This window comes from Tachyglossus aculeatus, assembly GCF_015852505.1.
Source record: "Tachyglossus aculeatus isolate mTacAcu1 chromosome 12 unlocalized genomic scaffold, mTacAcu1.pri SUPER_6_unloc_1, whole genome shotgun sequence".
NCBI lineage: Eukaryota > Metazoa > Chordata > Mammalia > Monotremata > Tachyglossidae > Tachyglossus > Tachyglossus aculeatus.
This window is the reverse complement of record NW_024044828.1, coordinates 13,030,846-13,175,024: the sequence shown is the minus strand read 5'-3', so window position 1 is coordinate 13,175,024 and position 144,179 is coordinate 13,030,846.

The window sequence follows — 144,179 nt, the reverse complement described above, 5'->3', positions numbered from 1 at the left end:
TTTGAGGAGGCCCGGGGTGACATGCCCAGAGCGTTTCTGTAGAAAGATAATCAGGCCAGCAGAGTGAAGTAATAATAATAATAACAATAATAATAATAATAATAATAATAATAATAATAGCATTTATTAAGTGCTTACTATGTCCCAAGCACTGTTCTAAGTGCTGGGGGGGATACAAGGTAATCAGGTTGTCCCACGTGGGGCTCACAGTCTTAATTCCCATTTTACAGATGAGGGAACTGAGGCACAGAGAAGTTAAGTGACTTGCCCAAAGTCACACAGCTGACAATCGGCGGAGTTGGGATTTGAACCCATGACCTCTGGCTCCAAAGCCCGGGCTCTTTCCACTGAGCCACGCCGCTTCTCTATATAGACTGAAGTGGGGAGAGACAGGAGGTTGGAAGATCGGAGGGGATGCTGATGCAGTAATCCAGTTGGGATAGGATGAGTGATTGTACTAACAAGGTAGTGGTTTGGATGGATCTTTGGCAGATGTTGGCGATGTTAAATGCTCTGGGGGTGGGTCTGGGGTGAGAGTCGAAGTGTTTAGGGGGTTCAGACCTAAGTGAATAGGAGACACAGAAAGGTTGACCTTGTGGTTGCCCTGACCCTATATCCATCCTGTTCCACCCTAAGGGCCAAAGGATATTTGGTGGAGGATATTAGGGATGGTGTGTCCCACTTTGCGACCACTCCCATGCAACTGCAGGGAACTTTGGCTTCAATGCCCTCTCTCAGAAAGCCCTTTCCTGGGCATACCCAGTTGGGTCTGGATGATTTAGGATGCCACCGCCATGACCCGATCGTTGTGTGCCTTGTAGAAGCAGCATGGAGTAGCAGATAGAGCACAGGACTGGGAGTCAGTAGGTCATGAGTTCTAATCCCGCCTCTGCCAGTTGTCTGCTATGTGACCTTGGGCAAGTCACTTCATTTCTCTGGGCCTCAGTCACTTCATCTGTAAAATGAGGATTGAGACTGTGAGTCCCACGGCTTAGTACAGTGCCTGGCACATATTGAGCACTTAACAAATAGCACAATTTTCGTTAAACGGAGGCTGTCACACAAGTGCCAGGAATGTGGGAAGATAAACTAAGCAGTGAAAATGCTCCATGCGGTTCTGACTGTGCTGTCCTGGGCAGAACAGGGAGCCTTCCAAAAATTCCACAAGGGAAACTACATTGTTGGCAGAAATGCCAAAGCCAGTGTGGCCGCCCCAGGAAATTTGGATGGCCAGCGCCAATTTGTTCGGAGAAGCAATAAGCAGCTGAACTTTCTCAAGGGTTTATCCAAACGGAACCTTTCTCAATCCACCAATCACTTGAGTGTGTATGATGTAATGCCATGTGTGCATAGGGTGAATTTCTTTGAGCACTGATTAATTTCCATGCTCTCTGGTCTTCAGTGCTGATTAGTTCTTTTCTTCTTCAGCTTGTTCACAGCAGAAGATGCTTTGACACAAGGAGAGGATGGAAAGATCCAGAATATGCCAGAATTGTGCAGCGTGAAGCATCGGAAAACTCTGTAGCTAACACGTGCTGAACGTACATATGTACCTATATATAGCCTCGTGGAAAAATATAATATAGTTCACTAGACAAGTTGGTTCATTTTCATTTAAGCCAGCATAGCCTTTTGATCTAAAGAATAAACAGTCTAACAATAGGAAAAAATGCAATCTGTCGAGACATATTTGAGTTATTTTGCAGTAATTGGCTTGGCAGCAGCTTCAGTCACAGATTTCTGTTTCACAGATTGTCCCCAAATGAATAAAAGGTTTGCTTTGAAATGTAATTAATATTGCGTTCAGCTGCAAGACATTCGCAGGTTGTCAAAGGAATTTGAAGGAGGTAAGCTATAAAAAGTAAAGAAAATAACAGCGAAACTGCAATCTGAATGGTGTCAAAAGGATGCTGGTTCAGTAACCCGGACTGATGCAAAGTTCCCTCTTGAAAGTGCATCTCACCATCAGATCAATTTCTCTCACAAGTTTTAACATGTGCCCCCCCCCCCCCCCCCGCAAAAAAGGCCTCTTTATTTGCTAATGATAAAAATAATTGTATCTGTTAAGGATTTGCTTTGTGCCAAGCACTGCACTAAGCCCTGAGGCAGATAGAAGATAAACAGGTCGGACATGGCCCCTATACTATAGGAGACTCATAGTCTCAAGAATTTATTCACATTTATGTATTTATTTCATTTACTTGCTCCTGGGTGTGGCCTAGTGACTAGAAGTCAGGAGACCTGGGTTCTAATCCTACCTCTGCCACTTGTGAACTGTGTGATCTTGGGCAATTCACTACTCTACTCTGTGCCTGAATTCCTCATCCGTAAAATGAGAATTCATTTCCTGCGTTCCTTACCTCTTGGACTGAGAAACCCACGCGGGACTTTGTGCTATCTGACTGCATTCCATCTACATCAGCACTGGGCACAGCGCTTGGTGATTAATCAGTCAGTGGTATTTATTTTTATGCAGTACACTGAACTAAATACACAGGAAGAGTATAGTATAACAGAGTTGGTAGACAAGTTCCCTGCCCACAAGGAACTTACAGTCTAGAGGGGCAGATTAGACGTAATAAGCATTTTATAAAAGCTATTGCTATGATTATGATTATTGTTGTTGAGAAGCAATTTGGCCTAGTAGAAAGAACATGGGTTGTAATCCTGCCTCTGCCACTTGTCTGTTGGGTGACCTTGGGTAAGTCACTTTATGTGGGCCCCAGTTACCTCATCTGTAAAATGGGGATTAAGTCTGCTTCCCCCCAGTTTAATAATAATGCTATTTGTTAAGCACTTCCTATGTGCCAGTCACTGTTCTAAGCACTAGGTTGGATACAAACAAATTGAGTTTGACTCTCCCATGTGGAGCTCAAAGTCTCAATCCCCATTTTACAGATGAGGTAACTGAGCCACAGAGAAATGATTTGTCCAAGTAGACGACTGGCAGTGGTTAGGATTAGAACCCGTGACCTCCTAACTCCCGGGCCCATGCTCTATCCACTACCCCATACTGATGTGGGACAGGGACTACATCCAACCTGATTACCTTCTATCTACCCTAGAATTTAGAAGAGCACTTGACACATCATCATCATCGTCATAATTATTATTATAATATCATTATGTGTATTATCACTATTTCATTGCTGAGGAAGGAGAAATGAACCCACAGAGCTAACCCTTTAGTAGACAGAGGACAGCATGAGAAAGTACAAGTCTGTAGACAACAGAGCGATATACTGAAAGAGGGGATTACCTCAGGGCCTGACCTCTTGGAAACCACGGGACAGAGAACCTGATCTCGTAGTACAGATTTCAGCCAGAAAACTCAGTATTACTCAACCCTCGCTCCTGACTGTACCTGGGCAAAACAGTTGTTATCTATAAACTTAGTTATGCTAGTGTACTGGGGAAGAAATAGGATTATAAACAAAAAAAAAAACCTCTTAAAGCAAATGGGAAAAGTTTATGGCATCCTCGTGTTTAACCAGTTAGTCTGCTCTCTGCGTCGCATCTAGCACCAGAAACACCTGAGCACTTAGAGGTAAATCCAGCTCAGGATTGTTGATTTTATAGTTGAATCCCAAATGTACTTGACATTTTTTTCTCCTTGCATTACAGCAAGAAAATGAGCGAAGATGTTTCTATTTATTAGTCGGCAAAGAGTTGATGGCGGTCGTTAATGTAAAATTAGGGAAATGTTGCAAATTGCCAGGACGAACATATGGTTTTGGAATAATGGAATTTGATGATTTCTTTCTGCCCGGCTGCTGAGGATGCAGCATCCCTGTCTCACTGTGTGCTTCATTTCTCTGGTTAGACAAGGGTGGGCTTTAAAAGTTCCTCAAGAGCTCAGGGTGCTCTAAGGCTGGTTGGCTGAATAATTTGTGACTCCGCACGTTGGAATTTTTCCGTTCAAATAATTGCACTGAAGCTAGGCCTGAATGTAATTTTTCACATTTATCCCCGTCAGACCGGGGAAAGCGAAACGTACTGATCATCACGATTACGCCCATTCCAACCGACTTCATCCCGTGATAAGGATTAGCGGGGACACCTGGTATTTAGGGAGTCTGATGAATGCGATGAAGCGGTTTTGGAAGGATGCTGAGAGAGGAGGAGAGAGGAGAGCTGTGGAATCGCGGCTTACCGTTTGAGCCTCAAACTGGCTGGAAGACCGGCTTTCGAACAAGCTGTTATTTCCCACACGGGAGTAGCATTGCTACAGTAAAATGCCAGATTTCATCCATCATAATGTCATGGCTCATATTAAAATGTCTTGAGGGACCTGAGGGAGGGATGGGCAAAAGACATCAAATCAATTTTCGGGCAATTGCTACGGTTTTCAGAACCTAAGCCCTATGTGATGGTGTTACGGATACACAAAGGGAGGTTATAAATAAGGTCCATATATCAAGGGAGGAAATAATTTAGGAAAAGACAGCTGATTTGACTTTTCTCTGAGACCAGAGCATCCCGGGAAGGGTTGGGAAGGTTACCCTCTTTAGGGCCCTGAAAGAGATGAGCACCAAATCAGCACTTCAGAGAAATTAGCTCATCACCAGAGTCTTGAAACTGACAGTTCGGAAGCGGTGTAGCTCTTGTTTATCGGGAAAGAAATGTTATAGGTTATTTTACCCGGGCGCAAATAAGCATTTAATTACCTGATTTCCAAGTCAAACATCATTATAGGCAAACTCCTGTAAGTCCAGAATTAACCTTTAGATGAAAGTGGACTTTTCAGAGAGGGCTTTTATGAGATTTCACGGATCCTGGAACAGGAAATTAGCACCATTTTAGAGGCCTGTAATGAAGACGGAAAGACTTTCAGAGTCTAAATCACTTAATGTTTATTGAGAGATTTATCACAAGTTTTATAAGACGTAAAATACTCCGGCTTGTGCTTAGTAATAGTGTCTGCTCTCAGAGTATTTTGCCTCTAAGAACTAACATGCCAATGAAGCCTACAGTTTTTTTTTTTTTAATCTTTATTATTATAGTTTGAAAAACCGGACTACTGAAGTGCAGAGACTGGTCCAAGAAAATCAGAGGAGTCGGCTGGGCCTGTAAAAAAGAAAAAAAATTAAGTATTTCTGATGTGCTTATATTATAAGCGCAAGGTTTTTCTCTCCAGGGATATATTCTAACACCTTCTTCTAATGTACGATTATAACCTCTTAACGTGAGAAGCTGCTTGGTTTTGCATGGCCGAGGGTCAGACAAAAATCCATTCCTGTTTGAGACCTTGGATAGGCCTCAGTCTCCCTTTTTGCCAAACGGAGCAAGCATCTGTCCCCTCCTTACTTCCCTGGCTTGCCGGTCAGACCATTTAGAAAGCTGTTCAAAATGGATGAGGGACAGGCTCGAATCAAACCAAATGCTTCTATTAGTCGGTGCAGATGCCTTTATTCATTAGGGCTGGAGGACAGAGATTAATTGGGCTGTGAGAAATAGGGCTTCCTCATCATTTCTCAACAAGCAGATTTTGGGGGGAGATTTCAGCTAGGTCATGAATTTCCCTGCACTGAAGGAAAAAGCTTGCTTTGGGGTGGCCAAACTGTGGCTCACAAGCTGCCTGTCAGAAGGGAGTCAGGAGGACTTGGGTTCTAATCCTGGTTCCACCACCTGTCAGCTGGGTGACTTTTGGCAAGTAACTTAACTTCTCTGTGCCTCAGCTACCTCATCTGTAAAATGGGGATTAAGACCGTGAGTCCCACATGGGACAACCTGATAATGTTGTATCTACCCCAATGCTTAGAGCAGTGCTTGGCATGTAGTAGGAGCTTAACAAATACCATCGTCATTATTATTATTATTAGGAGAGGTTTTTGACCTGCAGCTCCCAGTTAACTCCTCTCCCACATCTTCCCTCGGGCCTGAAATTCCCTCCCCCTTCATATCCACAGACTACCACTCTCTCCACCTTCAGAACCCCCCTAAAATCACATCTCCTCCAAGAGGACTTTCCTTCATTCAATCAACTGTATTTACTGAGCCCTTGTGGTGTGCAAAATACTGTACTGAGCACTTGGGAGAGTACAATATAACAATCAACGGGCACATTCCCTGCCCACAATAAGCTTGAGGTCTAGAGAACTGTAAATTCAAGTCTTGACTAACAAAGCCCTCATTTCCCTTACCCATCCTCCCCTCTGTGTCGACTATGCTTGTGGCTGTGTACCCTTTAAGCACTCCGATACTCAACCCAGGCTCACAGCACTTATGTTCATATCTTTATACGCTATTTCCCTTATTTGTAATTTATTTTAAAATCTGTCTTCCTGTGTAGACTGTAAGGTCCTCTTGGGCAGGGATCATATCTACCAACTCTCTTGTACTGGGCTCTCCCAAGTGCTGATTACAGTGCTCGGCACACAGTAAGTGCTCAATACATACTATTGATCGGTTGATGATGGTATCTATTAAGCACTTACTATTGTGCTCAGCACTGAGATAGATACAAGATAACCAGACTGGGGACAGTCCCTGTAATACATGGGATTCCCGGTATAGAAGGGAAGCAAAAGAAGTATTTTATCCCCATTTTACAAATGAGGAGATGGAGGCAAATAGAAGGTAAGTGAATTGCCCAAGGTCACACAGCAGGAGACCCATAGAGCCAGGACTAGAATCTGGGTCTCCTGATTCCCAAGCCCATGCTCTTTGTTTTTGATTAGTCGTTCTTCAGTTCATGAAGCGTGGCCATCCCTGGGTTATTAGACATTTCTGTTACTTCATATGTAGCCTAAACCAGGAAGGGTAAAACTGAGGGTTTTGAACAATGGGAATCTTCTGCTTTACAAAATGGAAGTCAGCTTTGGCTGGTGGCTGTTTTTATTGTAGTGCTGTTAGGCTGAATCATTCCCAATAGCATACTGACTTTACCATGTTTAATCTTGTCATTATTTTCATAGTTATGTACAATTTCTGATTTTCTCTTTCCACATTCATTGCAACAGATAATTGCAGTTAAGGAATATACATCTAGAGCTGGGTTTATGCCCTGTGCATTTTCTGAGTGTGTGCATACCTGTGCAGGGGCTCGCATCAAAGATAATATTTTCTCGCTTTCAGAAGTCCATGTTTGCCCTTAGTGAAGAAAGAGGGAGGGAAAGGAATTCTCTCCTAAAATATCTGGTACAGTGCCTCACTCTTGCTACCAGCCAGGAGGGGAGGGTAGCTCTCTTCTTTGCTAGGGGCTTGAGACTCAGCTACTAGGCTGATTTTGGGGGTTCTTTTTTATTTTTGGTATTTGTTAAGCACTTCCTATGTGCCAGAGGTTTATGAGGTTGGACTACGTCCTTGTCCCACATGAGGCTCACAGTCTCTATTCCCCATTTTACAGATGAGATAACTGAAGCACAGAGAAATTAAGTATCTTATCCAAGGCCACCCAGCAGATAAGTGGCAGAGCTGGGATTAGAACCCAGATCCTTCTGATTCCCAGGCCTGTGCTCTATCCTTCATTCCACTTGTCTGCTATGTGACCTTGGGCAAGTCACTTAACTGCTCTGGGCCTCTCACTTCCCTCATCTGTTAAAGGGGGATTAGGACCATGAGCCCCATGTGGGACGTAGACTATGTCCAATCTGATAATCTGATCTCTACCCCAGCACTCAGTACAGTGCCTGGCACATAGTAAGCACTTAATAAATACCTTTAAAAAATAATAATAACAATTGTGGTGTAATAATAATAATAATAATAATGGCATTTATTAAGTGCTTACTATGTGCAAACCACTGTTCTAAGCTCTGGGGAGGTTACAAGGTGATCAGGTTTTCCCACGGGGAGCTCACAATCTGAATCCCCATTTTACAGATGAGGGAACTGAGGCACAGAGAAGTTATGTGACTTGCCCAAAGTCACAAAGCTGACAATTGGCAGAGTCAGGATTCGAACCCGTGACCCCAACTCCAAAGCCCGTGCTCTTTCCACTGAGCCATGCTGGTATTTGTTAAGTGTTTGGTTAAATAGTGCTTGGCAGATAGTAAGCACTGAACAAATACCATCATCGTTATTATTCTAAATAATATAATTATAAATACTAATAACAACTGTGGTATTTGTTAAGGGTTTGGACAGCTACAAGATAATCAGGTCAGAGATAGTCCATGTCCCAAATGGGGCGCACAGTCTAAAGGGAGGAAGAACAGATGTTTCATCCCCATTTTAATAATAATAATTGCAGTATTTGCTAAATGCTTACTTTGTGCCAGCACTGTACTAAACACTGGGGAGGATATGAGAAATTCCCTGTCCCACGCTGGGCTCACAATCACAATCCCCATTTTACAAATAAGGTAACTGAGGCCCAGAGAAGTGAAGTGACTTGCCCCAGGTCACACAGCAGACATGTGGCAGAGTTGGAATTAGTACCCATGATCTACTGACTCCACTATGCCATAGATGAGGAGCCAAAGGCTACCTCAAGCAGCATCCCCGTAATGTGGCTAAGCCTAGCAGGAATGTGAAAAACAATTGATCAGCGCAAATGATGCCAATTTGTACTTCCCAAGCGCTTAGTACAGTGCTCTGCACATAGTAAGCGCTCAATAAATACGATTGATGATGATGATGAAATGACGAAGGGTCCAGAGATCAGGCAATCTGCTGCACAAAGCTATGGTCACTGGAGCCATAAATGGGTCCTGGAGGTCAAATCACATCTGCAGGCCCAGCAACAGATGATGCTCCCTATCACCGGGCCCCAGAGCGGAGCATGATGAGCAGGACCAGAGAGTGTGAGAGACACCGCTTTGTCCTTGCCCAGAGACCCTGTCTTCATCCAGAGCGAAGCATTCTCCCACTCCTCTCCCACTCCTCCTCCCCCCAAGATCCAGTTGGTTCCTTTCTGCTCCATACCTGAAATGCAGTAGCCCTTGTTTTGGCAGCAAACCTTCCTTGGCTTCTTCCACAGGAAGTCCTGAGGGATTTGGACCTCTTTCCCGAGTCCTGGATCTTGTAATGTGCTACAGACCCTGGCGGAAACAGAACTTTATGGGGCCCTGCTGGGAAGCATCTCAAAAAGCGACAGCAGTAGGTGTGAATGTGTTGAGGTCTCCCTGGGGACCGACCTGCAGTTTTTACCCTCCTGAGGTTTCGGCAGCCGAAAGCCCTCTCCGCTCCCTTCCAAACTTAACGAGGTCATTTCCTTGCATGCGGCTTGATCATTTCAGCAGTGCTTGGGCATGAACAGCACCTGCACCTCTCACTGTTCCGTGACAGCAATCAGCCCTTCTTCACGACGCTATTAAGCAGGCCTCTTTCTGGGTATCTTTGATTTCTCTATTTGCTGCTCTCTGCATGTTCTTTAGCTCCTCCATTTCTTTCCACCTAATTTTCCTTGTTTATTTATCCTTGAAAAGCTTGTTCGCTCATTCTGCCTGGGCCACCACTTACCTGTCAATTTTTTGAGGAGGTTTTATTTTCCTAGTTCCTCTGACATCTTATTATCATCATTATTAAGTATTTAGGACAACCAGAGTTTCTGCACTTGCACTGTGGCTTTTCCTTACAGTCCTGTGGTTTTGACATTGCCCAGGAGATCCATCACACCGATGGGAAACGCCACCCAAACCACCTCCAGAGGAGGCGAGGGTCTGGGATGATCTGGGATTGGCGCTCCGAGGACTGGTTTCCAGCATGGCTCAGTGGAAAGAGCCCAGGCATGGGAGTCAGAGGTTATGGGTTCTAATCCCGGCTCTGCCACGTGTCAGCTGTGTGACTTTGGGCAAGTCACTTAACTTCTCTGGGCCTCACTTACTTCATCTTTTAAATGGGGATTAATACTGTAGCCCCACGTGGGACAACCTGATCACCTTGTGTCCTCCCCAGCACTTAGAATAGTGCTTGGCACATAGTGAGTGCTTAACAAATACCATCATCATTATTATTATCAGTTGTGGCTAAACCGGTCAGTACACGCTGCTTTAATTCCCCAGCTGAACTCACACCTTTGAAATAATGGACATCCCTCATCCTCGTCGGGCATCCAGGGTGGTTCGATTTTGGTTGCACAGCATTCTAGTTCTCGAAGTATAAATATCCCAAGGTGTTGGGGGAGTTCAATACCCCTCCCAACCAATCCATATTGTTCATTGAGCACCTACTGTATGCAGAGCGCTGCATTAAGCACTTGGGTCAGTACAACCTGGATAGTTGAATACAGCTTCAGTGAATTCTAATCCTGGCTCTGCTTTGTGACCTCAGGAAAGTCATTTAACTTCTCTGGGCCTCAATTTTCTCATCTGAAGATAGGTATTAAATCCTGTTCCTTCCTACTTAAACTGTGAGCCCCATGTGGGACTTGGACTGTGTCCAACCTGATTGCCTTATATCTACCCCAATTCTTAGTACAACTCTTGGTACATTATAAGCATTTAATACATACCATAATAATAAATGTCATAATGATTACAACAGTGTCAGTAGACACAGTCCCTGCCCTCAAGGAGTTTACAGTCTAGTGGGGAGACAAACACTGAACTAATTCAGTGTCTAAGGGAAGGCATCCTGGAGGTGACATAATTTCAGAAGGGTTATAAAGATTGGAAGTTATGAAGGGGAAGGGAGTTTCAGGAAAGAAGAAGGTCATGAGCAAGGGGGAGGAGTAGGAGAGTAAGTTAGCTTGAGATGAACAGAGCATGTGTTGTGAAGAAATGGGAGAGGAGAGTGGGTAAATATGAGGAAAAGAGCTGATGGAATACCTTAAAGCCAACCAAAAGGAATTTCTGCTTGATACAGACAGGAATGAATAACTACTGAAGGTTTTTGAGGGGCAGGGAGCTGTGTTCAAAATGACTCCTCAAACTCTTGCTTCTGCTTTGCACTCAGAGGAGTGAGAAGGGTTTTCAAATGCCATTACTTTCAACAGAAATCATCGGGTCATCCTAATCTAGGAAGACTATGCATCTCTACCCATCTCCATAGAAACAATTCAGCATCCTACTCTTCTTTAGTTCAAAGAACCCAAATCAAAGGGGCTAGACCCTTTCTTGTTCTTTGGAACTTTAAGCAGAGTGGCAGGGTAGTGGAAGAAAAGAAGGCAGAGGGAGAAGGAGGAGGAGAAGGGATAGGGAGAAGAAAAAGACAAGACTTTCCCCCTGGGCAAGATTCCTTCTGGTCCAAAGAAGTCTGAATTCGTTGGCCTTCAGACCAAGATTCAGACCTGCCTTGGGACTTGGGTAGAGTCCTAGCTGGGGTTTAATAGAGTGAAAGAAATGTCTTTCAGACCCATGAAGTAGATTCCCTGACTTCAAGGTCATCATCCTGATGGTAATCAAGGTGGTGTTTTTCTTTTTTGGAACACCCTTTCACTGGGGTAATGAAAGGCTCAAGGTGACCTTGGTTTTCAAAGGAATTGAAAACAAGTTGAATTGCTCAATAGTATGTATATATTGCCTATTTTGTGAGCACTGCATTAAGCACTCGCAACAGTGCAAGAGAATTAAAATACATGACATCTGCCCTCAAGGGACTTACAGTCTTACAGGCAAGATAGGCACTGAAACAAACTATGGATGGAAGTAAGGAGAAAAGTGGGATAGGTATGTAAATTATTGCTTAAATTTAAACTTAATATGTAAAATTTGCCCAAAAGTGCCATGATAGGCAGTGAGTACTTTCGTGGCACCACTATGCTGAACAGGCTGTAGGGGAGAGTAGAAATTGATTGGACAAGGTCTTCTGGAGGAGAAGTGATTTCAGAAGGGCTTGAAAATGGGTAGATCTGTGTTCTGTTCAAATTGATGGGGGAGGGAGTATCACACAGGAGGGAAGGTATGAACAAGGGGTCAGTGGTGAGAGAGATGAGAATGAAGCAGTGGGTAAATTAGTTTAAAGGAAGAAAGAGGGGGATCTGAGGTGTTAATGAGAAGCAGCTTGGCTGAGTGGATAGAATCTGGGCCTGGAAGTCAGAAGGACCTGGGTTCTAATCGTGACTCTACCACTTGTCTGCTGTGTGACCTCGGGCAAGTCACTTCACTTCTCTGTGCCTCAGCTACCTCATCTATAAAATGAGGATGAAGACTATGAGCCCCATGTGGGGCAGAGAGTGTGCCCATCCCAATATGCTTGTATCCACCCCAGCGCTTAGAGCAGTGTCAGTGACAGTGCTTAACAAATACCACAATTATTATTAGAAGAGTAAAGGATTTGAAGGAGGGAGTGGATTGAGTGTTTGAAAACCAGTGAAGCTGAAAGGAATGGAGATCCATTTGAGGTTTTTGAGGAATAGGGGAATCTATGCAGCAAAACATTTTAGGAAAATGATCCGAACAGTAGAGTGAAATAGAAACTGGAGAAGGAGGAATCCAGAGGTAAGAAAATCAGGGAGAAGGCCGATGAAGCAGTGTCTGGACCAACCCGATGGCCCTTTAGATGGAGAGGAAGGGGTGGAACCCTGATATGTCATAGAGGAAAATCCAGCAGGATTTGGTGACAATATGAGAGCTGAAAGAAGTGGGAAAGTCAAGAATAATGGCATGGTTGTGGGCTTAGAGCCAGGTAGGATGGTGGTGTTGTCAACTATGATTGGAAAATTAGTTGGAGAGAAGATGAATAGTTCAGTTTTGGACTTGCTGAACTTCAAGTGATGACGGAACATCCAGGTAGAGATACCAAGGAGGCAAGAGGAGATGTGAGCGAAATACAAAAGAGGTTGGGGCTAGTGAAGATAATTTGGGGAACATTCACACTGAGTTATTAGTTGCCACCAATCAATCATTGGTATTTACTGAGTGATTACTGTGTTCGGAGTACTCTGTATTAAGCACTTGGGGGAGTACAATACAATAGAGTTGCTAGGCACAAGGCCTAGTGGGTTGGGCAGTCACTAAAATCAATTACAGATAGGAAAAGCAACAGAATATGAGTATTTAAGTGTTCCAGGGATAGGGCTTGGGTAAATTATCAGAGTTCTAGGGGATATGAATGCAAATGCATAGATGATGCAGAAGGGAGGGAGAATAGGTTGGGGGAGATGAGAAGTTAGTCAGGGAAGGCTTCCTGGAGGAGAGATGATTTTTAGTAAGGCTTTGAAGATGGGAAGAGTGGCAGCCTGTCAGATCTGAAGAGGGAAAGGAGTTCCAGGAAGGAGGTTGGGTGTGAACAAGGGGTTGACAGTGAGAAAACTGCAATCGAAGTACAGTAAATAGGTTGGTGTGAGAGGAGTGAAATGTGTGGTCTGGGAATAGTGCCCGGCACAAAGTAAGTGCTTAACAAGTACCATAATTATTATTAATAATTATTATTACTAGCAGGAGTTGAGCAAAGTTTTAGGTACGATGGAGAGAGCTGATTGAGTACTTTAAAGCTGAGGGTGAGGGGTTTCTGCTTGATGTATAGATGGATGGGAGGCCATTGGAGGTTTTGGAGGAGTGGGAGCCATGCACAGGGTGATTTTTCAGAAAAATAATTCAAGCAGTAGCATGAAACATGAACGGGAAGAGGGAAAGGCTGGAGGCAGGGAGGTCAGCAAGGAGGCTGATGCAGAAGTCAAGGTGGGGTAGGTTAAATGCTTAGATCATTGTAGTGGCAGTTGGGATGGAGAATAAGGGGTGGATTCTAGAGATGTCGTGGAGGTAGAACTGACAGGATTTGGTGAAAGAGAGAGATGATATACAGGTTGAAAGAGAGAGATGAGTGGAGGATAAAGCCAAGATTGTGGGCTTGTGAGACATGGAGGATGGCGATGTTAACAGCAATGGGAAAGTTGGGGAGAGGAGAGGGTTTTCTTGGGAAGATGGGAGTTGTTTTGGACGTGCTACATTTAAGATGTCGGTGGAGCAGACTATCTTCTCACTGTGAGCCCCAAGCGGGACAGGGACTATGTCCCACCTAATTAATTTGTACCTACCCCAGCGCTTAGAACAGTGTTTGACATATATTAAGCACTTAACAAATATCATAAAAAGGGGCGTGGGGGAGACATGGATGATTTCCATTGTTATATTGTACTCTCCCAAGCTCTTAGTGCAGTGCTCTGCACACAGTGAGCGCTCGATAAAAATGACTGGATGAATGAATTTCCATTAGGTTTTGTTCCTTACAAGTTTTTCTTCCATGGGTTTAAACTATCAAGGGGCACCAAGTAGTAATTTTTCTGATTGAAGTTGTGCCTTCGACCCATATGTCATTCCACGTCCGTGTTCCCAGTGGCCTTCCTGGGATTGGAATCAACCTTTCAGTAATCCTACATGATTTGTTTGTTTCTAAAGTAACTCAGACAAAGTCAAATAATAATGATGATTGTAGTATGTGTTCATTGCTTACCATGTGCCAACATTTGTACTAACCTCTGGGGGCTAGATTCAAGATAGGTCAGATGCAGTCCCTGTCCCACTGGGGATCGTAGTCTGAGTGGGAGGGAGACGGGGAACGCATCATCATTTTATAGAAGAAGATGCTGAGGTATGGAGAAGTTCAAGTAACTTGTCCTAAGAGGCAGGCAAGTGACATGGCCAGTGTTAGAATCCAGGTCCTCTGATTCCCAGACCAGAGCTCTTTCCATTAGGCAACACTGCTTTTCATCATTGTCATCCCAGGCACTTTCTAGAGCATGGTCAAGTGGATTGAATATGGGCCTGGGAATCAGAAGGACCTGAGTTCTACTCCTGGCTGTGTGACCTTGGGCAAGTAACTTAGCTTCTCTGTGTCTTAGTTACCTCATTTGCATAATAGGGATCAAGGTTGTGAGTCCTGTGTGGGACAGGGACTATATCCAACAGAATCACTGTGTCACTAGCTCAGTGCTTAGTACAATGCCTGGCACAGAGTAAGTGCCTAACAAATTCCACAGTTATTGTTATTATTGTCATCTCTGTGCCTCAGTGACCTCATCTGCAAAATGGGAATTAAGACTGTGAGGCCCATGTGGGACATGGACTGTGCCCAAGCTGATTACCTTGTATTTGGCTCAGTGCTTAGCACAGTGCCTGGAACAGAGTGAATGCTTACCAAAGACCATAAAAAAAAATTCAGGGGAAGGAAATTGGTCTGTAGAACACCCACCCCACAACACGCTTAGTGAATACAGCACGGACCTGGAAGCCAGAAGGTCACGGATTCTAATTCTGGCTCCACCACTTGTCTGCTGTGTGACTTCGGGCAAGTCACTTCACTTCTCTGTGCCTCAGTTACCTCATCTGAAAAATGGGGATTGAGACTGTGAGCCCCACATGGGACAGGGGACTGTGTGTGTTCAACCCGATTTACTTGTATCCTCCTCCACCCCAGTGCTTAGTACAATGCCTAGCTCAAAGTAAATGCCTAACAAATACCATAATAATCATTATTGTTATTAATAATACATAAACTTCCTGGCCTGACAAATTTGGTGCCTTTCTACCATGTGCCAGGCGGCCAGTATTTCCAGCATCCATCCAGCCTGACGCTTTGGGCTTTGGAACCAAGTGGAGTTTTAACCCCTGATTGCTAGTGCAATCGATAGAGCCTTTCCTTCACCATTTGGGGTGAGTTTCTAATGTAAGGACCAATCTTCCCCTGAGGGATGCTTACAATTGAACCATACTCCTGCATCATTTGACCCTCTTTTTGCCCAGTGCCACTGCCAAATGCCAAGCAGGTGAGTGAATCCTAGACATGTTGTCTGCCAGGAATTTGGTCCAAGACATTAGCTGTCATAGTTTACATTCACAACTTTCCAAGTACCATTTCATTTCAAGACCTAGAGTAATTTGGGGGGAAAAAAAAGCCTAAATTGATTTTTCCTCAGCCTTTAACTAAAAACCCATTTGTAAGAATAAAACTTTGCAGATTGGCCTTAATGTATTTTAAAATTATTTTAGGTTGATTGACAGTGGAACATTAAATGAGCTATTAACACTTGTAATGGCAGAACAAATCTTCTCTCCCCAGGGATTCCAATGGCTGTTGCTAGGAATCTATGGCAGATCATAGACTGAGTTAGAAGGATTCAACTAGCCTTCCTCTTTTTCCTTCAGCCTCTTCCAGAAAGGGACCCACCTGCCATCTATGTCCCTTCAAATTCTCCAGAGAAAAAAGCCTTCATTTTCCCACTCCCGATCTAACTCCTAAACCTCCCAATCCTTTTGGGTCATTCTTGGGGTCAGGGTGTTAACTCCAGGTATCCCTGAAGAAACCCACAACTTAATCCATTCTTGATTTATGTTGAGAGGAGGCTGGAAGAAGGAGAGGAAACCTTGGAGATCTCCAGACAGGGGCTGTTTCCAGCTCTCACCCCCTTCCAATCCTGAGCCATTCAGTGCTACTCTCAGCTGCAGCTCTTGCCACTCTCCTCCCCAGATGTGGTTTTGGAGCAATTCCTCACACTAACCAGCCTCTTTCCTCATCTGACAGTGTTCCCTTCCAATGGCTGGGAGCTAGCTGGTAGTACTTCCCATGAAAGTTCAGGATACCAGGCATTGTCAGTTTGCATGAGGGCAGATCTGACCCCAGGAGCTTGGGATCGGGGCAGCTGGAATCTCATGGCACCTTCTCTCAAGCCAGTGTGAACCTTAGGGACCATTTCCTGACAATGGGCAGGGTATCCATCCACATACTCTAGGAATGATCCATATAATTTCCATCCCAGGAAATTCCACCCTAGACACATTTCCATTCCTCATTCTTATCTAAGTCCTTCATTTTCAAGACCATCACTTAACAATCAGAGGTACTAGGGCATTTACTGGATTCCAGCCTCTTAGGGAAGCTATTGAAAGTGTATAGCACAGTGCACAGGCACAGAGTGAGTGCTCAAAAAGTACCATTAATTTCAACTCTTAGACAATTAATTAATCAATAGTAATAAAGGAGCTTCCAGTCTAGCAGAAGAAACAGTAAGTGCTTAACAAATGCCATCATTATTATAAAGAAGCTTTCTGCCCTCCCTGTTTTGGCAGTGAGACTGGCCTCGAGGACTCCTGAACCTCTTCATTTGCCCAGGGAACTTTAACACATTGAAAATTCAGTCTGAGGATATGCATTACAATAACGGACAAAGCCTATTGCTTTTCTTAAATTGCTCTGTAAAAATCTATTCTCACTTCAGCCATCATTGTTATACAAAGGGTCAGTGAATAATTGAGCAGTAGGGCTATAATATGGGACGGGGAGAGAGATCTATTTGCCAACTTCTGGGCATTACATAACCACTAAGCCTTCTTGAATGTTGCTATTTTTCTGGTGCTCATATAAGTGTTGTCTGAGTTCTCCCTAAGTACTTGATATTCAACCCACCCTTGGCCCCACAGCACTTATGCATGTATCTGTAATTTACTCAGTGAGTCTCCTGTATTTATTGAGCACTTACTGTGTGCAGAGCACTGTACTAAGTGCTTGAGGAGAGCATGGCATAGTGGCTAGAGCACGGTCCTGGAAGTCAGAAGTTCATGGGTTCTAATCCCAGCTCCACCACTTGTCTGTTGTATGACCTTGGGCAAGTCACTTAGCTTCTCTGGGCCTCAATTCCCTCATCTGTCAAATGGGGATGAAGACTGTGAGCCCTATGTGGGACAGGGACTGGGCCCAACCCGATTATCTTATATCTACCCCAGTGCTTAGAACATTGCCTAGCACATAGTAAGCGCTTAACAAATATACTAATTATTATTATTATTATCATTATTATTGAGAGAGTACAATATAGCAATAGACAGACACATTCCTTGCCCACAACATAATTGCAGTCTAGAGGGGGAGACAAACATTAACATAAATTATCTGTCTCCCCCTCTAGACTGTAAGATTTTTGCAGGAAAGGAACATGTCTCAAACTCGGATTATACTCCCCTAAACACTTAGTTCAGAGCACTATGCAGAGCAAACACTCAATAAATGCATCGATTGACTGACTCTCCATTCTGCAAGACTCAGCCCAGTCTCCACTTGAACTGTGCTCCCCAACAGAGATTGCCAGGGACAGATGTAAATGTGCAGCGTGGCTCAGTGGAAAGAGCACGGGCTTTGGAGTCAGAGGTCATGGGTTCAAATCCCACTCAGCCAATTGTCAGCTGTGTGACTTTGGACAAGTCACTTAAATTCTCTATGCCATAGTTACCTCATCTGTAAAATGGGGATTAAGACTGTGAGCCCCCTGTGGGACAACCTGATCACCTTGTAACCTCCCCAGTGCTTAGAACAGTGTTTTGCACATAGGATGAGCTTAATAAATGCCATTATCATCATCATCATTATTATTATTATTGTTATTACAATCAGTCCTAGGTCATGTACTGAATGATTGAGTTTGAGGGACCCGGGAGAAATGCTTCCTTATCATCATCATCATGATCAGTGGTAGTTGTTGAGCATTTTTACTGTGTGCAGAGCACTGTAGTAAGCACTTGGGAGAGTACAATACGACAGAGTTGGTAGATACGTTCCCTAACCACAACGTGCCTTTTAACTGGGAGAAACACATCAGACAGAAAATACGATGCACGAACGCCCAGAAGAAAGTCCAGTGTTCTGTCACTGTGCATCCAATAAATAAAATGCCACATTACAGACTCTATTTCATAGAAATCCTTACTGTCACTAGACAATGCGGTCCTGTCCAAACCCTGTTTGGTAATTCTCAGAGGTTCCTGTTTCTTGAAGTGTTTTTCTCTGATCGTGATTGAAACCAAGAGCAGCTCACCAACAGGGACCAGATCACTCTGTACTAATTCTCCCAGGGCAACATCTCATACGGTGGACCAGAAATGCTATACCACTCAATAGAGCCATCCCAGAAAACTATACACCAGTAGAGAAGCGGTGTGGCCTAGTGAAAAGAGCATGGGCCTTGGTGTCAGAGGACCTAGGTGATAAACCCGAATCTGCCACTTACCTGTTGTGGGAACTTGGGCAAATGGATCTTACAGACTGATAAAGAGGGATAAAGTACCTATTCTCCATGGGTTGTTTTGTGTCTACCCTTCCTTTAACATACTGCATGATTATTAGCATTATTATTGTCCTTGACCAGACACACCATTTTGGATGCACTGAAGAAGCAGCATGACCTAGTGGAAAAACCACAAGCCTGGGAGTCAAAGAACCTGGGTTCTAATCTGGGCTCTGCCACTTGTTGGCTGTGAGACTCTGAACAAGTCACTTCACTTCTCTGTGCCTCAGTTACCTCATCTGTAAAATGGGATTAAGATTGTGTGGGACAGGGACTGTGTCCAACCCGATATCTTGTAACCACCCCAGTGCTTAGTTCAATGCCAGGCACATAGTAAGCACTTAACAAATGCCATTAAAAAAAAACAAACTGTTGAGGCACTGACCATGTGTACAGATGTGAATCCACTAGAGAAATGTGTAATAAAATCCTCTACCTGGTCCCAAATGGTGGTGATGTTGACGTCTGGTGCCTGCTGACAGGAGGTACAGTTCTTTCATTCAGTCATATTTATTGAGTGCTTACTGTGTCCAGAGCATGGTACTAAGCGTTGCTCTACTGTTCCAGCTACTGAGAAGATATGTTTCCTGCTCTTGGGGCTTTGAGCTTAAACTACTGACCCATGCCGAGACAACCAGAGAGGGAGAGAGGAGGCTTCAATCACTAGTCTGGGGGGGTTGTTTTCCAGCAGCATCATGAGAGTGGTCCCACATCCTTCTCAAAGCACTATTTCCCTGCACTGAGCACAGTGCGAGGATCAGTCTCACGGTGAGATGGTTGTTTATGTTTGCCGAGTCGGTGGACAATAACCAGTCAGAATCCTCTGGAAAGGCAAACAATTTAGCAATTGCTTGATCCCTTTCATTGTTTCCCAAGCACAGGTTGCCAGAGGTCTGGAGGCCAGATTTTTCAAGTGACTTGTTTTTCTTGAAGCCTGTTACAGGGGGAAAATCGAACAGAAATATTTCTCGGCACATTTCCTGAAAGACTCAGAGCTCCCGGGTGGTGAGATGGCCTGAAAGGAAATCCTGCCACCATCACTGATGTTGAAAGGTGAGGAAGAAGTGGCTTTTCCCATGTAACCCCATGAATCAGTGCTCATCCCTTCCATGCTATTCAAGCCACACAGTACTGTCCATGTAGGACATAGATGGGTAAAGGAAAAATAATAATAATGATGGTATTTGTTAAGCGCTTACTATGTGCCCAGCCCTAAAGGAGTGACTTCTCTTGCCAGCCATGGAAGTAAATGCAGGATGTGTTGAATTTGTGGGAAAGACCCTTTAAGAGTTTCAATTCTGGAAGATCCTGAGGCCAAGCTCATTTTGGGCAGAGAATGTGCCTGCCAATTTTGTTATACTGTACTCTCCCAAGCGCTAAGTACAGTGCTCTGCACACAGGAAGTGCTCAATAAATTCAATTGATTCTCTAAACAAGCATGAAGGTGCCATTTTGTTTTAAGACTACAGGGAAATCCCAGCATAGAGCCCAGCCTGGTCTTCCTGTCCTCCATGGAGGTCTTAAGTTTAATAATAATTGTAATTGTGGTATTTGGTAAGCTTTAACTATGTGCCAAGCAGTGTTCAAAGCGCTGGAGTAGAGACAAGGTAATCAGGTTAGACACAGTCCATGTCCTATATGGGGCTCACAGTCTTAATCCCCATTTAATGGATGAGATAACCGAGGGACAGAGAAGTGAAGTAACTTGCCCAAGGTCACACAGCAGACACGTGGCCGAGCCTGATTCCCGGGACCACTTAATAAGGACATCTTTCATTCCCACGGACACTTCCTCAATGTAACAGAGTCAAAAAGGTGTAGGCCTTTTGAGCCCTGAGATGTATTTGTGTATCAGTCTGATGTTTCACCCACTTCTGTGCATTAGTGTTTGGTACTTTTCCTTCTTTCCCTCTAAGTAACAACTGAATGGGTGAAAACGTGGATAATAATAATAATAATGATGGCATTTGTTAAGTGTTTACTATGTGCAAAGCACTGTTCTAAGTGCTGGGCAAATACAAAGTGATCAGATTGTCCCACATTGGGGCTCACAGTCTTAATCCCCATTTTACAGATGAGGTAACTGAGGCTCAGAGAAGTTAAGTGACTTGTCAAAGTCACACAGCTGACAAGTGGCAGAGCCGGGATTAGAACCCATGACTTCTGACTCTTTTCACGGAGTCATGCTGCTTCTCATGGATGAAGCCAAAGCCAGTTTCCAAAACTGTAAGCCTGTTGTGGGCTGAGAATCTATCTACCAGCTCTGTTGTACTGCTGTAGTGTACTCTCCCAAGCACTTCGTACAGTGATCTGCACACAGTAAGTGCTCAGTAAATACAACTGATTAATTGATGAAGGGTGCTATAGCTCATGGGTGTGTTGCGCCAAGCTAAAAGCAGACTCACTTGTCTTGGAACAAGAATGTCCGGTCCCAGCTCACGCTGTCTTGGAGCAGGGATTCAATTTCCAGGCACATCTTGGATTCAAGAAATGTACCGTCTTTCTGATCCCTGTGTAATGATTAATAGCAGAATTGCCAAGTTGATCCTCATGTCAGGGTTTCTCCGAGCATGGTGTAGATTTATTTATTTATTTTCTAAAGCTATAAAGGTGCTTGACCCACATTTTATATCCCTTTCTAACACCAAATTTGCTGTAGTTCAAATTGCCATGCTCAGTGTCAAATACAAATAAATTGCTTGTCTTTCATCTGTACATTCATCTCGCTAGCAGATACTGACAGATTGCCTCACCTAGAGCGGGGATGTGGTTTGCTAACAAATGGAAAATCTGTGAAAGTGAGCTATGTTTCATAATTGCAAATGATGGAAAAAGATTATTTTCACCGTTTTTACTCTGAAAGCTAATTTTCTAAATCCTGTAACATCATCAAATGATACAGATCTAGGGATTCAAAAGGCAAGGACAAACTTAATAATAATAATGATGGCATTATAAGAGTAATGATAACAATAGTTGTATTTGTTAAGTGCCTACTACACTGAACTAAGTGAAAGGGTAAGGACCATGGTCCAGTGGAAAGAACCCAGGCCTCGGAGTCAAAGGACATGGGTTCTAAACATGGCTCCACCTTTGGTCTGCTGTGTGACTTTGGGTAAGTCACTTCACTTCTCTGTGCCTCAGTTACCAGATCTGCAAAATGGAGATTAAGACTGTAAGCCCCATTTAGGACATGGACGGTGTCCAACCTGATCATCTTATATCCACCCCAGCTCTTGGTACAGTGCTTGGCAAACAGTAAGTGCTTAACATATATCATTTTTAAAAAGTTGTGGGGTAGATACTATATGAGGAGATCAGATACTGTCCCTGCCCCATATGGGCCTCAGATTTCTATTATTATTATTATTATTATTATTATTATTATTATATTGGCATTTGTTAAGTGCTTATTATGTGCAAAGCACTGCACTAAACACTGGGGTAGATTCAAGCAAATAGGGTTGGACACAGTTTCTGTCCCACATGGGGCTCACCATCTCAATCTCCATTTTACAGATGAGGTAATTGAGGAACAGAGAAGTGAAGTGACTTGCCCAAAGTCACACAGCAGGCATGTGGCAGCGTGAGGCAGCGTGGCTCAGCGGAAAGAGCCTGGGCTTTGAAGTCAGAGGTCAGAGTCAGAGGTCATGGGTTCAAATCCCAGCTCTGCCAATTGTCAGCTGTGTGACTTTGGGCAAGTCACTTCACTTCTCTGTGCCTCAGTTGCCTCATCTGTAAAATGGGGATTAAGACTGTGAGCCCCCCGTGGGACAACCTGATCACCTTGTAACCTTCCCAGCGCTTAGAACAGTGCTTTGCACATAGTAAGTGCTTAATAAATGCCATTATTATTATTATTATTATTATTATGTGGCAGAGCAGGGATTAGAATCCATGACCTTCTGATTCCCAAGCCCAATCTCTATCCACTACGGCATGCTGCTAAGTAGAAGAGAGACAGCAAGTATTTAATCCTCCTTTTACAGATAAGAAAGCATAGAGCTCTTTTGTTCTACAGAACAGGTAATATCCTTCAGCAATCCGGCAAAGATGACTTCTAGTCACAGGGGGAACCAGGTGTGAGGGCGAATGAGTCAGGGTAGCCCATTGCCATTATGGAAGAAAAACAACTCCAGGATGTGGCCCACTGATGATGAAAAAACAAATTTATAATGGCAAGACAGGACATAAACGATAAGGACCTGGAACGTGGTGAGACCACAGCATTGAAGCGATGCTCGTCATGTTGTACCATCACTAGGTGAGCTGCACAAAGAGAATAAATGACAGCAGGATAGCCATACAACTGCTCTAGGGTGAGCTGAATTGAGGTCGCTGTGAAAAAAGTGAACCAAAATAAGTAAAATGGACCAGATACAAAAGCGAAAACAGCACCACATGCTACAAACATTACACCTAACAGCCTAACAAGCAGCAGACTTTATGTGTGCATGATGTCACTGGGAAGGAGCTGGCCTAGTGGATAGAGCATATGCCTGGGAGTCAGAACACCCTGGATTCTAATTCCAGCTCCGCCACTTGTCTGCTGTGTGATCTTGGGCAAGTCACTTAACTTCTCTGGACCTAAGCTACCTCATCTGTAGAATGGGGATTGAGACTGTGAACCCCATGTGGGACAGGGACTGTGCCCAACCTGATTAGCTTGTATCTACCTCATTGCTTAGAACAGTGCTTGACACATAGTAAGTGATTAACAAATACCATCATTATTTCTGGACTGGAGTCCCACATTGGCCTTTGCGGCCACACCCTCTCGAAGGTGATCTTCACCACCAAAGGGGTCTTCTTTAAATACAGGCAATAATAATAGTAATAATAATAATGGCATTTGTCAAGCACTTACTATGTGCAAAGCACTGTTCTAAGTGCTGGGGGAATACAAGGTGATCAGGTTGTCCCACATGGGGCTCACAATCTTAATCCCCATTTTACAGATGAGGGAACTGAGGCTCAGAGAAGTAAAATGAGTTGCCCAAGGTCACACAGCAGACATGTGGCAGAGCTGGGATTCGAACCCATGACCTCTGACTCCCAAGCCCGGGCTCTTTCCACTGAGCCACGCTGCTTCTAACTATATAGATCTATACCGATCTATTTGCTATCTATAGTGATAGAGCTATCAATACATTACAGTAATAACTGTTCTTATTGCTATTTATTTAAAGCCACAGCAAAGCAAAACCTGAAAACACCATGGGGCATAGCCATGGATAAATGAGATGCAACCTCATGAGAGAGGTCACCTTGGGGTGGCAGTAATCAGAAATCAGACTGTCTTCGATCAGAAGCTTTGGAAAGATTGGGGCAGCAAGAAGAAGAAATGAAGAGAGAGACAGAACTTATGGGCAAAAAATGCAATGGTTCAGCAGTGGGTAGGCTTTACATCCCCTGATAGAGTAAGGCTTGTCAGCTTTGCAATAATCTTACCTGCAACCCCTGCCAGCCTCCCAAACAGATTGGGTTTATCATCATTAACATCATCTCTCCCCTCTCAGGATCACACCTGGAGAGTTTCCCATAGTCTACCAGTCTCAGCAATGGGAGGGAGAATCAAGCAGAAGCATACCCATTCCATGGCTCAGTGGAAAGAGCCTGGGCTTTGGAGTCAGAGGTCATGGGTTCAAATCCCGGTTCCACCAATTGTCAGCTGTGTGACTTTGGGCAAGTCAGTTAACTTCTCTGGGCCTCAATTACTCATCCGTAAAATGGGGATTAAGACTGTGAACCCCCTGTGGGACAACCTGATCACCTTGTAATCCTCCCCTATGGGTCAGACCTGTGTCGCTATGGGTCAGAGATGACTCGACAGCTAAAGACAAGACAAACAACATCTCTGACTTATAGATAGGAGTCCCAACTTCCAACAGGGAGACCTATTTCAGAATGGGGATTCAGTCTGAGAGCCAAGGAAGATTAAACCTGTATGGCACAAAGGCAAAGTCATTGACAGGCAAGACCATATGCCATGCCAAGCCTTGCCCTCAATCACTGTTGTATCACCTGACGGAAACAGTAATAGTAATGATGGCATTTATTAAGCGCTTACTATGTGCAAAGCACTGTTCTAAGCACTGGGGCAGTTGCAAGGGGATCAGGTTGTCCCACAGGGGGCTCACAGTCTTAATCCCCATTTTACAGATGAAGAGCACAGCCTAGAAGAAAGAGCACGGTCCTGGGAGACAGGACCTGATTCGTAATCCTGGATTTGCCACTTGTCTGCTGTGTGACCTTGGGCAAGTCACTTAATTTCACTCTGCCTTGGTTCCCTCTTCTGCAAAATGGGGATTCAATATCTGTTCCCCTTCCTACTTAGACAGTGAGCCCCATGGGGGACTTGATTATCTTTTACCTACATAAGTGCTTAGTACAGTGCTTGGCTCATAGGAAGCGATTAACAAATACTACAATTATGATTATTAACTGAAGGCCAGTGTTCACATACATAAGGTGAGAAGGATCTCAGGTCACATGGAGGGTTTCCAGCAGCTCGCTCATCCTTTGCAAAACAAGTCAACAGCATCATCTTCAAACATAAGGGATGGGGGAATAGTCATAGCAGTATTTTTAAAAGGCATTTTCCTCAAGAGAATACTATTATGTGCTTTAAATAATTCCCTAGTGTCATAAAAAAGTTGTTCTTTAACTGCAAATTAGGCCTTTTTGCTGAAAAATGCTTCAAACTCGATTTGAGGACAAACTCTGCATTTTTTATTACTGAGCTAGGACAGAATCTTTGAGATATTTTTCAGCTCTGTTAAACATCACTCTGACTAAAAAAGTGAATGCCTAGGTGGGTGTTGATTAATGGTGCTAAGAACACTTTGTGTAGGATTTTATGCTAATTACCCTTTATACCCTAACCCATGTCAATTTTAACAATCTAAATTAGCATTTTCTCCAAGGACTCAGGAATGTGAGAATTGTGAAATTGGCTCAGTAAGCTGAGTTAGCAGTGAGAAAATTGAGATGTTCTATATTTCCATATTAACATCTGCTACTTGTACAAACGTGATTCCTTCCAAATGATAAAGATGTTGCAAAAAAAAAAAAGAAAAAAGAAATGGGGGTGATGTGGGGAAGTACCTCCATACCTTGTAAAAAATGTGATTTTTGACTATTGTTATTGGTGCTCCCAAAGAGTCATCAGTAGAATGATGGATTTTTAACATGCAGTGCTTGAAGATTGGTTGCATTTTTGTTGATGCAGTTTAGCTTATTTGTTATTAGGCTGCTGTATAATAGAACAAAAATTCCATAGACTCGGTGATGGGAAAAGCAGAGTTTGGAAGAGTCCTGATTAAATTTGATTTACTTAAGATGTGCTTTACACAGAAAACAGCATTTCCCTTTGCTTAAAAAAAAATCCACATCACTATCATTTAGCAAAATAACCATTTTCTCCTGTTGAATACCTCAGAATTTGGGATTTAGATATGAAATTGGGGAGGGTAGTTGTCAACAGCATGGATGAGAGTCCTTATCCACGATCTATGATCACTTATGGATTTTGGAATTGACCATAATTTCTTGTTGTTTCCTGAAATCTACAGAATCTCAAGCATTTACTCAAGCCCAAGGTAGCATTCTATTAGGATTCACCAATCAACACTAATGAGCAGCATGACCTAGTGGAAAAAGCATGAAGCTGGGAGTCAGAGGACCTGGGTTTTAATCTTAGCTCTGCCACTTGTCTGTCATGTGACCTTGGGCAAGTCATTTAACTTCTCTGACCCTCACTTACCTCATCTGTTAAGTGAGGATTAAATCCTACTTCTTCCTATTTACACTCTGAGCCCCATAAGGGACAGGGATTGGGTCCAACCTGATCAACTGATATCTACCCTATACAATTGAGTGATTGACTGATTAGAATTAAATCCTATTATGAATATGCCCAAATATTCTCCAGAATTCTGATTACTGGAATAGCTGGCGAATCTTTCATACCCACTTGATCTGTTCTTCTAATTATCCATATCAAAACTTAAAGATAGTGCCTCGCTACACATTTTACCTAAGGGAGTTGCCTTTGTCTTGTGAGACTGGCATGGAATATCCTGGCATCTTTATTCCCAGTTCCTCATAATGGCCTAACAAACATTCAGTGTTGTCTGTACCTGGACTTGGGTTCTTCCTATTCTGCTCTTGACAGACCAGGTGGGTAGACTCCATAATCCTCTCCCTTTACCTCACATCCACACTTCTTTGGTGGGAGATCTGCTATATTCATTCATTCATTCAATCATCTTTATTAAGTGCTTACTGTGTGCAGAGCACTGTAATAAGCACTGGGGTAGATACAAGTCAGTTAGGTGGGACGCAGTTCATGTACCACATGGAGTTTACAGATTTCATCCCCATTTCACAGATGAGGCAACTGAGGCACAGAGAAGTTAAGTGACTTGCCCAAGGTCACACAGCATACAAGTAACAGAGCCAGTATTAGAACCCAGATCTTCTAACTCCTAGACCCGTGATCTTTCCACTAAGGCCACACTCCTTCTCCTAATACTTAAAGATGGAATGTGGGATCATCCTAACAATGCCAGGGAGTGCCTCCCTCCATGATCAAAGAGCTTCCTGAAAGACTGAACTGAAGTAGCAAAGATCTGGTTGCCTGCTAGGCTTCTGGGCAGTAATGAGACAAGGATGAGCAACAGGGCGGATTCTGGACAAGTCATCACCTGTGACAAATGGCCAGCTGAGCACTGTCGTTGCTGAGCAACCGTGAACTCAACAGGGGATGGGTGAATGGAGAGGACACCTGCGGGTTTTCTACTGGGAGTTTTTACATTTAAAAGCAATGTTAAAGGGTTTTCCTCCCAGAGTAGCTGACCCCCAAAGGAAACCCTCCCCCCAAAACCACCTGGCCCTGAAGGGGGAAGGTTTCCAAGAATTTGCTTCAAATTTGGTAAAAAAAAAAAAAAAAAAAAAAAAGAGCAGAAAGGACACTACTGCTAGAGGTTGATGTTCAAAGGTTCTTTGCTGACAAAGTTCCCCTTGATTTCTCACTTCACCTGAACTGCCCATTGTTACTTGCATAATTCCTACTTTTTTGCATCACTTCGCAACTCAAAAAGAAGGGAATTACTATCACCCAAGTCTAGCAATAAAGGGAAGAGGAGACAAAAAGGAGAAGTAATAAAAGGTGGTATGAAGGATTATTAGTACAGTGCTCTGCACACAGTAAGAGCTCAGTAAATAACGACTGATTGAGAAAGGTAAGAAGGAACCTGGAACTGCATCTTTTCTATTTTGCTCTCTCAAGTGCTACATACAATAGATACCTGCCCTTCGCCACCCTTTTCTCTTCTTGACTTGGAATTTGCTTCTCCCCACAAACCTGGACTTGGACCCTCACTTTCTATCCTGAAGACTGCATGTCTCCAAAAGTCTTAATCTTCTAGCTTTTGACTCCACTCTTCTTCCTACCCTGATATGGACCTCTAGCACGGCTCATAAAAATAACCTATTGCCTCTTAAAAAACCTGAAAAGTTGGGAGAAAAACTGTGCATTTGAAGCAATCATTGCCAGAGAATAGAATACATGCACTTCTGAATACAACAGTTACCAAGGGTTCTTTCATCGGTGCCTTTACCTGCTTGAAAGTTGAATCTCCTTCCTTGCCAACTCGTTCTTTATTAAATAGATCTGATTAATGGTCTATAGGCTTGAGAAAGGTCAAATTAATTTCATCATCATTTCACTTTCCACAGGCATCTGTTTTGCAGTCTGATCCTGCTGTTATAAATAATGCTTCCGTCTGAGGAACAACGTGATGCCTTATATTGCATTCAGCAGCATGAAAGATTCCAAGTCCCAGTCTAATCAATGCCTTTGGCTCAAAGTGCTGGACTCTGACCTAACCCTTAGAGTTTCATCACCGGCATTTGCAGAAATATATCATCCTCATATTCCAAGGGATTTGGTTTCCCAAATTCATCTACAAAAGAGAATATTTAGGAAGTGATTATTCTCCAAGAGGATCTGCAGTTTACTTCACCCCTACAACCTAGGAGTAGTAGTAATAGGAGAAACAGCGTTGCTTAGTGGAAAGAGCAAGGGCTTGGGAGTCAGAGGTCGTGGGCTCTAATCTCACCTCTGCCACTTGTCAACTGTGGGACTTTGGGCAAGTCACTTAACTTCTCTGTGCCTCAGTTACCTCATCTGTAAAATGGGGATTAAGACTGTGAGCCCCAGGAGGGACAACCTGATTATCTTGTATCTACCCCAGCACTTAGAACAGTGCTTGGCACATAATAAGTGCTTAACAAATACCATTAAGCACTTCCTGGGTGTCAAGACTGTACTAAGGGCTAGGAGAGATCACTCAGAAGAGGCCATGTAGCTGGAAAGAGTCAGGGCAACTTCCCCAAATTCATTTATTTATCAGAATGTATTGAGCACCCAGTGAGGGCAGAGCACTGTACTAAGTGTTTGGGAGAGTACCAAGAAATTAAGAGACTCAGCACCTACCCTCGAGGAGCTCTGTGCTCTAACGGGATGTCTAGTTTTCAAACTGGGAGTAGCTATTTTTCCCTCATTTGGTGCAAAAATTATCTGAAATTTATCATCAGCTTAGGTCATGCCCATATGGTGGTTCAAAAAATTCTTATATTTGATGCATGCACATTCTTGTTAGAGAACTACTCAGACTGTTAACCCCCCACCCCACCCCGCCTCAGTGTTTTCTATTCAAGAGGGACTCACTATTAAAATCTGAGGGATGGTATTAAATTAAAGGCATTTTTTAAATCTTCTGAACTCTGTTATTTTTCTTAGTCACAATTATCTTAAATGAACGGTGGACATCACTGGCCCAGGACGTGTCTATTTTAGTAGTAATGATTTAACCTTCCAGAAACTGTGGCCTCTTGTCATACAGAGTAAAACAGGTGAGCAAATATTGAAGATGTTCAAAATCAGACAAGAGAGAGGGGTCAGGGACAGAGAAAGATAGAAACAGAAAGGCAGAGAGTATGGTGATAATATGTCCTAGTGGTTAGATCATGGATCTGGAAATCAGAAGGACCTGGGTTCTAATCCCAGCTCTGACATTTAATAATAATAATTATGGTATTTGTTAAGCACTTACTACGTGAAAAGGAAGTCATACAGCAGACAAGTGGTGAAGCCGGGATTAGGACCCAGGATTTCTGACTCCCAGTTCTGTGCTGCTCTCCACTAGGCCACTCTGCTTCCATGAGAGATAAATATAACAGAGAAAAGTCACAGTGACACAATCACATACTCTCTCTCTCTTTCTCTCTCCTCTCTCTCAGATGATGCAAGACAGCCAGCAATGGCTGCCGCAGCATCAGATAGTTGAAGAGAAGATGACAAATCTTTTCCTCTCATCAGTCCTAACCCCATGATCAAGTATCTAACTTGTGTTTGTGCACCAGAGCCCCAAGAGGCTTCTGGCATGGCCAGCTGGCAAGCAGTTCTGGCTATGGTGCCCATGACATCAGGGCATCTGGCCATGTCCTGAATAAAGACACAATCTCTGCCCTTGAAAAGCTCAAAATCTAGCCAGGGGATACAGTCCTGAAAACAATTACATTTGTAATGGGCTTTGACTTTCTCAGAAGAAAGTTGCTGAGAGGGAATTGTCTTTGCTTTGGTTTCCAGTGTTCAAGAGTTTAGTTCTCCACAGACTCAAGTACAGCAACCAGAGACGGAGTGTAAATGCAAAAGTAAACACTCAGTATAAATTGGCAAGCTAGTGTGGAGGTAGAAGCATAGGTTTTACTGGACAAAAACCTTTTGAACAGTCAGCACTGATGCTCAGATATGAAGCCAGGCCAAATGGAGAGAATTTTGTGTTGAGAAATCAATTCTTTGTTGTTGTTGCTATGGTATTTGAGAAGCAGCGTGGCTCAGTGGAAAGAGCCCGGGCTTTGGAGTCAGAGGTCATGGGTTCAAATCCCAGCTCCGCCAATTGCCAGCTGTGTGACTTTGGGCAAGTCACTTCACTTCTCTGGGCCTCAGTTACCTCATCTGTAAAATAGGGATTAAGACTGTGAGCCCCCCGTGGGACAACCTGATCGCCTTGTAACCTCCCCAGTGCTTAGAACAGTGCTTTGTACATAATAAGTGCTTAATAAATGCCATTATTATTATTATTATTCTTATTTGTTAAGTGCTTACTACATGCCAGACACTGCACTAAGCACTGAGGTAGATACAAGATCATCAAGTTGGACACAGTCCATGTCACAGTCTTAATCCCCATTTTATAGATGAGGGAACTGAGGCATGGAGAAGTGAAGTGACTTGCCCAAGGCCACACAGCAGACAATTGGCAGGTCCAGGATTAGAACCCAGGTCCTTCCAAATCTCAGTCTCGTGCTCTATCCACGGGGCCACATTGCTTCCCGTGTCGTTACATTAACTAACTGGATTGTGCCTGTCCTTTGGTGGCTCTGATTAATTCTCACTGAATGGAGAGGTGGAGAGGGGAGGAGAAGGAGGAGGAAAACTCTATCCAATAAAGGAGGGCCTGTTAATATGAAAGTCCTAGAGGCAAGAGTGAGAACATGCAGGTGGCATCCAGAAGTAACTAGGCGAGGGAGCTGACCTGACTCGAAATCCTGACTAATGTAGGGTGGGGACAGGGGTGTATGTGAGGAGAGGAGGGATACTGGATCAAGGAAGGATCGACAACACCTTTGATGACGGGATTTAGAAGAACTGCATTGTGGGTTTAGCTGAGTTCCAGCTGAAAATGCGATGTTGCGCCTTTGTCCCCTGCAGCTGTTGACAACTTGTCGGCCCCCTTACCAGCCAGGAAGCATTTATGGAGCACCAACTGAGCGCACAGCATGATACCAAGCACAAGGGAAAAGCACAAGAGATGCAAAAGACACCACCTCTGCCCTTGGAAAGCTCACAATTTAATGAGGTATGCCACCAACAATGATCGATCAAGGAAAGCCTCCTGGAGGTGGTGATGTTTTAGGAGAAGTTTCAAGGAGGGGAGAGCAGTAGTTGGGTGAAGCTCATGGGGTGGGGGTGGGTGAACAATGGGAGAAATGTCAGCAGTAGATTAGAGGCAGGAGTGTAGAGAACAAAAGACAGCTAGGAAGTCAGCTGGGAGGAGTGAAGACCCCAGATGGGAAAGAAAGAAATGGAGAATTTTGAAGAGTGGTCAGGAGGTGTAATGCCATGCAACAGAAGCAATGGGGAGACAGTTCAGATTTCTGATGCTCTCCTCTCATAAAATGCAGATATGAAATATAGCCATAACACTGGATTTGTTACCTTTCCATTGAATGCTTACTATATGCAGAACACTGTACTAAGTGCCTGTTAGAGAAAAACGGGCATGATCCCTGTCTTCAAGGAGCTTGAAGTCTAGCAGGTGAGATGGATATTAAAATAAATTACAAGTCAGAGGAAGGAAAAGAATATAAAGGTAGTTACATAAGTGCAACAAGGAGAGCACTGTACTAAGCGCTTGGGAGAGTACAATGCAACAGAATTAGCAGACATGTTCCCTGCCCATAACAAGCTTCCACAACAGCATTCTAGCCAAATTCTGTAGTGAAAATTCAGACTATAATAATAATAATGGTATTTGTTAAGTGATTATTATGTACCAGGCACTGTACTAAGTGCTGGAGTGGATACAAGCAAATCGAGTTGGACAGTCAGCATGGCCTAGTGGCAAGAGCACGGGCTTGAGAGTCAGAGGGCATGGGTTCTAATCCAGGGTCCGCCACTCATCATCTGTGTGACTTTAGGCAAGTCACTTCACTTCTCTGTGTCTCAGTTCCCTCTTCCGTATAATGGGGATTAGGACTGTGAGCCCCATATGGGACAATCTGATTACCTTGTATCTACCTCAGCGCTTAGAACTAGTGTTTGGCATTAGAGCTTAACAAATTATTATTATAAAGTGCCATTGAGTCATTTCCGATTTGTAGCAACTCCGTAGATATACTTTCTCCAGAACGACCTGTCATCTGCCATAATCTACAACCTTTCCAATGGCTCTTCTGTTATCATTGCTATGGTCTCTATCCATTTCTAGACTGTGAGCCCGTTGTCGGGTAGGGACCATCTCTATATGTTGCCGACTTGTACATTTCAAGTGCTTAGTACAGTGCTCTGCACACAGTAAGAGCTCAATAAATACGATTGAAAGAATGAATGAATCTAGCTGCCATTCTGCCCCTTCCACATTCTCCCTGGACTTTTCCTAGCATTAGTGTCTTCTCCAGAGAATTAGTCCTCCTGATTATGTGTCCAAAATATTGCTAAACTAAGTCAAGTCATTTGGCCTTCCAAAGACTATTTTGGTTTAATTTGCTCCAAAATCCATTTGTTGGTTTTTTGGGAGGTCCATGGTATTCACCAAAGCCTTTTCCAGCACCACATTTCAAAAGAATGGATGTTCGTTCTATCCTGTCTTTTCACTGTCCAGTTTTTGGATCCATACATTGTCACTGGAAACACCATTGAGTTGACAATTTGTATTTTTGTGGCAACTGTTACATCAGCACATTGTATGACTTTTTCCAGGCTCTTCTTAGTAAGTCTTCCTAACAGATACCGTAGTAATAATAATAATTATTATTACTGTTATCATAAATGCCACAGGTAGTAGTAATAGCCAGAGACCTACCCCGAATCTGTGTCTCCTGAAGCCAACATCTGTTGAGGAGACGGGGCTGGAAGCTGAGGCTTGTATTGGGTCATTTAAGGAGAACAAATGTAGGCTTGAAAAGCACTGCTCACTAGTTGTAAGAGGCTCTAAAAAGGGACAATCAGAGAAACACTGCCCTGAATATATGAATGCATTTGCGAGTGATATAAAAATGATAGGACTTAAGCCTGTGTTGCTGATAAACATACAATTGTGCAATTCTGTTGATTCAGAAATGCTCATCAGGTTCACAAGTGAAGCTCAGTAATGGGGAATGAATATGTTTATGTAGCTTACTTTCTGTGAAGCCTAGTGTTTACCACGTTTAGCTCTTCACTGTGAACCATGAGCGGGGCTTATGTAGTCACAAAAGCAACAAAGGATTTCAACAAACACTTAGCATAATTGTTCCGAGTTTTCAGATACAGCAACATTAGACAGTAGTGCATAAAATAAGCAGCTTTTTAGGGAACAGCCTTCACTGGAAAGGACACCTGGGCTCAAGGGAAATGTTAAGCATTAGGAATGACTGTGTCAGTTGTTGAGGAGTGATGTTCCTTGTCTTACTAGGGCAATCCCACCTGATGGTAAATATCCTGAGGTCAGGGATCATATCTACCCTATTATAATCTCCCAACTGCTTAGTACAGTGTTCTGCACAGAGTAATTGCTCCATCAATACCACTGTTAGATTGATTAAATCCCTGCTGAAGCTAATTTGGTGTCAGTGGTTGAGTTGGCCCCTCTGGGGAACTTTACAGGAGAAAATGTTTTCCTCAAAATACACCAGACCCCAAAGAGACCCAGCCAGGGGCTTCTTGGTTAACTACCATCAGTCGACAAACTAGTTTAGGCTAAACACCAGGGCAGAGGGTGGGAACCAGATATGGTAATCAAATAAGAGCAGAGCTGAAAAGCTGTCTATTCCTTGAGAAACTACAGAGAAAGCCCACTGGGGACATGAAATTTGGCACATCTTTTTAAAATGTGTATCAGATTTTCAGAACAGAAAATGATTTGCAATCTTGTCTATTAAAGGCAATGCCCTGATCTAGGCCACTGGCAGTGAAGTCATCCTCATTGCTCGTGTGTGTGATGAAATGCAGCTCAGTGTGGTTGCTGGGTTTTGGATGCGATGGGCAGGACCCTGCTGTAGTCCTGGAGGAATCAGCCTCACAAGACATCTGAACGTTCTCAAGAAACAAGACCCCTTTTCCAAATCCACAAAGATATTCTCCCACACCCATGCCAAAGAAGATATACTCTGCCAGTTTTACTTCTTAGTGGACCCATTTTCTATTCTCTAGAGGACAGGTTTATAAAAAATGAACAAAGAGTACATCAAGGAGACCATTTTGAAGGTTTCTTGGAAAAAAGCCCAGAGTAGTAAATAAAACAAAAAAAATTTGTGCTGACCCTAATTAAAAAAAAAAAAAAACAACACATCACAAATTGAAGATGGCACAGAGAGATGGGGTTAGTTCCTGTAGGCAATAGTCCTATCTTCCTGAACAGTTCACCCATTTCCAGTTCATCCATTTCTCTATATATAGAAAATTTAAACAAGAGACTCTAGGAGTTGGAAGCTAACCTCAAGAGGTCATTTGGTCTTGCCCTCTGGTAGATCTGTCTAAGAATCATCTGTCTTAGACTTTGAGCCCCAGGTGAGGCAGGTATTGTGTTAAACCTGATTAGCTTGTATCAACCCCAGAGATTAAAATGGTGCTTGACACATAGCAATCACCTAACAAATACCATTATTATTATCATCATTATTACTACTACTACTACTATTACTACTACTAATAATAATAAAAAAAACAATCTCTTAACAGATCAGCATTGCCTGCCTGGATTGCCATGGTGGTTAGTGGTCAGTTAGTGATCACTGACCCTTGCTTTCAACTGTCCTGCTGCCAAGTTCTTGCTCCCACCCTCCCCCCAGCCTGGAACTCCTCTACCCATTACATTTGACAGACCAGGAGTTCTCCCCATTTTCAAAGCCTTTCAGAAATCATATCTCCAAGAAGCCTTCCCCATTTACTTTCTAACCTTCACACTTCTCAGCACTCTGTGTCTCCTAGGTAATTCACTACTCTCTTAGCTCATAATAATAACAATAATAATAATAATAATAATGATAACATGAAGCAGCATAACCTAGAGAAAAGAGAACAGGCCTGGGAGTCAGAAGACCTGGGTCCTAAGGCTGGCTCTGCCAACTGCTCTCTGTGTGACCTTGGGCAAGTCACCTAACATCTCTGTGTCTCAGTTCCCTCATCTGTAAATGCAACTCGATATCTGTTCTTCATTGTACTTTGACTCTAAGCCCCATGTGGGATAAGGACTGTGTCCAACCTGATCAACTTCTAACTACCCCAGTATTTAGAATATCATTTGACACATAGTAAGTGCTTAACATATACCATAACAATAACAATAATTATAATGATAGACTGTGAGCCCACTGTTGGGTAGGGACTGTCTCTCTATGTTGCCAATATGTACTTCCCAAGCGCTTAGTACAGTGCTCTGCACATAGTAAGCGCTCAATAAATACGATTGATGATGATGATGATGATAATAGTGGAATTTGTTAAGCACTTACTTTATGCCAAGCACTCTATTAAGTGCTGGGGTAAACACAAGATATCCTAGTTAGAGGCCCCATCTTATAGGAGGCTCACTGAATAGGTGGGAGAATAGGTATTTAATCCCCATTTCACAGATGTGGAAACTGAGGCAAAGAGAGTGAAGTCACTTGTACAAGGTCACACAGTAAGCAAGTGGCACAACCAGGATAAGAATGCTTTTGTATATATCTCTGATATTTTACACAATCTACTACTTCAGACTAACTCCTGTACCTATCCCCTTTAACTTCTTCCTTCTGTTTGATTTATTTTAATCTGTGTCTTCCCTGCAAAACTGTAAGCTATTTAAGGGTCAGAATTGTGCCTACTAATTCTATTGTTCTCTCCCAACTGCACAGAATAGTGCTCTGCACCCAATAGGCTATCAATCAATACTATTGATTGAAGACTTTCAATAATGGGGTATGTAAATTGATATATTCAGAAGTGCTTTGGGTGGGTAGGAGAGCATTATGTGCATTTAGTTGAGGAGAAATGTTAGGTAGTAGTTGGGGCTCTGATAGGAGTAGCTCAACATTGGGAAAATGTAAATATTTCATGGGAAAAGACTAAAATTAATTTATATCTACTACAAACCAGTTCTGGCTTAATCCCTTACTGAGTCTGCTGTGGGCAGGGACTTTTTTCCCCAGGACTTTTGAAGATATCAGTTTCTTAGAGACAGGACTCAGTTCAGCAGGCAGTGAGAGTGAGTTGGTAACTCTGGGGGGCCTTTTTAGTGGTACTTGTTAAGTGCTTACTATGTACCAGGAACTATACTAAGCACTGGGGTAGACACAAGATAATCAGGTTGGACATCGTCCCTGTCACACATGGTGCTCACAGTCTTAATCCCTATTTTACAAATGAGGGAATTGAGGCCCAGAGAATTTAGGTGAATTGCACAGGGTCACACAGCACACAAGTGGTGGAGCCGGAATTAGAAACCAGATCCTTCTGAATCCCAGGCCCGTACGCTACCCACTAGACTAGGCTTCTTCTCCTTGAGCCTCGTTGGATGTCTGCTGAGGGAAAACCATCATCATCCCCTTTGCAAGGGCCAGGAAGGTTTTCAGGAAGAAAACATCCCCAAATGATGCACATCTGGTATGATTTCTGCATTGGATCCTAAAACAAGTCAAGTTTTAAAGGGTATTAGGTTTCACGATGGAGTCCCGCAGGGCTCGGCCACCTCCAGGGTGAAAAGACCCCAGGCTGAGGAGAGAGAGAAATGTTCCAAGGCTCGCCTTGGCCAAAGAAATAGCATTAGCCAAGCCCATTAACGAGCTCTCAGGGGTCTGCAGATTTTTCATGCCAGATTTATGGGTTTATGCGTCAGAGTGCCTGTAATGTGCCCCCTCACCTCTTAGAACACTCAAGAGTTTAGAGAATCCATTGTGCTGCCCCTGAAATGAAAAGAGTGGCTTTCAGATCTCCAAATGTTAACTGTGAATTCCACATAGACAGTCTCTATATCCCCAAAATGTAACATTAGAGAAATTAGGGGTTTTTTCTTATTTTTTTTTCAATCTTAGAAGCTTCATTGCACTGTAGCAGTAGCTACACCTGAACGCCGAAACACTCATGCACTTGTCTTTTAAAGTCTGTCATTTTCCCTTACCTGGAGTGTATTTTCATGTCTGACTCCCTGACTAAACTGTAAACTCCTTGAAGGCAAAGGTTGTGTCTATTAACTGTGTTGTTTGCTCCCAAGCACTAAGTACAGTGTTCTCAATAGAATAAGCAATCAGTAAGCGTTACTGACTGTGGGCCTGGAAAATCCTCTAAGCTTGTTCCGTTCCCGTGTGTGTTTGCAAGTATTCATTCATTGGAAAAGTAAAAACTACCTACTTGGATGGTATATAATCAACAGTATTTACAGAGTGCTTGCTGTGGGCAGAACAGTGTACTAAGCACTGGAGAAAGTGAGATGCAGTGTTAATGTACATTGGAGGAAGACTAGTTCAGAATAATTTCTATAGCAGAGGTGGGGGAAGGGAGTACAGGAGGGATGTATGATTTCTATACATCCGTGAGAGTGATTCCAATAATAATAATAATAATAATAATAATGGTATTTGTTAAACACTTTCTATGTGTCAGGCACTGTTCTAAGCTCTAGGGGTAGATACAAGCTAATCGGGTTGATCACAGTCCCTGTCCCACATGGGGCTCACAGTCTTAATTCCCATTTTACAGATGAGGTATCTCAGGCACAGAGAAGTTAAGTGACTTTCAGACGAGGGGCTGAGCTGGAATTAGAACCCAGGTCCTTCTGACTTCCAAGGCTGTGATACAAGTTTATCAGTCTGAACACACTGTCCCTGTCCCACATGGGGCTCACAGTTACTTTTCATCTGAGCCACAGCAGTTCTTTTGCAGGTCAGGGAAGACATGCTCACAAGACTGAGACCCTGTCTTCTCCCTCCGTGACCCAGATGGCAGGTATGGGCCAAGTTTGACTTTCCTCCCTCCATTCTCTCCCCTCTCCAACACCAGCCCACCCTACCTTCTGCATCGATTATGCTCCGGACTGTACCTCTTAAACACTTTGACACTGACCCCAGCCCCACAACACTTAATTTCAATATCCTTTTGCTCTGCTTCTTCTATCAGCAATTTATTTTAAGGTTTGTCTCCTCCTTTAGACTGAAAGCTCCCAGTGTATACAGATCACAACTACCAACTCGATTATATTGTACTTTCCCAAGTTTTCAACACAGTACTCTGCGCACAGAAAGTGCTCAGTAAATACCATCGATTGACTGAGGTCTCCATTACTGTTCCACCCCTGTGGGACTCTCAGTACAACCAGGAAAATCTAGGGTGCTTGTGTCCCTTCAAACTTCCCTAATCACATAGGATGTCAAGAGGAATCACCCTTCTCTTCTTTCTAAAAGCCAGACAAAACCAATGTAGCAACAGACAAGGCAGCCCCACCAATGTAATGTTATGCTCCATGTTGGAAACAGCAAACTTGTGCTTTCATTCTCCCAGAGAATAAAGAATCACCAATTCACATATCCATCTAATTGCAGATCAAACTGTCACAACTGGTCAGTGGGCACAACACATACAGGCTCCAGAAACATCACCTCTGTATGTAAAGATGAAGCATTTTCTTTCCAGAAACTCTGGTCAAAGATGGTGGACAGTGCTGGAGATTTTTGATTTTTGCGGGGTTTTATAAAATACAAATGGCACTCATCTTTTAAATAGACAAAAAAAAATCCTAATGTTAAACTAATCCCCAGATAATCTCCAACCAGATTAGCTTTAAGTACTGGTGTTTTACTGGGGATGAGCTCAAGCAATTAGGTTTACCTCTGTTTATTCTCTCTTGCCCCTGACTCTTCAGCCATGTGCTTCCTCTGGCCTGTAACTCCCTCCCCTTTTATATCCAACAGCCCACCACTCTCGCTGCCTTCAAAGCCTTATTACAATCACATCTCCTCCAAGAGGCCTTCCCCCACTAAGCCTCGTTTTTCCCCTTTCACCTGCTGTATCTCCATGCAATTCGATCTATACCCTTTAAGCACTTGATATTCACCCCACCCTCAGATGCACTGCACTTACACACTTACCCATAATTGGTTTTAATATTTTAAACTGTAAGCTCCTTGTGGGCAGTGACTCTGCCTACCAACTCCTTTGCATTGCATTTTACTAAGCGCTACAGGCAGCATGGCTTAGTGGTTAGAGCACAGGCCTGTGAGTCAGAAGGTCGTGAGTTCTAATTCCAGCTCTGCCACTTGTCTGCTGTGTGGCCTTGGGGAAGTCACTTCACTTTTCTGTGCCTCAGTTCCTTCATCTGTAAAATGGGGATTAAGACTGTGAGCCCCATGCGGGACAGGGGCTGTGTCCAACCCAATTTGCTTGTATCCACCCCAGCATTTAGTTCACTTAGCACAATGCCTGGCACATAGTAAGCGCTTAACAAATACCATAGTTATTATTATTAGTAGTAGCTACAGTGCTCACTACAAAGTAAGCGCTCAATAAATACTATTGATTCACTGGCTGGACAAGGCTGAAATTCCCTTGACAGCTCCAGGTTATTTCTAGGAAATCGATTTACGTATAGCAGCCTATAGCAAACCAGGGCTGTTGGATTTTTCATTATAAAGATGTGAAGTGCCTAACATTTCCATGGGTTCAAAATGAAAGTTGAAAGTCGATATGCTGTTATGTTTCATATTTGACTGAGACTATACGGGTGAAAAACGGTGAGGTAAGTTTTGAATTTCAAAGTTAGCTTCACCATCCAAAGGTTATAATTACAATTTTTTGTCTCTGTTCTCATCACCTATATCCAGGGTCATCTTTTTTTTTTTTTTTGAAAGGCTAGTTTTCAGTTCACCTTTGGGTAAGGTACAGAATTACGTTCTGCTTGAAATTAATTCTCTAACTGCAGCATGTGTATAACTGACAAATTTATTTTTGAGTTGCACAGGTTAGCTGGGTTTGAGTGGAATGAGTAAGTATCTAAATGTTTACCACTTTCAATTAACCACTCCTGGTTGGGTTTAGAAGGATCTTAAAAGATGCTGCATAGGGGATGGGGCCAGTTTGGTGAGCTCATCACATTGCTTCCAGAAATCACAGCCGTGGTGGAGGGATACACCTGCTTCCTTAGGTGGACTGATACCTTCCAGAAGATGATCCTGGCTCTGCTACTCACCTGCCGTGTGACCTTAGGAAAGTCACTTAACTTCTCTGGGCCTCAGTTTCCTAATCTGTAAAATGGGCATTCATACCTGTTCTGCCTCCTACTTAAAGTGTGAGTCCCGTGTTCGACCAGGGACTGTCTGACCAGATTTAAATTCTATCTACCCCAGCATTTAGTACCGTGCTTGACACTTATAAGTGCTTATTATAATTGTTGTTCTTAATAATAACATTAATGATAAATAACTGTGCCAATCATCTCTGGGGTAGATACAGGGTATTTAGGTTGGACACAGTCCCTGCCACAAATAGGGTTCACATTCTAAGTGTGAGGGAGAACAGGTATTGAATCCCCATTTTACAAATGAGGTAACTGAGGCACAAAGAAGTTAAGTGGCTTGCTCAGGGTGGCATAGCAGGTAAGTGGCAGAGCTGGGGTTAGAACCCAGGTCCTCTGACTCCCAAGTCTAGGCTCTTTCCACTAGGCCATGCTGCCTTCCCCGCCGTGGCTCCTGCCGATCGACTCTGAGTCAGTGTCGGAACCAATTACTCCCACTTTAGAAGTGATTGACTCTCGGGCCCCGGGATCATCCGAGCGAATTCATTTCTGTTCCACTCCTAAGCCAGATCTGTCACCCCGACACAGTTAATCCTTTCCAATAAAAGGAAGCCATCTCGCTGGGCTTCGGGCCACCTTAATCGGTGTCCATTCAAGCCAGCACCTAAAATGGAAATGACCCCAGACAAGCCCAGGAAGTGATCCTGGTGATTTAAATAGGTGACATTCTCATCTCTTTGCTGTAAATCAGGGTCCCTGCCAACACAATAACATTAAGAAATCCACCTGGCTTCATGTGTTTTGGAATTACTTCTTTCAGACTATAAAGAATGGAAAAGAAACATCTCAGGCTCTGTCTGGGTTTATTACATCCTCTCTCCTGCTTGTAACAGCAGTAGGCCGTTGGGAAATCCTGTTGGGATTAACAACTTCCTGCTTTATCAGAAATGCCCTTTAATTGAACATTCCTGACAGAGAGCAAGCTTTGTAGGCACTATTGTGTGATTCTGTTGGTCTGGAGAGGTAAAAGACCAAAACCAATCAATCGGTGATATTAACTGAACACTCCCGTGTGCACAGCATTGTATTCATTCATTCCATTGTGTTTATTGAGCGCTTTCTGTACGCAGAGGACTGTACTAAGCGCTTGGGAGAGTATAATACAACAATAAACAGATAACATTCCCTGAAAGTGCTTGGAAGAGTACAATATTATCCTCAAGGGGATGACTGTCTTGAGGGGAGACAGACATCTAAATCAATGCCTAGTGAACTGCCTGCATTCGAAACCGATTGAGAACCGGCATGGCCCTAGTGGCTAGAGCATGGGCCCGTGAGTCAGAGGATCTGGGTTCTAATTCCGGCTCTGCCACGTCTGCTGTGTGTCTGTAGACAAGTCACTTAACTGCTCTGAGCCTCAGTCACCTCATCTGTAAAATGGGGATTGATATGGTGAGCACCACGTTGGACAATCTAATTACCTTTTATTTTCCCAGCGCTTAGAACAGTGTTTGGCATGTAGTGAGCACTTAACAAATACCATTATTATTATTATTATTATGTGTGACAGGTACTGTGTCTTATTGATTATCTAGTATCTACCCCCATTGATTAGCATAGTGTTTGGCATATAGGAAGCCCTTAAATCTACCATTATGTTGGGTCGGGACCGTCTCTATACGTTACCAACTTGTACTTCCCAAGCGCTTAGTACAGTACTCTGCATACAGTAAGCGCTCAATAAATACGATTGATTGATTGGTTGATTAGTACTTGGTCCTGACATTACAATCTTACAGTTCTAGTCCCCGCAAACTTTCGAAGCAAAAAAGCTACCAGGGAGGGAACAACACCCCAAATCCTTGACAAGTGGGGGGAAAAACCTTTTTTTAAAAAATTACAGATCATGTAAGACCTCTCAATGGGAACATCAGTCTGAATTAGTGTATGGATTGTCAAAATGTGTTTCGATGCAGTTTTTATTAGTGCTAACTATATGCATAGCATCAACCTAAACCCTGAAGTGATTACATGGAACTCCATTTCCTACTTTCTTCAACCAAAGGGCAGCATATTCCAAATTACTGGGATCCAAAATTGTGTGGTTTTATGGACCCTGATCTGGTTTAACTTCTTTTCTTGTGTTTTTAACAGTCCAGTCACATGAAGAAATTTGCTTTTGAGTATAATCAGATGAAATCTAGAAAAGGATCTGGTTCGTTCAGGCCTACGCATACAATTTGTCCTCAGTGTCATGGACATTTCAGGGAATCATGAATTTTTTTGGCTCAAAGTATCTACATCGAGATCAAAGTACATACCCTTGATAATTTATAGCAATAGCCCTTTCATGAGTTTTTCTTTTCCAGTGAAGTCCAAATTTGATTTATTGAACTGCAGTAGAGCCCTAACTGGGTGCAATTTCAACACTGAACTTCTAATTTTGCCTTTTTCAAATTGTTTCTAAACTTTTTGAGAACTCAGTTTGCTGGCAATCTATCTCTTGAAAGGTCTTTTTAATTATTAACCAAATTATGAAGCCCTTAAAAGGTAGGTTTGGAATTGAAACCCTAACAGCCCCACAGTTGGTAGTGGAACTGCAATTGAACATTCCCCACTAGAAAAATCCATATTATGCATCCTCACTGCTGCTGAGAACAAGCTATTTGTTTAAGACAAAAAGCTAGTGTTCAAAATAATGGCTTTCGGTGTTTAAGATGGGAAATTGACAATATTCTAGAGTTTCAGGCAAGACACAGACTCCTCCTTTTCATACCATTGGAAAGAAACCCAACTTTTCTTTCCTAAGCTCTGCTGCCTCAGCACCAACTTTCTCCTAGAGGAAAAATTTACAAAGATCATTTTAGGAGAATTAATTGCCAAAAGGGGGATTATTTAAATAACCCAGTGATACAAAATTGAAAAGAAAAGCCATTCCCCAGGCTATTTAGGATCAGTTAAAATGAGGTGCTAGGAAAACAGTCTGCCTTTTGTTGTCTTTCTTCCTTCCCTCCTATCTTCCAATTCTATTTCTAAACAACTGTAGGGCTAATGCATTCGTTAACTAATGGGAGTGGTAAAAAGCCCTCACAGACGGCTTTGGTTGAGCCTCTTGGCAGGGTAGATACATTCCACTGGAGCAAGGCTCTCAAAGTTAGAACTCCGACTCCAACTCATCATTGCCTGACCTTTCTCCAACACACCTCACTTGACATGAACGACTAGCATGCTCATCAGAAGACTTATTTTTTGCTATAGCTTCAAGTAAACACATTTTGGGCAGGAAATGTGTCTATTGTTATATTGCACTCTCCCAAGAACGTAGTACAGTACTTTGCACACAGTCGGCCTCAATAAATATGACGGAGAAACAGTGTGGCTTAGTGGAAAGAGCATGGGCTTGGAAGCTGGAGGTCATGGGTTCTAATTCCACTCCACCACTTGTCAGCTGTGTGACTTTGGGCAAGTCACTTCACTTCTCTGGGCCTCATTTACCTCACCTGTAAAATGGGGATTAAGATTGTGAGCTCCACGTGGGACAACCTGATTACCTTGTATCTACCCCAGCGCTTAGAACAGTGCTTGGCACATAGTATGCGCTTAACAAATACCATCATTATTGTTATTATTATTATGACTGACTGACTGACTGAATGAATATTGTCCTCTGAATTATCAGTCACTATTCTGAAGGTTGGGATCATAAGCACTGGGGAGATCCCCCCACAAGGCTGGCACTTGCTTTAGCTTCCAGGGGGGTAGAGAGCTTCACTTTTTATTTTGTCAGTCAATCCTATTTATGGGGTGCTTTACTGTATGCAGAGCACTGCACTAAGTGCCTGGGAGAGTAAAAGAGCACTGTCCTAAGTGCTTTGGAGAGTACAATAAAACAGAGCTGGTAGACATGTTCCCTGCCCAGAACAAGCAGCTGGGTACACTGAGAGGCTCTCAAATAACAACAGTAATAATGATAATAATAATAATAATGTTATTTGTTAAGCACTTACTATGTGTCAGGTACTGTACTAAGCACAGGGGTGGATAGAAGCAAATCAAGCTGGACACAGTCCCTGTCCCACGTGGGGCTCAAAGTCCCAATACCCATTTTACAGATGAGGTAACTGAGGCCCAGAGAAGTGAAGTCACTTGCCCAGGATCATACAGCAGACAAGTCGAGAAGCCAAGATTGAAACTCATGACCTTCTGACTCTTAGGCCCGTGCTCTATCCACTATGCCATGCTACTTCTCAAAGTCAGTCAATCATATTTATTGAAAGCTTATTGAGTGCAGAGTATCATACTAAACACTTGAGTGCAGTATAACAATATAACAGACACATTCCTGCCCACAACGAGCCTACAGTCTAGAGGGGGAGACAGACATTAATCTAAATAAATAAAATTACAGACATGTACATAAATGCTGTGAGGCTCTTCAAAGCATCTTCAAAGATGATGCACTGGTGAAGATATAATTGTATACTGATGTATACAGGACTGGATTAATGCAGGGATAATAATAATAATAATGGCATTTATTAAGCACTTACTGTGTGCAAAACACTGTTCTAAGCACTGATAATTTTGGCATTTGTTAAGTGCTTACTATATGCAAAGCACTGTTCAGGATACAAGGTGATCAGGTTGTCCCATGTGGGGCTCACAATCTTAATCCCCATTTTACAGATGAGGTAACTGAGGCACAGTGAAGTGACTTGCCCAAAGTCACACAGCTGACAAGCAGCAGAGCTGGGACTTGAACCCATGACCTCTGACTCCCAAGCCCGTGCTCTTTCCACTGAGCCATGGGATCTAGCGGGCTGCAGCCACAAGCTAAGTAATGGACCATAGACGTCCCAGAGAGACATGCACTTTCAGCCTCGGTATTTTTGAATGACGGTCATATTCTTCTGACTCTACCAACGTGGTCATCCAAACAGTACTGCTTAGTTACAGTACTTTGCATACAGTAATTGTGTTATTACGAAGATGGCACCCAAACTAGACCTTTTCAGGATCAAACAGAAACTCCTTACCACTGGCTTTAAGCATTCAATCCCCTTGGCCCCTTCCAATTTACAACACTGATTTCCTACTACGGTCCAGCCGGCTCACTTTCCTCCTCAAACACCAATCAATCAATCAATCAATCATATTTATTGAGTGCTTACTGTGTGCAGAGCACTGCACTAAGCACTTGGGAAGTACAAGTTTGCAACACATAGAGACAGTCCCTACCCAACAGTGGGCTCACAGTCTAGAAGGGGGAGACAGAGAACAAAACCAAACATATTGACAAAATAAAATAAATAGAATAGATATGTACAAGTAAAATAAATAAATAGAGTAATACATATGTACAAACATATACATATATGCAGGTGCTGTGGGGAAGGGAAGGAGGTAAGTGGGGGGAATGGAGAGGGGGAGGAGGGGGAGAGGAAGGAGGGGGCTCAGTCTGGGAAGGCCTCCTTAAGTATGCACTTAACAAGTACCATAAAAAATGCATACAAAACTTTAAAAATAATTGGGAAAACTCTAAGAGGCAGAAGCATCTGACTTTCTGGTTTGTCTGCTCAGAGCAGGGGAGGGGACAGTTTTTCTTAGGGGTAGTTTTTTCCCCAACAGCCTTCCCCTTCTTTTTCAACCGAATGTATTTATTGAGTGCTTACCATGTACACAATACTGTATTAAGCACTTAGGAGAGTACAGTGTAACTGTACCCCACCCACAACAAGCTTATGATCTAGAGGGGGATGCAAACATTACTACAAATATATTACAGTTATGTACATAATTACTGTCGGGCTGAGGAAGGGGTGAATAAAAGGTGAAAATCCAAGTTCAAGGGTGACACAGAAGGGAGTGGGAGAAGAGGAAATGAGGACTTTAGGGAAGGCCTCTTAGAGGAAATTTGTTTATAATTAGATGGGCATAGATTACTGAAATATGTAGCTACCTAGGAAAGCTAACTAATGGGAAAAAGAGGAGGATAAGCCATGACCACAGGCCTGAGTAAAAATCCTGACTCCCCCATTCACCTTGGGCAAGTCACTTAACTTCCCGGGGCCTCAGTTTCTTCATCTATAAGGTAAGGAATTCAATACTCATTCTCCCTGTGCTTACGTTATAAGCCCCATGAGGGACCAGGGACTGTGTCAGACCTGATTGTATTTTATCCCCACTAATGCTTAGTACAGCACCTGACACATAGTAAGTAATTAACAAACACCATCACACTTATTATTATTGTCATTATTGTTATCAGTATTATTAATTCTCTGTTGAAAGCAGAAGCTGTGCAGAGGTGGGTGCTTTTTAAGTGAATGGATAAAGTTATCTTTTTTGAACTTCAAAGGGATTTAGTTGGTTTGACTATGGGAAGCCCTAATAGAGCCAGAAACTCTAATTCAGCTTAGGAGTTAAAAAGGAAATATGTAAAATTATAAAGATGTTCCATATTAGTTCACTTAGTGGAACAAAGTATTGCTGAAAGCATCAGGCATACGTTCTTTCCCAACTGTTCTTTGATTGTTTTCTTTCAAGTTCTCTCCAACTGAAATCATCATGATTTCTGTCACTTTCCTGTTGTTTATCATCAAAAGTGTTCCAAGCAGACCTATCTAAATGTATACAGTTTTTAAAAAAATAAAAATTAAAAAAAAAGATTTATCCAGAAAATGTTAAGGGAGCATAAGAAATCCCCAAAGTGATGCTAATTTTGAAATTAAATATACATAAATTAAATGTAATAGTCACATAACTAGAAGAGAAATTATTCTTAGGCAATGCATGGAATTCATTATGAACCATTAAAGAGACGTTAAGCAATTACTAGTCGGGAGAAGAGTTTGAAAAAATAAGCCTCCTTAATTTTTTTGTTTTGTATTTACAAAACGTGGTTTTACAGAGTATGTGCCTTCTCTAGTCCTGAACAGAAAATACAAAACTTGTTGAGGTCATTTTCAATCTGTCCTGAAATGTGAAAGAAAATGAAATGTTAAAAAGAACTACTTCTGAATGATTTTCTTTGCAGCTACAACTATTTTTGAGGGAGTTGTGTAATTTTGACAATTACGTTGAATCAGACACTTCTTTCACCCAAACAACCAAGACAGTGGTTCAGGGTCTATGGTACAGGTCACTTCCTGCCCCTGCCCCATAAGGACCATCATCATCATCATCAATCGTATTTATTGAGCGCTTACTGTGTGCAGAGCACTGTACTAAGCGCTTGGGAAGTACAAGTTGGCAACATATAGAGACAGTCCCTACCCAACAGTGGGCTCACAGTCTAAAAGAGATGGGAAAGGAGGAGGAAAGGAGATGGGGAAGGAGATGGGAAAGGAGGAGGGAAGGAGATGGGAAAGGAGATGGGAAAGGAGGAGGGAAGGAGATGGGGAAGGAGATGGGGAAGGAGATGGGGAAGGAGATGGGGAAGGAGGAGGGAAGGAGATGGGGAAGGAGATGGGAAGGGAAGGAGATGGGAAAGGAAGAAGGAAGGATAAAGTAAAGGGAGCAGGAGTCCGGAGTGGCCCGTGTCCTCACGCAGACCAGCATCAACCTGGGCCAAAAGTTGGCTACGTTACTGCTGCTCTCATCCCTCCTCCCGTTTGTCATCCTCTCAGGGAGTCTGCTACTATTAGAGAAGCACCGTGGCTCAGTGGAAAGAGCCCCGGGCTTTGGAGTCAGAGGTCATGGGTTCGAGTCCCGGCTCCACCACATGTCTGCTGTGTGACCTTGGGCTAGTCACTTAACTTCTCTGAGCCTCAGTTACCTCATCTGTAAAATGGGGATGGACTGTGAGCCCCACGTGGAACAACCTGATCATCTTGTATCCCCTCCAGCGCTTAGAACAGTGCTTTACACATAGTAAGCGCTTAACAAATGCCATCATTATTATTATTATTACTACAACCAATCCCTGTTCCATTGAGCCATAGGCATCCAGGGGGAGAGCACTGATGGCAGCCAAAACTTTCTTCTAGCTAGAATAATTAATAATAATAATAATAATAATAATAATAATAAATGTGGTATTTGTTAAGCACTTACTATGTGTCAGGCACTGTTCTAAGCACAGGGGTAGATACAAGATAATCAGGTTGGACACAGTCTGTGTCCCACATGGTGTTCACAGTCTTAATCCCCATTTTACGGATGAGGGAACTGAGGCCTAAAGAATTTAGGTGACTGGCCCAAGGTCACACAGCAGACAAGTGGTGGAGTCAGAATCAGAACCCAGGTCTTCCTGACTTCCAGGCACGAGCTCTATCCCTTAAGCCATGCTGCTTCTCTAGGTGTGCCATTCCTCCCACCACCCTCATGAGGGTGGCCTGGGACAAATTTTCCCTTCCACCACACCTTTGGAACTGGTCTGTGCTAGGGAATCCCAAACATTGAGGTGGATCCAGCTTCTTTCCCTAGTTAGTTAAACGAAGCAGGGGAGCAGCAGAGGGCTGGGAGCTGACCAAAGCAGATGCCCAGCCTGCTTGGAAACAACTGGGAATCCAGAGACTCTTATGAAGCAGAAGCTCTTAGGAGAGAAGCAGCGGATGTAGCATGAGAAGCAGTGTGGCTCAGTGGAAAGAGCCCGGGCTCTGGAGTCAGAGGTCATGGGTTCAAATCCCAGCTCTGCCACTTAGCTGTGTGACTTTGGGCAAGTCACTTAACTTCTCTGGGCCTCAGTTCCCTCATCTGTAAAATGGGGATTAAGACTGTGAGCTCCCCGTGGGACAACCTGATCACCTTGTAACCTCCCCAGTGCTTAGAACAGTGCTTTGCACATAGTAAGCGCTTAATAAATGCCATCATCATTATTATTATTATAGGCCTGGGAGTCAGAAGCACCTGGGTTCTAATCCTGGCTTTGACACTGGTTTGCTGTGTGACCTTGGACAAATCACTTAACTTCTCTCTGCCTCATTTACCTCACCTGTAAAATGGGGATTCATACATTCATTCACTTATTTAATTGTATTTATTGAGTACTTCCTGTGTGCAGAGCAGTGCACTAAGCTCTTGGGAAAGTACAATGCAGCAATAAAGAGAGGCAACCCCTGCCCATAACGAGCTCACAGTCCAGAGGGGCGGAAACAGACATCAATACAAATAAACAGACATCAATATAATAAATACAATCACAGATTAAGACTCGAAGCCCCATTTGAGACTTGGATGTGGACTGAGTCTAACCTGATTAGCTTGTATCTACCCCAGCGCTTAGTATAGTGCCTGGTACATAGTATGCACTTAACTCCAGACTCTAAGCTAGCTGTGGGTAGAGAACATGTCTTCCAAATCTGCTGTACTCTTCCAAGCACTTAGTACAGTGCTCTGCACACAGTTAATGCTCAGTAAGTACCATTGGCATATTGATTGAATAACAAATATCATTTTTAAAACCCAAAACAAACCTAAAGGGTTTCTGAAGGGTAATTTCTTGTAGGGCAGAAATCTTGCCTTGTTTTTTTCTTTACAACTACCAACGACCTAGCGAGAGTCATTCATTCCATCACGTTCATTGAGTGCTTACTGTGTGCAGAGCATTGTACTAAGCAGCTGGGAGAGTACAATATAACAAACAAACACATTCCCTTCCCACAATGAGCTTACAGTCTAGAGGGAGCTTATAGTCTAACTAAACACTGGGTTTGATCAAGCTTATCAGGTTCCTTTACCACATGGGGCTGATAGACTTAATCCCCCTTTTAGAGATGAGGTAATTGAAGAACAGAGAAGAAAAGTGACTTGTCCAAGGTCACACAGCAGACAAGCGGCAGAGCCAGAATTCAAACTAAGTCCTTCTGACTCCCAGGCTCTTGCTCTATCCATTAGGCAATGCTGCTCCAGTGGACTGAATGACTGGGTCTCTAGTTGGAGCACCCAAAACACTGCTCAAAAATCAACAGGTGGAAGAAATTTGAGCACAATTCTCTTGTTGGAAACTCAGACCTCGACATTTGAGCTCTCTCGCCTCCAGGCTCCCCTGGACTAGCAGGGAGTGAGTGTGGAATGATTTATCAGGCTGAGCATTGCATGAACTTCCCATGACATTAGGAGAAGAGGTTTTCAAATTCCCTAATCCGTCCAAGTAAACTGACTAATGCCGGCAAAATAACAAAGCATATTTACAAAATGAGCGCATCAAGCCCAGCTGTGCCGGCGGGGAAATAGCTATCATCTCAGATGATTAGCTTCTGATTCCTTGAGGACCATATCTCCCTAGGCTCGGTTTCAAACTTCATACTAGAGTCCAAGGCTTGCCTAGGCAAGCTTTAAATTTCCTCCAGGTGTCCCCAGAGATCCACTCTAAACTCTAAGCTCATTGTGGGCAGGAAACGTGTCTACCAACTCTGTAATGCTGTACTCTCCCAAACGTTTAGAACAGTACTCTGCACACAGTCTGTGCTCAATAAAGAGAAGCAGTGTGGCACAGTGAATAGAGAATGGGCCTTGGAGTCAGAAGGTCACGGGTTCTAATTCCAGCTCTGCCACTTGTCTGCCATGTGACCTTGGCCAAGTCACTTCACTTCTCTGTGCCTCAGTTTCCTCATCTTTAAAATGGGGATTGAGAGTGTGAGCCCCACGTGGGACTGTGTCCAACTGGATTTCCTGTATCCTCCCCAGTGCTTAGTACAGCACCTGGCACATAGTAAGTGCTTAGCAAATACCATAATTATTATTTTTATTTTTATTAAATATGACCGATTGACTGTGGAAGCTTAGTCCACTAATGTTGCTGGAGAAGATGGAGGAAAAGTCTGGAGGAAAAGAGGAAGGTGGCTTAGCTGACAGAGGGTGGCAAGGTGGGTGGGGTGTCTGGAGGACCACCTGCACTGAAAAACATCTGCACACCCCCACTCTCCCTCCTGACTCCTTCAAGACCAGGTTGCCAGTTTTAGGTGCTGTTTTGAGCTTCCTTCCGAGGATTCACCTAATTTACACTCCCAGGGGGGTGGGAGTAGTGGTTATACATAAAAATCTCATTAATTTGATGTACACATGTAATTTATTTATTTATATTAATGTCTGCCTCCCCCACTCTAGACTGGAAGCTCACTGTGGACAGGGAATGTGAATGTGTCTGTTTACCATTGTACTGTATACTCAGGTGCCTTTCCAGATGGTGGGGAGAGGGCAGATCAGCTGAAGACCAGATTGATGACTCCCCTAAAACTCAGTCAAGTGGACACGCATAAAGAGAGAGACATACCCAGAGTAGGGGAGTGCAGCAGGATTTTAAATAATCCTTCTACAATTTAAACTTAATTCAGGTGCAACATCTTCCCCCCTTAGTCCAAATTAGTGAGCTTTATATTTCGTACTTGTCTTTTACTTTTGGATTTTTCAAAGGCAGACTCGTTGAGATTACAGTCCACATCTTTTCTGGGTTCTGCACATCAGTGCGTGCTTCAGGCCTTGAATACCGTGTTAAATATCCATAAGTGGAGCCGGCAGGTTAAGATGGCCTTATTTTCACAGAGAAAAAAAAATGTTCCGTTGTTCATTAAAAAATGATCTGCCAGTTGCCTCATGTTCAGTTTATTCTTAGCCCGGCTACACAGACACCTGTCAGACTGTATCCAACAAGGCTCCTAGAACCCGCTGGATATTCAGTTCCTCACAGGTAGTGGAGCTCTGCCATACATCACTCACAGAAATCTGATTCATTAAAGACTTTCTGGCCTCAAACCTGGTGTTTAATAGATGACCTGGATGGCTGGAACATAACAATAAGACCTGACACGAGACTACTCCCCACTTTTAATTCTCCTCAGGTGCCTATCACAGCTCAGAGAAGACAGGCAAGGCATTCCAAGTCTGTCTCCAAAATCCCTCTCACTGGCAGGAAAGAGATATGCATTTGCTCAATTTTATTCGCTGACTAACTTCATCCAGATTTTCTTAGGGAATCAAGTTAAAGCTAATTATTAGTGGAGGTAGACTGAGTAGTTTTTTCAAGGGCCTTGCTCATTTCCTTGACTCAAGAGTGGGAATCATTTTCTCTTGGGTCGGTGGCAAGGAATACTGATTTCATATATTTTCCCTCTCACTGAATCTCCAGAGGCAAAGGAGGGCTTCTTTGAACTTAAAAAAATAATAATAATAAAGATGGACTGGAAAATTGTATGTACTTTGGGGCCTCCTAAACTCTAAGTGTTCCATTATGGATGGAATTGTGTGCTACATTCTTTGCAAAACATATTTTGAATATTTAGTGTCTTACACATTATGTTTTCTTGGCTCTCCACAGGCATTAACTATCTTCCCAAACCCCCTCAGGAACATAAGTATTAGAAAGTGGATGAGAACTGAGAAGTTAAGCAATTACCCAACCTCAGTAGGGCAGCATCAGAGATGGGATTAAAGCTTCCAGTTTCCAGTCCCAGAAACATTCCAGCTAGGTGTTACTGAATGGATTGTCATGACGGGACCATCAGACCATTTTTAAAAGAGTAGGTGTGTTTTATTTTTTTTAGTTGTCATTATTCCTGCATGTAAACAACTCTGTCCAAGGCAAAAAACAAGGAATCAGAAACCCAGAGACTTGGATTCCATTCTAGGCTCTTCCATCATCTGACTGGGGATTTTTTCAATGAGTAAACTGCCTTTCAATTTCTCCCATGGTTTTCCATGATGACAACAATATTTTAAAGTGAGCTCTTACTGTGCCAAAATATTGGGGAACTGGGTTCTTATCCAGCTTCACCACTCACCTGCTGTATGACCTGGGGCAAGTCACTTAAAATTTCATTATGTCTCAGTTTTCTCATCTGTAAAATGGGCATTAAATGCCTGCGCTCCCCCACTCTGACTTAGAGTAGCAGCATGACTTCAGAGCACTGGCCTGAATTCTAATCCTGGCTGTATCACTTGTCTGCCGGGTGACCTTGGGCAAGTCATTTAACTTCTCTGTACCTCAGTTCCCTCATCTGCAAAATGGGAATTCGATACCTCAATACTTGTATCTACCCCCGCACTAAGACCAATGCCTGGCACATAGTAAGCACTTAATACCGCCTCCCCCCCGCAAAAAAAAAAAAAACTGGAAAGCTTTCTCAAGGATGTCATCTAACAGGCAAACTATCTACAGGACCATGACCCAAACCCTGTTCAGTCCTCACATCCTAAGCTGCAACAAAAGGACTAGTAACAAGTCTCCCTATCGTTAGCTGCCTAATGAGGCAGGATTCACTGGGGACATTGGGAAAAATATAGTCTGCAGTTTTTCTTTTTTTTTTTTCTTCAAACGACCATCAAGTTCGCTCTAAGCAGACTCACTGGTGTGTACGGAGCTACTGTAAATTGTTCCAAGGGACAAAAGAGATTCAGTTCCTGTCCTCAAGGAGCATTCAGTTGGAGAAGCTTAATGAATTGCATGAACATAACTAGAGATCTGAAAAACACATCTGAGACCAGACGAATATGTACAAGGATGCAGAGGAGAGAGATGTACATACAAACCGTGGGCTTTGCCAGAGATACGGACAGGTATAAGGAATTACTCTAGTAGAGAGTGTCAGCAGTGCTTAGGGCCAGAGGATGTACTTGGATGAAAAATGTTGTGTACAAGCTACAGCTTCTAAAGTTATCTCCCTCCCCAAAGTCAATGTTGGGCCCATAACCCCCAACTACTCCCCCTATTAAGCTATGAAAACATAAGTGTGCATCTGCCCTGAGTCACTTATCCCTGCATTCAGCTCTGGTGGATTACATGAGGCCAAGGTGTTGTAAACACAAAGAAAACACGGCTAGTATTCAGGTTGCAACTTTTTTAAGGTTTTTTTATCGTATTTATTAAGCACTATGGGCATGTTACTCCCCTCTTCAAAAATCTCCAGTGGCTACCAGTCAACCTACACATCAAGCAAAAACTCCTCACTCTCAGCTTCAAGGCTCTCCATCACCTCACCCCCTCCTACCTCACCTCCCCTCTCTCCTTCTCCAACCCAGCCCGCACCCTCTTCTCCTCTGCCACTGCTAACCTTCTCACTGGGCCTCGTTCTCACCTGTCCTGCAGTCGACCCCTGGCCCACGTCCTCCCCCTACCCTGGAATGCCCTCCCTCTACACATCCACCAAGCTAGCTCTCTTCTTCCCTTCAAAGCCCTACTGAGAGCTCACCTCCTCCAGGAGACCTTCCCAGACTGAACCCCCTTTTTCCTCTCCCCCTCCCCATCCCCCCGCCCTACCTCCTTCCCCTCCCCACAGCACCTGTATATATGTTTGAACAGATTTATTACTCTATTTATTTTACTTGTACATATTTACTATTCTATTTATTTTGTCAATGGTGTGCATCTAGCTTTACTTCTATTTATTCTGATGACTTGACACCTGACCACATGTTTTGTTTTGTTTTCTGTCTCCCCCCTTCTAGACTGTGAGCCCGTTGTTGGGTAGGGAACGTCTCTATATGTTGCCAACTTGTACTTCCCAAGCACTTAGTACAGTGCTCTGCAGACAGTAAGCGCTCAATAAATACGATTGAATGAATGAATGAATGAATGAATGAGTGAGTGAATACACTGTTCTAAGTGCTGGAGTAGGTAAAAGTTAATTAGGTCAGACACAGTCCCTGTTCTGTATGGGGATCTCAGTTTAAATAGGAGGGAGGACAGGTATTTAACCTCCATTTTTCAGTTGAAGAAACTGAGGCACAGAAAAGTGAAGTGACTTGCCCAAGGTCACACAGTAAGCAATTAGCAGAGCCAGAATTAGGACCTAGGTCCTGTAGCTCCCAGGCCTCTTCTCTTTTCACTAGGTCACACTGCTTTCCCCCAATCCACTGGACATGACTGTAAGGGCATCTCCTCCATCAGTCAGTCTATCAACACTATGTCCTGCGTGTCCAATATATGCAGGAGCCATTTATGAAGTGTTGTAGAAGTTATAGAGGAAGAAAAGTCCTTTGCCTCAAGGAATATATGAAGAGAAATAACCAAAACAAATGCATCCATCCCCTGCTCTATTCATTCACACAGCAATTCTCCCTGGAGTTCAAAAGCATCATTCTGTCGCCTTTTTTAAAATTTATATACAGCAATCATGGCTAGAAAACAGACATTATTAACCCTCCTTTAGAGAAGGGCAAACCAAGGCACTGAAAGATCAGATGGTATTCCCACGTAACACGGTGAGAGCAAGGGAGAAAACGGGCTGCTCCTTGCTTAGTGCTCTACCCACAAGGCTTCAGAGCCTAGCAGCCTGGCACATAGCCAGAATCAGATGAGTGAAAATCACCTACCTCTATGTGTGTGTGGGAGTGTGGGTTGGGGATGGGGAGAAATCACAACGCATATATATCTCTGCATACTCAAAGCTGCACACATAATGGGGAGCCAGCAGAAGACTCCATTCATTCTTTATAGTTCCCGGATAACATTTGAGCCCCATATTATTGGCTTATTTCAATATAATCAGTGTAATGTGCCATGTTGCAATAACTATGATTAAGTCCTCTTCAGAATAAAGAGGTATCATAAAATAGTTTTCCTGAAATAAAAGACGCATTTATTAGACGTAGTAAAAAAAAAATATCAAGGCGATGGCTAAGTTGAACCTGATTGGCCATTTTAAAATGTTGCCAAGAATTATTTCATTTCCTGTCTTCTCATTAAATAAGACATCATAAGTTTTTATTGAGGTCCTACTTCATAGAGCTCATTGCTATACTATTCACTATTCCTTTCGAAAGAATTTTTCATTTTCGAGAGCTTTTAAACAAGTGATGTCAAAAGCAATAAAGCAAACTCTACCTCCAATATTTGGCCTAGGTTTCCCATATTAAAAATGTTATAACCCAACAGTTTTATCTCCAATAATATATAGTGATGATTTCTTTTAATGCCTCATACTGCAAAGGTAGAAGAAACCAAAACGTCTCTAAACTGTGTGTGTATAGCTCTAAATATTGCAGCAGAAAAGTATTATTCATATGGGCAATGCAGTTTTATGGCATCATTTTTACTGAAAGGATATATCTACACACACATATATCTAAATATAGGGATATATGTGTATATTTTTTATGGGATTTTCACTTCAGAGAATTAGAAATGGCTTGTTTATGTAATCCTGGCTAGAAGAGGGTGGTTTCTCTGTTGGGGTAACTTGCTATTAAGAATGCTTAATCGTATTGGAAGGATCAGATCGCAATTGCAACAGAGGTCACAGCTCTGAGAAAAAGGCAATATATGGCCTGAAAAGATATGGAAAACTTGAGTGAAATGTGGGACCAATTTCAAAGGCACGTTATAAGAAAAGGGGAAATATAGAAGTCATTTATCAAACAACCAAATGCTCGAGGCTGCGAGCGCGCTGCCTTCATCTACAAAAGAAGCACCACAGGCTTGGTGAAGGTTTGCCAGCTTTGTCCTCCTCTTTACCTTGATTGTTTTGTTCATTGCCATTATTAAAATCTCAGCCCATCCTGTGATTTCAGATATCAAAAGAGTCGGTGAACGCTAATTTGCAGGAGGGATTCAGATGAGGAACACTTTGGCTTTGGAACATTTTGTAGTGGCCAAAGTTGAGTCTGATTAATAATAATAACAATAATAATAATAGTGGTATTTGTTAATCACTTCCTATGTGCCAGCCACTGTTCTAAGCACTAGAGTAGATACAAAATAATCAGGTGCACCTCAGTCCCACATAGGGCTCACAGTCTCAATCCTCATTTTACAGGTGAAATAACTGAGGCACAGAGAAGTTATGTGACTTGCCCAAGGTCACACAGCAGGCAAGTGGTGGAGCCGCAATTAGAGCCGGGATTGATTAGGTACAAAGAGCTTTGCAGTGGCAGGACTGGAGGGAAGAATGGCTCATTTTACTTTTCCAATTGCATTCTTCACTCATTTTAAGGTAAAGAGGACTGTCGGGCCAGGCAGAACCATCCAGAGGTTGAGCCAGTGGAGCCCAGGTTTTCATCCTGACATGCTTGGTAAACAGCCCCCCATTGCTCTCTATGATCTGCCCAGCTTGTTGCTGGCCAATGAGCCTGGTGGACCAGGAGGATCAGCTCTTCATTCCCCAGGACATTAGATGGATAGCTATGGGGAAGCAGAATCATATATGACAGGCCACCACTTTCCCCATCTTCAAAGTCGCCCTAAAATCACATCTCCACCAAGAAGCCTTCCCTGCCTACATCCTTATTTACCCTACTCACTCTCCCTTTTATGTCACCCATACACTTGTATCTGTACCCTTTAAGCACTTGATATTTACCCCACCAGAGTACTTATCTACGTAGCCCTAATTTATTTTAATGTCCGTTTCCCCCTCTAAGCTGTAAGCTCCTTGTGGGCAGGGGAAGTGCCTACCAACTCGGTTGTATTATACTCTCCCAAGTGTTTGGTACAGTGCTCTATGCAGAGTAAGTGCCAATATACACCATGGATTGAGCTACCGGAGGGAGCTAGACTGTGGCCAGACCAGTTTGAGCCTGACTCATTTTCCATTAATCCACTGTAGGTAATACCAACCCAACAGGGACTCTACTTGGCAGAAAATGCTTTTTTTCCAAAGGATTTGTGTGCCTGGAAATCAGCACCTCCAGTTCTGTCTTCTCTGAACAGAAAAGACATTGATATATAAACCCAGCCAGCCTGAGAAACGACGCTGTCTGCCACTTCCTCGAAGAACATCGAAAACCACATGTAAAAATCACCTTCGGAAGTCCAGTGAGGGTGATTACCAAATAAACTGTACTGAACACCACCTTCCGGGGACCAGGGCAGTTCCAAACACCTAGGAGGAACCAGAAGAATAACAGCCTGTCACCCTGAACCGCGGAGTGGCCAGCAAATGGACATGAAAACTCAGGGTCAGAGCCCTTCAGCCTGGTTAGAATTGTTCCATCATCCAGGCCCTGTCACAGAAACATTCACCAGACATTAAAACTGGAACTACAGAGGCTCCCTTGTCAGCAGATGATAGAAAGAATTGTTTTCACGGGGCTTCCAGGGAATAGAAAATAGATTTTTGAAGGCTGTGGCATGACACGGGTGAAAGTTTCCCCCGCTGAAGGAGGCAACGTGAATCGAACCGACCAATGACAGGTACTCCCCTGACCCTATCTCGTCAATTTGGTTGATTCTAAATCAACAGTTTCTGCTGTGGATCTTGGATTTCTGGGAAAGTCACCCTGTGTCTGAAGTTCACATTTAGAGGAAGAAAGAAATGTCAAATGATATGATTGGTTTCTTCTACTTCACTAAAAGCTTTGGTGGCAGCAGCATCATAGTTGTTGAGCCCATAATAATAACAGTAACAATGATATATGTGGTATTTGTTAAGCACTTAGTATGAGCCAAGTAGAGAGTAGGGGGGTAGATATAAGATAATCAGGTTTCACACACTCCATGTCCCACATGGTGCTTATGGTTTAAGGGGAAGGAAAAGTGGATATTGAATCCCAATTTTACAACTGAAGTACAGAGAAGTTAATTGACTTGCAGAAGGTCCTAGGCCTGTGTTCTTTAATAATAATAATAATGGTATTTGTTAAATGCTTACTATGTGCCAAGCACTATTCTAAGCACTGGGGTACATACAAGGTTATCAGATTGTCCCACAAGGGGTTCTCAGTCTTAATCCCCATTTTACAGATGAGGTAACTGAGGCACAGAGAAATTAAATGACTAGCCCAAAGTCGCACAGCCGACAAGTGGCGGAGCAGGGATTGGAGCCCACGACCTCTGACATCCAAGCACGTGCTCTTTCCACTAAGCCACGCTGCTTATCTTTTCTCAAGGCCACCCTGTCTCTTTAAGTAAGAAGTGAGGAGCAGCGTGGCCCGGGAGTCAGAAGGACTTGGGTTCTAATCCTAGCTCCTCCACTTGTTTGCCATGTGACCTTGGGCAAGTCATTTACCTCCTCTGTGCCTCAGTTACCTCATCTATAAAATGGAGGTTAAGGCTTTGAGCCCCACATGGGAGAGGTTCTGCATCCAACCTGATTAACTTGTATCCACCCGAGAGCTTCGTAGAGTGCCTGGCACATGGTAAGTGCTTAACGAATATCATTAAAAAAAACCCTAAAAAGTAAGATGTCTTCGAAACCAGGCATCAAGAAAAATTCCAAATTATCTCACTACTCATCTGGCTCCCTCTGGTAACTATTAATTGAAGTTGGAGTCCACCCCATCCCTTCCGGAGCCAAGGAAAACCCATGCCTCATCACGTGGCTGAGTCAAGATAACTCAGGCTTCTACATCCCTCGAATTGGCTTTTCATCCCAAACTTCAGGCCCCTGGGGAGGGATCCAAAGAGAATGCTCTCTCATCCCTTTTGTACAATGGTCTGCAGATTGTTACTTCCAGCTGGAGCCTGTCACAGCTGCAAGCTCACAAGAGTTTACTCCTTTCTGAGGTCTGGATAGGATTTAGGACATAAAAAAAGAAAAGTTAAGACCCTCTGAGATGCCATGTCCCCTCCCGCCCAGTACTTCTCAGTCTTTCATCTTACAGGGTTTGAACTTCTAGAGCAGTTGCCTGGATTGCACCCAGCACCCCATTCTGGTTCCCCAGGGAAATATCACTGGGTTGATGTGCTTCAACAGTAAGGAGTCCTGGCCACTCAGCGCACAACCCATCCTTTTCACTAAGATGGAAACAGAAACCTAATCCCTTCCCTTGGAAGCCTCTCACCCCCTCAAAGTGTGGAAAAATCTGACTCTGAATAGGAAAGTTCTCAAGGCACCAAGAATTTGGCTGACCAGGGAATCCTTTGAAGAAGACCCTCCCCTCCACCAACACAAACTCCATAACTAGATTGGTAGAGGACTGGGAACTCTTCAGCTGTGACCCTGAGGTGGGGGGGATCGTGTCTACCAACTATATTATTCTGGACTCCCCCAAATGCTTAGTACAGTGCTCACCACACTAAGAGCTCAATAAGTACCTTTGGTTCAATGGGCTGTAAAATTATAACTCCATGCAGGGTCCCTTAACTCTGCCTCATGTTTCATCATTTTTTTTTTTTTACAGAGAGCATTCTTATCTGGTGGCTGTCAGCTAATCTGGACAGTTGCCAAAAAATTGAAATACTACCACATTCTATTTCAGTTACCTATGTTTTTATACTCTGTCTAGTTTTCTATTCGGCATGGTTTTTTTTTTTTTCTAGCAACTGTCATTCCTGTGTTTTATATTTCATTTTGGAGAAGGTATTACAACCCATTTCCACCCCTGCCCAGGATCAGATGAGACCAGACAATCGTTGATTTAGCTTCTCTCAATCACAGTCTGAACTGTCAAGGTTAGAGATTACCGCTTAGTGTTAATTGAAGGTTAGCGATAATTTCCAGAAAGAACATTTCTCCTCTCTGGTGCCCCTGATTCATTTGGCCTGAGCCACGGATCCAACTAACCCATTGGGAGAAAAATACCCTTTTGGGATGGCATTTGCAATTCATTGCAAAAAGTGGCTTAAATTCACATAGTAGAAATCAGCAATTCACTAAATTCACTAGTGATTTATCGAAAGTTCTTTCTTTTTTCCAGGTTATGAGTAGAAGATTGTCTTCTCATGTCCAAAAGAGAGGGAAACAGAAATTTGATGACCACCAGCTCATTACTGTTTAGTGTTCTAATTCTACGAATGTAATGCCTTCGTTCAAGTTTTGCTACTGTAAACACCCAATTGGCCTGCAGTGAGTGTCTTGGTACCCCTTTGAGATTCCTCTTCCTGCCCACCCAGAAACTTTATCTCACAAGGTGCTGATGATAATAGCACCACATTTTTGATCCATCATCGCAGTATTCTCTGTGCTTTACCTGTGAGCAGAGCACTGTACTTAGCTCTTGAGAAACACCCAGTACAAAAAAATCCATGCAGTTCTTATCCTTGAGACGCTTGGCATCTAATGGATAGAAGTATTCACAGCATCACGGGCAGCCATATAGACCTCTGGGAAGATGCAGGAAGCAATAGTCTGCTTATGAGTCCAACACAGGAAAGCATTGTCCTTCTTTGAGAGGGATTGCTGTTCCCACTGTTTTGGAGCATCCTAATGTACCATGACCCGGTGCTTATCTCCTTTGTACTACTCCATGTCTTTCAGGGGAAGGACAAATGAGGTTAACCTGTGGAGCAATATTGCTCTTGCCAACAAAAGAATTCAAGAGGGGAGCTGGAGACATATGAGAATGACACAATCTGGGCTTTGGTTTCTTAAAACACAGACTTCCTCAGTCAGGGAAGTCTTTAGTTTCTAGTGATTGTCCAAAATGAAATAATCTCTTCTGTATACTGGAAATTTTCTCCCATTATTCTGTTGGAGACAAAATATGGATGATCTATGATTTATGTTCAGTTCTAAATTATTGCTTCTAAATTCTCCTGCAGATGTCTCTTATTTTGAGAGCAATACAAAGCCTTTGCCTGTCACTTCATCCACAGAGTCTTCTCACTTGTTCCAGATAATAATATTTTGTAGATGAAGGAAGTCTTTCTATGGGAATTAAGCCAAAAAGGAGGTTCTTTTTTTTTTTTGATATTTCTATCATTTCCTCAAGAGCTTCCTTGGGGAGCACTGAATCTTAAATGTTTTTTGGGAGACAAATGAGGAAGATACCTATGTCGGAATCACGAGGGGCTTTCTAAATAAATGCGGGCTGAAATGCCATTTTGTGCAATGTGAGTGGGTGACATTACGCACATGAATGTGACATTAACAACATGTAACTACCAGAAATAACCCTAGCAACAAACATTGATTATTATAGTGATGAGTAAGGAGCATTAGGATAAATAGTCATTGCCTATCTTTTTTTCTCTTTTTTGTAACATATAACGAAATTGATTCATTCACTGCCATAACTATTGGATTTTGAAGTAAAAATGGTATATTCCTCATGTGAAAGAGACATTAATGATACCCTTTTTTTCCCCATTGTATTTTCTAAATTGACCATTTTACTCAACAATTCAGCTCAAAGTTCTCGTGTTTACTTTAATATCCGTGACATCTTTCGGGGAGCCGGTTAGATACCTTTTAGATAAGTACTGGTTGTTTCCATAATAATGTGCACTTCTGAGAAAAACAAAAGATAAGCGGTGCAGCTCAAATTCCCTTTTTTTTCCGAGAAAACATGAAGAGACTGATTTTAATCAATTAAATTGAATGGAATGTCCTTTTAATTGAGTTCCCCTTTGAGAATTTGTGTTGGTAACGCTTCATCCTAAATACTGCCCAGCTCATATTTTAAATCAAGCATAAACAATTATTGTGAGAATTAATGGCTGCAATAGAGCATTGAGTCTATGTAAGGAGAGACTCGGCTCTCTCTGGCCACATCATGAAAAACACTCTGAGTGGTGGGATCGTAGGAAATTCCTCCCCCACACTCCAGCTCCCAGCAATCAAACAATCAATCAGTAGCATTTATTGGGGCCTTACTGTGGGCAGAGCTCTCTTCTAAGCATTTGGGACAGCTGTAGGGGGGGAGGCCTGTAGTTTCCACCAATGCTACTTATCAGATGCCTGTGTGAAGCACACTGAACTAGGTGCTTAGTAGTGCATAATTACATTAAAAGAAACAGTCCCTGCTCCTGAGGCTTTTACAGCCTCATGTTCCCCTTCATCTCTCTGATGAGGTGGAAAACTGGCCAGTATCCTACTTGGAGAAACTCATCCTGCTCTTGAAGACAGCTTGGTAAGTCTCACCTTAGCTTTTGCTACCTAATTGGAAGCAAACTTTCCTCCTAGATGTGTATCTGCCCTTTGGTTGTTCTCCAAAGCACTCAACAAGTGGCAGCCCTTCCTGCTCACTGAGAGCCACATAGGCACTAAGCGAGATGCCCAAAATAATGTTCTGATGATTTTGACCCCTGTCTACATGTTTTGTTTTGTTGTCTGTCTCCTCCCTCCTAGGCTGTGAGCCCGTTGTTGGGTAGGGACGGTCTCTACATGTTGCCGACTCGTACTTCCCAAGTGCTTAGTACAGTGTTCTGTACACAGTAAGCGTTCAATAAATATGATTGAATGAATAATAATTATAATAATGACGATTGTGGTATTTGTTAAGCACTTACTATGTGCCAGACACTCTACTGGGCACTGGGGTAGATACAAGATAATCAGTTTGGACACAGTCCCTGTCCCACCTAGAGCTCACAGTCTTAAACCCCATTTTATAAATGAGGTAATTGAGGTCCAAAGAAGTTAAGTGTCTTGCCCAAGGTCAAACAGCATACAAGTATCGGAGCTGGGATTAGAACCCAAGTCCTCAGACACCCAGGCCCGTGATCTTTCCACTAGGCCATGCTTCTTCTAGAAACTGAAGCAGACTTAGTCCAGTAAGAAGTGTCGACAAGTATGTGTAAGAATACCATTGTTTTTATTCGTTCCTGCTCATTAACTAGTGAGCTAGATGGTTAACGGGCAGCTTAAGCACTCAGTACAGTGCTCTGTACAAAGTAAACACTCACTATAGTAGCAAGGTTGTTTAATGAGAGGAAGGAGAGTTTCAAATTTCCATTTTTTGCCCACCTGGTTAGGCAGATTTATCTTGGGGCAGGTGCTGGTTTTTGACCTGAGAATTCCAATCCGGGGACAGGCTCAGACACAAAGTCGGATTGATTTACACTTTGATTTAGCAGCTTGACTGGGGATAGTGATGAATTATAGGTGAAAATTGCTTCATGTGTGGCTGGCTTTTTGCTTTTTTGCTGTAATACCTAGCTAAATGAGCCAAAGCAAGCTCCCATAGAATGCTTCACTGGATTTATTACCACATTCTTCAGCCAAACTATGGGTGGCATCTAATTAGGAGGCTAATACCGATACAAACATAGATTCCAATTGCATTATAACATTCAAATGTGGAATGGTGATATGAGGCAGTGAGAGCCTGAATCCTAAAAAACCTGGGTTCTAGTCTCAACTTTTCCAAGGGCCTGTTGTGTGACCATGAGCAAGGCAGTTAACTTCTCTAGACCTCAGTTTCCTCATCTGTAAAATGGAAACAATATCCACCTCAACCTCGCTGGGTTGCCATGAGCATAAAAATTAGAGAATTTGAAGGTGTTTCAGTAAAATATAACTGCTGCACAAATCTGTTATCATCAGGAGGACTATTCATTCTCTGGTATTTTGGGGACTGATTTTGAATCCTTACCCCATTCCAAATTATCCTATTTGTGCGTAGTGATCCAAGGGGCCTTACCCAACTAAGCTCTCACCTCCTCTTTTCCTACTCCCAACCTTGCTTTTTGATTTGTAACCACAGCATTTATATACATAACATTTATTTATATTAATGTCTGTCTCCCCAACTAGACTGTAAGCTCGCTGTGAGCAGAGAATGTGTCTACCAACTCTGTACCCTCCCAAGCACTTAGTAATAATTATAGTATTTGTTAGGCACTTACTGTGTGCCAGACACTGTACTAAGGGCTAGGGTGGATACATGCAAATCAGGTTGGACACAGTCCCTGTCCCAGATGGGGCTCATGGTCTTAGTCCCTATTTTACAGATGAGGGAACTGAGGCCCAGAGAAATGAAGTGACTTGCCCAGGGTCATAAAGCAGACACGTGGCAGAGCCGGAATTAGAACCCATGACCTTCTGACTCCCAGGCTTGTGTTCTATCCACTATGCCATGCTGCTTATGTACAAGCATATCGGGTTGGACACAGTGTACTGCACACAGTAATTGCTCAATAGATATGATGGATTGATTGATCTTTTGAATGACGAAGTTATGCAGAGACTGGCTACTCGAAACACCAAATCTACTGTTTGATGGGTTTTGTATCACCAAATTAATAAATAATGGAGAGGAAGATCTTTAGCTTAGCACTACACAAAACACCTAACCACTGACGGTGATAAATAAAGGTCTGAGTTGAAATTTTGGACAGTGGATCTCAACCATTGAAAGCCCAATTTGATATTAAAGTCTGATTAGAGAGTCAGCATATAATTAATTTGTGAAAAATTAATGGCTCGGTGTCTATCCTCATCTTTGTAATTTTCCTCCTAAATAAGCGTGGTGCCTGGCTTCTTCGAGGATTCCCTGACAATCACCTGATGCTTTGAAGTTAAGGTGCAATTATTTATCGGTTAGGTTATTCATGAGACCTGGAGTAGATTTTTCAATATATAATTAAAAATGAGCATTTTAAGCAGGTAGTATGAAGGAAAAAAATGTTCAAATACTTTAGGAAAATCACATTTGGTTAACTTCATTTAGTGTGTTGCTTTTGCTGGGTAGCTTTCCCCATTGAGATCTTTCACGCACAGTATAAATAATGTAGAAACAAATAATTATGCCACCAAACATTCATGATGTGCCTCTTCTAGTTATATCTGATGTACAGCTCTCTGGATGAGAATGTGAAAAAAAGATACCACATGTCCTAATGGTAATAATAATTATGATATCTTTTGAGTGTTTACTCTGTGCCAAGCACTGCTTTAAGAATGGGGTAGATACCAGATAATCAGGGAAGACACACAGGGCTCTCAGTCCAACATGGAGAAAAAACAGGTACTGAATCCCCATTTTAGAGATGAGGAAACAGGCACAGAGAAGATTACTGACTTGCCCAAGGTCACACAGCAAGAGGGTAGCAGAGCTGAGATTAGAACTCGGGTCCTCTGACTCTCAGGTCACTCTACTTCTATCCACTAGTCTGTGCTGCTTCTCTATGTCCTTTGGACGTTTGGATTATACACCTATTCTTTTGGCAACTACTATTGTCATTTCATACCCAGGTGTCCCATTCAGCAGTTGAGACTGGATTTCAGAAGTCTATAGTTTTGGTGCAAACATTTTTAAAACCTCTGAAACAGCTCTATAAATCTTGCTAGTTAAGTGGGAAAGCACACTACCGTCATTCACTTAGGTATGCTGCTTCTCACAATTTTGTTGTCTGTCTCCCCGCTTCTAGACTTTGAGCCCGTTGTTGGGTAGGGACCGTCTCTATCTGTTGCCAATTTGTACTTCCCAAACACTTAGTACAGTGCTCTGCACACAGTAAGCACTCAATAAATATGATCAAATGAATGAATTAATTAATAATGGTGCACCTACCCCAGGTGAGGTCAAAATCATGGAGTTTTCAATGCTACCAATTCTATTGTAAGCTCCCAAGCGCTTAGTATAGTGCTCTGTTCAATAAGTACTATCAATTGAATGACTGGGGTGCATTATTACAATTAACTAGAGAGCCTTAATTTACTTCTCCAAAAGGTAATGTTGTAGAGGAGCAACCATCTTGTTGACCAAGATAGAATGTAGAGAGAGAGCAAATCCAAGGGATGGTTACTCAACACCAGTTGAGTAACAATAATAATAATAATAATAATAATAATGACATTTATTAAGCGCTTGCTATGTGCAAAGCACTGTTCTAAGCACTGGGGAGGTTACAAAGTGATCCGGTTGTCCCACGGGGGGCTCACAGTCTTAATCCCCACTTTACAGATGAGGGAACTAAGGCCCAGAGAAGTTAAGTGACTTGCCCAAAGTCAAACAGCTGACAATTGGTGGAGCCGGGATTTGAACCCATGTCCTCTGACTCCAAAGCCCATGCTCTTTCCACTGAGCCATGCTGCTTCTCATGATACAGTTATGATACATGATAACTTCCTCTGATACAGTAATCAAAATAAGGAAGTGATAACAACAATAATAATAATAAGGAAGCAACGTTGTACAGGAAAACCAAGAAGAACAACTCGTGGGCAAACTTAAGAGAAAGTGACCCTGAAGAGTACAGATCTCCACAAATGACCCTTAAGCAAATATCCAAGAGGAAGCAGCATCACGATGGAGGTGGAGGAAACTAAATTTACAAAAGAAGAACAGGTAACTGATCAGGGTCGGTCTCTGGGGTGGAAGCAGGCCGTCTCATCACTTGCATGTGGCAATGTGGGGCATCAATAAATGATGATTTTGTTGGGAACCCGAGACAATGAGTCTTCTCTGATGAGGCTACAGCTTCAGAGGTATCAGAGCTGCCTGTGGGCTCACTTGCCCGAAGAAGGCTACGTGAAATCCGGGAAAGCAGTCAGCACTGCCATAATGAGCAAGGAACTCTAGGGAAGGAAGCAAATGCAGTTATTATTTGGCCAAGATTACAACCAGCATTCAAGTATGATCTGGAATTTGACTCTCTGAAGAACCGATCCAGGGTATTCCCTCAGTGAAGTGGATGATCTAAGAATATTCTCTTCTGAAGCAACACCCAAGTGATAAATGTATATGGGACAAATGGGCTTTAATTTGTTCATTTAGGAATAAAAAGCAACCCAAAGCTAAAATATTAAGCTATATAGACTGCCTGCAAGCAATGCAACATGTGTTCAGTGTTATTTCATAGAAAAATTCTAATAATCCATAAAAGCGATTTGCGCATAAAATCTGTATTTACAAAATTTACACAATATACCATTATAGCACCAAAGAAGACTTAACTATTTATGAAACCAATAACACTCAGTTGAAAAGCCATGGTAAATATATTTATGTACACAATCAGGTTAACAATCTGTATTTTGAACAGCTGTGCAGTATGAACCTAATAAACCACAGAAATACAATTTAATATTCTGGTATATATTAGGTAAAAAAACATATTTAGGGAGTTTTACAAACACATCAATAGGGATTTTGTTTAAATATATGCAATGGTTTTTTTTCTGTTTTTTAGTGAAGCCATTAAAATTCATTAGGGTAATGAGACATTAAAGATGAATAGTAACACCATAGAGTGTGGCAAAATTCAGAGTAGTTCAGAAATCCAGTAACTTATACATACATAAGGTTCTTGGGCCACCAAAAGGATGTGATTAGTTGAGTGACATGGCAAGAAAGTATCAGAGTTGGGATGAGAAATTATGGTCCCAGGAGCCTTGCCTCTTATGTAACCCATAAAGCCTAAATCAGCATGGCCTAGTGGCTAAAGCATGGGCCTGGAAGTAGGAAGGAACTGCGCTCTAAACCTGATTCTGTCACTTGTCTGCTATGTGATCATGGGCAAGTCACTTAACCTCTCTGTACCTCAGTTAAGCCATCTGCTACTCTTCTGAATAACTCATAAAATTCATCCTTTTGCACCATTCTCAAACGAGGTTGCTGTGTTCTGACAGTGAAATGTAAAAGACTGGAGAAGGGAAATGCAGATACAGAAATAAAGGTAGTAGGACTCATGTATATCTAATAATAATAATTGTATTTGTTATGTACTTACTATGTGCCAAGTGCTGTGCTAAGTGCTGGGGCAGTGGCTCAGTGGAAAAAGCACGGGCTTGGGAGTCAGAAGTTGTGGGTTCAGCTGTGTGACTTTGTGCAAGTCACTAAGCTTCTCTGTGCCTTAGTTACCTCATCTGTAAAATTAAGACTGTGAGCCCCATGTGGGACAATCTGATTACCTTTTGTGTACCCCAGCAGTTAGAAAAGTGCTTGGCACATAGTAAGCACTTAACAAATGCCATCATTATTATTATTATTATAATGTGGATGGACTCTGTCTTTGCCACTTTGTCCCCCCAATCTATGTAAGAAAGAGAACTGATAATGGATCCCCATTTTGCAGATGAGGAAACAAAAGTACAAACAAGTGAAGTGACTTGCCCAAGGTCATACAACAATCAAGTGGCAAAGCAGGGGTTAGAACCCAAGTCCCTTGTCTCCAGGACCTGTGTTCTTTCCACTAGGCCACTCTGCTTCCCAGCACTCTCTCCAAATAGATTGAAGACACCATTATTTGGGTCACCATCTGTGAGCATTCTGTCAGACTCAAGGAGTGATGAACCACAAGGACCAAGTTCTGAGCTGAACTTTACTCACGATGCTCCCGCCTCAGTCTCCTCACTCATGCCGTTTCCCCATCTTGGAACTCCCTCCCTCCCCAAGCAGAACTGAGTTCTCCTCACATTCAGAACCCTCCCCTAAAATCACCACTTCCATGAGCCTTCCCTGATTTATTTCCCGGCATCCTGAGTCAATAGATCATCCCTTCAGCCAATTCTATCACTTATGAACTTATTTACACCCTCTTAAACATTAAAGTACTTCCCACTTCATTTATTTTTCAATCATGTTTATTGAGCACTTATTAGGTGCTGAGGTCTGTACTAATCACTTGGGAGAGCCAATACAACAGCCACGTTCCCTGCCCACAGTGAGTTTATAGTCTACGGAACTCCCACTGCAAATATTTTTAGATTTGTCTCCCATGAGAGACTGTGAACTCCTTAGAGGCAGGGAACAGGTCACTTTGTTATTCTGTACTTCCCAGACACCTTGCTTCAGTTCACTACACCAAATACCTGTTCTCTCTCCTTCTTAGTCTCTGAGCCCCATGTGGGACAGGAACTGGATCCAGCCTAATTATCTTGTATGAACCCACTGCTTAGAACAATGCTCAACACATAGTAAGCACTTAACAAATACCATTAAAAAAAAAAGAAAGTGGAGAGTGGAAGGGGTGCAAAAATCCAGTTCTTAAATTTTGTTGCTCTTAAGCAAAGCTGACCTGTGCTCAGACTCCTGTGACTGTGAACTTAATTTTCAACCTCATGGGAGACGTCTGTGTGACAGGTTACTTATTGCACACCAGCTTGCTAGTTGTGTGTCCTGAGTAATGATCATAATTTGCTGGGAAATTACCGCGGATGGAACAAACGGAAGTTTAAGTCTGCCTCCAAGCCAACACTGACTTATAATTTCACTCTCTGATGGAAATAAATGTGTTGGCTGGCTGTTTTGATGTTCTGGGGCATAACCCCTTTCTAACAAATCATTTTCTGCTGTATTTTCCCTGGGATTTAAAGGTGCAGGCAATCCTGGGGACCCGTGGCGGAGGGCTCTTCTCTAGCAAGGAATTGGACAGTTGCAGAAATAAACATGCAGACACTGCAAATGTCTAGGGATGAACTACTTAATGACCACTTAAGGAAATCAAAAAGTGGCTGTAACAGAATGATTATTCTTCACCTCTCCTTTCTGCTCCCTTTCTGGTTTGATTTTTGTTGAAAGTGGGGACATGAGCCAGGGAGGGATTCAGATGCTCGTGATCTTAAACTGGTGATTTCCCCTCTCTGTAATTTATTTTAGCATATTTGTCACAGGCCTGGGAGTCAGAAGGTCATGGGTTCTAATCCCGGCTTCGCCACTTGTCTGCTGTGTGACATTGGGCAAGTCACTTCACTTCTCTGGGCCTCAGTTCCCCCATCTGTAAAAGGGGGATCAAGACTGTGAGCCCCACTTGGGACAGGGACTGTGTCCAACCCGATTTGCTTGTATCTACCCCAGCACTTACTACAGCAGCTGGCACATAGTAAGTGCTTAACAAATACCATAATTATTATTATTATTATTATTTTCATTATGACCCTGTAAACTGTAAGCTCCTTGTGGGCAGGAAGCACGTCTACCAACTCTATTGTATTGTACTTTCCCAAGCACTTGGTAAAGTGCTTACCTGCACAGAGTAAACACTCAAAAAATATGATTGATTGACTGATTTGGTGGCAGCCAGAAGCCTGGGGAGGAGGGGAAGACAACACAGACTTGCTCTTTTCCTTACTAAGTAGGGCCAAGGCAGATTTTTTAGGCTGAATAGAGTGTTTTCAGGTTATCAGTTCCATAACAGTGAAGAGTGGCTCATTTGTAATAATGAACTGTACCAGGTGGCTTGAGAAGTGAGGAAACCAAGGCACAGAGAGATTGCCCAACTTCACACCTGATGCTTGTGGTAGAGTTGGGATTAGGATGCAGGTCTCTGAAAGCTCTTAAATCCCAGTCCTATGGGGCTGCATAAAGAAAGGCAAAGAAAAGGCAACAAGAATAACAGAGTTAAAGGAAGCCAAATCTATGAGGAGCTATGGAAACAGCAAGGTAAATTCAGTAGCAGTTCACAGTAGTAGTGACAGCCATCCATAAAGATCATCATCATCGTCAATGATATTTTATTGAGCACATGCTGTGTGCTGACCACTGTATCAGGGAAAACAAGGAGGCAGTGGATAAATTTGTCTTGGATTTTGGCACCATTGCTCCTAAGACATGGGCAATGAGTCGAGAAGCCACCACAGCATGAGCCTTGGTGAAATTGGGGCTGTGTGAAGGGAAGATGGTTTTGATGAAAGAAATTCACAGGTAATCTACTTGTAAACAAAGAGTGGCATTGGATGACTTCAGTTCTCTCCAACCCCTGGCAGAGGAGTCACGTCAGGGAGCTGATGGACAGACAGAAAGAAGGAGAAAGAAAAAGAAAGATGCCAAGACCAAATTGGACTATGTTTAAATTGGAACCCGAGACCTTGAGTTTTCAAGGCTGGAGTTTGTACAAGCCAGTGCCCTGGGCTCCCAAAAGCCTAGAGAGGTGGTGTGATCTCAGTCCCAAGGAGGCTGAGATTGCTTGAAGGTTGCTTGTGTCTCCCATTCAGCAGAGAGATTTCTTTCTGGGACTCCATGCAGCACATCCAAACTGCCTTCCATCAAAGTAAACCCCAGCTTCTTGCAGTCTGAATGTAAAGTTTCTCCTGCAACTCTCCAGGAGCAGCCCGTTGGGGACTTTGGATCTGCTTGGGGTGCGTTCAGGCCTTTTTCTCCAATAAATTGTATGTTTTCAAGTTAAAAGGAAAAACCTTCAAAAGAAGGTTCATATAATTGAGATATGATACGTTTGACAGTAAGTGCCATTACTAGAGTTCACCTGGCAGATTTTAAAGGCAAGGAAAAAGGTTTCCTACATAGAAAAGAGAACTCTTATAATGGTAAAACAATTCCTAGATATTTAAATGTTATACTCCTGCCCCTTCCATTATGTAGCTATCCAACCATCCACAGCATTAGGATTTTTTTTTTTATTGATCGAGGAAAGATTGTACATCTTCTGCTCTTTTGAATGCAAAGTGGCAGATATCCCTAGCAGAGGAATGATTCTCTTAGTGAATTGGGAGGTGAGCTAATTTAGGTGCAGGGGGATAGAGAGTGTGTGTTGGAGGCTGGGTGGCGGTGGAGAGAGAAGGGGGAGTTCTTCTTGCTTTCTTATACTCTTGGTACCAATTGCATTTTCCCATGTTCAAACATCCCTGACCCCACTTGCTCTGAAAATGTGCTTTTTGGCTTTTGGAGTCCATCTGAGTCTTTCCAGATTCTTTTCCTTTCCTTTCCCCATGTGGGACCTGATTATCTTGTATCTACCCCAGCACCTAGTACAGTGCTTGGCATATAGTAAGAGCTTAATAAATACCACAATGATTATTAGTCCGAAGTCCTTAGAACAGTGATCTGCATACAGTAAGAGCTCAATAGTAACCAATGATTGATTGACAGTTCTGTTACCGTGGTCCAGGAGTATCCTGATGATGACTTTAATTTGGTATCACAGTTTCCTCTGTGTTTATGCTTTGCCCCACAGCCCCTTATCTACGTAAGGTCAAAGGAAACTACCGTGCCTGGTATCTTTTATGAGACAACAATCCAGTTCTGACTATATGGGCTCTTTATTTCCTTTTATAGGGTGTAATCAATAGGAAGGCAGTCTTTATTAGTTCAAGGAACTACTTGTTTTATTGTTGTCCTTGATAATCATTTTGAAGATGACACTAAACCAAAATATTGGTTTAATCCCACTAGTCTAAAAAAAATCATGGAATTTGTCTAGGGAACATAAAATATGAGGTTTCTGGAGCAGGCAGTAGAATCAGAGAATGCCATCATCGAAGGCTTCTGAAAGGTAACGGAGAAGCAATTTTCTTTTTTTAAATGATATTTGTTAGGCACCTACTGTTTGTCTGGCAGCATTCTAAGCACTGGGGTATAGACAAGATAATCAGGTTGAACACAGTCCATGTCTCACACGGAGCTCACAGTCTAATAATCCCCATTTTACAGAGGGGTTACTCAGGCACAGAGAAATTAAGTGTCCAAGGTCAAGGAGCAGACAAGTGGCAGAGCCAGAATTAGAACCCAGGTCCTTCAGACTCCCAAGCCCCTGCTCTATCCACGAGGCCACGCTGCTTCTCTAATTCTCTCAGAGAATTTTCCAAATGAACAGATGCATTCTTTCCCAATCTCGCCCCCACCAAACCTCTTGAGAATTTAGCATCTCCATTCAGTTTGTTCTATTCAAGAGTGCAGGTTGGACAGTCTGCGGATTTAAATTATTTAAAATGACTTTTAGGGTGTTTGAACTCTATTTCAATAAATGTTTTTATTTTTCTAAGATGCTATAAGAATAATAATAATAATAATGGTATTTGTTAAGTGCTTACTATGTGCAAAGCACTGTTCTAAGCCCTGGGAAGGTTACAAGGTGATCAGATTGTCCCATAAGGGGCTCACAGTTTTAATCCCCATTTTACAGATGAGGTAACTGAGGCACAGAGAAGTTAAGTGACTTGCCCAAAGTCACACACCTGACAAGTGGCAGAGGCAGGATTAGAACTCATGGCCTCTGACTCCCAAGCCCGGGCTCTTTCCACTGAGCCACGGTCAAATGACAGTTTGAAAAATTGCTTTAAAAAAAGTCATCAAAAGCATTCCTATTTAATAGCACTGGTCCCAGGATATCAAGTAGGAAGTTTACCCTGGGAATGAAATGAGGTCGCATTCTTATAGAAACCATCAAAATAGTTGAAATAATTGTTTCATTAAAATATTTTCTGTTTTCCTGGTTACAAGTTTTTTGACAGCTGAGATGGCCCTCTATTCTACCATACCAGCCATTAATGCTTTGATTTTCCACAATGCCTTTATTTAATGGGCCTGAAATATTGATTAACATTTACAGATTCAATTCCAAGCACTTGCCAGAGGTTAGCGAGACCCAGTGAGAGCTGGTTGAGCCAGTCAAATTCTAAGGTGTAATGAAATTCCCCACTGTGCCTGTCAACTTATCCAGTGTACAGGTCATTTCCCACAAGGTCTCTGGTGTTGAAAGAAGCCATTTCCACTTCAAATATTTCACAGACAATGGGAAAAATGATATGGCTCTAATATTGTGGTCTTTTCCCTACTGTGGAGAAGTGAATAGACTCAACTATATATGGAATGCGTTTTTGGTTTTTTTTTGGTTTTGTTTTTTGAGTAGAGACTTCTGAGGGATTTAAACCCAGGCAGTAGCAGGTGTATTTCACTGTTTTTTTTTTTTGTTTTTTTTTTTTTAAATCTCCAACATAGGAGAACTGAAATGAGCTGTGGGCAGATCTCAAATGTCTCAAGGACCAATCCGAACCCCAAGTGTTAGTTTGGAGTGCTTTCTTTGTTCTATTCCTCTGTTAGGCTCCAGCTCTTCTCATTTCATTAATTCTCTTTCTCTCATACGCACTTTAACGCTTCCAAGAGAAAAGCTCCGGGAAGCCAGTCTGAGGCCCATGCCCTGCTCCCAACTTTCTGATTTTATCGACTGGGGCTCCACATCCTTCAATCTGAAAAAAATTTGAAATCAGTGGAGGAAAAATCAAACACCCTTGGTGATCCAGATTGGTGGGAAGCACCTACCTGGATCAGCTACTGGATCGACAGCATAAAGTCCCCCCTGCAACTTCTCTCAACCTAATCCCAGCACTCCCCTCGTCTCCACTTGTAATGAGATAATCCTGGCTCTACAAACCCTGAAATCTAGTGTTGGCCAATTGTCTTAGGCCTTTGGTGATTCAGGCTCAAATTATCTAAACTTTGCTAGGAATATCCTGCAATTTCGCTGTCAGCGTATATATCTGTTGGTTCAAAGGTGATGGTGAGACTGGATCGATGAATGCAAATGTCTTGGAGAGATTAGCGTTTGCCCATTTTGTCCTTAGCCTTCTGCCATGCTGGTGAGCAGGGCTCACACACCAACAATTAAGAGGGGAATGGAAGGGTCTATCAATCAAGCACATTTATTGAGCGCTTACTGTGTGCAAAGCACTGTACAGGGCAGGTGCTCGAGTTGCCCTGGCACAACTCAGTGGTGATGGCAGCTCTGTGCTATCCACAGTCTCTTACCCATTCCCCCTCTGTCCAGCGGCTCATGCTGGGAGATGCATGGAGGGGAGAACAGATGCAGTCTGAGGTCACAGAAGAGAGTATTTCAGAGACTGCGCAGCAGCAGACACCACCGTGCCCTCACCCGCTTGGTAACCTGTTGTCGAGTATATTCAGAGTTGCTCTTCTTCTGTGCCCCTTCCCCTCCCTCCCATAGGACGGAAAAGGTTGTTTCAAATCACTGGCCTTTAAGTAAGACAGGGAGACCAAGAATGCTGTGGCAAACCTTACCTTGGGTCTGCAGAACCAATCAGTCAATGTGATTTATTGAGCACTTACACTGCAGAACACTGTACTAAGTGCTCGGGAGGGTACACTACGACAGAGGTGGTAGAAATGCTCCCTGCCCACAGTGAGCTTACAGTCTAGGCAACTCTCAATTTCCCTTACTGGGCTTCCAACCTTGAAAGTGCTTCACTGATTTTAATTTGTCTTGACAGTCAAAAATCGATGGTATCTGTTGAGCATCTACTCTGTGCAGAGCACTGTACTAAGTGTTCAGGAGAGCACGATAAGAGTTAATAGACTGGATCCCTTCCCCCAAGGAGTGGACAACCCAGAACTGGAGATAGATGCAAAAATAATTTACAGAGAAAGAAGAAGAGTGTTGCGACAGCAATTTCCACGATAGACTGTGTGGTTGGCTTACGAAATCTGGAAATCCTATTAATTCTATCAGCCCCCAGATGAGGTGTTGAACTACTGACCAATATGGCACTGCCTCCCCCTCCCCTGGTCATCAAATATACTCTGATCCCACCCTTGTGCCAATCCCCTGGTCTGCTCCCCACAATTATATGATGCCATCCAGATCCATCTAAGGCCTGGGAAGGCTCGTACTGTTTGTGGGACGGGCCAGGACACTGGAGGAAGAATTTCACTCCAGGGGCAAGATGGAGGTGAAATATGGAAGGGGCTGGGAAGCAGGCAGTGAAGAGAATTTACAAATACTTTAATTATGCTATTCTCCCATTTTCAAGTTTTGACTCAGAGACTTGTGGAAGAATTTCTCCTGATTAACATTTCATAAAGTAAAATCTGCCAAACCATCATGGAAAAAGAAGAAAGAAGGGAAATATGCAAACTGAGGAGGCTGGAAATATCAAATTTAACTTCTCAGACAAGCAGTTACTTTGTTCCCCAAAACAGAACTTCCAATAAGACTGATCTTCTCACACTGTCAATCCCTAGAAAACAAAATAAATCAGCACTAACAAAAACTCTTTGTCATTCCTTTAACTGCTTTAACCTGCAGAGTTTGGGGATGGCCTTGCCTGGAATGTATTCAGTGCAATTTTAAAGTTATCATTATTAGAGCTTAAGGTGCTCAGGCTAGAATCACGCTATGGGCATGAATGCTAACAATTTTGCTGTGGGCAAAAATTGCAAAGTAGGCTGTAATTGGGTGATTAGGTTTAGGTTGTAGAAATAGAATACACTGAATTTAAACTAGTAATGTTAAGCGCATTTAGTGAGGATGAGGGAGGATTGTTCCTTGGTAATAAGGTGTTCTAATCCTACTTCTGCAAGTTTGACTGACGCTTGGAAGTGAGGAAGTAGCATGGCCTAGTGGAAAGAACCAACGTCTGGGAGTTAGGGGCCAGGGGTTCTAATCCCTGCTCTGTCACAGGGCCTGCTGGGTCACTTTGGGCAAGTAACTTGATTTATCTCTGCCCCAGTATCCTTTGTAAAATGGGGATTCAATACTTACTCTCCCTCCCCTTTAGAGGAGCTATGGGATAGGAGCTGTGTTTGATCTGATTGTATTGTATTTAGTCCAGTGCTTAGCCCACTGCTTAGCGCATAGTAAGACCTTACTCTAACACATGAAGGGGTGCACAATTACCTAGGAGAAAATAATAATAATAATTGTGGTATTTGTTAAGTGCTTACTATATGCCAGGCACTGTACTAAACACTGGGGTAGGTACAAGGTAATTGGTTGGACACAGTCCCTGTCCCACATAGGGCTCACAATCCTAATCCCCATTTTATAGATGAGGTAACTGATCCCAGAGAAGTGAAGTGACTTGCCCTAGTTCACACAGCAGACAAGTGGCAGAGCCGGGATTAGAATTCAGGTCATTCTGACTCCGAGGCCCGTGCTCCATCCACTAGGCTACAGTACTTCTTGGCTCAAGGATGGGATTCGGGAGATTCACTAACCCCAATGGTGGCTCTTACAATCTACCAATCTCCTCGTTGCTCTGCCAGTAGCACACTGCACTATCTTTTGGCCGCCCTGACACTACCACAGTTAAGCAGGTTAGTAGCTTTCTCCTTCTACCATCTCTTTTTGCCTATTTTGACCTATCCCAGTGCCTATTTTTGACCTATCCCCCAGAACACTTATGTACATCGTTTTATGAATCAGTGGGATTTAGTGAGCACCTACTGGGTACAGAGCACTGTACTAAACACTCAGGAGAGTGCAGCAGAGTTGGTAGACATGTTGCCTGCTCACAGCGAGCTTTCGGTCTAGAGGGGGAGAACGCACCTACCCTTATACATGCTTATTTTAGTGTCCGTCTCCCCCATTAGACTGTAAGCTCCTCAAGGAGAAACAGCATGGCTAAGTGGAAAGAGCCTGGGCTTGGGAGTCAGAGGTCATGGGTTCTAATCCTGCTTCTGCCACTTGTCAGCTGTGTGACTTTGGGCAAGTCACTTAACATCTCTGGGACTCAGTTCCCTTATCTGTAAAATGGAGATGAAGTCTGTTAGCCCTACGTGGGACACCCTGATTACCTTGTATCTACCACAGCGCTTGGAACAGTGCTTTGCATATAGTAAGCACTTAACAAATGCCATCATTATTATTATTACCAATTCTACTGCAGTCTAGTCTCCCAAGCGCTTAGTACAGTGTTCTGTACCAAGAGCTAAATAAATAGCATTGATTGATTGATAGGTAGTATACACTTCTCACAGAGATTATTACTAACCATTTTTTCCATTCCCAGTACTATGGAAATAAAGACAGAAACCCAGTGATATTTTCAAGACAACAGGGGCAGCGTAAGGCTAATGAGCAAAGGAGAACCCCGGCTACAAGTCCTTCGTGGTACATTAAACTGCCTCTGGTAAAGTGAACACAGTGAGGTGGGGGTCTCTTCAGCCAAAATGAAATGAGGAACTAAGCGATTAATTTAAGCAAAAACAGGCATTTTTGCCTGAATTACTCAGTTAATTAGCAGTCACTCATCTAGGTGAAAACAGGACTTTTGCTAGAATGCTTCAGATAATTGACTCGCTTCTTCATTAGGATTTGGCTTTTGAGATTGGCTCTTGGCGGATAAAATAATTAATTGGCTTCCTAATTCTGGGTGAAGGAGTATGAGTTAAATGTACAATGGACTGAGAGAAGTAAGAGTAAGACAAGGCCGTGGCTAGAATCTAGCCTCTCTGAAACAGCTACCTGAGAAGGTACCTCAACACCAAAGTGACGTGGTCACTGTAGACACATTAAATTTAGCTGTCCAAGCTACCTCAGCGTCTGGCTTCTCCTATGGATTTTGAACAAGATAATCCATCTTGTAGCATTTACTGAGAAGCAATTTTACCTAGTAGAAAGTGCACAGGACTTGAAGGCAGGAGGCATAGGTTCTAAACCCCGTCTGTTACTTGCCTGCTGTGAGACTTAGGGAAGTCACTGCCTCAGTTTCCTCATCTGTCCAATGGGTATTAAATACTTTTCCTCCCTCCCCCTTCGAATGACAGCACCAGGCATTAAAAGGACTGTGTCTGATCTAATTGTCCTGTACCCACCCTAGCTTGGCACAAAGGGTTTAAATCTACAGTTATTACTTATCTGTTCAGAGCACCGTACTAAGCATTTGGGAGAGTACAATATAACTAAGATACATGATGTCTGCCCGCAAGGATCTTGCAATCTAGCACCAGTACTATCCTTCACTGAATCTTTTTTCTCCTCCTCCAGAGGTGGAACTTTCCATTGTAATAGATATTATAGGCAAATGGGATCCATTTGTTAGTCCAATCTACCAGCCTTAGATCTGGTAGGATTTTTCAACCTTAACTCCAAATAACTTTAAAATTATTTACTAGTGAGCTCTCTGACTTCATTGGGTAGATTACACCAACATTCTCACATACCTGCCAGAAGATGCAGAATTTTTATGTAGAATGGGTTACCTTGTCATCCAACCAAACTGTACACTGTATGATTCACCAATGATTCAAGGTATCTTTGGGCCCGGTCTATGTGGCCCCTAATACTGAGGAAATTCTGATAGAAAAAACTCAATTGTGCCTTAACTCCATCGATAATCAAGACCAAAGCAGGATTTGGAAAGGTTTCCAACAGTGACCAGCACTCCACTTGTCTTTAAACTGTGAAAGCCTCATTAAGGATGCTTTGTGACTTCCGCTGAAGCGACCCATCTTTGAGAAAGTTGGCATCACTCACTCCATCCAGGGTATTTATTGAGTGCTGACTGTGTGCAGAGCACTGTACCAAGCAGATGGGAGAGTACAGTAAAAAATTATTACAAAGTATGTTTCTCTCAGCTTACAAAAATCTCCCACCCTCCCAAATAATAATAATAATAATAATGGCATTTGTTAAGCACTTACAGTGTTCAAAGCACTGTTCTAAGCACTGGGGGGGATACAAAGTAATCAGGTTGTCCCACGTGAGGCTCACAGTCTTAATCCCCATTTTACGGATGAGGTCACTGAGTCCCAGAGAAGTTAAGTGACTTGCCCAAAGTCACACAGCTGACAAGTGGCAGAAGCGGGATTATAACCCTTGACCTCCAACTCCCAAGCCCGGGCTCTTTCCACTGAGCCATGCTGCAAATGTGCAAACCTCTGCCTCAGCTGACACCCCCTACAGCAATCGGTTGGGTGGATCTCTTTGGATAGACCCAAAAACTCACCATGTTCCAGTTCCAGCTGAACGCCTGATGAACAGAAGACAGGTGTGTTGTCTTGATGAATTCCAGGGAGAGCCCATTTTTCCTCACTGTTCATCCTAGAGAGGCACTTGTCTGGTTTTGATTTATCAAGCAGGGCTTTATTTTCCTTTGGAGTGAGTACCCTGTACCATAGGGTGCATGTAGACAACTGTCCCAGGAGCACATGCAATAAGTTATTTGTGGAAGAATTAAAATGAGAAATGTCTGAGCTGCCCCTAAACCACATTGAGATTTATCAGAGGTATAGATAGCAGCTGGACTCCATGGAACTTCTTTCATGAGAGTGAAAATGAAGCTCACAGCTGACTATCAGATGTTCTAGGTAACCATCTGGGAGAGGAAAGTATATTTCTTAAGAATGTTTTTCTTATAGATCAACAGCAGTTTTTTAGTTTTTATCATGAGCTAACAATGGGCTTTACCAAATTCTATCTGGCAGTAAAGATGAATTTTGCAGGGTTATTGGCTGTGAAAGGGAAGTGATAATAATAATAGCGATTAAAAAATTGTATTTATTAAGCATTTACTATGTGTTAAGCACTGTATTAAGTGCTGGGGTAAGTACGAGATAATCAGCCCAGGCACAGTCCCTGTCTTATACAGAGCTCATAGTCTAAATAGAAGGAGTATGATTTAATCCTCATTTTTCAGATGAAAAAACTGAGACACAGAGAAGTTAACTGACTTGCTCAAGGTCATACAACAGACAAGTGGCAGAAAAAATGGTAATAATAATTATTATTATTTTACTTGGTAAGCGCCTACTATGCGCCAAGCCCTGTTCTAACTGGGGCAGATTCAAATTAATCAGGTTAGACACATCCCTGTCCCACATGGGGCTCATATTCTTACCCCCATTTTTACAGATGAGGTAACTGAGGCCCAGAGAAGTGAAGTGACTTGCACAAGGTCACACAGTAGGCATGTGGCGGATCCCAGATTAGAACCCAGGTCCTTCTGACCCCCAGGCCTGTGTTGTATCCACTAAGCTTCAGATACTTTCTCCTTCTGCTCGGTCACAGAGAGATTATGAGAGTTGATCATAGTCATGCCAAAGGGGTTGCAGAGCGAGGGGCATTACCCAGACCTCTTGGCTCATCATCAGAACTCCGGGGATTAAATTGGTGATCACTGAGATTCCAGTCACGGTTAAACTAGCAAGCCGACTTTTATTTTCTTTCGGAGAAGTTATTACAAGGTGGACCTATTTCCGCACTGTTGTTTGCCTTACCGTTAGAAAATCTTCCCCAACTATCCAACCCTTTCCACCAAATCCAACATGACTATGTACTCTGTCTCTGTCTGTCTTCCCAAACCTCTTCCAATTTCACCCAGGAATCTTGGTCAGGAAACCATTTCTTTCCACGTTGTATAATCAACAGTCTCTCTAGCCCCTGCCGGTCCTCAGGAGCAAGTTAAATTGCTCAGCGCTTAGAACAGTGCTTGGCATATAGTAAGGGCTTAACAAATGCCATTATTATTATTATCATTATAAATTCTGTAATGTACAAAGGATTCTGTTTAGAGCATTATAAGTGCAATGCACAAGGTCGCCGCCTAGTGGCTCAAGAAGTTAACACAAGCACACTAAATGATTATCATCATCCACATCTCTACCCGGGGAAACCTTTTTATGGTATCTGTTAAGCATTTACGATATGCCAAGCACTGTACTAAGCGCTGGGGTACTTCCAAGATAATCAGGGTGGGCACAGTCCCTGTCCTACATGGGGCTCACGGTCTTAATCCCCGTTTAACTGATGGGGTAACTGAGGCACAGAGAAGTGATGCCACTTGCCCAAGATCACACAGCAGACCAGTGGCAGAGCTGGGATTAGAACCCAGGTCTTTCTGACTCGCAGGCGTGTGCTACTGCAACTAGACCATGCTGTTCTTCAAAATGTATTCAGCTCCGGTAGGGTTAACCAACAGGAGAAGAACAATCACCATTGCTTTACGTAGTTTGTATTTATTATTTGTCTCCCAAGACTAGTTAAACAAAACTGAGAAGGAATTGAGGGGCAGTGTAGTGAATAGAGCATGAACCTGGAAGTCAGAAGGACCTGGGTTCTAATGCTGGCTCTACCATTTGTCTGCTGTGTGACCTTGGGCAAGTCACTTAACTTCTCTGTGCCTCAGTTATCACATCTGTAACATTGGGATTAAGAATGTTATCCCCATGTGGGACCTGGACTGCAACCAGCCTGATTAGCTTGTATCTATATCGATATTCAGTACAGTGCCAGGCAAATAGTAAGCACTTAAATACCATTGAAAGAAAAAAGAAAAAATTGTCTCTTTAATCATCATCATCATCAATCGTATTTATTGAGCGCTTACTATGTGCAGAGCACTGTACTAAGCGCTTGGGAAGTACAAATTGGCAACATATAGTACAAATTGGCAACATATTTTAATAATTTTAATATTTTAATAATAAAATGGTTTTTGTTAAGCACTTACTATGTACCAAGCACTGTACTAAGCGATGGTCTACCAAGCACTGTACTAAGCGATGGTCTACCATCCAGAGATCCTACTTGCATGTTCAAGGAACCCAAATCAGTTGATGGTATTTGAGCACTTACTGTGTTCAGAGCTGGTAAATATGTTTCCTGCCCACAGTGAGCTTTCAGTCTTGAGGGGGATACAGGCCTTAGTATAAATGAAATACAGATAAGCACATAAGTGCTGTGGGGCTGAGGGAAGGGTGAATAAAGTGTGCAATCAAATGCAAGGGCAACATTCATTCATTCATTCAATCGTATTTATTAAGCGCTTACTGTGTGCAGAGCACTGTACTAAGCACTTGGGAACCAACCTGACAAAATCGGGAAGCTATGGCTTAGTGAATAAAGCACGGGCCAGGGAGACAGAAGATCACGGGTTCTAATCCCAGCTCTGCCATTTGTCTATTATGTGACCTTGGGCAAGTCCCTTCACTTCTCTGTGCTTCAGTTATCTCATCTGTAAAATGGGGATTAAAACTGAGAGTCCCAAGTGGGACAGGGTCTATGTCTGACCTGATTAGCTTGTATCTACCCCAGGGCTTAGTACAGTGCTTGGTACATAGTAAGTGCTTAACAAATATCATAAAAAAGTACTTAGTACAGGGCTTTGCACAGGGTAAGGACCCTGAGTATCCTAATTCCTAGAGGCAGGCTCTTTCTCTTGAACCAGCTCTAGGACTTTCTTTGCCTGCACCCCAATCTAGCCTGATAACACACACCAAGGACAAGTTCCACTCAGCACCTTCACCGAAGCAGTGATTTTTCAAACTTTTCACCTCAATGCTTTCATATAGAAAGATGTTCCCAGTAGGCCGGAGAAGTGGGGATGACAGCTGCGGTGACACTTTCCTAGCGCGGAATCCATCCCAGAATCACTCCTCCCCCGAGAGTCACCACATTCGCTAGCAGAATCCAGGAGAGGTATCAATTAATCCAGTGTATTAACTGAGCACCTATAGTGTACAGAGCACTGTACTAAACTCTTAGGAGTGTACCCATTCACACCCGCGTGACTGAGGCAATGCCCTTGATGTGCAGTTTTTGGCCATTTGCCTAGGTTCTCTGGCTGTGGCGATTCCCTCCACCAACTGCAAATGGTGTTATATTAAGGTCAGACATTATATTACTGTCTGCTCCCCCTTCTAGGCTGTAAGATCATTGTGGGCAAGGAATGTATCTGTTTATTGTTGCATTGTACTTTCCCAAGCACTTAGTACTGTGCTGTACAGGCAGTAAGTGCTCAATAGGTACAATTGACTGACTTGTCAAGCCAACTAGGGTCTCTTACAGCCTCCCACAGAGCAAGGTAACAATAATAATAATATTTGTTAAGCACTTACTATGTGCCAATCACTGTTCTAGGCGCTGGGCTAGATATACGACAATCAAGTTGGACACAGTCCCTGTCCCACATGGGGCTCACAGTCTTAGAAACAGCATGGCTCAGTGGAAAGAGCACGGGGCTTTGGAGTCAGAGGTCATGGGTTCAAATTCCGGCTCTGCCAATTTTCAGCTGTGTGACTTTGGGCAAGTCACTTCTCTGTGCCTCAGTTACCTCATCTGTAAAATGGGGATTAAGATTGTGAGCCCCCCCGTGGGACAGCCTGATCACCTCGTAACCTCCCCAGTGCTTAGAACAGTGCTTTGCACATAGTCAGCACTCAATAAATGCCATCATCATCTTAATCCCCATTTTACAGATGAGAGAACTGAGGTACAGAGAAGTGAAGTGACTTGCCTAAGGTCACACAGAAGGCGAGTGGCAGAGTCAGGATTAGAACCCATGACCTTCTGACTCCCAGTCCCGTGCTCTAGCCACCAGACGAGATCAGCTCTGCACAGAGGCCCGTTAACCTACTCGTGCAACTACCTGAACGCCTCTAAGCTCCCGGCCTTGTTTCATTTAGCAGGTCTGCCACGGCTCTTGTGTCTGATTATTTTGTCAGCGGCGCAGATTGAGTTCTGCAGATGGGAGGCAGCCTCCTATAGGAGCGTCTCTCGAACCTCTGCCACTTTAATTTACGTGGGGAAGAGCTGTCTGCACCTACAATATGTTCCTTCATATTCTGTGTCATATCCGGTTACTCGGGGCAAAACATGTTAATGTTTCATCGTTCGGGGATTAGGAAAATAAGACATAATGCGGTCACCTGTTCAGAATAGCGGCCAAGTTTGATTTTTTTTTTTTCTGTCTCTTTTTTTAAGAACCAGCTAATAAGGAAGACATTTCAAGATGAAGACCTTTGGTTTGGAAGAACAAAACCCAAGTCCCTGCAGCATTAAACGTAAGCTGCATTTACCTCGGGGCGACCATCATAAAATGCACTTTATTTCTGATTACATCACTGGGACAGCTGGGATGAGAAAGTCAACTCACTGGATGCTGTCAGAAACCATCATTGCTTTCTTTTGATATATATTGGGTTGTGCTTCTCTTTTTCTTCCACTGACCAGAAAACTCATCTTGTTCAGTTCCATTTGAATGTCAGGAACAACAACAAAAACCCGAAACCCTGGCTAAGACTGCACGGCTCAATCTTCAAACTTGAAAATGAAAATCAAAGTCCCAATTCTTCCTGAATACTTGCCTAGAGACACACAAGATGTTTGAAGTGCAGATACAATTTAATATGACCTTCTAGAGAAGCCCAAACTGTTGGCAACAAGAAAAAGCCTTCGTTTGAAATCGCTGGATGGGGGAGGGAAAGGTTTTTATCTTTCCTCTGATCAGTCTGCACTCCCTCCAAGCAGAGATGTTTCTTTCAACTACAGAAAGGGTCGCTCTCACTTAGGGATGAAATGTGGAATTGCCAGTGTTTTTTCGTCATGATTAAGTGATCTTTAAGAGGAGGAATTGACTAAAGTCATTCTTGCTACAGTGTGAAAATTGCAGCCTTGAAAACCACCATGTTAACCAAAAACTGAGGTAGTTGAACCTCCATGGTTTGAGGGGGGGAAAAAAGGGGGGGGGGGGGACGAAGACCTGGAGGGGGATAAGCAACCATCAGGATTCTTCTGCAAAAGTTTATTTCAAGCAGTCTGTATTGTGTTCGTTTCAGAAATACTGTATTTCATTCATTCATTCAATCATATTTATTGAGCACTTACTGGGTGAAGAGCACTGTACTAAGCGCTCGGGAAGTACAAGTCGGCAACATAGAGACAGTCCCTACCCAACAGCGGGCTCACAGTCTAGAAGGGAGAGACAGACAACAAAACAAAACATGAAGGCAGGTGTCAAAATCGTCAGAACAAATAGAATTATGGCTATATGCACATCATTAACAAAATAAATAGAATAGTAAACATGTACAAGTAAAATAAATAGAGTGATAAGTCTGTACAAATATATATATATGGGTGCTGTGGGGAGGGGAAGGAGGTAGGGCGGGGGGGATGAAGAGGAGGAGAGGAAAAGGGGGCTCAGTCTGGGAAGGCCTCCTGGAGGAGGTGAGCTCTCAGTAGGGCTTTGAAGGGATGAAGAGAGCTAGTTTGGCAGATGTGCGGAGGGAGGGCATTCCAGGCCAGGAGAAGGACGTGGTTCCGGGGGTTGATGGCGGGACAGGCAAGAACGAGGCACAGTGAGGAGGTTAGCAGCACAGGGTGTGGGCACATAGTAAGCATTTTATAGTTGCTTAATACAGTGCTTGGCACACAGTAAGCTTACTATGTGCCAAGCACTGTACTCCTCAAAAATCTCCAGTGGCTACCAATCAACCTATGCATCAGGCAAAAAGTCCTCACCCTCTGCTTCAAGGCTCTCCATCACCTCGTCCCCTCCTACCTCACCTCCCTTCTCTCCTTCTCCAGCCCAGCCTGCACCCTCTGCTCCTCTGCCGCTAATCTCCTCACTGTGCCTCATTCTCGCCTGTCCCGCCGTCGACCCCCGGCCCATGTCATCCCCCTGGCCTGGAATGCCCTCCCTCCCAGCATCCTCCAAGCTAGCTCTCTTCCTCCCTTCAAAGCTCTACTGAGAGCTCACCTCCTCCAGGAGGCCTTCCCACACTGAGCCCTCTCCTTCCTCTCCCTCTCCCCACCCCCCCGCCTTACCTCCTTCCCCTCCCTACAGCACCTATATATATGTATATATGTTTGTATGTATTTATTACTCTATTTTATTTGTACATATTTATTCTATTTATTTTATTTTGTTAATATGTTTTGTTTTGTTGTCAGTCTCCCCCTTCTACACTGTGAGCCTGCTGTTGGGTAGGGACCGTCTCTATATGTTACCAACTTGTACTTCCCAAGCGCTTAGTACAGTGCTCTGCACACAGTAAGCGCTCAATAAATACGATTGAATGAATGAATGAATAAGCGCTTAGGAAGTACAAGTTGGCAACAAATAGAGACGGTCCCTACCCAACAACGGGCTCACAGTCTAGAATCAGTTCATCCTAGAGCTTAGAACAGTGCTTGGCACATAGTAAGCGCTTAACAAATACCATTATTATTATCAGCATCAACATGCTAGAGAACTAATTTGTCACTACTAGAAACTGTAAATATTACACAATCAGTAATATAATTATTGATCAGTGCCCTGAACTAGGCACTTAGGAAGAACAGAAGAAAGAAGTGAATATTTTCCTGCTTACATTCTAAAAATGAACTTTCAACATTTCCAATTAGGTCCTTAAATAATGCTAATGAACTGATACAGGGTTCCTATTGCAGAAACACCAAAGTGATCTCTCTTGAAGCCCTCTCTGCCAAGAGCAGTTTCAATCTATGTCCAATCCACAGCTGCTTCAGGGCACTAAGTTTCCATATTCCTTTGCAGTCTCTCCAAATGATACAGTAAAGTGTCACATTCTAGCAAGAATGATGGCAGGAGTGAGACTTTCCAAGAGGAGGATTCTAAATGTGATCTTACAAGAATAATAAGGTGAATCCTGGTCATTTGCCATCTTTCTGCTGGGGGGCTTGCTAGAGTGACTATCCCCATGTCTGAGCTGAAGCTGTGGAATAATATGTGATTAGCCCTAAGGCTACTTGGTCTAAATCAGTGGTGGGGTGGGGAATCTATATGTAGAACTCCAGAGACCAGCCCCCTCTTAAGTTCTCACTGCTGCTGGGAGTAAATTTTCTATTTACAGAGCGATATCGTGGTCATCAGGGGCACCAGTAAAACAAAATGAATCCCCTTATCAGTGCAAGATGTGGTCTAAGCATTAACAAGGTGAGTTTTAAAGGCCCTGAGCCAGCCATCTCTTACATACCTGGTCCTTGTGGATCACGACAGACAAGACTTAATAAATAAATAATAATAATGGCATTTATTAAGTGCTCACTATGTGCAAAGCACTGTTCTAAGCGCGGGGAGGTTACAAGGTGATCAGGTTGTCCCACAGGGGGCTCACAGTCTTAATCCCCATTTTACAGATGAGGTAACTGAGGCACAGATAAGCAGCGTGGCTCAGTGGAAAGAGCCCAGGCTTTGGAGTCAGAGGTCATGGGTTCAAATCCCTGCTCCGCCACTTGTCAGCTGTGTGACTTTGGGCAAGCCACTTAACTTCTCTGTGCCTCAGTTCCCTCATCTGTAAAATGGGGATTAAGACTGTGAGCCCCACCTGGGACAACCTGATCACTTGTAACCTCCCCGGCGCTTAGAACAGTGCTTTGCACATAGTAAGCGCTTAATAAATGCCATTATTATTATTATTATTAAATGACTTGCCCAAAGTCACACAGCTGACAATTGGCAGAGCTGGGATTTGAGCCCAGGACCTCTGACTCCAAAGCCCATGCTCTTTCCACTGAGCCACACTGCTTCACCAACTAGAAGGAAAACTAGACACGACATTTTGAGTGAGGGTTGGATGGGAACTAGGGTGCTTGGTTTTTTGCTTAAACTAGCTTCCTTGAAACCTTGAACCTATTTCTCCCCAGAAGAAAATGTGTTTTCCTAGGAGAGCTAATAGTATGCTTCACAGGTCACATGCTATTTTCAGGACCACAGCACAGTGGCCTCTGCTATTGATGGAGTGAAAAATATCAATTCTGCTTTTCTGTCTTTTTTTTGGGGGGGGGGAGTCAGAGCAAGCCACTACCTTTTGATTTTACTTTTCAGTTGCTGTTGAGTTTTCTTTCTTTTCTTCCCTGCTGGATATTGCGCAGGTTTTCTCTGTCCACCAGCGTAGGTGCGTTTTCTGCCAATCTGTCTCCAGATCAGAAAGACTGACCGGGCTATGCAAACATTAGAGAAGCCATCAGGTACCTGGATGACCTCACCTCATTCCAGTGTGCCCCCCAGCTCAAGTCCATACACACTGTGAACATAATCTTCATGCAGGCAAGCAGGATTTTGCATGAAAATCCGTAAGGACTTTGGGGGCAGTATCTACAGAGATCACTTAATCACAATAGTGATAACCCTATAGATTATAAATTCCCTGTGGGTAAGGACTATCAACTCCATTGTGCTGTATTCTCCTAAGCATTTTGTGCAGTGCTCTGCACACAGTCAGAGCTCAAATACCATTGATCGATTAAGTGAATGGTATTTATTAAGTGCAGTGCACTGAATTAACACTTGGAAGATACCAACTTCACACCCTCCCCACCAGGGACTTTCACTCTACATGGAGGTTAATCCAAGTTTAGAAGATGTTGAGCTGGGCACACAAGTCCACCCCCAAACTTTGTCTTTAGCAAATGTGCCTGTTGAAGAGTATGAATTTCAAACTCTTCCATGGCCCAGTTTTATACCCTGGAGCACTCCCTTACCAGCGAGTATCCCCAACACTGAAATTTAGTAGATGGTTAAGTTTATATGCTAGCTAATTGGTTTTGCAAAACACAGTCATGTGAACCCTTCCCAAACAATCACAGCCCAGGATTCTGTCCCAATCTGCCCTCCGTCAAGATCAATCCCCCAGCCAGGGTCCTTTGATTCTCTGGAAGGTGCCCTGCTTTCTTCATAACCTCTAAACATAATAACAATAATAATAATAATAGTAATGGCATTTGTTAAGTGCTTACTATGTGCCGAACACTGTTCTAAGCGCTGGGGGAAATACAAGATCCCTCTTAAATTCACTTTAAGAATCTAAGATGGGAGAGTTGCAATGCCTCACATGATTCAGGCACATTTAGTCCTAGGAAATCTGTCCAGGAAGTGGACTGAATCAATCAATGAATGATATTATTGAGCACTTACTATGTGTAGAGCGCTGTTTTAAGGGCTTGGAAGAGTACAGTACAAATTAATGAGCAGACACGTTACCTGCCCATAATGAAGGACTTGATAACCCAGAAGCCTCTTGGGCAGGGAAGCAGACAGTAGAGAAGACGATCAGTGCTGAGCAAACACCATTAAAATCAGAGCTCAGAACATTGCCAGTTTATTTTTTTATGGTATTTATTAAGGACTTACTATATGCTAGGCCTGTAGTAGGGGTGGAGTAGATAAAACCTAATCAGGTTGGACACAATGCCTGTCCCTCATGAGGCTCACAGTCTTAATCCTCACTTTACAGATGAGGTAACTGAAGCACAGAGAAGTTAAGTAACTTACACAAAGCCACACAGTGGAGAAGTGACAGAGTCACATTAGAACCCAGGTCTTTCTGTCTTCCAGGCCCGTGCCCAATTTACTAACACATGCTGCTTCTTTAATGCCAGAAATGCTTAGGGAAGGAACCTCAGTGGCCATTCTTCTGATTCTACACCACCACACAGTGTTGTTTTCTGCTGGTCTATCTCCTGTCCTCTAATTATATGGCACAGAATGACTTTATGGCTGAGTTTATCCATAGGTCTTGATGGTTCTTATTTTTTTTAAATGGCATTTGTTAAGCATTTACTCTGTGCCATGCACTGTACTAAGAGCTGGGATAAATACAAGCTAGTCAGATTGGACACAGTCCCTGTCCCACAGGGGGCTTGTTCTTAATCCCCATTTTACACGTGAGGGCACTGAGGCACAGAGAGGTGAAGTAACTTGCCCATGGTGACATAGCAGACACGTGGCAGAGGTGAGATTAGAACCCAGGTGCTTCTAACTTCCAGGTCTGTGCTCTATTCCCTAGGTCATGCTGCTTCTCAACTTCAGAAATGCTCACAGGAACCCGGATTTGGGACATAAAGATTCTGGTGAAATGGGGTTGGGGGTTCGAGGACTTGCATAAAATTGTTCCTTTCATCATCATTCAGTTAGGTGGCCTGTCAGGAAAGGAACAAGTCATGTGATATCTATCTGGGTGTCTGGTTTCAGCTCAAGTTGTCACTGGCCACCCTAATCATCACTGTGAGCTACCTCATGAAAGATGAAACAGCCATGATGGAAGCTTGTTGTGGACAGGTAATGTATCTGTTATATTGCTATGTTGTACTCTCCCCAGTGCTTAGTACAGTGCTCTGCACACAGTAAGCGCTCAATAAGTACAATTGATTTATTGACATCAGGCCGGGGAGGGGGCGGGGGGTGGGAAACGGGGTGATGGCAAGGGAGGTCCAGGACCTCTTAAGAGGCAGAGGATCAGCTCAAACAATCCAAATGGACTGGAGGGGAAAAGAAGGAGCCGAGTTTGAAAAATAAAACAAAACCCCCAAAACTCACAATAATTCACTCTTCACAATTCACAGGGTACAAGCGGAATGATTCTAATGTTTCCTTCTGAATTTATGGCTTCTTTTGTGTCAGAGAGAACTAGAGTCCTTAATTTGGGATCCATTGACACAATAAAACATAACAGCGCCTTTAAGACTATTATCATCCATTCTAGTTGTTGTACATAAAGAACCTTTTAATCTCTAGTTTATTGGTTCAATAGCCCACAACTCTTCCTCTGGTCGAGTTGCAATAAATCAAAATGGCTTTCTTTTGGCCGTCTAAGTGTAAATTGGAAACCCTTAATTAACTATTGAACACAATAGGGCATTTCACACCCTCCCAGGGCCCATTTGTGTATGTTAACATGCTCAGATAACTTGTGTAGGTGGACCACTCTGCATATGCACAGCAAATGTGGCTGTTAAAAACGCTTGGGGCGTTGGCCTCCTTTTCAACACTCTATGTATTACCAGATGTTCATTTCAACACTTCATAAGTTGAAACTCCACCATCGATTTGCCTGAGGAGCCAAGGGGGAGCATCTGAGAGGGAGTGGTGTTTTCAGAGGCAGGAAGAGCAACAAGAATAGACTAAGAGAAAGCAGAGTCAGAATAGCAGTGAATGGTTGACTTGTTTCCTATCTACCTTGGAGAGTCTCTTCTCCCACAAAACCGATGCAGACCTCCCTCCCTACTAATCAACTAACTACTGGGCGCAGAAGACTGTACTATGTGCTTGGGAGGTTATGCCAGAACTGTAGACATGATCTCTGCCCTCAGGGAGTTTAAAACCTTTCTGAACTGTCTGACTCCCAGCTAAAAATAAGTCTTACGAGTCCACGAAAAGAAAGGTGGACAGGTTTGTACTGGTTAAGATCTGCACACACATCATGTCCACGGAAGAGTTGAACCATTCATTCTACGCAGAGCAAGCCACACAAGAGCCAAATTAGCAACCTAGGTAAAGAGAAAACTATCAGGGCAGCAATCCCTAAATCAAACCTAATGAAACTAAATTAAGTTGAATTAAAATTGATTAGGCGAGGGCTAACACTGTTATGAGTGTGAATGATAATAATTCATAGCATTTACTGAAGACCATCTGGATATAGGGTGAAGCCCAAGCCTTTCCAAAGGCTATAAAATTCTAAATTAGGTAGGCAGACAAAACATCAACTTGGTGGAAAATAGAATCGATGAGGAGGAGAAGGAACTGTAAATGATCCTGAAGGTTTTCACTGTGGCCCAGAAAAGACCACAGAGAAGAAGCGGATTCTGGGAAATGAGCTGAGAGGAGATGGAGGTGGGCGGAGGGGGTGGGGCAGGGCAGGGGAAACTTGTCGGAAAAGCAGTGGGAAATTGGACTATGCCTTCAGGATGTAAAAGAGGACTGGGTGGAGGTGGGAGTGGGAGAAAGATGAGGATTATGATGGTCCACACTGATAAATGCTGCGTTTGATGAGGGGAGAAAAGCCACTCTGTGTTAACACTTCTTTTGGTTAAGTCACATCTTTGCAACAGCCTTCTTTTTACTGAACATTAATCGTCTTGGGTCTAGAGATGGCTTTTTAGACTACTTAATAACATCCAATAGCACTAAAGTGAATAGTCTATTGAGTTTCTGCCTTCTCACTAAGCAAAAATCTATACATTACTAGTGGTAGCGATCTCCGTCTTCCACACTGGGTAGGGACACCTCCTGGCCCTGCTCAGAGCAGAAGATGGACTTGGTTAAACGTGCTGGCACGCTTGTCCCATGGACCCAGTGATCATAGCCAGCGAATGGGCTTGCAGAGCTCCACAGCAAGGGAGATTTGGATGGTGGGATGAGATTGTGGAAAGCTCTAGTTTCTCCAATCAAGGGGGAAATAGAGGCTCAGAGGTCAGGGTCCCCCAAAGTGCCAAAGTGGTAAAAGGTCTCAGATAAAGCAAAGGGGTCAAAGGATTAGAGGGAAGAGTTCCCTTTCCCCGGTAGGCTGTCAGCTCCTGTGGGCTAGGATCACTTCTGGGAACTCCGTTCCTTGTTGCTTTCTCAAGCATTCAGTACAGTGTTTTACACACAGTAAATGCTCAGTAAAGTACCACTGGCTCACCACTGCTCTCCAATTCACTCCGTTTTCTACCCCCAAGTTAAGGGTACCACTTCTGAGCCCTGGTCCCTCATCAGCTGCATCAAGCCACATCCCTTGGTGCCCTGAAAAAGGTCCCCTCCTAGAATCTTCCCTGATTGCACTCAGATAATGATGGTGGGTTTTAGAAAGACCCTGGGCCAGTGTGGTGAGTGAGTAGAGAAAGACTACCTACTCCTCTTCACGCCACCTCCCACCTGATTATCTTATACCTTAACATTTTAGTACAGTACTTAGTACACAGTAAGTGCTTAACAAAATAGCCCAACTATTATCATTATCACCATCATCTCCTAAGGGCCCCTGAAAGACTTCAGTCCATCCCCATAGCCATTTAAAGTTCAAGCAAACTCCAGCAGAAGAGGGTCTTAATAATAATAATAATGGCATTTATTAAGCACTTACTATGTGCAAAGCACTGTTCTAAGCATTAGGGGAGGTTACAAGGTAATCAGGTTGTCCCACAGGGGGCTCACAGTCTTAATCCCCATTTTACAGATGAGGTAACTGAGGCCCAGAGAAGTTAAGTGACTTGCCCAAAGTCTTCTGCTGTGTCAGTCTTCCAGAAAAATCTATCAGTGATACAAAGTGTTTGGGATTGAGAGTGTGAACCCTAAGTGGGTCAGCGACAGTGTCCAACCTGATTATTATCTTGTATTGACTCCAGCACTTAGTACAGTGCCTAGTACATAGTAATCACTTAAATACCATTAAAAAAATTACCCCCCTCCCGGAAGGAGATGATCTCTCCCTCAGAGGATTCACACTCTCTCTTCTGACTGAATCATATCCTTGTTACAGCCTATGCCTACTCAACTGTTTCCTCTATCCCTAATTTAATTCATTTATTTTTATGTCTGTCTCCCCCTCTGGACTTTAAACTCCATCTGGGCAGGGAACATGTCTACCAACTCTGCTGCATTAAACTCTCCCAAGCACTTAGCATGGTGTTCTGCACACTGTAAGCGCTCAATAAATACTATTGGTTGACAGATTGAGCCAATCTAGGTGGGCTCCAACTGGCTTTTCTGCCTTCTCTGATATCACCTTAACAGGAAAGGCTACTACTTGTGGATCACCTGCTCCAATCTTCCTGCTTTCCACTTGCAATTTGTCAGAGGAGATGGTGGGGGTTGCTACTCTCTACTATTTTAAAGTTCATGTCAGTTTTTTGCGTTTTTTTTTGTTCCCCCAGGAGGGCTAATTTCTCACAGCACCCTTGAGTCGAATGACAGATAATTAGGAAATCTGGTCAGGCTTTTGCGGGTGCCATATTTTTGCAATTTTTGTATTGTCATAAAATAGCTTCAGGGGACACACACACACCAAATGGAATAATAAGGGTGAGAGTGCATTAGCCTAAAGTATAATTTTATTGTTTTCCATCTGTTGTAATTATGAAAATAAACTCTTTTGTACTCCCATCAGCAGGAAAAATCATCAGAAACATACTTGGAACTAGCAACACTTCTTCTAGCCTGTAATAAATAAGACCATCTTATCTTTTCTGTCCGTTTTTATTATTATTATTAAATCACGGCATCACTGTAATACTTCCATTGTAGGGATCATATCTTCCCCTAAAAATGTTAATTCAGGGAACAGAATTTGTTTCAATCAAATCATTATAGCAAGTTGAGTTTAAATTTATTTTCTAAGTTAACCAGGAAGCCATCTTCAAGAACTGAACTGTATTTTTTTTATCTGTCTCCCGGTAGTATTGCAGAGGGTTTCTTGTTGGAATAATTGGTGAGCACTGCTTCAGTAGCTTGACATTGACACTGTGGATAGTGGTGTGTGGATTTAAAGAATAATGGGTCAGTATCTTCTGAGGCCTTTGCCTACACTACTCTTCACTTGTAGTTTGGGAAACTTTGGAAACGGTTTTCACACTTTCAGGCTACTTAAGGTCTATTTTAGTATCCAACAGCAATACTGTAAGTTGCTCCAATCCCCATCTTCGTTTTAAATAGCAACAGAGCTCATATCATATCTGGCGTCCACTCCCTTCACGCCACAGAAACTGACCTCTCTAAGGTCACCATCATCATCAATCATATTTATTGAGTGCTTCCTATGTGCAGAGCACTGTACTAAGCGCTTGGGAAGTACAAATTGTCAACAATGACCTTCTTGCCAAATCCAACAAACTAATCCTACTCAACCTCTCAGCTGCCTTCGAAAATATGGACCACCCCCTTCTCCAGGAACCATTACCCAGCTTTGGCTTCACTGGCACTGTCCTTTCCTGGTTTTCCTCCAATCTCTTTGACTGCTCCTTCTCAGTGTTTTTTTGCAGATTCCTCCTCTGCCTCCCACCCTCTAACTATAGGAGTCCCTTGAAACTCAGTTGTGGGTTCCCTTTTATTCTCCATCTTTACCCACTGCTTTGGATAACTCATTCTTTCTAATTGCTTCAAATTTCATCTCTAGCGCATGGTTCCCAAATCTACCTATCCTTCTACCTCTCTCCTTTGCTGCAAAGTTGGCTTTACCTCCTGCCTTCAGGGATCTCTATTTGGATCACCTGCAGACATCTCAAATTTAACATACCCCCCCAAAAACGGCTCATTTTACTGCACAAACCTTGTTCTCCCACTGTTTTTCCCATCACTGTAGACAATACCACTATCCTCCCTCTCACAAACCCATAACTGTCACTCTCTGCAATTTATCTCTCTCATTCAACCCACATTTCCCATCTGTCACCCAAATCCTGTTGGTTCTACCTTGGTAGTATTACTAAAATTCACCCTCTCTTCTCCATCCAAACTGCTACTGCACTGATCCAAGCGCTTATCCTATTCTGCCTTGACTTCTGCATCAGCCTCCTCACTGACCTCCCTGTCTGCTGTCTCTCCCCACTCCAGTCCATACTTCATCTGATGTCTGGATCATTTTTCAAACAAAAAGCAAACAAAAAAAAAAATGAAAGTCATCCAATCAAATCTCCCCTTGCCTCAAAAAACTCTGGTATCTGCCGATCTACCTCCCCATCAAAGAGAAACTCCTTACCATGGGCTTTAAAGCGTTCCATCAGCTTGCTTCCTCCTACCTGCCCTCGCTGATTTCCTACTACTGGAAAAGAGAATGGGCTTTGGAGTCAGAAGTCATGGGTTCAAATTCCAGCTCCTCCAACTGTCAGCTGTGTGACTTTGGGCAACTCACTTAACTTCTCTGTGCCTCTGTTACCTCATCTGTAAAGTGGGGATTAAAACTGTGAGCTCCCCATGGGACAACCTGATCACCTTGTAACCTCTCCAGCACTTAGAACAGTGCTTTGCACATAGTAAGTGCTTAACAAATACCATCATTATTATTATTACTACAGCCCAGCCCACACACTTCACTCCTCTAACATCAATCTATTCACTGTACCTCAATCTCATCTTTCTCACCAATGACCTATTGCCCATTTTTTCCCTCTGGCCTATAATTCCTTTTCTATTCATAAATGACAGATTACTATTCTATCCATGTTCAGAAGCCTATTAAAATCAAATCCCCTCCAAGAGGCCTCTCCTGACTAACCCCTCATTTCCTCTACTCCCTTTACCCTCTGTGTCACCTACACTCTTGTATCCGTCCTTCTAAGCACTTGATATTCACCTCATAGCTCTATGTATATATCTGTAATTTATGTTAATACCTCTCTCCCACTCTAGACTGTAAGTTCAGTGTGGGCAGGGAACAAGTCTACCAACTCTCAAACACTTAGTACGACGCTCTGTGCACAGTAAGTGCTCAATACATTTCAACTTGATTAACTGGTGAATTCATACATTTGTCCATTATAGGGCAAGTTTCCTTCCTCTCTTACTGTCTCCTAAACCACTAGACAACAGCATTCCCTCCATTGAATTCTGGGAGGAAACAGTGTCAAAAGAACTTAATTATAGATACAAAGCATATTATTATTTTCTAACAACAGATGAACAGAGAACATGATTACAAAAGACTAATACTTTATACTGTACTCATTTGAGGTTGCAGTGTTCTGAGTGGGTATCAATTATATTAACCTCAAAATTCAATTTTATAAAAATAAAAAATCAGGGTTGTTTTTGTCCGGTCCTTTAAATGGAATACATTGCTTTGATTTTGTCTGCTACTACTTTTGACTACATGAGTACACTGAATAAGTACAGGCCAAAGATTTTTGAAGATTGGCTTATTGTTCACAAAAAATGGTTTACTTTTGTTCTAAAAAGAATACAGCTAAGAAAGAATTTTTCTTGACTGTGTGTGATACCTTGACCAAGACTAGATTTTAGAAGGGGCCAAGTTAGATGATGCCAAAGCTGGTAAAGAGAGAGATGAAATTCTTGTTGTGATTGAGGATGTGTCCTATGAGTGTGTCTATCTAGTGCAAGAGAAAGTACCTTCAAGCTCTCAAAACTTAAATCTGGAGTTCTCCAGCTGCAACCCATTCACCTGTATTTCTGATTTGTGCACTCGGTCTGAAGAAGTGCAACTTTGTGCCTCACGCGATTTGATCTGATGATGGTAGAGAGAAAGAAGGAATAGAAGTGAGAAACTATTGACAAGGGCAAATCGCTCTTGTTCAGCAATGGAATCTGGTCCTTCATCGACTTCACCCCCCATCGAAATGCCTTATAAAAAAATCAAGCCAGAACAAATAAGCAGACTCCCACTTGAGTGAATGTCTTGCTGGAGTGAAAACTATAAATTTAGCAAGGGAGAGCAATAACCTGTTTAATTTCTCTCTGTTCAATCTGGAATCCCCATTGCTTACTTGTCAAGTGAAGAGACCAGAAAAAGACACGTCTTCCATTAGCCTGGATAACTCGAGATTTCAAAAGTGAAGGGATTTCATTAAAAGCTTGAATTCCCCCACATTATTACCTGGGTTTCTTAAGCCCCTGCTTTCCCGAAGCCAGCTCACACATCTGCTGTTTAGCTGCTTTCACTCATTAGCTTAATTTGCACTCAGGAAGATGCATTTTATTCTTGCTGATGGCTTATTACCGTGCTTTTAAATTTTTTATCCTACCTAACAGGAGGAGAATTTCAGAGTGACAACTGGTGACAATGTTTGGCTCAGAGATGCTGTCCTCCTGCACATCTCTCCAACTTCCAATACCCCAAAGGACAAAGGGAATGGAGCATGACAGGAAATTGTGCCATTGTGAATCCTGTGTGGCAGTAACAAGGTTTTGGGGTTTTTTTGTTTTTGCTTTTAATGGAATTTGTTAAGCGCTTACTGTGTACCAAGCACTGTCCTAAACACTTGGGTAGATAGAAGCTAATCAGGTTGGAAACAGTCCTTGTCCCATATAGGGCTCACAGCCTTAATCCCCATTTTACAGGTGAGGTAACCGAGGCAGAGAGAAGTTAAGTGACTTGCCCAAGGCTACAGAGCAGACAAGTGGCAGATTGAAGATTCGAACCCAGGTTGAAGCAAACTACGTATTACTTCTGCAACTTCCCACCATAGATGGGCAATGAATGCATCCATAAAAGAGGATTATCTCACTGGAGGTCTTTAATAGAACAATATCATGGATTTTTAGTAGTGTCTTTCTTCTTATGAACTCAGGGGGCTAATAGAACTAAGGGACCTAGATCTTGTCTTTAGCCCAGCAAGTAGCACAGTTCTTGTCACAAAGTAAACACTTAGCAAATACTTCAGTTATCATTATTACTATTATTGTCAGGGTGCAGATTTGGGTCGTGGTTGTCAGATTGGTGAGGAAGAGGTAGAAAAATACTATGTGAAAGAATCAGCAGGATATGGGGCTGGTGTGAATTAGAGATATGAGAAGATTCAAGGAGTCTGAGTGGGGAGAACTTGTCACCATGGATGGACAAATTGGAAGGGAAAGACCTGAACTCCATTCTCTGTTTATTCTCTACCTCCAGGGTCTTTTTTAAATAAAAGACTTAAGTGCCAATCTTGATGTCATCATTTTCTCCCCAACTAGATGATTTTCTTCTTAATTAACAACATTTTTAAATCATTTTTCATCTAATTTCAGTCCAACAGACCACCTATTAGGCAAGAGAGATAAAGTGACTTATGTAAAACAATTTAAGACTGTCCCCAAAGCCTTAGAGAATCAATAGACCTATATTGGGTCTGATCTTTGACTTTACAGTGGGTGTATCCTGTATTTCCATAGTTTGGAGTACATTGTTTTTCTATTTTCTTTTAATCCTCCAATAGAGTGCTTACCAACTGACTTTTCTCTTTTCCTGGGGTTCCAAATCCACCTTTAAAATCCTGCAGTCTATTTCTTCCTCTTTGCAGAAGAAACATGTTCAGTTCTGCATGGCAGCTCCCCTAAATATGTCAGAGGTACCCCTGGAGATTATACTATGAACTCCAATAGAAAAAAAAAATAACTCATCCCTGTCCTTTTCTCAAAGAGCAGAGGTGAAAGTATTTACGGATTTACAGAAAGTCCTAGGAAAATCAATCCAGCCTGATGAAAGGGGTGTGGTATGCTCAGTGTGCCAACGAGGCCTTCCAGGCCAAGAGAATCTGTGAAGGAAACAAAATTAAAGAAAAGTCTCTCTTGCTGGAAGTTGGAATCCTGCCCCCGGACACCATTAGTGTGGGCTCTCCAAATTTCTTCCATTTATAAAAAGGAAAAATACATTAGCATTGCTTTATCATCTCAGGATATTTACCTTTAGTTCTAATAAGGCATCTAACACTCACTGAGGTGGCCATTTTATTTAAACAACTGTGGTGGGCACAATGGAGGCATCAAAGGTCTGAACCTCTGTTGAACCAATAAAAAATCAATCAATTGATCATATTGATTGCTTTATCTGTGCAGAGCACCACACTAAAAACTTTGGGGAGTTTAGAGGTTGATTGATAGGTTCCCTGTCCACCACGAGCTTACAGTCTAAAGGGGGAACATGCTGGAGAGCCCTTGAAAGGCTACATTCTACAATGGTAGGTGCAAAGCAGGACTTGGTGGAATTCAATACTGTGAGGAGAGATGGAAAGGATGAGATGAGCTTTTGTATATCCTGTGACCCACTGGGATTTGGAAATGTTTTTGTGTTTGTTTGCAATTCCCAAGAAGAGGGCACCGAAGACATGGGTGAGAGCCAATGTGATGTCGTGGGCTCCTGAACAGTGCTTCGCACATAGTAAGTGCTTAACGAATACCACTATTATTATTATTGTTATTGTTATTATCATTAACACTCTCATTCTCGGGGACTCTAAGTAGAGAATAGAGGAAAAGGGAATCAATGAATTCCAGGCTGCAGTGTGGGTGGTAGTGACTAATCTGAGACCAGAGGCTGTTGGGCCAGGCAGTACTATACGGTCACTTAATAGTCTGTTTTTGTTTTCTTATGCTATTTGTTAAGCACCTTCTATGTGCCAGGCACTGTTCTAAGCACTGGGATAGAGACAAGCTAATCAGGTTGGACACAGTCCTTGTCCCATATGGGGTTCACAGTCTTAATCCCCATTTTACAGATGAGGTAACTAAAGCACAGAGAACTGCAGTGACTTGCCTAAGGTCACAAAGCAGACAAGTGGCAGAGCCTGGATTAAAACCCAGGTCCTTCTGATTTCCAGGCCTGTGCTCTATCCACTAGTCCATGCTGCTTCCTCTGGTCTGTGCTTCAGCATTCTGCCAGACATCTAAAACCCGGGTTCTCATCCTAGCTCCACCTCTTGCTTGCTGTGTGACTGTGGGTGAGCCCTTTAACTACTCAGTGCCTCAGTTTCCTCATCTGAAAATAGGGATTTCTGACCTGTTCTCCCTCCTTAGTGGCCTGTGGATCCTATGTCGGGCAGGGACAGTAGCCAGCCCAATTATCTTGTACAAGGAAGCACATTCAAGGACTTTCCTGACCCTGCTAAAGTGGAGGGGGAGAGAAAGTCCTGGAGGAAACAGGATACAAATGCTCCCTCTTGATGAGAGGACCCTGAACATCAAGATCAGTTTCCCTCTCTAAAAAACACTCTTCCCCTCAGACACCTGTGGGGAAGTGCAGTGGGCCACAGCCAAAATAGCTCAACAGGGTAAAGTCATCTTACTATTAAAGAAAATAAACCTTCCTTTACTTCTGGCTAGGTTAAGCTTAAGGATTACTCATTGGTGAATGTCAGCAGGACAAAGGAAAGCACATTCTGCCACTGAAATAATAATGATGGCATTTGTTAAGCGCTTACTGTGTGCAAAGCACTGTTCTAAGTGCTGGGGGGGGATACAATGTGATCAAGTTTTCCCACGTGGGGCTCACAGTCTTAATCCCCATTTTTACAGATGAGGTAACTGAGGCTCAGAGAAGTTAAGTGACTTGCCCAAGGTCACACAGCAGACTTGTGGTGGAGCCGGGATTCGAACCCACGACCTCTGACTCCAAAGCCCGTGCTCTTTCCACTGAGCTACGCTGCTTCTCTAGGAGTGGTCCTTCAAGCCCTGAGCCATAGCATGGCCTGGTGGATAGAGCCAGAAAGACCTAGGTTCTAATCCTAGCTCCACCACTTGTCTGCTGTGTGACCTTGGGCAAATCACTTCACTTCTCTGGGCCTCAGTTAACTCATCTGTAAAATGGTGATTAAGACTGTGAGGCCCATGTGGGACATTGACTGAGTCTGACCTGATTATCTTGTATCTACCCCAGCATTTAGTACAGTGCTTGGTACATAGCAAGCATTTTACAAATACCCTATGACAAATTCCGTAAAAAAATGGGCTTAGCTTGGATTTCCTGCCTCAATAACAAGTCCAAAGATACCCCAACTTTTGGTGCCAGGAATGTCTCAAATTGATACAGGGAGGTGTGTTTAAACAGCCTCATTCTTCCCACCCCGCCTAAATACATGTCCCTGTGGAATTGTCCCTTGCATAGGGGAATGGGTTGGGAAAGTTGATTCAGAGAGCTCTCCACCAATAAAGAAGAGGCTCTACAAGGAGAAAAGCCTCTCAATCAGGTTAGCTAAACCTCAGGCTATCAGCAATATACCATCTGGGGCCCATCATATTTATTGAGCGCTTACTGTGTGCAGATCACTGAACTAAGCACCTTTACTTCCACTTGCACTCAGAATGGTGGGCATCCTGGAGGAGACATGGACTCTTAGAGAAAGAAAGAGACTGGCAGTCAGAAGACCCAAGTTCTAGTCCTTAATGTGCCTCTGGCCTATAGGGCGACCTTGCATGAGTCACTTAACCTTTCTGAGCCTCAGTTTTCTCATCTAAAATGAGAGACATGGAGATGGTGGGATGAGGACTAAGTATAATATAATAATACAGCTTCTACCCCAGCACTTAGTGCTGAGTAAGTGCTAAACTTATTACCACTATGACATTCTGCACAGTTCTTTGGGCCAGTGGGGAATGGGAGAGGAAGGGGAGGCAAAAATGAGATGAATTACCATCATATTCTACTGACAGCCTACTCCAGTGGATGAGAGTTTCATAGCTCTGGATGAAGAAACAGGAATTTGGCAGTGGGTCTTAGCCACATAACTGTTCTCTAGTCTTCTCTCTCCAATAGCATGTCAACTTCAGAATATTTTCCCCCTTATGCTTTCCAAGTTGGACCAGACTGCATGTATTCCTGTCTTAATCTCTAAACTTCTTGGGCTCTTAAAAAAAGATTCTTGTTATTATCCCCCTATCTTGATTGGTGCTTATAGCTCCATTCATTCACATTTCATCTGAAAATGTCATTAAGTTCAAGTGCTGTTTCCTCTCACATGAGGATCACCCATGGAAATGTCAGATTTGACCAGGCCTCACACCAGTCCCCTGCTAGATACATCTTTCCAACTCGATAGAATGCCACTTGCCATTACCCTTTGTCATCAACCCGCCTCCGGCTTTCAGGATATGTGGAAATATTACAGTTCAGACTGCTCTGAATGCATTTTTCAAGAAGTGTACTATCAAATGCTTCAATTGTGTTAGTTATGTGCCTGGAATTCTTGGCCCTGAAATGTCCACACCTTAAACCACCACCCCATCCTGCTAAAGATTTTTTCTGGAATCATTTGTTGTTACTGATTCACTTAGTAATTGTGAGTGCTGTTCTTTCTCCCAGGTCTAAGAAGGGAATCTCAGGCTCTCCATGATAAATTCCAAGTCATACCATTCCTTCGGAGTTTCTTGCTTTTTTATGATCTCCCCTTCTTTCTTTCTGGTTCTCCTTCTCCCCTGGAATGTGGCCTAGAGAAGCAGTATTGCCTATTGGATAAAGCACAGGCCTGAGAATCAGTAGGACCTGGTTTCTAATCCCAGTTCCTCCACTTGTCTGCCGTGATACCTTAGGCAAGTCACTTCACTTCTCTTTGCCTCAGATACCTCATCTGTAAAATGGGGATTAAGACTGCGTGCTCCATGTGGAACATGATTACCTGTATCTACCATACAAAATCTTAAACACCATAAAAAAACTCATAAAGTCCACTCATGCTATCTGGGTGAACTCATCTTTACTACTGGATGTTCCTGTTGAGGTGCAGTTGGGAATCAGTTTTTGCAATAGACTGACATTAGAATACATGGATTGCAAGTTTCAGATTCTTGCTCTTTTTTTAAAAAAGTTGAAGACCAGCCCCAGAGTTGCTTCTTATTTTTCAAACTTCCAGGATAACACCTCCCCAATTCTATGAGAGTCTTCAAAAATAATTGCCAGGGCTTCAGAATGTTCATTAGCTAATTCTCCTAACACCCCAGTGAGTATGTCATACAGCTCTACAGAAATAATAAAATTTGGCAATTTAAGAGGAAACTGGGGTCAGATCCTTTCCAGTAGGTTGGGCTTTTCTCCCCACTTTCTTTTCTATTTTGGAGTTTTAGTATTTTTCCACTTTCAATCTAGCTCTTCTACAAAAAACAGCTCAGGCTTTGATTTCCCTTCAAACAAAATATACTTCTCCAGCTTTCAACACTTTTTTTTTGCTTGCATTTTTCACCATTCCCCCAACCCCCGCTTTCTCCCACTAATTAGGTAAGCAGTATCACCTTTTCAGGCACCAAAACATTATGGACAAGAATTTTCTAGGTTGTCAGGCTTTCTTGGGTTGTTGCCCCCCTCCCCCCCCTGCCACTTCTTTGGAAAACAACACAAAGAGCCCCTGGATGGGAGTGAACATGGGCTATATATTTTCAGTATTAAGAAATATAAACACCAGGGGATTGCTGCATGAAAACTGACCTTCCAAATTTTATCATAAAGGTACACTGTTCATGGTGGGAGAGATATTTCTGGTTTTAAAAAAGTTAAGAGTGTCGTGGAAGTATAGGCCACTTTCACCCACAACATTAAGCATGAGCAATTCTACAGTCCTAAATGTTTTCCACATTGCTGCGATTTGGGTCAATTTTTAAACTAATCAAAACCAGGAAAGCAAAATTCGTAGGTCTAACCTTGCCAATTAGTTTCACCCTGAATTAGGATCGTTGGATTTGTGAGTCTTAACTACACCCCCTCTGAAATCTCCCCTTTAGATCACCTTCATGAAAACCTCAGCCAGAAGACATTGGCTATGGAGCATCCTGCTGTGGATATTAGTCCAATTTTATTTGACCTCTGGCAAAGGAATTACCTCAAACCAGCTTTCCCAGGCAGCCAATTTCAGATTATAAATTAACAAGTTTCCTTGATTTTGTGTATGCATAATCCTTTGAGAAATGTGCCATCAATATATATATATATATAATTTATGTATATACAATCTATATCATGCTGCTTCACCTGTGTTCGATTAAAAATTAAACATTTAACAGTCAGAATCTCCCAAAATAAAGACTTGAGCTAGTTTAATAGTTGTGGCAGTATAATCCATAAAGTAACAATATAACTAAAGTAACATTGTTGGTATTTCTTTATTAGTAATTGATCTTTTTAATCTTTGACCCAAAGATAATCATTTTGATTTTCTTGCTAGTTGGATTTGGGTTTTTTTTAAGCACATAGTGGTTTTTTGAGTGCTTTTTTTTGGTTATTTTATAATAAACTAAGGACAAGAAACAACTGAAAACAAGCCCCACTCTCCTGCTCCTAGCATAAAAAATTCTGGTTCAGAACAGATTTTTAACTAGGTCCTATTTAATTGGTACCAGCAATAGTATTGATTAATCTCCTGGGTGCATAACTCTGTACCAGATACTGGGCAAAACACACTGCTGAGAATTGGATAGTCCCTGGCTAGTAAGAAGCTTCCAATAGTTATGGTAATCATTGTATTTCTTTAATGGCATTTATTAAGCGCTTACTATGTGCAAAGCACTGTTCTAAGCACTGGGGAGGTTACAAGGTGATCAGGTTGTCCCACTTGGGGCTCACATTTAATCCCCATTTTCCAGATGAGGTAACTGAGGCACAGAGAAGTTAAATGACTTGCCCAAAGTCACACAGCTGACAAGTGGCGGAGCCGGGATTTGAACCCATGACCTCTGACTCCAAAGCCCGGTCTCTTAAGTATTTACTATATGTCAAACACTGTTCCAAGCACTGGGTTGGATTCGAGGTATTCAGTTTGGACACAGTCCCTATCTTACATGGGGTTCATATTCATTCAATCATGGTTTAGTGGAAAGCAAGGCTTGGGAGTCAGAGGATGTGGGTTCTAATCCCAGCTCTGCCGCTTGTCTGCTGTGTGACCTTGGGCAAGTCACTTAACTTCTCTGTGCCTCAGTTACCTCATCTCTAAAATAGGGATTAAAACTGTAAGTCCCAAGTGGGACGACCTGATTACCCTGAATCTACCCCAGCACTTAGAACAATGTTTGACACATAGAAAGAACTTAACAAATACCATCATCATTATTATTTTATTTATTGAGGACTTGTATGCAGAGCACTGTACTAAGCACTTGGAAAGTACAGTACAGCAACAGAGACAATCCCTGCCCACAGTGGGTTTACGGTCTCCAAGTAGGAGGGAAAACTGGTAATGAGTACCCATTTTACAGATGAGGAAACTGAGGCCCAGAGAGGTTAACTAACTTGTCCAAGATCACACAGCAGTCATGGGGCAGAGCTAGGACTAGAATCCAGGTCCTTTGATCTAAGAACACTACAAATCTGTGACATTTTTATTTATAAATTTTTGATGGTATTTATAAAACACTCATTTTGCATCAGACACTGTACTAAGTGCTGGGGTGGATTTAAGCTGATCAGGTTGGACACTGTCTATGTCCCACGTGAGGCTTACAATATTAATCCCCATTTTACAGATAAAATAACTGAGGCACAGATGAATTAGGTGACGACCAAGGTCACACAGCAAACAAGTGACAGTGCCAGTATTAGAACTCGGGACCTTCTGACCCCCAGGCCCATGCCACTAGGTCAGGTTGTTTCCCTAACCCCCCCAAATTATCCCCTTTGAGTGTCACTTCAGCAATTTTATACAACCTGAAAACTTCTGCATTCACAGTTTAGGTTATGGCAGTTGAGACTTAGGATATGCCAAGGTTGGAATCCTGCTTCTAAAGCTATGGTGATGAAAACAATGCTTCATCCCCATAGCTGGAAATACAAAAGAGAAATGACTTCTGGTGATATACTGTTACTTCTCCTACCTTCAATTAATTTTATTGTCTCCTGCTACACTGTGAACTCCTTGAGAGCAAGGTGTGAGCCTACCTAGAGAAGCAGCGTGGCTCAGTGGAAAGAGCAAGGCCTTGGGAGTCAGAGGTCATGGGTTTTAATCCTGACTCCGCCACTTGTCCGCTGTGTGACTTTGGGCAAGTCACTTAACTTCTCTGTGCTTCAGTTACCTCAGCTGTAAAATGGGAATTAAGACTGTGAGCCCTATGTGGGACAACATAATCACCTTGTATCCCCCCCAGCGCTTAGAACAGTGCTTCATACATAGTAAGCACTTAACAAATGCCATTATTATTATTATTATTACCTAACTTACTGTACCCTCCTGAAGGGTTGACTACAGAGCTCTACCTATGGTAAGTGCTCACTTAATTGAGCACTAATTGAACCCCATCACTACCCTTGGACTTGGTAACTAGGGTCATAAATCCTAACTCTCAACTATGTTAGCGGAAGATCGCCAAATCCTTACATCTCCCATACACCCTGTTTCTTTGTCAGAAAAATCAGGATATAGCTAAATGCCAGTTTCAAGGTGGTGGTTATGGAAAGCTTCGTAAATCCTGACTGGATAGGGAGGGCAGGGAGGGAGGAGTGTGTGTGGGGGTGTGTGTGCATGCGTGGGTGTAGAGGGGTTTCATACTCCAATAAGGGGCAGTTCAAAGTGATATAAGAATTGAAAGATTGGTGTTGGCCACCAGAAGTGCTGCTGGCAATGTGGACTTGATTCCCAAACTTTACTTCAGAAAGTTTCCACCAGTGACTCGTCAGGCCAGAATGTTACTTTTGACCTCTCTTTTCCCCTTCCCACTGCATGAAATGTTTAATTGCCTTGTTAAAGAAGGTTGGCAGCTGACAATTGTTTTGTTCAGAATCACAGAGCTGATAATGCCTTGTCCATGAAACTGAGGACTTTAATGATTCGTGATCTGATGAAGCCTCACACTGGATTGTGCACAGTGTACTTCTTAATTTGAGCTTGTCATTTTCATTCTGTGGGAAAAAAAAATAGTCTCTTCTTTTCATGGTAGAGTTCGCAACCAGTGTGTAATTATGTCTTGATGTTTCCCATGATTCATGTCTTGTTCATCTGGTTTGAATGAATTTTTTAAAGTACATGTTCCTATTTCATGAAGTATTTTCTTTCTTAAACAATGACTTTTTCATGTTTCTTGTTTGTACCTAGCTTACTGTTCCTGTGATTTATTACTACTGTAGATAATTCTATCTAAGAATGGATAAAGCTCTTAATTTGATTTAAAACTAAATCAAAGGCAGGGGTACGCTAGACTGCAGTTAGGCATCCTGGAAGTTGTGTTTAATGGCTCATGTCTCCCTTTACTGACTCATGAAGGCCAATTGCCTCAGTTTCTCCATCAAGGCCAAAAGGATTCTGCATCTTTTGAAGGCCGACAGACACCCAGGCAGCATGTGACCCCTGCAGTTCCTTGATGTTGGTGGTCTAGGCTCATGGAGAACAGCCTGAGGCTAGAGCATCTACATTCTCCCAACACTCTCAGCCCTTCCCCTGCCCTTCAGAGGGAAGGGTGGGTAGAGGCTGCCACAGTCCTTGAAATGTTGGGAGGATTGAGGCAGTTTGGACCACATTCCCATGTTGGCCCTGCCTGGAATGTGAAGGGGCCTGAGGATTATTCCTTCAAGTATAATTTTCCTACCTCCTCAATTATAGTGTTAGCTTCTCCTGAGCAGGCAATACCCTACTTCTTTGAGAAGCGGCATGGCCTAGTGGATAGAGCATGGGACTGGGAATCAGAAGGACCTGGGTTCAAATTTCAGCTCTGCCACGTGTCTGTTGTGTGACCTTGGGCAAGTCACTTCACTTCTCTGTGCCTCAGTTACCCTATCGGTCAAATGGGGATTGAGACTGTGAGCCCCACGTGGGACAGGGACTGTGACCAACCTGATTTGCTTGTTTTGATCCCAGTGCTTAGTAAAGTGCCTGGAACATAGTAAGTGCTTAACAAATTCCGCCATTATAATTATTATTTGCTTTGAACTGTCCAATCACTTGTATCAAGTGGGCACTCAATGTTATTACAAACACTAAGAAGAACTGTGGTATCTTTTAAGTGCTTACTGCATGCTGAGTGCTGGGAAGCAGTATAGCCTAGTGGAGAAAGCACAAGCCTGGAAGTCAGAAGACCAGAGTTTTAATCTTGGCACTGCTGCTTGCCTGGTCTGTGGCTTTGGACAAGTCATTTAACTTCTCAGTACCTCAGTTTCCTCACCTGTAAAATGGGGATTTAATCTGTGTTCTCCCTACTACTTAGCTGTGAACTCCACGTGGGAGAGGGACTCTGTCTGACCTGATTAATTTGTGTCTACCCCAATGCTTAGAACAGTGCCTGATACATTAGTAAGCACTTTAGTAATACCACAATTGTTATAATCAGATCAATCCCATTCTCTGAACCACATGGGGCTCACATTCTCAGAGGAAGGGAGAACAGGTATTGAATCCCCATTTTACAGGTGAGGAAACTGAGACATAGACAATTTAAGTGACTTGCCTAAAAATCACACAGCAGGCAAGTGGCAAAACTGGAATTATAATCCACGTCTCCTGACTCCCAGTCCAGTGAATTTTTCACTAGGCCACATCGTTTCTGTTCCGGGTATCATTTTGAAACTACTGAATTTTGCCTCTAATTCTTTTCCCCTTTGGGCCTTATCTCCTCCACAATCAATAAGCAAATCAGTGGTATTTATTGAGCTCTGACCATGTGCAGAGCACTGAACCGAGAGCTTGGGGAAATACAATTCAATGGAATTGATAGGCATGATCCCTGCCCACATGGAACTAACAATATACAGGAGGAGACAGACATTAGAAAAGATTATGGAGAGGGGAAATAGTAGAGCGTGAGACTTTGTAGGCTTAGAACTTTGTGAATGAGCATGCTGGCATCTTTGCCAGGATCAAATCCTTTGAATATTGCAAGCCATTAACAAAAATAGGTGGTCACTGATACACTAATGAATAGGTATTTCAAGCTTGGAATCCAGATTCCTAAAATTTGCTTTTCAATGCCCAAAAATTGTAGCAAAGAAACCTCATCAAGCTTATGAGGGCACCCACAGCGCAGCTATCAGTAAGGAAGAGCAGCAGTAGAAAGATTACTGAAGGAATTCACCAAGAAACAACTCATTGGATATAGGGAAAATAGTTCTATGACATTACAAAGCTCCAAATGGAAGCTCAAAACCCAATTATCAAAAGAGCCAAAAATGAATCCTCTTATGGCCCTGATAAATGATAAACCTTCCTCAATTTCCAATCACTTTGAACTTTCTATAAAATCTCTGATTAGTTCACAACATCCTAAGTCACTTCAACCACTTTCACCCTTAACATCTAAGTAATTTATGCCTTCCCTCGGCTGTTAAGTATATGTGTATATGTAATTATTTCATCCTGAAATATTAGTAGGCCCAACTCTTGCATTCTTGTTCTTTCTCCTGCAGTCCATGTCCCACATAGGGCTCAGAGTCTTAATCTCCATTTTACAGATAAGGTAACTGAGGCCCAGTGAAATTAAGTGATTTGCCCAAGGTCGCACAGCAGACAAGTGGTGGAGCCAGGATTAGAACCCAGGTCCTCTGACTCCAAGTTCTGTGCTCTTTCCTCTAGTCCTCTAGGCCACGCTGTGGAAAGCAATAGCACCCTGGCATCAAACTCTGCTATCCTTGGGGGCATCAGGCTACTGTTATTACTTATCCTAATCAATCGTATTTATTGAGCACTTACTGTATGCAGGGCACTGTACTAAGTGCTTGGGGTGGTACAAATTACAATATAACAGACAAATTCTCTGTCTACAATGAACAAATACAAGCCGCATTGGAAAGAGTATTGGAAATGCAGTTCGGGAATATCCTTGCTTGATTTGCAGTTGCATGCCTCTTCTGTCCATGCACAAATCCACTTTGAAATGGATTGGACATTCCTTGGCTTCCAAGCTGAAGACATCTTCTGTCAGATTCAGGTATCATTCTTTTCAGAGGATCGAGTTCCTCATTTCTGATTATGGAATACTCACAAGGGGCTCTAATCCCGGCTACCAGCGTTCTAATCTCGGCTCTGCCACTTGTCTGCTGTGTGACCTTGGACAAGTCACTTAATTTCTGTGTGCCTCAGTTAGCTCACCTGCAAAATGGGGATTAAGACTGTGAGCCCTTTGTGGGACAAAGAATGTGTCCCACCTGATTTACTTGTATCTACCTCAGCGCTTAGTGCAGGGCTTGGGACATAGCAAGTACTTAACAGATACCACAGAAAAAAGGAAGGGAGGGAATGCCCAACTCGGACCTACTACTTTGCTGCTTCACAGGGAAAAGGAAATTTCTTTAATTTTCAGCTTATCTTGAAATGTAGCATTGACATTCTGGTAGTGAAAGGCTACAGTACTATGCACCTGTTTATTCTCCCAAGTGCTTAATGCAGTGCTTTGCACACAGAAAAAGCTTAATAAATGCAATTGATTGAATGAGATAAAGCTTTCCCCCACCACCCACCATCTATTTTTCCCATCTTCTCTATTTCCATTTTCAAACATTTTTTATTGTTGTTTTTTTCTGGAATAACCAAACAAGCCAGTGATTTCAACTGAACATTTGAAATGTGCCTGTAATTCTCATGTCTTTTTTAACTTTAATCAATTCCCAAGCTTTGATTTTTAGAGTAGTTTCTTCAAAAGCCAATTTCTGATACTAAATGAGAATCATATCCAGCATAATGGCTGGCTTAATAGGTCCTGTTGGATTTACAGAAATCTTTATTTTTATTTCAGAGGCTTGTTCTCTTTTGGGGGTCCCTGAATTTCTGGAAAACCTTGGAAGCGATCTTTAGTGTGTCATTTCAACCAACTCTACCTTGGCCCCTGGACATGAATCTTTAGCTTCAAATTTACTATGCGGAGGATGCATCAAGCATGCGTGGTAGGTGGAAAGTCAGAGAGACAGAGGGAGATAAGGGTCTTCACCTCCAACAAGAGGGAACAGGTTCTTTCTAGCCACTGACATAAAAAGTCAAAATAAGATGCATGTTTTTCCTAAAACCACCCTTGGGAGGAAGAACATGACTATTCTTCATCACACCATGAAATATGTGGGCCCTCAAATATTTTGAAAAATGTATAAAGACAGCATGCAATTGTAATTACAATTTATAGGCTTGCTTTTTAATTACACTTTAAACTAATTCGGTCGGTTCTTTAAGTTAATTAAACTCATTGGGAAAACAGTCCTTCATGCATCTGAAAGCAAGAGGAGAGATTTATTGGTGTCTCCTTGAAGAAGGTTGAACTTATAAGCATGTTCTTGTCAAACTAAGCCAACTTTTCAATGGAATGCCTTACCTGAGAAAAAAGAGTAGACAATATTCAAGTGGTTTTTTGTTTTGTTTTGTTTTGTTTGTTTTTGTTTTTTACCAGACTTAAGTCAAATCCAGCTGCGTGAGCCCCTGAGAAAATTTCTTGAGGTTAAGGATCTTGTTCATTCATTCATTCATTCATTCAATCATATTTATTCATCATCATCATCATCATCATCAATTGTATTTATTGAGCGCTTACTGTGTGCAGAGCACTGTACTAAGTGCTTGGGAAGTACCAGTTGGCAACATATAGAGACGGTCCTTACCCACCAGTGGGCTCACAGTCTAGAAGGGGGAGACAGAGAACAAAACAAAATGTATTAACAAAATAAAATAAATAGAATAAATATGTACAAATAAAATAAATAAATAAATAGAGTAATAAATACATACATATATACATATATACAGGTGCTGTGGGGAGGGGAAGGAGGTAAGGCAGGGGAGATGGAGAGGGGGAGGAGGGGGAGAGGAAGGAGGGGGCTCAGTCTGGGGAGCAGCTCTTGTCTGGTCATTCTATTGTGCTCTCCAGGTGCTCAGTATGTTATCTGCACCGAATGGACACTCGAAACATAGACTGTTGACTAAGAGAGAGCACAGGCAAACTGCTAAATTCACCCCTTCTCTGAAGCATAAAATGGTGAGGAGGTTGCCACCTTTAAAGAGGGAGTTAAAAAAAAAAACATTCCTACTCCCCATAGGTGTGCTTTGAGAACAAATGGCAGGGGTGGATTGAGCACAGCCTTGGGAGTCAGAAAGTCATGGGTTCTAACACTGACTCTGCCACTCGCCTGCTGTGTGGCCTTGGGTAAGTCACTTCACTTTTCTGTGCCTCAGTTCCCTCATCTGTAAAATGGTGATTGAGGCTGTAAGCCCCTCATGGGACAGGGACTGTGTCCAACCCGACTTGCTTTTACCCACCCCAGTGCTTAGTACAGTGCCCGGTACATAATAAGTGCTTAACAAATACCACAGTTGTTATTATTACTGTTATTGTCATACAGATGCAAGATCTTTGAATTCTTAGTAAGAACAAAGTCGTATAAATGAAAGGAATTACTGTTACTATTTGTCCATTGAGCACTCGAAGTGTCGTTTGTGAAAAGGTTAGAAGAGTTCAAAACCCAGGTTCAGGCTGGGAGGGCATTTGGTATTTTACTGGGTTAAAGTCTTTCCCTATTCAGGTGATTTTTTTTTTCCTTCTCACTAAATGAGGCATTTTGGCACAATAACCATAAATAATTTAATGTAAATTCTTAAGGAGGGAATCCCTCTCCTCTCTGCCTGAGAAACAACCACAAGAAGCAATTTCAGCCCTCCAATACTATTGCAGGATGAAGACAATAAAACACCCCAAACTCTCCATCTTATTATGCACGATTACGGGGATCTGCCTGGTCATCATATGATGCTCATTAGACCTGACAAAGTGAACAGATTGAACACAATAAGGCGAGAAAAGCGGTCTCTGTGGCCATCCGAATGAGAACAATAACCGGCATTTGGCTTCCTTTCCAACACAATGTGAGTTACCCAGAATCTCTCAAACCTCTCATGCTTTCCATAGGTGATATTCGTGGGTCAGTGGTCCCAAGTCTATTGGCCTAAGCCTTACACGTTTTCGACAGAGAGATTCTGTTAGCCTTTGGTTCTGTTATTGCAGCAGAAACAAGCTTGCAGCTAGTTTGTTAACTTGTTTGGATTCCGTCGTACTCTTGTTTCATTGACGTTCACCAAGCTGACATCCAGACACAGTCTTCTTGGGCAGTCATGTGTATCTGGTCTGGTACGCTCCCTGTCAGCTTGATAGGTCCACTAAATGACTGTGCACTGATCCAGAAGCAACCATTCTTCATACTGTGCAAGTTGTAGGAGGTTTTCTGCATACCTTAGTATGTGAAAGCTACTTTTTTATTATTCATTATATTGAAATTTAAATTCTTCTGCCCTCTTTTCCCACCAGCTTACTTATTTTTTTCCCCTTTCTCCTGTCAGAGGTTTCATTTCTGGATCTCTATAAATGCACAGAATTTTTTCCCCTCAATTTAATATTGCAGTGACCCTTCCTTTTGCAAGACTTACTTTCTTGGAGAATACTATTGAGTGGTTTTAAAGGTATCCTCAAGTCAATTGGAATTGGATTTGGGGGAAGAGAGGCCTGTGGGTTTCTGGAAAGGATGCCAAGTTAAGACACTAGGAAGCTTATACTATTTTGGAAACACTTGTCAAAGTGGGTTCAGTTTCTTCAGACTGTCTACACCACTTAGTAGGTTGCTGATATTAATCCCTAATTTACAGATGAGGAGAATAAGGCCCAGAGAAGGTAAAAGACTTGACTGTAGTCACCTATTCATTCATTTAATTGCATTTATTGAACACTCACAATTTGTGGAACACTGTACTAAGTGCTTGGGAGGGCACAGCACAACAATAAGAGGACACATTCCCTGTCCACAATGAGTTTAGCAGGCAAGTGGTAGAGCTGGAACTAAAACCCATATTACAAAGTTTGGATTGGGTGCTTTTCTATTTATTATTATTATTGTTATTAACCTGCGAGTCCCAGATGGGACAGGGACCGTGTCCAAAGCTATTTGCTTGTATCCACCCCAACGCTTAGTGGTACAGGGCCTGGCACATAGTAAGAACTTAACAAATACCATCATTATTATTATTATCTGGACTTCTGGTCTCCAAACCATCAAGCTGGATGGTCCTGCTGCCAAAATTATCACACTTTTCAATCAGAACAGCATTTGGAGAACATTTTGGCATGCTGTTTGGAGAGATTTTAACCTAAATGACCTATTTTTAAAAGCTTTTAAAATAACATTGAAAATTATATTAATAAATGGAGACATAGACTTTCTCCATCCTAATGCCCATTCTACCTTTTAGACAAAAGGAGCTCAAATCGAACGAGCTCCTTACTTAAAAGCCAAAGTAAGTTTTTCTTCTTCGAGCAAAGGCAGAGGAAGCTTCCCCCCCGCCACCCCAATTTATCCCACAGAAAGTGAAGAAAAATGAAGTCTCCTCAACATTGACAGGCTTCTTGCCTTCCTATCTTCTTTTTTTTTCAAAACTAAGTTAAGCTAAGAGTATTTTCTCCTCAAAAACTAAGTTTTCAAAAATCAATCAGAAAAGAAACTTCATTCTTCTGAAAGAAAATCTGGAAGCAGATGAGACTGTAGCCAAGAGCCCATCGATCCCTCCCTGAGGGAGCTTTGCCTCAAGGAAAAATAATATTGGGGGATTTAACACTTTCCCATTTAGAAAATCTTTGTGCTGAAAAGTAACTTAAGAAATCGTTTACTCTGACCCCATGCTTCCAGGCATGACTGCACATAATGGATTCTGGACAGATGAACACCTAACCCATTTTAAAATATATTGTTTCCCCAGGCAAGGAAAGTCCACTTCTTGGATAATCTGTTCTACTTGCTAACTGGAAGTGCTTCTCTATGTCTAACCTGCTTCCTTCCTGCTGCACTCCAAAGGCACAATCGCTCTTTCGAGAGCATCAAGTGAGTATCATGGCAGAGCTCTTAATAAATAGCTTCAGTTTCCCTTTTTGCATTTATAGACTTATCTTTCTATCCTTTTGATCATTTCTATTCCTCTCAATGGTAGGTTAGTATTGGGACTCCAATGTCAGCTTCTCCTCTGATCACAATTTGCCAGATAGTATGCTATTCCATAACAATTCCAGGAATCTGTGCAGCAGCTATTCCCAAGGAACTTCAGACATTTTACAGGAATGATCTTATTAAGCTTACAGCTTCCCTGTGAGGCAAGTGGGGACACTGGTTTGCAACCTCTTCTTTTCAGAAATGGAAAAAGAGTCATGAAGACATTGCCCAAAGTCACTCGGGCCAACAGCAAAGCCATGAAAAAAACTCACTTTTCTAATCTCAAATGGGCACTCCACAGTTTATCAACACCAAGGTCCAATTGAGAGGTTTAAAACTCACTAGTTCTGTAGCTAACACATTGATATTAATGGGGCAGAAAATAATAATAGTAACTGTAGTATTTGTTAAGCGCTTACTGTATGTCAGGCACTGTACTAAGTGCTGTGGTTGATATTTGTCTAGAGTCAGGTAAGTTGTAAGAAAAAACCCAGAATTTTCATCTTTGTAATCACTGAATAAGGTAATAAGGTACCAAGAGGTCATGACGTTACAGAAACAAGTAATAGTTCATCCTTCCAAATATATACTCTCCCAAGCACTTAATATAGTGCTCTGCACACAGTAAGCCCTCAATGAATACCACTGATTAATTGACTGTCACTCAAACTGTAAACCTCTAGGGAGTGGGAAAGGTGAGAACAGGAGAAAAATTCTCTGGTCAATTTTATTTTAACACACAACCTGCAAACTTCCCAAACTTCAATCAGTGCACTATGAGAAATCCCTACAAAGAGACCTGCTCATTGTGCAACTTGGCTCACTGCAGAGACCCTGAGAAGCAAAATGATTTACCTAATTTGCTCAGCAGGTTGGGAATGAATGTCAATCTCACCTCCCTCCAGGGACAGCTCTGCTTAGGTCCCTTGTACAGCCAAAATCCCATCAGGTCAGTGCACAGGGCTCCAAGGTAAGCCAGTCGATAGCTAGCTTTATTCACCTTCTTCACTTGCCCCAGTTCTACCAAGATTCTGTGATAGGATGGGGTTCAGCCCAGACTCATCATACAGTGATTTGCAAAGTCAGAAAATACCAAGTTACCTTCCCTCAGCCGCAGTTCATCTCCAGGATCCTACCCGCCAGCCCTTCTTGCTTACTTAATGATATATGGCCAGGAACTTTGTTAGCTTCTAATTAACCCCAGCACAGAGGTGTCCTTATAATCGTCCACTTTGTCAGCTAGCTATTTTCCTCTAGTTGTTTTTCCTACTGTCTCCAAAAGGTGATCTCATTTTGTAAATGAATGACTGAGGGGATGATGAACCAATTCCATTGCAGAATCCTCTCCTGCACTGGGTTGAAGAAGCTATTTCATGAAGTCTTCTTTCCTTTTGAAAAGAAAAACTCTGTGGCTAATCCAAGGAGCGGACATTGGGGACAGGGGTGGTGAGGGAGAGATTAGTCAGGTAAAAGCTGTTTGATCTTTCCGGGAAATCTCTCTCTACATGCTCAACTCCCAGGGTGGCCCAGTGGAAAAAGCACAGTCTTGGAATCAGCGGACAGAGATTCAAATCTCAGCTCCGCCACTCTCTGCTGAGTGACCTTCATTCATTCATTCATTCAATCGCATTTATTGAGCACTTACTGTGTGCAGAACACTGTACTAAGCGCTTGGAAAGTACAATTCGGTAACAGACAGAGACAATCCCGACACAACAATGGGCACACCTTCAAAAAGTCACATGACTTCTCTGGGCTTTGGTTTCTGCATCCATAAAATGAGATTGAAATTCTTGTTCTCTGTCCCCCTTGGACTATGTACTCATGTGGGAGAGGGGCTGTCTGATCTAAATATCTGGTATCTATCTCTGTTCTTAATACAGTGGTTAGTACATAGTAAGCCCTTAACAAATACCACTATTATTAATACTGATCAATCAATGGTATTTATTGAGGCCTTACTGTGTGCAGAGAACCATACTAAGCGCTTTAGTTTCTGCTTGTCCTCCACTTCCACTTAACTCCCTCTCATCATTGCATCCCAGTTAGAAATGATTTTACCTTCGGCCCTTGCTAAAAACCATTCTCTATTCAACAGTTATCAATATAAGCACCACAGAAGTTTCCTCTCAAATATGCTTTTTCCCTTCCTCCACTCTGAATTTTCTTTTCTTCTTCCTTGCTCACTTTTATTAAAGCAGAGCTGCTTAAATTTTGATTAACTGTAGGTGTGAGAGCTGTGCTACACCAAACACTCATATTAATACATGATACGGTTATTATATCATATATAACATGTTATAACCGACTGTTAATTTAGGACTAGATGAAAACTACTCTCTATTGAATGATAGTTTATGAAAAATGTATTCTCTTCAGAAGTAATAATATAGAAGGTATGGCTATAACCTAAAGCAGCAATTCTGCCTTTCATACCAGAATCTGTTTAAGGTTTTAAGATGACCTTTATTAGAGGGATAAAATATTTTTCAACATTGAATATTCCAATTTTCCAATATTTTCCAATATGGTGGGAGGGTTGTTCTGGAACCTCAATATTATTACTGTGGTTATTGTTACTGACAAAGGTCTGTTGTCTTGCATTTCTGCCCCTGGAAAGAGGGTGCTGATAGAAGCCATACTGTGTCCTAAAATTAAGTTGGTAGCTGGACAGCTAAGTCACTTATCTTTCATCCCTGGACATGTAATTCATTTTCCGGAGTCTAATTCCATCAGAAAGGCCTTCACCTGCAGCTTGGTTGCCGGAAATAAGTTCTCAAGTGATTAAAGTCATAGTGCGGAATCCTGGCTACCCTGGCTGAGCAAAGGTTAAAGTCACCTTACTCACTCTAGCTCGGGACCCACAAGGCAAAAAAAAAAAAATCCACCCTGCATCTTCTTGGAGTCAAGTACTCTTTGCAAATCAATCATATTTATTGAGTGCTTACTGTGAGAAGAACACCATACTAAGTGCATGGAAGAGTACAATACAACAGAAGGGTAGACACATTCCCTGCCCACAAAGAGCTCACAGTTTAGAGGGGGCAACAGACTTTAATATACATAAATAATTTGTGGATGTGTACATAAGTGCTGTGGGGCTGAGGGAGGAGTGAATAAAGGGTGAAAATCAGGGTGACGCAGAAGGGAGTGGTAAATGAAGAAATGAGGGCTTAATCAGGGAACATCTAATGTCTCTTAATATTGGATATTTACTTTTCACCAACCCTCTCAGGGTCTCACTTGAAGGGTTTCCAATACTCTACCAGTCTCTGCTACTGGAGGGAGAGTCAAACAGAGGCCTACCCATTCCATTCCTAGCTTGGGCAGTGGCTAGCAAGTGGAAGACAATCTGCTCAACTCAAAGCTTACCCATGCTGGGCAGCAGCAGCATGGGAGAGAGTAGAGGGCAGAGACTCGAGTTTACTGCATGGAAGGGGGCAATGGTAAACCACTTCCGTATTTTTATAAAGAAAGCTCTATGGATACACTACCAGAATGATTGCAGATGGAGAGCGGGGCATTCTGGGAGAGATGTTTCCATGGTGTAGCTATGGATCAGAAATGACTTGACAGCATAAAACAAGACAAAAATTTTCACCATGTCAGGTTAAGTCTGAAACCCCCTAGCAGCCTTGGAAGGCAATTCTTCCCTTTGCCACTGTCAGTGAAATCATTTCTGCTCTCTATGGAATGTAAACTCCTTGAGGGCAGGGATTGTGTCTGCTAACTCTGTTGTATTGTCCTCTCCCAGGTACTTAGAAACAGTGTTCTGCTCACAGTAAGTCCTCAAGGATTACCATCGATTGATTCATTGGTTCATTTGACTTTAATCCTTTCAAGGGTATAGTCTTGACCAAAGTGAGGAAGTTGGGCATTCCCAGTTGGATTAAGTGTCCTAAGTGAAGCTCAGCCTATCTGTACAACTTTCACCTTCTCATGCCCATGATCTTGGGGCAAGTTTCTCACCATTTTTCTTTGGTGGGGTTGGGTTTTAGTTCTTACCTTATCGAGCTTCCAGTTTCTATTATGAATACAACCCAGACCCTTTGGGATAATATGATCACACAAAGGATGATGAAAATTCAAATGACAATTTGGTTGATATCAACACATTTAACTTCCCTGTCATTTTATGTTTGTTTACCTGTGCGAATGGGTGTCGACTTTGATTTTGAAAGGAGAAACATTTTAATACATTTTAGACTTAGTATTTTAAACAGCAGCCTTCATGAATGGGAGTATAGCCTGCCTGAGCAGTTTTTCTTCTGAAATCATCTTTTTGAGCACACGACCCATGTCCCCCCAAATCTCCAGTGGCTACCCATTTATTTACACATAAAACAGTTTGGTTTTAAAATCCCCCTTCAGTTGTGGTCTTAATAATAAAAATAATAATAATAATAATGCATAATAATACATAATGATAATGACAATTGTTATATTTGTTCAGCTCTTACTATGTGCCAAGCACTGAACTAACTACCGGGGTAAGTGCAAGATAATCAGGTCAGACAAATTCCCTGTCCCACATGAGGCTCACATTTAAGTAGAAGGGAGAATGGGCATTGAATCCCTATTTGACAGTTTAGGAAATCGAGGCACAGAAAAGTGAAGTCACTTGTCCAAGTTCACCCAGCAGGCAAGTAGCAGATCTGGGATTAGAATAATAATAATAATGGCATTTATTAAGCATTTATTATGTGCAAAGCACTGTTCTAAGCATTGGGGAGGTTACAAGGTGATCAGGTTGTCCCACGTGGGACTCACAGTCTTCATCCCCATTTTACAGAGGAGGGAATTGAGGCCCAGAGAAGTGAAGTGACTTGCCCAAAGTCATACAGCTGACAATTGGCAGAGTCGGGATTTGAACCCATGACATCTGACTCCAAAGCCCATGCTCTTTCCACTGAGCCACGTCCCCAGGCCCCCAAGCCCATGCTCTTTCCGATAGACAATGCTACTCCCCTTACTTCTCTCTTCTCTCTCTTCTGACTTCATCTTAGCTTACATTATTCCTTCCTCCTAAGGTCAGCTTTGTACCTCACTCCCAATTCTCTTGTACCCATCCTTCCCCCTGCATGGAACTTCATCCATCCCAAAATCTGCCAACTCTCATGCCTCCTCACATTTAACTAGCCTAGAGTTCTTTAATGCTAACCCTGAATAACCACCTCCTCTAAGAGGTCTTCCCTGATTATTTCCCTTCCTGCCGGGTCACATCAACCTATGAGCTGTGTAAGCAGTCAGGTTTGTATCTAATTATTTACTTTTATTTGTATTGTAGCAAAACTCTTACTCTTGCTGTATTTTGAAATATATGTCCTATTTGAATGCAATAGTAATAATAACTGCGGTATTTGTTAAGTGCTTATTGCTTGCTAAGCACTGCACTAAGAGCTGGGATAGATACAAGATAATCAGATCAGACCCAATCCCTGTCCCATAAAGACACTATCAGACTAAGGGATAGGCTCCTTTAGTTAGGGCACTGTATCTTTAACATCTGTTCAATGTTTTATTTTGTTTTGGGGTTTTTCTTTAATGGTATTTGTTAAGCTCTTGTTATGTCTCAAACACTGCGGTAGATACAGGATTGGAACCCAGTTCCTTCCGATTCCTAGGCCCGTGCTATATCCACTAAGCTATGTTGCTTCAACATATTCTCCCCAGCATGTCCATAGGAAGTTCCACCTTAAGAGAAGCAGCGTGTCTCAGGGGAAAGAGCACAGGCTTGGGAGTCAGAGGTCATGGGTTCTAATCCCGGCTCTGGCGCTTGTCAGCTGTGTGACCTTAGACAAGTCACTTAACTTCTCTGGGCCTCAGTTACCCCATCTGTAAAATGGGGATTAAGACTGTGAGCCCCACGTGGGACAACCTGATCACCTTGTATCCACCCCAGCGCTTAGAACAGTGCTTTGCACATAGTAAGAGCTTAAAAAAGTCATTATTATTATTATTTTTGATCCTGAAATCATCAGCAGAGTGTCTCCTAATGGTACAGAGGTTTCATGCAAATCATCATCATCATTAATGGTATTTTTTGAGCACTTACTTTGTAGAGAAGCAGTGTGGCTTAGTGGAATGTGCCCGGGTTGGGAGTCAGGGGTCATGGGTTCTAATCCCAGCTCTGCCACTTATCAGCTGTGTGACTTTGGGAAAGTCACTTAACTTCTCTGTGCCTTAGTTACCTCATTTGTAAAATGGGGATAAAAACTGTGAGCCCCACGTGGGACAAGCTGATTATGCTGTATCTACCCCAGTGCTTAGAACAGTGCTTGGCACATAGCAAGTGCTTAACAAATACCATCATTATTAATATTATTACAGTGAAATGTACTAAGCACCTGGGAGAGTACAATACAGCAGAGTTGGCAGACACATTCCATGCCTACAAAAGGCTTACAAATCTATCCCAGTGCAGTTTGCTGATTGCCTAAACCTGGGAATTTGTTCTATTCCATTTCTCATAAATTTCTCTAGGAAAATGGTCTCAGCGATCTAAGGTCTCCATGTATTACTCAGTTTTGGGGACAGACTACACTTCTTTATAAGAACCAGTAAAGAACCGATCCTCTGCAAATCAACTAGATTAAGTATTCATTTAGGTTTTATGAGGAATTCCGCTCCTGAACCGCCCCTTTGATTACATATTTTGAAGGCAAAATCCCTGACAGAAGTCGAGCATATTGATAGCAAATCATACCCATCTCACAACACAGGAGTCCAATACAAATTAGGAGTTGGAGCAGGATTTTATGACTTGGTTCTCTAGCCAGTGCAATTCTGTGGATTGTAAAATGTCTCTGTAGTACCAGTAAAGCAACAATTATGGAGGGCTCACAACCTGCAGAGCACTGTACTATGTTCTGGGGAGAGGTATAAGGACGTGGATCCTGACAAGGTTCCTGGCCCTCAGGAGACTCAATCTGGGTAGGAAACCTACACAGGAAGAGAATATCATTGTATATTGTATATTGAACAGAAACAAAGAGAACAGCAGAATATCATTACCGGTAGGGAATAGTCCTCCAGCTAATGATACGTATTGTTTGAGTCACTAGGCTATAAGCTCCTTGAGGGTAGGGATTGCACTCTCCCAAGCAGTTAGCACAGTGCAGTGCACACAGTACACACTCAATAAATGCTACTGATTTATTGAGCACCTATGTTAAGCAGAGCAGTGTACTAAGAATTTGAGAGGCCCAGTAGAAGAACAAGACAGGATTTCTGCCCCCAAGGATGTCACTGATGCAGGCACTGACATTTTTGGTCCAAATCACTGCTACCTTCCCAAAGTGCTCAACATTTTCAGAGCTTTTGCCCATCCTCCTCTCCTACAATGGGGCAGAAATACCCCTTTCCCCCATCCCATGCACACTTCCTAATCGATAGAATCAATCAATCAATCAATGGTATTGAATAAGTGCTTACCGTGCACAGAACACTGTAGTAAGCACTTGGGAGAGTAAAATGCAACAGAGTTGGAAGACTCTGCCCGCAGCGAGAAGCAATGTGGTGTAGTGGAAAGACTGCAGACCTGGGAATCATAGGGCCTGGCTTCTAATGGTGACTCTGCCAGGTCCTTGCTGTTTGACTTTGGGCAAGTCACTTAACTTTTCCTTGCCTCATTTCTCCATCCAACCATCAATGGTATTTATTAACTGCCAGCTATGAGCAGAGCTCCTGTTATCCTTCCTACTTAAGATTGTGAGCCTCATGTGGTACAGGGATTGTGTCCAACCTAATTCATTTGTATGTACCCCAGTGATTAGCAAACACTTAAAAAATGCCATAAAAACAAGCAAACAAAAAATGAGCTTATATTCTAGGGGGTGAGAAGGAGAGGGTTCCCCTAAACAGAAATGAGGAGTATTCCCTGACTATCCCATGGATAGTGAAACTGGGGACTCAGACTTAAAGCTCCTTGTCTGCAGGGAACATGTCTACCTATTCTGTTATATTGTACTCTCCCAAGCACTAAATACAGTGCTCTGCACACAGTGAGCACACAATGTATAGAATTAATTGATTTAAAAGGCAACCTACCAACTACAAATATAAGAACAGAAAGATTTGGGAGTCTGCAGAATCCTAATTCTCACGCAAAACCCAAATTCCCCAAATGGAAAATGCAGGATACATTTCCCTTCTGAGGGAGGCAAACAGAACTTCCCATATCAGTGTGGCCACTTGGAGAAGTGAAGGAGGGAAATCAATCTTCTCAACCTTGAGTTTCTTCTAGGCAGAGAACTTCACTTACACTTCCACCTCACCTTTCCAAACAGTGCAATGTTCTGCATCAGAGAGCAGTAAAAAGGGGATATGTCTAAAGCAATAGGGCATTTTAAAGTGTCCCATTCAATTAGTCAATTGCATTTATTGAGTGCTTACTGTGCAGAGCACTGTACTAAGCGCTTGAGAGGGTACACGATAACACATTCCTTGCCCACAATGAGGTGCATTCTTTTCAAGGTTCACAATCTCTTCTTTGTCCTAAGAATAATAATGATGGTATTTGTTAAGCGCTTACTATGTGCGAAGCACTGTTCTAAGCGCTGGGGGGATACAAGGTGATCAGGTTGTCCTACGTGGGGCTCACAGTCTTAATCCCCATTTTACAGATGAGGTAACTGAGGCACAGAGAAGTTAAGTGGCTTACCCAAGGTCACACAGCTGACAAGTGGTGGAGCTGGAATTTGAACCCATGACCTCTGACTCCCAAGCCCACGCTCTTTCCACTGAGCCAAGAAGAAGCCTTCTACCATCAGAAAGAATCTTTTTGGTCCAGTCTGGCTGGAAATTAACATGTTGAGAAATGAATTACTTCCACCAACAAGTGAAAACATGCAGTGATTTGCGAGAGTCATTTATTGATTTCTGTTTGTTAAAGTGGATTTCAGGATACAAAATACTAACTCAGCTGAATCAATATCCTCTTTCACTGCACAGTTTGCCTATAAGATTAGGCAGCTTTTCAAAGGATTGGGAGTTTAATTTCGAGACATGTTCCTAATAGCCCTGGTCTTAGTTAAGGGTACACACTGTAGGTTGGGTGAATATAATAAGGCGATTCTAACTAATGATGTGTTCACATCTTCAGGATTCTATTCATTAAGCTTACACTGACAAGAGAAAGAATGAAGAGCACCTCTGAAAGTTAACTTTTTCCCTCAAAGTGTAAAGCTGTTTTTAAGGCAACAACCTTTTAATAAAGGACAAATTTGTACGTTTCAGCCTATGGGACTAGGCATAAAGCCTTTCTAGGCCTCAGTTTGCCCAGCTGGGAAATAGACTAGCAATGCCTAAGGCTGACAAGAGGTTTTAGGAGAACCCATAGAAAAGCGGAGGACTGTTGAGAAAGATGTTATGTAAATACACCCTATTGTTATGGTAATTATTAGCAAGGCTTGTAATTATGTTTATGCATTGCCATTGATAATTATTATGTTTGCAATATATCTAAAATGTTAATGGTTTATGCAAAAAAATGCGGAAATTTGGTGGAGGAAACCTAGCTGTTCCTTCAAGAAGTAATAATCTATGATTTTTGAAAAATCTATTAAAAGATCCTCAAGTAGACAAGCATAAGGTTTTGTTCGCAGAAACGCCTCTGATTTACCTAGTAGAATTAAAAAGGACACTCTAATCACCCCTAAAGCAAATGTATTTTATTTTTATCTACTCTACAATTTTAAAATTCTCTCCTTTTTCCCCCTGCAAGGAAAGTTTAATGAGGCATATTTGGTAGTTTCCATGGTATTTTAAAGAAGGATTACTAGCTGAAGGCAAGAAAAATGTATAGGAAAAGGCAGAAAATCAAAGATGATGTTTACAGGAAGATTCAAACTTTAGTTTCAAAAATGGATTCCATAGGGTAGGACTTAACCATTTGTAAGAAATACAACAATGTCAATCATTTCAAGTGTTACTTAAGAATCAATGTTTCCTGGAAAATTAGATGGTAAATGGCAATTCACTCATTTGCCACTGCAAATGTTAAGATAGTGCATATTAATCATGTTCCATAAATTCACTTCTGAATAGAAAAATTCCATTAAATAAAGATGAGTGACATAGTCCAAGTTGTATTATCCTGGCTCTGATAATTTAGCTCTTAACCAGCTTTATCATTTGGTGTCTGGACATATTTTGCTTTCCAATAGACATACAAGGTTGAGCATATTTGTGTGTGTTGACTCTCCTGTCCTTTGGTGTATTTTTTAATGGATTTAGAAAGTCAGTGGATAGGCCGTTGAGCTGCAATAACATCTTTAGCTAAATTTTAATAATGATAAGATAATGCTGATAACCGTAATCATAGAAACCTAGAAGGAACATTAAGACATCATCTTTCCCCTCTAGACTGTAATATTCCTTGTGGTCAGGGATCGGTGTCTACCAACTCTCCAAACCTATTAAATTGTACTCTCCTAAGCGCTTAGCACGGTGCTCTGTGCACAGTAAGTGCTCAATAAATACTGTTGATTGAGTCAATTTTGTACCATTCATGTAAGGTGCCAGGTAAATGAGAGAACGTGTAGTATTTATTAGTAGCAGTGGTGTTATAGGGGACCTACTAGGTGCTATGAACTGTACTAAGCACTTGATAAAGTACAATAAAAGGATTAGGTACATTAATCATGAGTGCAACGACCCCTGGGAGGCGATGAGAAAAGTCTAATGAGGTGAGACCTGGACCACTCTTCTGGATAGTCAGTTGTCAGTAGTATATACTGAGAGCTTACTGTGTGCAGACCACTGTACTAAGCGCTTGAGAGGGTATGACATAACAATATAACAGACAAATTCCATGCCCATAACAAGTTTACAGCCTCGAGGATGAGCTTACAGTCTAGAGGGTAGTCAGATAACTGAAGTGAAAGAAGAGGGAGACAAGGAGAACCAGCATGGCTTAGTGGATAAAGCACAGACCTGGGAGTTAGAAGCACCTGGGTGCTAATCCCAAATCCGCCATATATCTGTTGTGTGACCTTGGACAAGTCACTCTGGGCTTCCGTTACCTCATCTGTAAAATGGGGATTAAGAGTGTGAACCCCATGCGGGACTGGGACTAATTAATTTGCATTTATGTTAGCGTTTAGAAGAGTGCTTGTTACATAGTAAGTTCTTAACAAGTACCATTATTATTATCATCATCATCATTATAAGGATCAGATCTGCCACTGCTCACACCTCTGTTCCCTATGCCTACAAGCCCTGCTACCATAAGTCCTATAGCCATAAAGGTAGAGTTTCTGATTCTCAAATGGGGACCCAGTTTAGGCCCCCTTAAACTTAGTAGTAGTAATAGTAGCAGTAAAAATAATAGTAATTGTGGCATTTATTAAGTACTTACTTCATGTTGTGTCCTCTGCTAGATAGTCTGATAGAAGATAATCATGTTGGACACAATCCCTGTCCCACATAGAGCTTGCAGTCTAAATTGTACTTTCCAAGCGCTTAGTACAGTGCTCTGCACACAGTAAGAGCTCAATAAATACAATTGAATGAATGAATAGGAGGGGAAACAGTTAATGAATCCTCATTTTACATGTAAGGAATCTGAGGCACAGAGATGTTGTGACCTGTCAGTCCTAGCCCTCATCTTTTATGCTTAGATTGTGAGCCTCTTGAGGGCAGGGACCATGTTTAATTCCCCACCATGTACTCATTTCCACTGTTTAATATAGTATCCCGGAGCAAGTCACTTAACTTCTCTGTGCCTGTTACCTCACCTGTAAAATGGGTATTAAATCCTACTCCCTCCTACTAAGACTGCGAGCCCCATGTAGGACAGGGACTGTGTCTGGCCTGATTATTCATTCATTCATTCAATTGTATTTATTGAGTGCTTACTGTGTGCAGAGCACTGTACTAAGTGCTTGAGAAGTACAAGTTGGCAACATATAGAGACGGTCCCTACCCAACAACGGGCTCTCAGTCTAGAAGGGGGAGAAAGACAACAAAACAAAACATGTGGACATTCATTCATTCATTCATTCAATCGTATTTATTGAGTGCTTACTGTGTGCAGAGCACTGTATTAAGTGCTTGGGAAGTACAAGTTGGACAGGTGTCAAGTCATAAGAATAAATAGAAGTAAAGGTAGATGCACATCATTAACAAAATAAATAGAATAGTAAATCTGTACAAGTAATATAGAGTAATAAATCTGTACAAACATATATACAGGTGCAGTGGGGAGGGGAAGGAGGTAAGTGGGGGGGATGGGGAGGAGGAGTGTCTGTACCCCAGCTCTTGGTACAATAATAATAATAATAATAATAATGGTATTTGTTAAGTGCTTACTATGCATAAAGAACTGTTCTAAGTGCTGGAAAAATGTTTGGCACATCGTAAGCACTGAACAAGAAAATAATAACAATAATAAGAAGACAAGGACAAGTGTGCAAAATAAAAATAAAAGCAGAAGCAGCATGGCCTAGTGGATAGAACTGGGTCCGGGAGTCAGAAGGACTTGTCTGCTGTGTGAACTTAGGCAAATCACTTCTGTATGCCTCAATTACCTGATCTGTAAAATGGGGATTGAGTCTGCGAGCCCCTTGGGGCAGGGACTCTGTCCAACCCAATTTGCTTGTATCCATCCCAGCACTTAGTACAGTGCCTGGCCCATAGTAAGTGCTTAACAAATGCTACAATTATCAATTATTGCTGTTGCTAGACCAGCTGAAGTTTGGGCTTCTCACGGCTCAAAGCTCAACAGTTCCCAACTGCTACACCAGACTTGTCAATTTTCTGTATTTTGTGGAGGTTTGTTCATTTTTATCCTTCCTGACGAGGTGCTACAAGACAGGATTGAATGGAAGCCCTGGGATGAAACAATTGTAGTCTACCCTACACCCCATGTTTCACCACACTTCGATGGTGATAAAAACTAAAGTTCCTCAGCCCCTTCTGCTATCTTCCCCCAATTTGGTCATTTCTTTGCACGCTGGAATGCCCCCCACAGAAGTGCTCTAACAGTGTGGCCTTAGTGGAAAAAGCCATGGGCTGGAAATCAGAGGAGCTATGTTTTAATCTTGGCTCCTCCACTTGCCAGCTTTGTGACCTTAGGCAAGATACTTACCTTATCTGTGACTCAGTTTCTGCTTCTGTAAAATGAGGATTAAATATCTGTTCTAGACTGTGAGCTCTATGTGGGACAGAGATTATATCTGATTTGTTTTGTTTTGTTGTCTGCCTCCCACTTCTAGACTGTGAGCCCGTTGTTGGATAGGGACTGTCTCTATATGTTGCTGATTTGCACTTCCCAAGCGCTTAGTACAGTGTTTTGCACACAGTAAGCACTCAATAAATGTGATTGAATGAATGAATGAATGATAATCTTGTGCTTCAACACTTAATACAGTGCTTCGCAAATAGTCAATGCTTAAGGAATACCACGATTGTTATCTTATCTTTATACTCTAATACTTCCTCCTCTCTGAAAATGTATTTCAGTGCCTGTCTCCCCTACTAGATTGTCAGATCCCTGAGAATAGGAGTCTCATCTACTAATTTTATTTTACTCTCCCTCGTGCTTAGTACAGAATCCTCCACACAGTAGGCACTCAATACTTTCTCTTGTTCGATTTGATTCTGTAACCCCCAAATCTCACAGACATTTGCTCAAGTTGTGGAGAAAATATTAAATCAAGTGAAACCAGACTGATGCCTCCCAGATCCTCTGGGATGGGACATTAGAATTTAGCATTATTTGAAATTAGTGGGAAAAAGTATCTCTGGAATGTTGGCCTTAACCTGTCCCCTGCAACCCTTTCTAGGAAAGTGGACAAACGGGGTAGCTTCAAGTTGCCTCTTTGTGGCTGACAAATCCCCAGCTTACTTTAGTCTGAGACAAATGCTGCAGAACATATTTCGGATTTGAAAGCGTATCTCAAACTTTTATATCATTAGGTAAGAAAATGGCTTTTGTCCCAGTTGTGTGCCCCCTATGAAAAACATTTTTTGAAAACCTTGAGGAAAAAAATGACTAGATAAAATATTTGTTTTAATTGGAGCATACGTAATAACTGAATGCTTTGCACACACACACATATTAAAGAGAAATCTATCATTCATATGTGGATCCTGCACATCTCTACATACACTTATTGGATTACTGTTGCTTTTCTTGCTAGACCATAAAATAAAATTCTATCTTAGGAAGACACAGCTCTTCAGTTGGTGAGGATTAACATTAATGGCCTTATTCAAAATTCAGATCCCATAAGTCTGAACCTAAAAGTCCACTAAACAGTGTGTGCCAATCATTAATTTTATATACTTTATCAAGATGATTAATATTTCTCTGTGTAGTTGGAAATCTCTGAAAAAATTAAAAGGCCATTCAAGGAAAGTGTTAAAATACACTCCAACATCTAGAGCAAGAAACTTCTCGGCATGGGTTGAGCTGAATTTCAAAACCATTGTCATTCCTGAGACAACCTGTAGTTTTAAATGACTAGGTTGTCAGTTCTTTAGTTCCCTGCATTTGCCTTTTCTGCTTTAGTGAATAGTAACAATTACATTGCAAACAGCATGTTATTTCCAACTGTTTTTTTGACAGAAATCTTTGTGTTACAAATATTGCAAACTTGACTTCATTTGCATGCTTAATTTTCATGAAATTTTAATAGGTGGAGGGTTTTCTTTAAAGGATCGCCATATATTTGGACCTCGTGTTGACTTACCTTGACTTATCTTTTTCAAGAAGATATTTTAAATGCACAAGGGCTGAAGGGAGTGGTACAGAATTGGAAGTAGTTTTCCTAACTGTGAGATTCCATTAAGGAAGTTCTAATAGCTGAATTTTATTTATCTATTCTTTGGTGGAGAGCTGAGGTAATTTCCCTAGTCAAGATAGTTACCAATCAAATTTTTAAGAAGAAAACTTTGTAAAAAGAGTATTAAGTCAGCTGCTCAGCAAATATTTGTTTTTTTAGGGATGTAGTGTGGCCTAGTGGAAAGAGCACAAGCCTGGGGGTCAGAGGTTCTAATCTTGGGTTCCAATCTTGTTTACTCTGTGACCTTGGGCAAATCACTTCACTTCTAGGTGCCTCAGTTCCGCATCTGTAAAATGGGGATTAATTCCTGCTTCTTCTTATTTAGACCGTGAGCCCCACGTGGGACAGGAACTGTGTAGATCCACTGCTTAATACAGTCCTGGGCACATAGTACGCTCCCCCTCTAGATTGTAAGCTCAATATTCATTCATTCATTCAATTCAGTCATATTTTCTGAGCTGACCATGTGCACTTGGCAGCTCAAAATAGAATTAGTAGAATTGAACCCTGCCCCAAAGAAGTTTACCATCAAATGGAGGAGATGAACATTAAAATTGAAGATTCAGGGAAACAATAAAGTATACAGATGTGTATGTAAGTGCTTTGGGGGTGTGAGAGAAAGTGGGGGTGCTTAGGGTGATGTGCTGAAGTGGCATTAGGGTAGGAAATAGAGTGGGGAGATGAAGGATTAATTCTATTCCCTGATTATTCAGGGTATATTGGAAACGTTGTCCTTCTCTGAGGCCAGTCTAAATGGGTGTGGATAGTGGGGCAGGAAAAGGAGTGGGACAAAATCCTAGGGAAAGGGGAATGCACCCAATTCAAGAGTATTTGAATTCATGCTGTTTTCTGTTATCACTTTGGCTGCCAGTGTAGACATAGCCCAAAATTCATGTTCCAGGTCACTGCCCATCCTCAGGAGTCCTTTCAAAGCTGTATTCAGAGTAGATTTTGCAATCGGCTTGGTTGTGTTCGTACACTTTGTCTGTCTATTTATACCCAGTCAAATATCAGGTATTAAAATAATCCTTGTCCAAAGATAAATATGAAACCTTTTTCTTCTTCCTCCCTCCACCCCTTTGAAACCGTGGTGGGACTGGAACAGAATTGAGTGATTAATCAGCCTTAAACTGTGAGTATGTGTGTGTGTGTTTGTGCATGCATGCGCGTGTGTGCTGTTTTGATAGATATATTTCTAGTCCTTTTTTTACAAATTAAAAAAAAAATCCACCAAGCTGCTTGGGAAAACAGATGCTGTTTATCATATTCTGTGCTTTCTCCAAGCTGCTGTTAATTTTAGAAATCAACGAGAAACATTAAAGGTAAAAATTAAGAACCTTTGTCAAATTAAATGTGGCAACGAAGATAGCATAATATTATAGGAGTATATCGGAAGCACGCCCCTTCGTTGGCTCATGTATATCCTTCCTGAGAGGATCTATATTTATGCATGTTCTTTGTTGGCTTCCTTAGAAATCTATATATTATATCTATATCTGTCAGTCTGACAAATGTATTACCCTACACACCAAAGGAAATTTTTATCAGAAGAATTTTAATGGCCTGCAGCTATTGAACATCGCCAACAACTAATCATTTCTTTCAATATTGGCCACAGCTACACTATCCCACAAAGGGTGTTAAAAACTGCCTTTCATGACCATTAGATGCTGTTTGTTGAAAACATCTTCATACGTTCTCAGCTTCAAAGTTTTACCTGAATTTAATGTTAAATGCTAAAGATCCCTGGAAATGTACTTGGTCCAAGATTAGTTGGGATTTTTTTAAATAGTATTTGCTAGTAACTTTCTAAGTGCTGGACTCTGAACTAAGTGTTGGGGGTAGATACCAGCTAAGCAGGCGGGACACAGTCCCAGTCCCACATGGGGATCACCGTCTCAATCCCTATTTCACAAGTGAGGTAACTGAGGCACAGAAAAATTACGTGATTTGCCCAAGGTCACACAGCAGACAGGTGGTGGAGCCAGGGTTAAAACCCAGGTCCTCTGACTCCAAGGCTTGGGCTCTTTCCATTTCTTCCACACTGCTTCTCAGGTCTATTATAGTTTCGTAGAAGCCTCAGAGAGGAAGAAGGTGGATTCAGCTCCTTTGGAGACAAAGCTGGCGGGGGAAAATCGAATCATTTGTGGAAGAAAGGTGGACTTAATAATGGCCTTCAAATACACGAGATGGTGTTATACAGAAGAGGATGACATACTGTCTCCGTCTCCACTGACAAGAGAACATCAATAAGAAGGCTTAAATGGCAGCATTAGGGATTTACATCACATTAAAGGAAGAATTTCCTAGCTGAGGAGGCCATTAAACATCAGAATCGTGACCATGTCAGGTTGCAGGACCTCTTCCTCTGGAGGCCTTTAAAAAGTGAGATTGATTCTCCTCTACCAGACCTGGTTAATTGTGGTTCCTCCAGATGGCTGATTATGAAGTAGATGTCCTTTTAAGATTCCTCTCCATCTCCAGAGTCTAAAACAACCTCTCCCAGTGTTCAAAAAAACCAAATATTTTGAACTGATTATATCTGAGCATTTGCCAGAAATCCTTAGCTCTGGCTCTCTCTTTCTAGCAACAGGGAATTTTTTGCACCAGATGACTACTAAATACGTATTTGTGATTTGTGTCTGTTGCTTACAATTAGATGCTCCTTTAGGTCCAAAGAAAATCTCATTCTTTCCACTAAGTCCTTGTTCAGTTGTCAGTACTGAACAGTGTTAAAGATTGGTTCTGCAGGTTTTTGGAGGGATGGCTCCCTAACTTTCCTCTAGTGCTCTCAAAGTTATTCTCCCTCACATGCTTTCTCCTATTCCAAACAAGTGAATTCCACTCCCTCCATAACCTTCATCATTCTTTGTCTCTCATTTTCTCTGCCACATCCAATTGGGAAGAAGATTTGGGGGCACAAGAAATTTTCCACAGTGATTGATTACGTCTGTCCATTGTGCTCTGGGAATCTTTGGCGAAGGCAGCTTTTAATGTTTTTGTGAAGAAATCTATTACATCCAGGGTTTGCCTCTACTAAGGCACCCATCCAGCAAGTGTCAGAGAAAGAGATGGGTGACTCTATTTTAAGGTGCTTGTAGTAATTTGTGAAACATAATGGTATCTAAGCATGAGATGTCCACAATTTGGCATGATCTGTGTTAATCTTGATTTAAGGTGATTTGTCTGTGGGCTATAAAAGAGGTTTCTCTCTCTCTCTCTCATCTTTGTTTAGCTTGGACCCCTAGTATGCTCTGTCACGAATGGGTAGGTCAAGGTTGGTGGTGACACAGGTAGCAGATTCTTTCAAGTAAAGATGGAACACGGTGACATCGGTGTCAATCCAACAATTTGAGCATCCCGTGGTGATGCACCAGTGTCAAAAGAGTGAAAGAACGGACTAAACAACTTCAGCCATTTGTTAGGCTTAAATATCCATTTTGCCTGCAGGAAGAACCAGAAAAGGGTTTGCTCAGAACTGTCTTAATGCAGCAAGAGTCCCCTTAATGATATTGCATTGATTTTTGTAATGTCTAATTTAAAAGGGCATCCTACATAGTACACAATCTTGGGTAAAATAAAGATAAGTTTATTTACATGGCAAGGTTCCAGAGAAAATGAAAATGTTCCGATGAATGAACAACCAAAATGCTATTTAGGTAGTTTGTGTTGGTTTCAGGAAAAATAATTTGGAAAGGCCTCCCTAAGAATATCGTGGACTGAGGTTTGAAGGTAGAACTCTAGAATGGAATTTCCCCAATTCCAGCTACCTAGAAAACCTCCCTCCTCTTCTCCAATGAACAATTTCCCGCCCCAGATAAATGTTCCTAATCACTGCCCTCCTTCAGAAGCCTTCCCACATTTACTCTATCAGACTTTGGTCACCTGGATCACTGTCATACCATCACCGATATTATTCATTAACCAGTATTTATTACTGTAAACTAGGTGTGCTTTTCATGTACAATGCAACCCTTTCACATTATATTCTCCTAAGTGCTTAGTACAGTGCTCTGCACCTGGTAAATGCTCAATAAATACCATTGATTGAATGACTGCACCTATACCTATTTTGTATATTCTACCCCTCTGGTATTTGCCCATTGTTTTCCAGTCTGGGATTTTTCTGTTTCTAAGCACGCCATTCTTGATACGTCAGCCTTGAAATGAGCAGGTGGAAAGGAGGGCATTTCCTATGACAGGTATTCAAAAATTTGATCCATTCCTATTGCTACATCTCTGCCTTCAGAAGAAGCACCAAGCTCAGCTACCTTCAGGCAGGAGACCTAGCTGAGGGTAGTGCGAATATTAGTAAAGGAATAGTTTGTTTGCTGTTATTAGGGTTTTCAGATGCAATATGTTCCCTATTCCCCAAGTAAGTCTGATCAATAAAGAGAGAGAATGAGGTGAATTACATTTATTAAAATTATTTTTACAATCAAGTAATGATCCTATTTGAAAGATGTTCCCATTCTTTCCCTGTGATGAGGATAGATGGATTACTTCCTTCACTAAAGTTACAGGGACCATAGTTTCCTGAGTTCAGAGTGACAAAGGGAAGGAGCTTCTGGGGGTGGGATACTGCTATGGTCTGAGCATAAGGAAGAAAAAAGACAGGAAAGAGAAACAAGAGAAAGGCTGAAATAGTGAGATACAGAGAGAGGTGCCAGCGAAGAGACAGATACCTCGAGAAAGACACGGAGAGATATATGGGCCATAGTAAAGAGAAAAACACCTAGATTGGAACAACTGATACCTATTTACAGCACAGAATACCCCCTCTCCAAGAACATTCCCTTCAGCTGGAGCCAACAGCAATAGCAGTAGCATATAGAGAAAGAATCATGGCACCACCATCATGATCTCCACTGTGCATTCTTCTGGTCTCTTGCCACAAAACCTGAGGAAGGAATGGCATTCATGTCAATCAGTCAATCAATTGTATTTAAGTGTTGACTCTGTCAGTGACAGAGGCTCCATCAATTGCCACTTTCTTATGTTAACTCTTCCTACCACTGGTGCTAAAAGGTTGAAGGCTGGAGATTGCCCTTCCTGTAGAATTTGGGCAGACTAAGTTCCTCATGGGCAGGGATAGTGTCTATCACACTTTCTATTATACTATTATACTTTCTATTGTACTATTATATTTTCCTGAGTGCTCTGCACACAGTACGCACTAAATAAATGCCACTGATCTAGTAAATTCCCTACAGCATGAAGTGCAGACTATCTGAATGACTAGAAACATTTGTGTAACCTGGTTAGTGAGTCTTTACAATTTCAGAGGGGAATATCTTAGTGGCTCGGTCCCCACTACTTGCAGTTCTGTATTCCCCTTTTAGTGTCAAAGAGCTATAACTGATTGTCTTCATAGCAACGATAATCATAACAATAATAATTCTTTAAAAAGTTGAAAAAAGGACAGATAAGATTAACAAAGACAAGACAGGGTTTTTGTTTTGTTTTTTGTTTTTGAGAAGAGAAAGTTCAAACATTGAAAATCTCCATCATCTATTCCTTTTGGTAAGGATTAATAATTACACATTTATGAAAGGACCAAATATCAGCATTAAATATACTGCTGATGGGCAATCCATCATTATTTTCACAACAACAATAATGATAATATTAATAACAGTATTTTCCAAGTACTGCTGTAAGCACTAGGGTAGATATGAGGCAATCAGGTTGGAAACGGTCCCTCTCCTACATGGGGCTCAGACTCTTAATCCCCATTGTTCAGATGAGGTAACAGAGGCACAGAGAAGTGAAGTGACTTACCCAAGGTCACACAGCAGACAAGAGAAGCAGTGTGGCTCAGTGGAAAGAGCCCAGGCTTTGGAGTCAGAGGTCATGGGTTCAAATCCTTGCTCTGCCAACTGTCAGCTGTGTGACTTTGGGCAAGTCACTTCACTTCTCTGGGCCTCAGTTACCTCATCTGTAAAGTGGGGATTAAGACTGTGAGCCCCCTGTGGGACAACCTGATCACTCTGTAACCTCCCCAGCGCTGAGAACAGTGCTTTGCACATAATCAGCACTTAATAAATGCCATCATTATTATTATTATTATTAAGTGGCAGAGCCAGGATTAGAACCCACATCCTCTGACTCCCAAGCCCGTGCTTGTGAGGTCTACAGCCAACTTCAAATTTTGTGCCCATCAAAGCACCATTTTTTAATAAATATTCCAAGGAAATCAGTCAATCAATGGTATTTATCAAACATTGTTATGTGCAGAGCACTGTACTAAGCATTGGAAGAGTACAGTGCAACAGAATTAGCAGGCATGTTCACGGCCCATAACAAGCTAGAATATTCATCAGCATATTTTCCAAACACACAAGTGCTATGGATGGAAAATCTTCAAAAATGAATATTTTGCATTCCTACAGGGCTTGGGAACTTAATAACTAACTGTAGAATTGTTGATACATGCACTTTTCTTCAGTGGGCTGCTCAGTGATAACAGCATCTGCCAATCCAGTCTAACAACTGGCAGGCAGGAAAGAGGTTGCTTTCTTTGAGCAAATGCCTTAGGAAGATGAGAAGGATTTCAAGTAACAGATTCAAAAACAGTGACCAGAAGCATAAATTCCTACTCTGTCCATATTATAAAGGACAATCTTTACCTACTCACGGTGTGGAGCAGATTGTTTTGTTTAAGTTTTCTCTGCCACATGAATGGATTCTGCATTCAGTCAGTATCTTTGAAAAAAAAGGACAGCTACACAGAGAGAGGTGACAAAGAAAATATTAAAACAGCTGAAAACCAGTTTGACAGAAATACAGAGTTCCTTGATATAAAGGCAATATTTTCTACATTAAAAGAATCCCTCCCTGTGGGATCAGATCATCCCCTTGTGAACAAGTTTAAGGTTAATTGGTCAATAAAATAGGAGAAAACTAAGAATGAGATAGAAAACTTAAAAAGATGGCTAATTTATTTGTGGAGTGCTCATTTTTTTCTAAATTACTTTCATACCAACTATTCTGCTTAATTCTCAGAACTTCTCTGCAAGATGGAGGAAGGCAGATATTATCACCCCAGTGTTACAGTTAAGGAGATTGAGGCAAAGAGAGATTAGGTAGAGCTGGAAATAGAATACTTATCTCCTGACTCCAAGCCCAATACTCAATCAATCAATAATTTTGTTGAGTGCTTACTGTGAGCACAGCTCTGTACTTAGCACTTTGTAGAATTTGGAGAGTACAAAAGAGTGGTAGTCATGATTCCTGTCCTCAAAGAGCTTACACTTTAATGGGGGAGACATTTTAAAAAAATTATTGACAGGGTAAACAGTATTCCACTACAATACAGCACAGAGGATTACCATTGAGCGCTTAGAACAGTGCTTGGCACATAGTAAGCGCTTAACAAATACCATTATTATTATTATACCCAATTGAAAATACCGTGGATGTATTAGGTAGGCAGGACTTGTGCCAAAGCAGTGGGTCTTTGTCAGACAGAAGGCATGAAAACCTATGCTATTTGCTAGTGACTTTTAGTGATAATGCTCCGGCAGGTTTGATTTGAACACAGAACAACATCTCCTGAGGGACAGCATGAGGACTTTCTCGGCTGAACTTTGCAGTATGTTATGGTTGTCCAGGAGGGCAGTTATCACACTGATCATGCAAGCATTCTACTGCTACAAATTGGTGATAGAATCCGGGGCTGAAGGATCATTGCTTTGACCCAGGAAATGTGCTCCCTCTAGACTCTATGCTTGTGCTGGGCAGGGAATGTGTCTGCCAACTCTCCCAAGTCCTGGATACAGTGCTATGCACATAGTAAGTGTTCAGTAAACATAATTGATTGATGAATGTTATTGCTTGTGACATGTGCTTGCGCTTTTATATCCCTAAATGACAACCTAAAAATTAACTGCAGGAAATGCCTGGTAATGCAGTAAGAGGGATATAACAGGTATTAGGAAGATCGTTTTGACACTATCTTACTACCAGGGAGCACTCTTAGATGCAGACTGCAATGCCATCTTTAAATTGAAGGCAACTTTATTTCTGGGATGATAATGGAGTCTACTTCTTTGGAAATGGCCTTCTGCCCTCAGACTTGTCGCTCTTTGATTAAGAAAATTAGTTTAGTCTGACAGAATTAATTCTACTCCATAGCATAACATACTATATTCCATGCTCATTGGGGTGGTGTTTGGTGGGCGGTGGGGGCGGGGAGGGGCGGGTGATACAGCCTCCAGTCAGGAAATCAAGCAAATTATTAATATCGAATTTAAGCTCTTACTACGTGTCAAGCCCTGTTCTAAGTGCTGGGGTACATACAAGTTAATCAGACTGGACACAATCCCTATCCCACATGGAGCTCATAGTATAAGTAGAGGGGAGTATAATTTAATCCCCATTTTACAGTTGAGGAAACTGAGACACAGAGAAGTTAAGTGAATTGCCCAAGGTCATACAACAAGCAATTGGCAGTGCTGGGATTAGATAGAACCCAGGTCCTCTGTCTCCCAGGCCATGTTCTTTCAGTTTTTCTCTAGACTGTAAGCTCTTTGTGTGCAAGGAACGCCTCTGTTATATTGTTTTATTGCACTCTTCCAAGAGCTCAGTAAAAGCTCAACAAATACAACTGAATGACTTTCCACTAGGCGATGCCACTTCTCAAATGGCAGCTTGACCTGGTTTTAAGACATGTCATTGACTCTCTCATTCTTCCTCAGTGACTCTCTTTTCCCACAACACCCCAGCTTACAGTCTTCATTCCTCACAATCTAGCCATCTTACCCTTTCTCATTCTCAGCTCTCCTGCCCTACTTCCTGTCTGGAACTTTCTCCCTGCTTCATATCCCCCATACCACAGTTCTCCCATTTCAAGGATTGACAATATTTGCCCTTTTTCATGCTTCCAGCATTTCTCTCAACCTCCAAGAGTTCTCAAAGAAAATTGCTAGTGGCTCTCTGATAAGGTCAGCCAATTCAGTAGCCTAGTATTCAAGTCATTGGTGCCCACAGATTGGAACACATCAATTTTAAGTAATAAAGTAATCATGCACAAGATTCTGCCTTATTTGAGGGAAGTTCTCCTGCTCTCCCACCCCAAGTGTACCTAGTTGACCTTTTCTGTAAAGATAGAGGTTAAAAATGCTATGAAAAGCCTCTCTCCACCTTTTCAGGGTCATCTCTTTAAAGCTTTCCCTGATAAAGGGGCAACATATTCCTTTATCCTTTTTCCAATGTATTTGAAAGACTTTTTTTCCATTTTCCTTTAGGCCTTTCTTGATTTTGCTTTTCTGATTTCTGCAATTATTCACTATCTCCCTGTTCTCCTCTTTGGTAAGCTGACCCTGTTTCCATTTGATTAAAGCTCTCCAGGCAGCTCTTACGATGGGCTATTTCCCTCTATCTCTACCCTCCTTTGGGTTAGAGAAAGTTTCTTCTTTGGCTTTGAGTTTTGCCCTTTGAGAAAGAGCCAGAAAGTGGCCATCTTCCCACATTATGCTCCCTGACCTGCTGGCCATTAGGAACACGGCACAAGCTGTGGAAGTCCTGCTTTGAGCAGTAGAAGCTGCAGTGAAAGATCTGTGGAGCTAGTGGTGGCAAAGCCAGCAGGAAAAGCAAAATAAATTAGACTGTGATCCCCAAGTGGGACAGAGACCTTGTCCAACCTGATAAACCTGTGTATCTACTTTAGTGCTTAAAACAGTGTTTGACTCGTTGTAAACACTTAACAAATACCACAATAATTCTTTAAAAGAAAGTGAGACATTTCTCTGATCTTCTTTGATCGCCTCCCTCTCCCCAGCTCTATTCTCTCCCACACTTTCCGTCAATCATTGGTGTTTATTGAGTGTTTACAGTGTGCAGAGCACTGTACTAAGTGCTTGGGAGAGTACAACAGTGTTGCCTGTCCATCACTCCCTCTCCTTTCTTCTCTCCTCTGGCCTCTTTCCCATCTTTCTTCCCCCCTCCTTCTCTCTTCCCCCTTTTCCCCATTTTCTCTTTGCCTGGCCCTCTTCCCTCATTCTCAATTTCTTCCCCTCCTTCCCACTCCCTGCTTTCCATCTCCTCCTCTGTAGTCATTTTAAGTAGCCGTTTTTGTGGATTCCTACCTTGCTTGACACCAGGGGCTTTTTTTCTACTGTTTCTCTAGTCCCATTGAAGTGAACTTTCCTGAAATACAGTGTCTCTAGTTTACTGATTTTTGTTTTTTAACATGCTTCATCCATCCCATATAATTTCAATCCCATCAGGATATGAGCACTGCCAAAGAGATTTCTTTCCACCTTCAAACCTCAGGCTCATTCTCTGAAGCTGTCAAGCATCAAATCTAGAAAGCAACTGCCCCAACTGGTCCTCAAACTTTGCTCTATAAAACTGTTACCAGAGACCACTGAGAAGTATTTGGAGCATCCACTGAGCACTTAGCATGATGAGAGTTTTATCCTCTGTGTCCTCCAAGAGCTGATGGGATCACTAGTTTCCTCCTCTACTCTTCCAGTAGATGTCCTCTCTTCTCCATATTTTACCAGTGGGGACCGAGATACTAAACACTTAGTTACGCCTCCTGACCAATATTAAAGCTGCAATTAGTTTACCAATGTGTTTCACAGTTGAAATGGTAACTCCGGCCTCCTTCTTGGGAGACGACTGCCCTGATATCCTATTCTCAATATACAAATCCCTAACTATTAGTCTTTACCATTTCCCAGCATTTCAGCCCCAGGACTCGTATCTCAGTAACTGATGGCTGTGAGTGGGTTGGAAAGTACAAACAACTCCATCAATGCTAAAGTTCATTCGGAAAGCATTTGAACATTTTATTTGGACACAGGTTTTCCAGCAATCAAACCACACGTTTTATGTGGTCCAGAGGCCATTCTGAGTAAATCACCATCTTGTCATAGACAGATTTATTGAGCCATCTTGGTGAATGATGCACTCTGAAAGTGCTGGGCGCCTCTAATGTTTTTCAGAGTGGCATTCCGAGGGTCGCTTCCTCTGTTTCCCCCCCAGCCAGGCTGTAGGCGAGGCAATTTACTCACCTGTATGTCTTGGGTTAATGAGACCAACCTCACCTGGAAGACAGAGTTGATAAAGAGCAGTGAAGCTCTCCCCTGAAAGCTGCTAGGCTTTGCCACGCATTATACATCAGTGCTGTTTTCTCTGTCCCGCTGTGCATTGCAAGGAAAACTTTTCTGGGGACTTTCTATTCTGGGGAATATGGCCCATTAACTTTGCTCAAGTCAACATTTCACATTTCTTTTCTGGAGTCTTCTTTGGCTGCTAGTGTCTCATGAAATCCCCTTTTGATCACTGCCTTGGCACCAGCCAAAACAACATCCTTCTCAGAAGCGTTTTCTCTTTTAGTTAGTCCCTCAGAAAGCATCTCACTCACTCACTTTTCATCTCCGGTGATTACAAGCAAAAATCCTGGTGTCATCGTCTGAAACTCTTGATCGGCTGTGGTTGGCTGGCTTCCTGAGCAGAGGGACGGCTGTAAAGCAAACGGGACGGGTTTGTGGTTTTCTTTTTTGGCTTTAAGGGGAAGGCAGCCGCAGACCGGCTGCCAGATTGATAAGTAGCAGAGAATTGTGCACCATCCAAGCAGAACAAGTGAAGCCTCGAAAACTGCTCAGCAGAAGGAATGTGTGAGTGGTTCCGAGCACGTAGACTCTGGCAAAGGGAGAGAATCCAAAGGAAACACTATACTTTCTTTAACCAATTAAAAGCCCTTATGACATTCATTTGACTAGCAAATCTACGTGACAGGAGGTTTCTAAAATTCAGCATTTCTCTCTTATGTCATATGCCACTCTTACTCTCCTCCCAAGCTGTAGATGCTCGCGGAAGGAGGTCATCTACATGGATCTTCTTTGAGTAATTCCTTGAAGTAAATCATGTCAGTATCAACCCCCACTGCATTGTCTCCTAAGGATGAATTTACATCCCTTAATCCTCCTGCCTCCATTCCCCCATACTTCTAATTGTTCTTTAAAATGAAGGTTTATTCATTCATTCAGTCAATTATATTCATTGATGGCTTACAGAGTGCAGAGCACTGTACTAAGCATTTGGAAAAGTTCAATATAACAATAAATGGACACGTTTCCTGCCCACAATTAGCTTACAGGCTAGAGATGAGTTTAGGCTTAGCACAGGGAGGCAACGTGGCCTAGTGGAACGACCACAAGATTAGGAGCTGAGAGCTGTGTTTAATAAGAACTGGGGTATTTGTTAAGAACTTACTATGTACTAAACGCTGGGGTAGATGCAAAATAATCACATCCCACATGAACCTCATAGTCTAAGTCATGCTGTTGGGTTTGAGTGCCAGTTCCTCCACTAGCCTACTGTGTGACCTTGTGCAAGTCATTTAACCTCTCTGGTCAAACTCAGTTTTCCTCATCTGTAAAACAGAAATGATGAAACCTGGTTGGGGCTGGGACAGAGACAGGGACTTTGTCTGATCTTCTAGCCTTGTATCCACCTGAGTCCTTAGCTCACAGTAAGCAAACCTTCTGGGGGAAATCCATCAGGGTATCATGTCTCTTTCTATGGTTGGCAGAAAAGCAGCATGTCCTAATAGAAAGAGCTCAGGCCTAGGAATCAGAGGATCTGGGTTCTAAGCCTAGCTCTGCTTTTTGTCTGCTGTGTGACTTTGGGCAAGTCACTTAACTTCTCTGTGTCTCAGTTCCCTCATCCACAGAATGGGGATTTGATACCTATTCTCCTTCCTACTTAAACTGCAGGCCCCATGTGATACCTGATCATCTTGAATCTACC